General features: G+C 36.0%; 9 protein-coding genes across 28 annotated transcripts in view; 6 read left to right on the forward strand and 3 right to left on the reverse strand.

The window, feature by feature from the left end:
• Positions 1-25,849: 25,849 nt before the first annotated feature.
• On the reverse strand, positions 25,850-33,123 carry LOC110818336 (Alpha/Beta hydrolase fold-containing protein). 4 transcript variants are annotated; one of them, XM_088218290.1, is made up of 8 exons: positions 32,876-33,123; positions 31,828-32,134; positions 30,797-30,994; positions 30,209-30,481; positions 29,187-29,289; positions 28,938-29,056; positions 27,145-27,321; positions 25,850-26,978 (listed from the first exon to the last, which is right to left on the reverse strand). In XM_088218290.1, exons 2-8 carry the CDS (start codon positions 32,122-32,124, stop codon positions 26,130-26,132), a joined length of 2,016 nt encoding a protein of 671 aa, XP_088074416.1. In that variant the 5' UTR covers positions 32,125-32,134; positions 32,876-33,123; the 3' UTR covers positions 25,850-26,129. The 4 variants fall into 4 exon arrangements, with proteins under 4 accessions (XP_088074416.1, XP_088074417.1, XP_021902864.1 ...); XM_088218291.1 differs by lacking the exon at positions 32,876-33,123 and having other exon boundaries at positions 31,832-31,971; XM_022047172.2 differs by lacking the exons at positions 31,828-32,134; positions 32,876-33,123 and adding an exon at positions 31,284-31,412.
• A 190-nt stretch (positions 33,124-33,313) lies between these two features.
• Positions 33,314-38,468, forward strand: LOC110818377 (DNA-directed RNA polymerase III subunit). The gene is made up of 9 exons (XM_088218292.1): positions 33,314-33,715; positions 34,376-34,470; positions 34,992-35,118; positions 36,466-36,591; positions 36,711-36,764; positions 37,156-37,202; positions 37,456-37,569; positions 37,837-37,891; positions 38,034-38,468. The coding sequence occupies exons 2-9, from the start codon at positions 34,378-34,380 to the stop codon at positions 38,048-38,050; spliced, it is 633 nt and encodes a 210-aa protein (XP_088074418.1). The 5' UTR covers positions 33,314-33,715; positions 34,376-34,377; the 3' UTR covers positions 38,051-38,468.
• Positions 38,469-41,628: 3,160 nt separating this feature from the next.
• On the forward strand, positions 41,629-48,549 carry LOC110818365 (inter alpha-trypsin inhibitor, heavy chain-like protein). Of its 2 annotated transcripts, none has more exons than XM_088218293.1 (13): positions 41,629-42,194; positions 43,070-43,228; positions 43,318-43,530; positions 43,612-43,701; positions 43,786-43,902; positions 44,441-44,710; positions 44,922-45,078; positions 45,834-45,911; positions 46,338-46,438; positions 46,619-46,789; positions 47,325-47,399; positions 47,726-47,839; positions 48,050-48,549. In XM_088218293.1, exons 1-13 carry the CDS (start codon positions 41,805-41,807, stop codon positions 48,380-48,382), a joined length of 2,268 nt encoding a protein of 755 aa, XP_088074419.1. In that variant the 5' UTR covers positions 41,629-41,804; the 3' UTR covers positions 48,383-48,549. The 2 variants fall into 2 exon arrangements, with proteins under 2 accessions (XP_088074419.1, XP_021902915.1); XM_022047223.2 differs by having other exon boundaries at positions 41,979-42,194; positions 43,083-43,228.
• Positions 48,550-49,513: 964 nt separating this feature from the next.
• On the forward strand, positions 49,514-54,950 carry LOC110818483 (Nucleoside diphosphate kinase family protein). Of its 11 annotated transcripts, none has more exons than XM_088218301.1 (6): positions 49,514-49,532; positions 49,885-49,961; positions 50,777-51,001; positions 51,230-51,337; positions 51,582-51,691; positions 54,776-54,950. In XM_088218301.1, exons 2-6 carry the CDS (start codon positions 49,885-49,887, stop codon positions 54,805-54,807), a joined length of 552 nt encoding a protein of 183 aa, XP_088074427.1. In that variant the 5' UTR covers positions 49,514-49,532; the 3' UTR covers positions 54,808-54,950. The 11 variants fall into 11 exon arrangements, with proteins under 11 accessions (XP_088074427.1, XP_088074430.1, XP_088074423.1 ...); XM_088218304.1 differs by having other exon boundaries at positions 51,635-51,691; XM_088218297.1 differs by lacking the exon at positions 54,776-54,950 and adding an exon at positions 53,737-54,143.
• Positions 54,951-55,083: 133 nt separating this feature from the next.
• Positions 55,084-63,406, forward strand: LOC110818417 (protein NEGATIVE GRAVITROPIC RESPONSE OF ROOTS-like). Of its 3 annotated transcripts, none has more exons than XM_088218294.1 (6): positions 55,084-55,975; positions 61,003-61,075; positions 61,998-62,539; positions 62,636-62,807; positions 62,913-62,965; positions 63,070-63,406. In XM_088218294.1, exons 2-5 carry the CDS (start codon positions 61,015-61,017, stop codon positions 62,930-62,932), a joined length of 795 nt encoding a protein of 264 aa, XP_088074420.1. In that variant the 5' UTR covers positions 55,084-55,975; positions 61,003-61,014; the 3' UTR covers positions 62,933-62,965; positions 63,070-63,406. The 3 variants fall into 3 exon arrangements, with proteins under 3 accessions (XP_088074420.1, XP_021902999.1, XP_021903000.1); XM_022047307.2 differs by lacking the exon at positions 55,084-55,975 and adding an exon at positions 58,918-60,894 and having other exon boundaries at positions 62,913-62,969; XM_022047308.2 differs by lacking the exon at positions 55,084-55,975 and adding an exon at positions 58,923-60,894.
• Positions 63,407-64,184: 778 nt separating this feature from the next.
• Positions 64,185-67,682, forward strand: LSM1B (Small nuclear ribonucleoprotein family protein). 3 transcript variants are annotated; one of them, XR_015818574.1, is made up of 6 exons: positions 64,185-64,831; positions 65,626-65,694; positions 65,789-65,904; positions 65,991-66,053; positions 67,224-67,297; positions 67,411-67,682. XR_015818574.1 is itself a non-coding variant. In XM_088218308.1 (5 exons), exons 1-5 carry the CDS (start codon positions 64,771-64,773, stop codon positions 67,157-67,159), a joined length of 312 nt encoding a protein of 103 aa, XP_088074434.1. In that variant the 5' UTR covers positions 64,185-64,770; the 3' UTR covers positions 67,160-67,181. The 3 variants fall into 3 exon arrangements, 2 of the variants coding, with proteins under 2 accessions (XP_088074434.1, XP_088074433.1); XM_088218308.1 differs by lacking the exons at positions 67,224-67,297; positions 67,411-67,682 and adding an exon at positions 67,157-67,181; XM_088218307.1 differs by lacking the exon at positions 67,224-67,297 and having other exon boundaries at positions 64,190-64,831.
• Positions 67,683-68,801: 1,119 nt separating this feature from the next.
• LOC110818413 (Lung seven transmembrane receptor family protein) lies at positions 68,802-73,220 on the forward strand. Its single transcript, XM_022047303.2, has 5 exons — positions 68,802-69,196; positions 69,508-70,426; positions 71,728-71,823; positions 72,092-72,228; positions 72,705-73,220. The coding sequence occupies exons 1-5, from the start codon at positions 68,967-68,969 to the stop codon at positions 72,877-72,879; spliced, it is 1,557 nt and encodes a 518-aa protein (XP_021902995.1). The 5' UTR covers positions 68,802-68,966; the 3' UTR covers positions 72,880-73,220.
• A 33,857-nt stretch (positions 73,221-107,077) lies between these two features.
• On the reverse strand, positions 107,078-109,701 carry LOC110818422 (exocyst complex component EXO70A1). The gene has a single exon (XM_022047312.2). The coding sequence runs from the start codon at positions 109,312-109,314 to the stop codon at positions 107,416-107,418; it is 1,899 nt and encodes a 632-aa protein (XP_021903004.1). The 5' UTR covers positions 109,315-109,701; the 3' UTR covers positions 107,078-107,415.
• A 5,609-nt stretch (positions 109,702-115,310) lies between these two features.
• The window catches only part of LOC110818409 (Leucine-rich repeat protein kinase family protein), a 3,059-nt gene continuing 1,437 nt past the window's right edge, over positions 115,311-116,932 (reverse strand). For both annotated transcript variants that reach the window (XM_088218310.1, XM_022047293.2), the window contains 2 exons: positions 116,818-116,932; positions 115,311-116,333 (listed from right to left, as the gene is read on the reverse strand). The exon at positions 116,818-116,932 is cut by the window's right edge. In XM_088218310.1, the coding sequence (XP_088074436.1) occupies positions 115,564-116,333; positions 116,818-116,932 (885 nt within the window). In that variant the 3' untranslated portion in view covers positions 115,311-115,563. The remainder of the gene's footprint in view (positions 116,334-116,817) is intronic.

Consider the following 116,932-nt stretch of genomic DNA (forward strand, 5'->3'; position numbering starts at 1 on the left):
ATCAGACAACAGTTGTTTGTACTCGAGCTCAGCACATATTCGGTTGTCCTGGCCAAGGCATAGTTGGTGGATGGGAACCTTTGTACCTTCCCTCCAGTAGTAGGGAACTTCCGGCTCTCGGCTCCACACCGCAGATCAACATCTACTGTACTTGTTTAACAAAATAAGAGACCTAGGTTGATGACTCAATCTCCTCCTCAAGTTCCAGCAGTAAGGCGCGGTAAGACCTGTCAGCACTGTGGCAAGGATCATGAGGACCGATCGTATTATCGCCTCAACAAAACCTGCCGCATATGCGGTAGTATCTAACATTATGCAAGAGAGTACCCAAGGAACCAGAACCAGACCAGACCTCCTATCCAAGGCAGGGCTAACAACCTCACTCAGTAGGATACAGAAGCCGACCCGGACGTGGTACAAGGTATGTACATTATCTACAAGCATCCTGCTTATGTTTTGATTGATAATGGTGCATCGCATTCATTTGTTTCACATGTTTTTATATCAAAATTAAATGTATTATCTAAAAAACTTGATAATGTGTTATTTGTGTCTACTCTTGAGAGTATGACATTACTGGGGGAAGTTATATACAGAGCATGTGTCATAGATATAGCAAATAGAAAATTGAGTGTGGACCTAATAGAGATTGACACAGAGGACTTTGATGTAATCTTAAGAATAAACTAGTTAGCGGCATATCACACCACCATAAATTATTTTAGTAAGAAGGTTGTATTCAACCCTCTTAATGATGAGTCATTTACAAATTGATAAAATTCTTTAACATTTATTTCACTCATAGCAAATTCTCTTATTATCAAGTACTTTAACCCGACTATTTTCTCTAACTAGGCAAAATTAAGAAAGAAATTTGTATTCAAGAGATTTCAGTTGTCCGAGACTTTTCAGATGTATTCCTTAATGAACTACATGGACTGCTAGTGGACAGAGAAGTCGAATTCACCATAGACCTTCAACCAAATACCTAGGCTATTTCAGTTGCTCCTTACCACATAAGTCGTGTTGAGATGGAAGAACTGAGGAAATAGATCACTGAATTGCAGGACAGTAGATTCATTCGACATAATGCGTCCCCTTAGAGTGTCAGAGTCACATTTGCAAGAAAGGGAGATGGGACGTTAAGGTTATATATAAACTATAGAGGCTTGAATAGGGTTACGATTAAGAAAAATACCCCCTTCCCAAGATCGATGACCTTCTTAATCAGTTGCATGATGCCCAGGTCTTCTCCAAGATAGACATGCATTCAAGTTACCGTAAGGTAAAGATCAGGGCAAAAGACATTCCTAAAATAGTTTTTCGAACCAAGTACGGATACTATGAGTTTCTAATTATACCAATTTAGACTAACTAATGCTCCAGCCATCTTTGTAGACTTAATGAACAGGGTTTTTATATAATTTCTGGATCAGTTCGTCATTGTATTCATCGATAATATCTTGGTTTATTCAAAGAGCAGAGAGGAACATGCTCACTATCTAACTTAGGTTTTGCAAGTTCTCATAGAGAAGAAACTGTATGCAAAGTTAAGCATGTATGAATTCTGGCTTGAGAAGATTACCCTCTTATGGCACATCATATCAAAAGATAGAGTATCGGTGAACCCCAAAAAAGTTAAAGCAGTGCTTAGCTGGGAAAGATTAACTTCGGTTAAGGAGATTCGTAACTTTCTGGAGATGGCAAGTTATTACTGCAGGTTTGTGGAAGGGTTTTCTAGCCTACCTGCTCCTTTGACTTGGCTCACAAACAAGAACGTCAAGTTTGAGTGGAACGAGAATTATGAAAGAATTTTTTCAGAACTAAAGAGACGGTTGACTACCGCACTTGTGTTAGCCTTGCTGAGCGGATCAAGTGGATATACAGTGTATAATAATGCCTCCTACCTAGGGTTGGGTTGTATTTTGATACAACATTGGAAGGTCATAGCTTATAGGTCTAAGCAGTTGAAGAGTCATAAGAAAAACTACCCCGCCCATGACTTATAACTAGCCGAAATTATCTACGCATTGAAAACTTAGTGCCATTACTTGTATGAGAAGACCTTTCAGATCTATACCGATCATAAAAGCTTGAAACACATATTCACTCAAAAGGATATCAACATGCGTTAGAGAAGGTGGATAGAAATCCTTAAGGATTATAATTGCGACATCTTGTATCACCCGGGTAAGGGCAACGTGGTGGCCTGATGCACTCAGCAGAAAAAGTGCGGGTATTTTAACTCATTTGATGATTTTAAAATGCAGGCAGATAGGGGTCGCACAACAGGTACGACTTCAGGACATGAAGAGAGTCATATGTTTGGACCACCTGACTGTTCAACTTGAGTTAATCCAGAGAATAAAGGAAGCTCAGTCCGCCGATTCCACTCTAGCAGCCCTCAAGAAAGATGCAGAACAGGGAGTTAATTCAGAATTTTGAGTCTCTGCTGATGGGTTGCTCAGATTTCAGGACAAGGTGTATGTTCCAGGTAACAGTGAGTTAAAAAGGAACATCATGACAGAGGCCCATAGCTCAAAGTTTGCCATGCATCCCAGAAACACTAAAATATATCAAAGTATGCAACCCCGATTTTGGTAGAACGAAATGAAAAGAGATGTAACTGACTTTGTTTTCAAGTGTTTGGTATGTCAGTAGGTCAAGACAGAGCATCAATGCCCAGGTGGGCTACTTTAGCTATTACAAATTTCGGAGTGGAAGTGGGAGCATATCACCATAGATTTTGTAATAGGATTGCCTAGAACACACTCAGGACATGATGCCATATGGGTAATTGTTGACCAGCTTACCAAGTCTTTCCACTTCTTGGCCATCAGGATGACCGATCCCTTGGATAAGTTGGCAAGAATGTATATCCGAGAGATAGTCAGATTACATGAAATACCAATAATAGTAGTGCCCGACAGGGACCCCAGGTTCACTTCTCGATTCTAGTCTAGTTTTCAGCAAGTCATGGAAACGAAATTGTCCTTTAGTATTGCATTCCACCCTCAGACCGATAGACAGTCAGAAAGGACGATTCGCACACTTGAAGATATGCTCCGAGCTTGTGTTCTTGACTTCGGGGGCTATTGGGATGACCATCTACTCCTGATAGAGTTCGCCTATAACAACAGATACCAATCAAGTATTGGCATGGCTCCATATGAAGCGTTGTATGATCACCCATGCAGATCGCCGATATGTTGGGAAGAAGTGGGTGATAGGAAACTGTTCAGCCCAGATCTCGTAGAGGAGACTACAGCCAAAATAGTTAAGATCATGAAGAACATTCAGACGGCTCAGAGCAGGCAGAAGAGTTTTACGAACACCCAGAGAAGGGATTTGGAATTTGAGAAAGGTGATCGGGTATTCTTTAAGGTCACTCCTGACTAAATAATAATTTTCATATACTCAATAAGATTTAAATTCCTAATGTGAGAATAAAATAATATAAAAAGTCTTAACCCAATAACCAAAACCCTAAATTCACAATATAATTTCTTTGCTTCGTCTAACTGTCAAAATCTTGCATTCACATTTATAAAACAACTTATATGTTATTGTCTCTATAAGTTGTTTTATAAATTTTACTACGATAAATAGATGGTAAAAGATTTTGTTTATGATAAATGAATTTGTTTAATTAAGAGCTCTATTAGTTATTTTTTATTTTTCTACCAACTTTCACTTCTGTGTCAATGAGTAGCGTGATATTCTCACTGAGTTAGTGTAGTTCATTCCTTATTTAACCATTTCAGATCAAGAGGACCAGAATCCAGAGCTCGATCCACAAGAGGGTTGCGAGTAGGATACCAGTTTTATTTATTTTCCGTTTATTTCCTTAATTTTTGTATTTTCTTTAAAAATGATCATTTCCGTAACACTATTTGGTACTTTAAGTTATTGTGTAAGGAATATAAACCCTAATTAATCATTTCGTTTCCTCACTTAATTTATGATTTATTTTCTTTGAAATTCCGAGATCTTTACACACATGACCACTTTTCTATTATTTTTCACTTTTGTCCCCAGTTTTTCATATTTCTTTTCGAATAGATTATTTTTTATTTCTAATTTGACCATTATTTTTAAAAATATTTTTAAATACACTCAAAACATGATTCTCTTCAAAATTTTAAATAAAAATTCAAAATTAAATTTTTTATATTATTTATTATTAAAATTTGATTATTTTAAACCTAAATTTTAAACTCGAGTGTTAGATGTTGAATTTTTAATCCATTGTAACTATCCCAATTACAGGAGTTTAATCACCTCAAATATTTTTTTAATCTAAAAGTGTAATAACTTTACTAAAATTAACCCAACTTAATTACCTGCAATTCTAAATAAATTAAGTTCTCAATTCAACTTAACTAAATATTAACGTCGGCCACTACTGACTAAATAATAATTTTCATATACTCAATAAGATTTAAATTCCTAATGTGAGAATAAAATAATATAAAAAGTCTTTAACCCAATAACCAAAACCCTAAATTCACAATGTAATTTCTTTGCTTCGTCTACTTGTCAAAATCTTGCATTCACATCTTCTTAATTTTGAAAAGTTAAAATGAGTTGTGCAATTTCTATGAGGTGACTTGACGTGGTCATGATTTAAATGTTTATTTTATAAAAACTTATGTATGACGTGGCTTGATCAATGTATCAACCTTACGTGTTACACACTAATTATATATTAATCACTAATTATTTTAATAATTAATTACGTTAATGATTGATCAAGTGGACATAAATTAATATTTCTTTCCATCTCCCTCCCAAGCATTCCGTATATGCTTTTTGGATATATATGATTGATTCCTCCATATTGTAATTCACATCTTTTTAAATAAAAATTTACATGTTTCAATAATTAATTAATTTATACATATTAATAATAAAATAATAAATAATATATTAATAAAAAAATATATGAGATACACAATCTAATTTAAATCTTATAAATAAATATACTAGTTAAATAGTTATTAAAATATGTAAAAAAAAAAAAAAAATACACGAGATGTACAATTTAATTTCATCACGTACTTTTATAAAAACATATGAAAATATGACCATTCAACCAATGAATGATGGTGAATGATAGATAAAATAAACTATATAACTATATATACATATGGAGAAGTCTAGAAATTTCTTTATAAATTAATGGTACATGTTTATCTTTTTGCAATGTTTAGCAATGTAAGGATGGATGATTTGATGGGCAAAGGGAAAAAACAAAAATGAAAAAGTGAGGGGGAAAAAAAAAGTACATCTATATATACATATATATATATATATATGCATGTATATGTAAGGTTGGTGGGTCGTGAAATGAAGATGGAAATTGGGATGAGATTGATAGTTATGTAATGTTTTTTGTTTGGTTGTGAATTTATAATAAAAGGAAAGTACAGCTTTTTTTTAGCTCATGACAATTACAAAGATACATCTCCATCCTTTCTAAACTGTACTTTCCTTCTTCTCCATTTTAATAAATTCAAATATTCAATATATAGTAATTTGAAAATAAAATGTTAATGATTTATATATATATATATATATATTTATATTCATTTTCCTCCAAAAAATAAAATGTTTACTTTTAGATGCGTGCATGCATATATATATATATATATACACATAAACACTCAGAATAAAGAAAACTCTAAAATTTAAACTTTATCACTCTCCTGGCATACAACTAAAAAATTTACTTGCTTTCATTCAAGGAAAATTTTATATATAATAAAATTTGTGTAACTTATTTGGTTTTTTTTTTTTTTTTGTAAATTAAATTTTTCTATATAATTCAAATTGCAAATCTTACAATTTAGACCATGAATTATACAATTTTATATACCAATTACAATGTTGATCCCTTACCCAATATAAATAGTGATACATGCATATACACACACACATATAGTTGTACCCAAATTGATTCCTCAATTACATATAATCATATATTTTGTATTAATAATATCAAGGTTCATTTACTTTTCAATAAAATTAATTATATATATATATATATCATAATGTTAATCAATTAATATGGTAGATAGATTAATTTCTTAGATTAATTATATTATTTGCAAATTAATATATCATGAAAATGATAGGAGTATAAATTTATATACAAATTTTTATAAAATGTATAATTCACTTGTAATACCCAGTTCTGAAATTTGATCCGGGATCAATTTTTGTGTTCATAAAAATAATTAAAAATATTATTTTAATTTTATTTTATTAAATTATTTAAGAAAAATATGTTATAAACGTAATTGAAAGTAATTTTAGGAAATATGGGTAAAAATTTGAGTTTGGATGTATTTTATTTTAAAAAAATTAGAAATAAAGGGTTAAAATGCAAAAATAGAAAATTCGGCCACGTGGGATGGCTCAGTCACCAACCTCGACTGTAATACCCGGCCCCAAAATTTGGCACGGGATTAGATTTAAATTTTAAAAAATATATAAAAATATAATTTTGAAATTAATAAATTTTTATTTAATGTGAAATTCGGAAAAAAATAGATTGATGATGAAATTGAAAATAATTTTGAAAAAAATTGGTGATTTGGGTTCGAATGGTGTTTTTAAAAGAAAAATCGAAAACTGAAGGTCAAAACACAATTAAAGAAAATTGCACAATGTAGGATCGCCAAGTCAGCAGTCCTGACGTACCAGAGTGCGCCGCGTGACAAGACACACTGACTCGGTGCCACGCAGGAGGCCACACTGGCAATCCGCGTGCTGCAATCGAATGGCCTGGAAGCGTTCCCACCCACGTAGACGGTTCAGATCCATTCCCTCCTCAAGTGCGATCGGACGGTCGTGATTAAATGCGATGAACAATTCAGATTCGTTCTCTCTTTAAACACGATCAAAATGTCAAGATCAAATCGCGATGAACAGTTCAGATTCATTTTCTCTTTAAACGTGATCAGATGGTCGAAATCAGACGCGATGAACGACCAAGATTTAAGCGAGACGGGTATAAATATCTTGCATCACACCGAACCCAAACCCTAGCCGTCAACCTCCCACCGGATAAGAAGAACCAGTCACTGGAAAATGGAGCTGACCGCCGCCCCCCGTCCCGCCGGAGCCACCTCTGATTGCCAAAAAAGGTAAAAATTCTCCTATCCGCTCGGAATTTGATTCCGAGCACCCTCATGACCAAATCAAAACAAAAAAAATGGCGGATGAGCTGGAAACTGTGGGCAAAGCCTGGCGGCGCCACCGCAGGCAAAACCCAAAACTGCCTCCAATGAGCCCTTTCTCGTTTCTCGTTTCGTGCGATTTTTTCATCATTATGTTCACTATTTTGTTTTCTATAGGTTGATCAAAGAAAAACACGTAGCCATAAAGGTAAGCCGACTGAGCCGCCGCACCGAAAAATTCCACCGCCGATAGATTTTTTGTTTTTTTTTATTTTTTTTGGGCCAACTAAGGCCCTCTAACATATTTTTTCACAGGGATGGATATAAAACCGGCTAAAACTGATCGAAAATGGCCAAGCTGAGGTAAATCACTGCCACGAGTGGTGATGTCGTCGGCGAAGCACGACCGTACTGCTGTGCCAGAATTTTAAAATTGGCCAAAAAATACTTTGAGCTTCGATTTTGGATTTTGGGGGGTATTTTTAGGTATGTGAAGCGTGTTTTAATCTCCGCAGAAAAATTCAGAAAATTCGGAGACTACCAGTAAGCGCAGCTGAAAGTTCGGTGTTTCAAATACCGATTCGAGTAAGAATCACTCACCTTATTCCCTGCTATGGAATTGAAGCTTAATAATTGGTAATATAGTATTTTGTGTAATTTAAAAAACTTTGAGAATAATTACAAGTTACCAATAGAGCTAGAAACTGGTTAGTCATTTATTTGTTGTCATGTTTAACTGATGGTTAAATTTACAGCTTTAAATACATAATGATATACTGAAATTATTAATTGATTCAATCGTGCTTCCTTGATATGTATATTGCTTGTCTTGCGTGATTTATGGTTAATTTGTAAAATTGGTAATTAATATGCAAATAGAAAATTGATTGGTCATGTGAATTAATGAATGGTACCCTCATTGAATATCCTAGGAGATGGTGGACAGACCAGGTACATAGGGAACTCTACCGTGAACGTTGCCTCATACCGGACCGGGTATCGAAGATTGATATTTTTGGCGTTCATATCAAACGGGGTATGGGGATGGCCCGATTCACCCTCATACTAGACGGGGTATTGAGAAATGGTATTTTTAGCACTTATACCGGACGGGATGTGGGAACGGCCAGTTAGTTGACAATGTTGAATATTGGTTCACATGTAGTTGGACATCCTTATAGGCCCCCAAGGATATCAGTAGGCAAATAAAAAGGAAAAGTGGTTGCTATTGCTCACTTGAAAATGAGATTGAAATGTTATTTAAATTATTGTATGTCCATATGTCGATTTTGAAAATCTCACAATAGTAAATATATGCAATAAATAGTTTTTCATCATGATAAATAAATTTACTTAAATCAATAGTTTTATCGGTTGTTTTTATGATTTTTACTAATCTTTAGTTTCTATATCGGTGAGTAGTATGATATTCTTATTAGGTTAGTGTAGCTCACTCTTTCATTAACTATTTCAGATTAAGAGTATCAAGACCCAGATTCCGATCAGCAAGAGAGTTGTGAATAGTTCACCACCCAGACTTCCTTCAAAGACTAGTGAAGGTTGTCCTAAAATACTCAGTTACTAGCTTTTTTTTTATTTTCTTGATTTTTGTAATTTTGTTTAAAATTGTCATTTTCGTAACCCTATTGGATATTCTAAATTATTGTGTAAGGAACGTAAACCCTAAATTCTATTATCTTGCTTCTGCATTTAATTCATGACTTTATATCCTTTTAATTTCTGGGCCATTACATCGACAAACTAGACCACACCGCGTGGTAAAATACGCTGATGTTGGTGCCACGTGGAAGGCCACGTTGGTGATCTGCGTGCTCAGCTATCTGACAGCCCAGATTCAATCTCGCGCGCATGAACAGCTCAGATGCATTCCCTCCTAAGGTGCGATCGGACGGACTAGATCAACCGCGATGAACGGTCCAGATTCGCCCACATAATTGGGCTAAACAAGCAACGATCAGATGATTTTTCTCGCTCCACATCGACGCAAATGGGCGGCCTAAATTGATGAAAGATGAGTATATAAACATCGCATCGTAGGGGAACCCCAACTCTAGCTACCCTGCCCTCACCAAAGAAGAAGGACCAGTTGTCGGAGAAGGAGACCGACCCCTGGTTGCCGCCACACTAGAGCCATCGTCGATCGCCAAAAAAGGTAAAATTCTCTTCTATCCGCTTGAAATTTGATTTCAAGTCTCTCCGTGGCCATATCAGAGCAAAAACAACAATGGGTGAGCCAGAAACTACGGGCAAAGCCCAATAGAGCCGCTGCGGCCAAAACCATAAAACTCCTTCGATGAACCCCTTCTCGCTTCCCGTTTCATAGAATTTTCTGACCATTGTGTTTACCATTCTTTTCTGTGCAGGTTAAACGAAGAAGAAACCCCAGCCACGAAGGAGAACCAACAGAATCGCCGCACCCAGAGGCCTCCCCCGCTGGTAAGTTCGATTTTTTTGTGATTTTCTAGTCAACCAAGACCTAATAACGTATTATTCCACAGAGATACATGTAAAACCAGCCAAAATTCGTTAGGCTGAGGCGAACTGTCGACGTCAAAGCACAATGTCACCGCCGTGCTGGAACCCTTAAATTAGCCGAGAAGGGTTTTCAACATCGATTTAGGATTTTTGGGGGTATTTTTAGTTGCATAACAAGTATTTTGGATTTTCATAGAAAAATTTAAGAAATTCAGGACCTGTTAAGAGACAGTGCGACGTCTCAAAATACTGATCCGGATAGAAACCTTGACCCTATTCTCAGTTACGGTAAATTAAAAACTAATAATCGATAATAGTGTATTTTGTAAAAAATTAGAAAAACACTAAAAATATTAAATGTCACTAGTGGATGCGGAACCAATTAGTTCATATTTGTCCTGATTTTCTTTTTATTTTCCTATACTACCTGTGTTTACTTACTATTATACTGTGCGTAATTGAATTGATGATTTTTATAGTTTTCTCGGTTATTTGGTTCTTTCTGCATTGTTTATTTGGTATTCTGGTTATTGGTTATTTTGCTATGCTAAACTATACCGTTTGTTTAAGTGCCATTTGAATTAATCTTTGAATACAAAATGAGATGTTGGTATGCTTTAGTGATTGCTTGGATAATAAGAGTCTAAATAAATGAAAGCTTACAAGGCATATTGGGAAAGGGTGGACGAACCCAACACATAGGGAACCCAACTATGGATATTACCTATAACACCCAGACTTGAAAAATAACCTGAGATAAATTTTTTATTCTCTAATTATTAATTTAAAATAATTTATTTATTTATTTTATTGTTATTTAAGTAAAATTTTGAGAAAAAATGAATTAATGACAAGATTGAAAATAATTTTGAGAAAAATGGATGAAAATTTGGGTTTTGGAGGTGTTTTTAAAAGAAAAATTAGAAATATGGGGTCAAAGTACAAATAGAAAAAGTTCAGCCACGTAGGACCGCCCAGTCAGCAGTCTCGACAAACCGGAGCGTGCCATTTGGTAAGGTGCACTGACGTCGGAGCCACATGGGAGGCCACGCTGGCGATCTGTGTGCCCCGCGATTGGACGGCCCAAGATCGATCCCGCACACGTGGACAGCCTTAATCAATTTTTTTCTTAGACGCGATCGGACGATCGAGATTAATCGCGATGAACGACCCATATTCGTTTCCTCCTTAGTTGCGATCGAACGGACGAGATCGATCTCGATGGACGGTTCATATCAACGCGAGATGGTTATAAATACTTTGCATTGCATGGGAACTTAAACCCTAGCTGCCAGCCCCCGGTCAGAGAAGAAGAACCAGACGTTGGAGAAGGAGACTGACCGTTGCCACACCATAGCCACCGCTGACTACTAAAAAAGGTAAAAATTCACACTACCTGCTCGAAATTCAATTTTGAGTATCCCTATGGCCAAATCAGAGCAACAGAAATGGCGGGTGAACTGAAAACTGTGTAAAGCTTGGTGGAGCCGTCACGGCTAAAACTCCAAAACTCCTCCGATGAGCCCCTTCCCGATTTCTGTTTCACGTGATTTTTTTATCATTATATTCACTGTTTTTTGTGTGTAGGGTAGCCGAACAAAGAACTTCAGCCATAAAGGAGGACCAATGGAGCCGCCGTACCCGGAGGTCTTCCTGCTGGTAGGTTCGGTTTATTTTGTAATTTCCTAGCCAACCAAGGCCTCTATCATATTTTTCTCTGGGATACGACCAAAACTCGTCAAAATCGACAAATAACGGCCAAAACTGAGGCAAACCACCGCCATGGACGGCGAAGCCGGCACTGGAGCACGGCAGCAGCATCGCCGTGCCACAACTCCAAAATTGGCTGGAATTAGTTTTGGACCCCGATTTTGAATTTTTAGATATGTAACGAGTGTTTTGAATTTCACAAGAAGAATTCACAGAACTTGGTACCCGTTAAGAGGCATAGTAGATAGCTTGACGTCTCGAAACACCAATCCAGTTAAGGATCTCTCACTATAGTCTCCGTTACGATAAATTGAGACTTAACGATGTATAATTTTGTGTTTTTATGAAAAATTAGAAAATCTTAAAAATAATTACAACTTATTAGTGGAGCCGGCACCGGTTAGTTCACAATTGTCTTGATTCCTGTCTATTTTTCTTTACTGTCCTACTTGCTTGATTTTCGTATAGCACATGTTCTTAATTTATAGTGTAATAGTCTTATCAACTTATATGGTTATTTTGTTTATATATTGTCAGCATAAATGTAGTTTAATTAATATGTGAATATGATATGAGATATTAGTATGAGTTTGTTGGGTGTTTGCTATGAAAATCTTTATGTGAAAGACTTACTGGGTACCTAGGAAAAGGGCGAACGGACCCAGTATATAGGGAACCCTACCGTGAATGTTACCTCAGTCGGACGGCACTGAGAAGTCCCTTACTGAGAAGGTTTGGGAGATATGATTCACCATCATACCAGACGGGATATGGGGACGGCCGGTTAATTATCAAAATTGGATATTGAGTTCACGAGTAGGGGGGACACCCCTATGAACTCCTAGGGGTACCAGTAAATAAGTTAAAAAGAAAATTTATTGTTTCTCGTTCTCTTATACATGAAAGTAACAAGTTATATGGATATGGGTCTTCATATGTTGTTTTTGAAAAATTCGTTATGGTAAGTACAGAATAAACAATCTTCTTTATATTAAATGAATTTACTCAAATTAAGTGCTAATTTAGTAGTTTTATGATTTTTACCAATCTTTAATTTTTTGTATCTGTGATTAGTGTGATATTCTTACTAGGCTAGTGTAGCTCACCTTTTCATTAACTATTTTATATCAAGATGACCAAGACCCAAATCCCGATCAACGAGAGGGTTGTGAGTAGTTCACTATCCAGACTCCCTTCAAGTGCTAGTGAAGGTTGTTCTAGGATGTTGAGTTATTCGCTTTTCGTTTCATTTCTTTAATTTTCGTTTGCTTTTTAGTAGGAACATTCCCGTAGTCTTATTAGGCATTTAAAATTATTGTGAGGAATGTAAACTCTAACTCTATTAATCGCTTCCGTATTAAATTTATGAATTTATTTTTCTTTAAGTTTCGGGTTTCTACAGTTGGTATTAGAGACGCATTTTTCGGAACCATTCCTTACACAAAAACTTAAAAACACCAAAAAATAAACTATCACTCAACCCTTCCTTATGAAATAAGGTACAAAAAAATGAGGAGAGGAAGACCCCACTAAACCGAGCAGCCATGGATGGCTCACTTCGAGAGGATGTTAACTGACTATTTGAGATGTTGGGAATACTCATCTATGTCCAGCAGGCCTGGGAGGAAAGGAGGGAGCTATTTAACCCTCCCCTGGTGCCATAATTTGAGCCATCCTTGCAGTAGAAAGATCTAGAGCCACTCCGGGACAACCCTACTCCTCCACTGTATCATCCGGCACCGCAACAGGGCCACCCGGCTCCACCACAGCACAATCCAATTCCTCTTCCAAGGGACTCAGTTTCACCCATGATGGATGAAGGCAGAAAGGGAAGGAAGTTCGAGTGGGGCCTCCGCCCTGAGATCATACAGTAGCTATACGTATTTGAACTCAGTACTTACTCACCCGTTCTGGCAAATGCACAGCTAGTGGAGAGGAGCCTTTGCATCTTTTCTCTAGTAGTGGGGAATTTCAGAACCCCAGTTTCATACCGTAGACCAGCACCTACTGTACTAGTTCAGCAGAATAAGAGGCCTAGGCCCGTGACTCAAGCTCCTCCTTAGGCTCCGGTAATAAGATGCAGTAGGACTTGCCAGCACTATTGCAATGATCATGGGGACCGACCCTACTATCCTCTCAATAATACTTGTTGTATATGTGGGAGTACCCAACATTACGCGAGAGAGTGCCCACGGAATCAGAACCAGGTTAGACCTCCTGTCAGGACAGAGCTTAGAACCTAACTCAACAGGATGCCGAAGCCAACCCGGATGTGATACAGGGCAAAGAAAGAAGTTTACATTCAAGTGATTTCGGTAGTTTGAGACTTTCCAGATGTATTTTCTGATGAACTACCTGGATTGCCAGTGGATAGAAAAGTTGAGTTCACTATAGATCTTCAGTCTGGCACATAACCTATCTCTGTTGCCCCTTATCGCATGAGTCGTGTTGAGATGAAAGAACTGAGAAAACATATCAATAAATTACAAAATAGTGGCTTCATCCGACTTAGTGTATCTTACTGGGGTGCTGGAGTCACATTTGCAAGGAAATAAAATGGGATGTTACGATTGTGTATTGACTATAAGAGATTGAACAAAGTCACGATCAAGAACAAATACCCCCTCCCAGAATTAATGACCTTTTTGACCAGTTGCAGGGTGTCCAGAACTTCTCCAAAATAGATTTACGTTCAAGTTACCACCAGGTAAAGATCAGCGCAGAGGACATTCCTGAGACAGCTTTCAAAACTAGGTACGGATATTATGAGTTCCTACTCATGCCTTTTGGACTAACCAACGCACCAGCCATTTTTATGGACTTGATGAATAGGATTTTTAGACAATTCTTATATTAGTTCGTCATTTTGTTTATCGATTATATCCTAGTCTATTCAAAGAGCAAAGAGGCTCACCACCTAACTCAAGTTTTATAAGTTATCAGGGAGAAGAAACTGTATGCAAAATTGAGCAAGTGTGAGTCCTGTCTTGAACAGACTACCTTTTTAGGACACATTATATCAAGAGATGAAGTATCAGTGAACCCGAAAAAGTTGAGGCAGTGCATCGATAGGAGAAATTGACCTCAGTTAAAGAGATTTGTAACTTTCTGAGAATGACAGGTTAATTACCGCAGGTTTGTAGAAGGATTTTCCAGTCTAACCACTCATTTAACCCGACTCACAAAGAAGAACATTAAGTTTGAATAGAATGTGGACTACGAAAGGAGCTTTACAGAACTCAAGAAGTAGTTGACTACTGTACCCGTGTTGATTTTACCGAGTAGGACAGATAGATATACAGTGTATAGTGATGCCTCCTACCTAGGGTTGGATTGTGTTTTGATGTAGCATGACAGGGCCATACCCTATGGATCAAGGCAGTTGAAGAATCATGAGAAAAATTACCCTACCCATGACTTGGAACTTATCACCATCATCCACGTCTTGAAAACCTAACGCCACTACCTATATGGGGAGACTTTTGAGATTTTTACTGACCATAAGAGCTTGAAGCACATATTCACTCAGAATGATCTAAACATGCATCAGAGGCATTAGATAAAGTTCCTCAAGGATTATAATTATAATATCTTATATCATCCGGATAAGCACAATGTAGTACCTAACGCGTTTAGCAAAAAAGTGCAGGTATGTTATCTCACATAGTGATTTCTGAATGCAAGATAATAGGGGTCGGATAACATATGTGACTTCAGGACTTAAAGAGAGTTGCATGCTTGGTCCACCTGACTGTCCAACCCGAATTGATGCAGAGAATAAGAGAAGCTCAATTAACCGATTCCACCATAGCCCCCCTCAAGAAAGATGAAGAACAGGGAGTACATCCAAAATTTTAAGTCTTTGCCGATGGATTGCTCAGGTTTCAGGACAAGGTATGTGTTACAGATGACAATGAACTAAAAAGAAACGTCATAACAGAGGCTCACAGCTCCAAATTTTCCATACATCCCGACAGTACTAAAATATATCAAAGTATGCGACTCCGATTTTGGTGGAGTGGGATGAAAAGAAAGGTAGTCGACTTTGTTTCTAAGTGTCTAGTATACCAACAGATTAAGGCAGAACATCAACGCCCAGACGAGTTAATTCATCCATTACCGATTCTGGAGTGGAAATGAAAACATATCACAATGGATTTCCTAATAGGGTCGCCTAAGGCACGCTCAGGACATGATACTATTTGGATAATTGTTGATCGACTCACCAAGTCTTCTAACTTCTTAGTTATTAAGATGACTGACCTCTTGGAAAAGTTAGCAAGAATGTATATCCGAGAGATAGTCATGTTACATGGAGTTCTAGTGTCAGTGGTATCCGACAGAGACCCTAGGTTCACTTTTCGATTTTGGTCTAGTTTTCAGCAAGTCATGGGAACGAAACTGTCGCTTAGTACTGTATTTCATTCTCAAACCGATGGACAATCAGAGATGATGATTCGCACACTAGAGGATATTCTTAGAGCTTGTGTTCTAGATTATGGGGGCCATTGTAATGATCACCTACCTTTGATAAAGTTCGCCTACAATAACTGCTGCCAGACAAATATCGGCATGGCTCCATATGAGGCATTGTATGGCTGCCCATGTAGATCGTCGATCTATTAGGAAGAGGTAGGTGATAGAAAATTATTCGGCACATATCTTATAGAGGAGACTACAACCAAGATAGTTAAAATCAGGAAGAATATCCAGACAACTCAGAGCATGCAAAAAAGTTATGCGAACTTCGGAGAAGGGATTTGGAACTTAAGAAAGGTGACCAAGTATTTCTTAAGGTCACTTCTTTCAAATGGATCAGTAGGTTTGATGAGAGGAAAAAATTAAATTTTCGGTTCATCGAACCATTTGATATCTTAGACTGAATTAGTACAACTGCCTACAGACTGATACTACCACTAGAGCTATCTAGGGTTCATAATGTCTTTCACGTATCTATGCTACACAAGTACAACCTGAACCCCTCACACATCCTATCCCACGAGCCCCTTTTACTCTAGGAGAATTTATCTTATGAGGAGGTACCGGTAGGCATTGTAGACCGAAAAAGTAAAGTACTCCCCAATCAAGAAATTTCATTCATCAAGGTTCTATGGCAGAACGATATGCAGGAAGAGGCCATTTGGGAACTGGAATCAAGCTTCAGGGCCCAGTACTCCCTGTTGTTCAACTGAGTGAGAGAGTGACTTTGAGGAACCAAATTTTTTTAATGGGAGAGAGTTGTAATACTCGAGCCCAAAAAACAACCCGAGATAAATTTTTATTCTTTAACTATTAATTTAAAATAATTTGTTAATTTAATTTATTTTTATTTAAGTAAAATTTTGAGAAAAAATAAATTAGGGACGAGATTAAAAATAATTTTGGAAAAAATAGGTGAAATTTTGGGTTATGGGAGTGTTTTTGAAAAAAAAATTAGAAATAGTGGATCAAAGTACAAATAGAGAAAATTCACCCACGTAGGACTGCCAAGTCAGTAGTCTCGATGAACCAGAGCATGCCGCGTGGCAAAGCACGCTGACATCGGTGCCACATAGGAGGCCACGTTGGCGATCCGCGTGCCTCGCGATTAGACAGCCCATGATCGATCCTGTGCGCGTGGATGTTCTGGATCCATTTCTCCCTTAGGCGCGATCGAACGGTCGATATTAATCGCGATGAATGGTCCAAATTTATTTTCTCTTTAGCCATGATCGGACAAATAAGATCAATTGCGATGAAAGATTCAGATCAACACAGGATGGTTATAAGTACTTCCCATCACATGGGAACCTAAACCTTAGCCGCCAGTCCCCATCAGAAAAGAAGAACCAAACACCGGAGAAGGAGGTCAACCGCCGACTGCCAAAAAAGGTAACAATTCCCCCCACCCGCTCAGAATTCGATTCCGGATACCTCTGTGGCCAAATCAGAGCAAAAGAAATGGCAGATTAGCTAAAAATCACAGGCAAAGCCCGATGGAGCTGCCGCGGCTAAAATCCTAAAATCCCTTCGATGAGTCCCTTTCTGATTCCCGTTTCACGTGATTTTTCGATCATTGTGTTTACCTTTCTTTTCTATGTAAGGTAGCCAAAGAACTAAGCTCAGTCACGAAGGAGGAGCGAAGCTCCTGCACCCGAAGGTCCCCCGCTAGTAGGCTTGATTTTTTTTGTGATTTTCCAGCCAACTGAGTCTCCTAAAGTGTTTTTCTGCAAGGATACGGTGAAAATCGACCAAAACCAGCCAGGCCGATGCAAACTGTCGCCGTGCCGAAATTCCAAAATTGGCCGGAATGAGTTTTAGACACCGATTTTTTATTTTTGGGGTATTTTTTGGTATGTGATTAGTGTTTTGAATTCAACAGAAAAAATTCACGAAATTTGGTGCCCCATTAGGAGGCGTAGTAGATAGTTTGACACCTCAAAACACCAATTCAGGTAAGGATCTCTCACCATATTCTCCATTACGGTAAATTGAGGCTTAACAATGTATAATTTTGTATTTTTGTAAAAAATTAGAAAATCCTAAAAATAATTACATATTACTAGTGGAGCCGGAACCGGTTAGTTCCCAATTATCTTGATTCCTGTCTATTTTTCTGTACTGTCCTACTTGTTTGATTTCGTATAGCACATGTTCTTAATTTATAGTTCAATAGTTTTATCAATTTATCTGGTTATTTTGTTTATATACCGTCAGTATGAATGTAATTTAATTAATCTGTAAATGTGATATGAGATATTGGTATGAGTTTGTTGGTTGTTTGCTATGAGAATCTTTATGTGAAAGAACTACTGGGTACCCAGGGAAAGGGTGAACGGGCCCAGTACCTAGGAAACCCTATCGCGAACGTTACCTCAGTCGGACGGGACTGGAAAGTCCTTTACCGAAAAAGTTTGAGAGATATGGTTCACCCTCATACCGGACTGGGTATCGAGGCAATAGAATGTTTGACGATCATCATCGGACGAGGTATGAGGATGGCTGGTTAATTGTTAAAATTAGATATTTAGTTCACGAGTAGGGGGGACACCCCTATGGACCCCTAGGGGTACTAGTAAGCAGGTAAGAAATAAAAATTATTGTTTCTCGTTCTCTTATGTGTGAAAGTGAAAAGTGATATAGATATGAGTCTTCATAAATTATTTTTAGAAAACTCATTATGGTAAGTACGGAATAAACGGTCTTTTTTATATTAAATAAATTTACTCAAATTAAGTGCTCCATTAGTGGTTTATAAATTCATTTTCTTTAAGATTCCGAACCTTTACACTAGTTAAGTTGTTGCAAGTTAGCATCAAGAATTCTTAATTGTTGGCCATATGTTTTGCACTTCATGATATTGTACAAGCATTTTGGAAATCTGGAGATCACCTGTCCCTAAGAAAAATCAAGAATATAAATTATTGTGTAAGGAATGTAAACTCTAACACTATTAATCGCTTCCGCATTAAACTTATGAATTTATTTTCCTTAATTTTCGGGTCTCTATATTACTTCTATCGGCCGGGACTGAGAAGTCTCATACCGGAAGGGTTTTGGAAGATATAATTCTCCCTCATACCGGACGGGGTATCGAGGCGACAATTTTTTTGGCGCCCATTACTAGACGAGATATGGGAACGATCGGGTTAATTGTCAATCTTGATATTAGATCCACGAGTAGAGGGATATTCCTATAGACCTCAAGAGGTCCTAGTAAGTAGGTTAAAAAGAAATGATTGTTGATCCTATGCATGAAATTGAAATATTATTTGTTAATTGTCTTCATAGGTTAATTTTGAAAAAAAAAATAGTAACGGTAAGTATCGAATAAAAAGTTTTAAAGTTAAATGTATTTATTTAAAGTAAGGGCTCCATTAGTTGTTTTTTTATTTTTATGAACCTTCAGTTTTCCGTATCAGTTATTAGTGTGATATTTTTACTGAGGTAGTGTAGCTTACCCTTTCATTAACCATTTAAAATAAAAAAGATCAAGATTCAAATCTCGATCAGTAAGAGGGTGATGAGTAGTTCACCTCCGGAAGTCCCTTCAAGTGCTAGTGAAGGTTGCCCTAAAATACTTATTTATTCATTTTTCTTTAATTATTGTTTATCTTTTATTAACCATGTAGAAGAGACATTCTTGTAGCCTTATTAAACAATTCAATTTATTGTGTAAGAAATGTAAACCCTAACGTTATTATTCGCTTTCGCATTTAAATTATAAATTCATTTTCTTTAAGATTCCGAACCTTTACACTAGTTAAGTTGTTGCAAGTTAGCATCAAGAATTCTTAATTGTTGGCCACATGTTTTGCACTTTATGATATTGTACAAGCATTTTGGAAATATAGAGATCACCTGTCCCTAAGAAAAATCAAGAATGTAAATTATTATGTAAGGAATGTAAACTCTAATACTATTAATCACTTCCGCATTAAACTTATGAATTTATTTTCCTTTAATTTTTGGGTCTTTATATTACTTCTATCGGCCGGGGCTGAGAAGTCCCATACCGAAAGGATTTTGGGAGATATGATTCACCCTCATACCGGACGGGGTATCGAGGCGACGATGTTTTTGGCGCCCATTACTGGACAGGATATGAGAATGATCGGGTTAATTGTCAATCTTGATATTAGATCTACGAGTAGAGGGATATCCCTATAGACATCCAGATGTCCTATTAAGTAGGTTAAAAAGGAATGATTGTTGATTCTATGCATGAAATTGAAATATTATTTGTTAATTGTCTTCATAGGTTGATTTTGGAAAAAAATCCTAACGGTAAGTATCAAATAAAAAGTTTTAAAGTTAAATGTATTTATTTAAAGTAAGGGCTCCATTAGTTGTTTTCTGATTTTTATAAACCTTTAGTTTTCTGTATCAGTTATTAGTGTGATATTTTTACTGAGGTAATATAGCTCATCATTTCATTAACCATTTCAGATCAAGAAGACAAAAATCCAAATCTGGATCAGTAAGAGGGTGGTGAGTAGTCTACCTTCCGTACTCTCTTCAAGTATCAGTGAAGGTTGCCCTATAATACTTATTTATTCATTTTTTTTAATTACTATTTATCTTTTATGAACCACGTAGAAGGGACATTCATGTAGTCTTATTGAACAATTTAATTTATTGTGTAAGAAATATAAACCCTAACGTTAATATTCACTTTCGCATTTAAATTATAAATTTATTTTTTTTTTAATTTTGGACATTTACACTAATTAAGTTGTTGCAAGTTAGCATCAAGAATTCTTAATTGTTGGCCACATGCTTTGCACTTTATGATATTATACAAGCATTTTGGAAATATGGAGAGCACCTGTCCCCAAGAAAAATCAAGAATGTAATTAATATCAACATTTTAAAATATTTTATTAATAATCAAATTATTATTTTTATTTTTATACACAAATTTGAGTTTGATCATTTATAGTTTGATGCTTTTTAATTTAAAACTTTATAATTTTCTTTTGATTTAGAAGTTAGTCAAGTTTATTATTTCATAGTCTTTAAATAGTTAAAAAGGGAATTAAATAATATATTCGTTTAGGAGGCTCATTAATTAATTTAACAAAAAATTAAACCATGAAATAGTGACTTGCTAAAGAAAAAATCTTAAGATTTTATAATTTAGTCAATAATATTTTTATGGTTATAATTGGGTCTCTGATAGTTTCTTTTTATTTTTTAAAGAAAAAATTGAAATAATTAAGTTATTTTGAATATTTTAAAATTAATTTTTAATTAATTAAATTAAATTAAATAATTAATAATAAGAATAGTTTAAATATTATTATTATTAATTTAATTAATATATTTAATTTTTTGGCCTTTCAATATGAAAAAAAATATACACCCATTTGGAATATTTGTTTAAAAGATTCCAATTCTGATTCTGTGATTACAAATAGTTAGACAATTATTTTTACTATTATAAATTTAATTAATTAATTAAAATTACTTTTTGAATTAGTTTTTTTAAAAATTAAATATTTTTTTTAAAAAAATTAAATTATAATAATTTATCTTTGAAATTAAGCCTAAATGTTAGTGCGTTGAAGCAAGCAGAAAAATGGAAATCTTCAAATTTAGTTTGACAGCTAACATTTTTAATAAACCAAATCTCTGATTAGATGATCATCACATTTACGTAAATTGATTTTTTTTTTTCTTTTTTAGGAAACATGTAATATCAGGTTCTAATTATTGTAGCCAAAAATCCTCTAAAGATAGTAGGTAGATATATATATATATATATATATGTAAATGATTGGCGTTTTTTTTTTTTTTTTTTTCCCCCTGAAAATGTATGTATATGATTAGCTGTTGACGTGAACGCAATGAGTTGTAATTTGTAGATGGTAATAAGACATTAGAAAAGAAAAAGGAATTCTTCCAACCTTTAATGATGAGTTCATGCGCTGTCTAATTCTATCTACAACTCAATCATCATTTTGTTTCTAGACTTTCATGCTTCATAATCAAACCTCTCCTCCCCCAAAACCAAAAAATCAAGTTATGAACACAATTTTTTGTTTGCTATAATTATAAATGGGATTCCAGACTTACAAAGATTCTTACATACACTTCCTCATACATATATATATATATATATATGATCCAAGAAATTATCCAGAAGCAACCTTATCTTTATACATGTTAAATCAAAAGATCTCATGTCATACAAAAGAACATTGTAAATTAATTTTGTAACGACCCGGAACTTAAAATAAAATAAAATCATAAATTGAATGCGAAAACGGAATAATCGAGTCAAGATTTACATTTCTTATACAATAGTTTAAAATATCCAATAAGTTTACGAGAATGTCCATTCTAAAATAACAAACGAAAATTAACGAAAAGTAAACAACTGAGCATCCTATGACGACTTTCACTATCTTTTAAAGGAATCTGAGTGGTGAACTATTCACAATCCCCTTATTGATCAGGATCTGAATCTTGATTTTCTTGATATGAAATAGTTAATGAAGGGGTGAGTTATACTAGTCCAGTAAAAATATCACACTACTTACCAATACAGAAAATGAAAGTTGGTAAAAATTATAAAAACAACTTATGGAGCTCTTAATTTAAGTAAATTCATTTATCATAAGTAAAATCATTTATTACATACTTACCATTGTGAGATTTTCAAAACCGACCTAAGAGACAATAGTTCAACAACATTATAATCTCATATTCAAGTAAGCAAGAATAACAATTTTTCCTTTTTATTTGCCTACTGGTATCCATGGAGGTCCATAGATGTCCCACTACGCGTGATGTAATACCCTGACCCGAAATTTGATACGAAATTAATTTTAAAATTAAAAAATATATATAAATATAATTTTTAAATTTTTAAATTTTTATTTAATGTAAAATTAAGAAAAAATAGGTGGATGATGAAATTAAAAATAATTTTGAAAAAATGGGTGAAAATTTGGGTTCGGGAGGTATTTTTGAAAGAAAAATCAGAAACTGGAGGTTAAACTGCAATTAAAGAAAAATGCACCACGTAGGACCACCCAGTCGGCAGTCCCGATGAACCAGAGCGCGCTACGTGGCAAAGCACGCTGATTCAGTGTCACGCGGGAAGCCACACTGGCAATCCGCATGCCTGCGATCAGACGGCCTGGATGCATTTCCGCGAGCGTGGACAGTTCAGATTTGTTCCTTCCTCAAGCATGATCAGACGGTCGTGTTTAAACGCGATAAACGGTTCATATTCGTTCCCTCTTTAAATGCGATCGTACTGTCAAGATCAAATCGCAATAAACGGTCTAGATTTATTTTCTCTTTAAACGTGATCGGATGTCGAGATCAAACGCGACGAATGGTCCAGATTTAAGGAAGACATGTATAAATATCTAACTTCACACCGAACCAAAACCCTAGTTGCCAGCTCTTGCCGGAGAAGAAGAATTGGTCACCAGATAAAGAAACCGACCGTCGCTGTGTCGGAGCCACCTCCGACAACCAAAAAAGGTAAAAATTATTTTATTCGCTCGGAATTTAATTTTGAATACCCCCATGGCTAAATTGGAATAAAAGGAATGGCAAATGAGTCAGAAACCGTGGGTAAACCCCAGTGGTGCTGCCGTGGACAAAACCAAAAATCGTCTCTGATGAGCCCCTTCCTATTTCTAGTTTCGTGCGATTTTTCTACTATTATGTTCATCATTCTGTTTTCTACAGGTTGACTAAAGAAAAACACTCAGCCTCGAAGGTAAACCGGCGAAGCCACTGCACCGAAAAATTTCGCCGCCGGTAAGTTTTTATTTTTCGACTTTTTTGGGCCAACCAAGGCCCCCTAATGTGTTTTCTCACAAGGACGGGTATAAAATCGGCCGAAATTAGTCAAAACTAGCCAAAAACGTCTAGTTCGAAGCAAACTACCACCGTGCCGGAATTTCAAAATTGGTTGGAAAAAGTTTTTTACACCAATTTTGAGTTTTTTTGGGATATTTTTAAGTACTTAAAATGTATTTTTACCTCTGCAGAAAAATTTAGGAAACCTGGGGACCGCCAGTAGGCGCAATAGAAAGTTATGTGTTTCGAACACCGATTCGAGTAAGAATCCATCACCTTATTCCACGTTATGGAATTGAAGTCAAATTATCAATAATACAGTATTTTGCGTAATTTAAAAATATTTGAGAATTAATTATAGATTATTAATGGAGCCAAAAACAGTTATTTATTATTGTTATCCTATTTAACTAATTGTTTGATTTTACAAATTTAAATACTTGATGATATACTGAAATTGGTAAAATGATTTAGTTGTGTTTTCTTGTTGCATGTATTGTTTGTCTTGTGTTAATTTACGGTTAATTGTGAAACTGAAAATTAAAGGTAAACAAGAAATTGATTGGTTAAGTAAATGAATGAATGGTATCTTTACTCGATATCCTGGGAAATGGTTCCCTATGTACTCGGTCCATCCACCATCTCCTAAGATATCTAGTAAGGTTACCATTCATTCATTCACTTAACCAATCAATTTTTCGTCTACATTTAATTTTCAATTTCACAATTTAACCGTAAATTAACACAAGATAAACAATACATGCATTAAGGAAACACAACTGAATCATTTTACCAATTCTAGTATATTATCATGCATTTAAAACTATAAAATCAAATAATTGGTTAAACATGACAAACAATAATAAATAATCGATTTTGCCTCCATTAGTAACCTGTAATTAATTCTCGAAATTTTCTAAATTATGCAACATACCGTATTATTTATAATTAAACTTCAATTCCATAACAGGGAATAAGGTGAGTGATTCTTACCCAAATTGGTATTAGCTATGCCTATTGGCAGTCCCCGAATTTTTTGAATTTTCCTGCAAATGTTAAAACACGCTTCACGTACCTAAAAATATCCAAAAAACCTAAAATCAGTGTTAAAACCTTTTCCGACCAATTTTGAAATTCCGACACGGTGGTGGTTTACCTTGGACTAGCCATTTTCGGCCAATTTTTGCTAGTTTCGGCCGGTTTTATACTTGTCCTTACGAAAAAACATGTTAGGGAGCCTCGGTTGGCCGAAAAAAATTGAAAAACAAAAACTTACAGGCGGCAAGATTTTTCGGTGCGGTAGTTCCGCCGGCTCACCTTCGCGGCTGGATATTTTTCTTCGGTCAACCTGTAGAAAACAGAATGGTGAACACAATAGTAGAAAAATAGTACGAAACGGGAAACATGAAGGGGCTCATCGGAGGCAATTTTTGGTTTTGCCCGCAACAGCGGCACTGGGCTTTACCCGCAGTTTCTGGCTCATCCGCTATTCTTTTTGCTCCAATTTGGTCATGGAGGTGTTTGAAATCAAATTCCGAACGAAAAAGAGAATTTTTACTTTTTTTGGCGGTCAGAGGTGGCTCTGACGCAGCAGGCGGCAGTTGGCTTCCTTCTCCGGCGGGGGGCTGACGGCTAAGGTTTGGATTCGATGTGATGTGAGATATTTATACCTATCTCCCTTAAATTTTAGTCGTTCATCGTATTTGATCTCGACCGTCTGATCGCGTTTAAAGAGAAAATAAATATAAATCATTCATCACGATTTCATCTCGACTATATAATTGCGTTTAAAGTGAAAACAAATCTGGACCGTGCATCACGTTTAATCGCGACCGTTCGATCGCACCTGAAGGAACGGATCCGGACCGTCCACGCTCGCGAGAACGCATCCAGATTGTCCGATTGCAGGTACACTAATTGCCAGCGTGGCCTCCCGTGTGGTACCGAGTTAGCGTGCCTTGTTACGCGGTATACTCCAATTCATCGGAACTACTGACTAAACGGTCTTACGTGACACAATTTTTTTTAATTACATTTTAACTCTCAATTTTTTAATTTTTCTTTTAAAAATATCCTTAAATTTAAATTTTTACATATTTTTTTTTAAATTATTTTCAATTTCATCTTTTTTTCTCTAATTTTAGATTAAATAAAAATTTAAAAATTATATTTTTATATATCCTTTTAATTTTAAAATTAATTTCGAACCAAATTTCGAATCCGAATATTACAACTTTACAAATATAATCATGTCATGTATCCAAAAATCTTCCCTGTAGGTTAGCTTATTTTCAATTTGCTTTCTAGGGGCATTTCCATCGCCAAATAAGGAAGCCCAGAAAATCTTATGGAACGCTTGGACTCTAAATCAATTAAAATGAAAAAACCCAAAACCCAAATTCAATATGATCAACCAGTGGGGAATAATAAAGTTCTCTATAAAACTACATCTTCAGTATATTTATGGCCCCTGTCATCAGAAGCTTGTTCTTCCTCAAGCTCCTTTATTAGTCTTTCAATCTGTCTTCTGTAAACTGGCATGAAATGATCACTAATCATGGTCTGTGACAGCCTCAATTTACTGTATAACGATCGTGGTGTAAGAAAAATCCCAACCTTACTATCTTCCAGTGACTGGCTGTGATCCAATTCACTTGAGCTGGGGGTATCGCTTTCAGAGATTCTGTTATCACAATGAATGGTAACAATGTGCATGATCTTTCCTGGAGGAAAAAATCTGTGCACTTCCTTCATTTCTGGCGTATCACTCTGTGCGTGGTTCCCACCAACCTCTGCAATGGCAGCTTCTTCTTCTTCCCTTATTTCTCTTGCTACATCAGCCTCTTCACCTTCTGTTGTACTGCGAAGATCATGCTCAAGTTGTTGCCACAACTCGACTTCAGTCATGTGGTCTCCGCATGTATTATTATCGTCCATGAGGTCCTCATTGCCATCAAGATCAGAAACTCCATCAGGATGCAGATGTATTTCATCAGAACAAGAACATCCAATTTCTGAATCCCACTCTCTTGCATCAGATACAGATAAAGGAAGTTCAACAGTTTGACACACAGCAGCTATTGCAGTTTCATTGGCAGACATCACTAGAGGTTCAGAAGACTCTGTTCTGTTTGACAAAGATTCTGGGGAATTTTCCCTCCTTTCTGCATTTGAATAAGCAGTAGTTGCTCGACGACGAGGCCCCATGCATGACCAAGAGGACAAGCGTAGGGCAGGACGTGCCCATGCAGACTGCGCCATGCTCTGTGCTCTCTTCATCACAACCTATATACATCAGCAAAAAATTAAATGTAGCCACCATATTGTAACCTACTCAAACTTCTGAGCAAAACATATGAATGATCACAAAGATCAACCAAAATGGACAAAATATGAGAAAAGCAGTGGGGAATTCAAAGTAAACAAATTTGATTTCCAGAAATGAGATTACCTGTGTACCATTAGAAACGGGGCGCAAAAGTGCCCCAGCCCCAGCAACTTTTGCTCTAGCACTGGCAATAGATGGAAGTCGAGAACCCAATGCTGTAGCAGAACGATAAACAGTGCTAAGAATTCTTGTCCGTTCAATCTGATTCCTCAGATCATTTAACCAAGCAGATGCTGTGACCTGAGGAAGTGGGTAAGATAACATTTTTATAGAAATGCTCATGGCAACATTCCATTTGTCAAGTGCCTAGAGGCGAGAACAAGCAAGTGCTACACTATTTATACAAAAGCAGATATACTGGTCCAAGCTAATGAAAATGTTGAAAAAATTCTGATGGTTAGATAACAGAGACATAACCTGTATAGTCTATCAGATAACAATAGGGTCTTTCCCTTTATAGTTAATGCCCTAATAAGTAGGTTCCATCACAGTTGATGCCCTGTTTAATTAGATTCTGTTTTTGTTTTTGTTAGCCGTATTCATAAGTCCCTCTGTAAAAACAAGTACAATTTTTTCAATATAATAACGGAAACAATTTGATATGTTCTTTTAGGCTATAAAGAGATCAAAAATTTGTATGGATATTCATTTGTAAATCTACACTTTAACTAAAAGGAAATAGAAGTGCTACTTAAAAAGATTAAAAAAAAATTGAATTCCTATGGAATTCTCTATAAAATTGAACAATATATTCCAAATTCAATCAATTTTATGGGAATTTAAAATATGTTGTTCCAGTTCCACATAAAATTCCATCTATTCTCAAACATACCCTTAGTATGATATTAGGGCGGTAGGTTGTAGCGATAACTAACTTTCCTTAACTTCGGTCTCCCCAGCACACTTGCCATTCCTAACCATCTACCATGAAGAGAAAAAAGAACATATTACTAAGATACACTTCTTAACTGGATAAACCAGTTTTTTCCTGATTATTTCAATCTATTCTCTATTTCTTCTCCATTCGACTAATTGAGCTATTCTCCATAAAAAATACTTTCTTTCCTCTTTCTTATCAAAGTTTGTTACGAAAAAGATATCAGAATGTTAGGAAACAATTTGTTCCCAAAACCTAGAAAAGAGAAAATCGAGTATGCATCTGTAAGGATCCTTTATGAATAGGATGAGAAGGACCTACTCAACCTTAGATGTATGTTTTTGTGCTTCCAAGCTGTATCAGGCCTCAACATCAATATTGCCAAACCTGAGCTGGTGAGATTAGGTGATGAGATGGATGCTAGCAGGTTAGCTACCATTTTGCATTCCAAGTGTGTACCATTGCCGACTAAATATTTGGGACTTCTGCTGGGGGCCAAATATAAATATGTCTCAGTGTGGGACTCTGTGGTGGCAAGGCTTGCACAGAGACTAGATGGGTGAAAAGAAACATTCTCTCTAAAAGGGGGAGGCTTACTCTTTCCAAAATACTATGGCTGACAGTCCCATTTACTACATGTCTTTAATGACGATCCTCGTGAGCGTGGCTAAGAGATTAGAACCAATCCAATATAAATTCTTATGGGGTGTCACGAAGGAAAAGAGGAAGTATAAACTTCAGTACAGTAAAAACTTATTCCGAGGACAATTAGAGAATCTAGCCGTCATCCAGGTCTACATCCTAAAAACTAATATTAACAAATACATACAAGAAATACTATTGATACCACTGAAATACAAGAATTACAGCTGTTTACTCACAAGTACGAGACTTAACCTTTGAAGGAAACATAGTGTATCAATTCATAATATAACTCGTAAAAAAATAAAGTTGGAAATAACAGAGTCAAGAGCATAACCTCAGCACGCAAATCATCCACTGAAGCAGCTGAGAATGTAGGCACTAAGTCAGCTCCATTGATTACAGAAATAATGAAATCACTCCCTGATTCAGCCAATTCCCAAGTCATACAAGCACCTGCAAACAGTAGATGGAATCAGTTGAATGAACATTATATGTATACATGCACACAAACACGCTCATGATTAGGGAATAGGAACTTAGATGAGATAGGTGTTCATAGAAATGGTGGACAGGGAATACTTACCAGGTGCAAATGTAACACAGGTAGCTGTAGACAATTCCTTCCGCTCCCGCAACACATATGTCAAAAGTGCTGCAGTGCCACCACCCAAGGAGTGTCCAACAATCTGTTAAAATAAAACAATAATAACTCTTACTCATTTTAGAGACTATAATTTCAGAATTTATAATCTGTTGATGGTTATATTTGAATGCTTAAGTATTTGCCATCTCCAAAAGCCCTAAGCTAAATAGCTGATGGTTATATTTTCACTCACGTAAGAACTATTTCTGATTTATTTTATAGTAAAAACTTAAGAGAATAACTAATGCAGTGATGACTAAATCAAGTCCTGGAAGTTGTAGCCCAGAAAGTACAGATAGATAGTATGAAACTAGAATGTTAAAGCCAATAAGGTCATAATAAAGTTATCATAAACAAACATGACATGGAAGGTGCAAAATTTATTCTTATGTGTGGAAGGTAGATGTTTTATTCTTATATTTATAATCTTGCTAGAATCTGAAAAAAGGCAAGGGAATAAACCAGCCTAACAACTGAGCATTAAATGTGCCAATGAAACAAGAGATGGTACATACTGGAACCTCAATACTTACAGTTTCAAGCAAATGTATAATGCAGCAGTTTTAAGAACATCACAAATTAGATGGCTCGAAACATAATCAGCAGTTCTTTTGTGAATCCATTCCCATAAGGGGAGCTAGCATGGATAGAGGATAAATTGGGTTTGAGTATATAGCGTATGCCTGGTGATGCTCTATCTTTCCACAAAAAGCCAAGTGTGTTCTATGATAAAACGAAGTGAGAGCAGAAAACAAGAGACTACAATATGCAGCAATTGCTTAAGCAAAAAATAAATACCACAGCAGTTCACTGAACATTAATTTAAATTAACTGAATGGAAGAATAAGATTCATGTAGCTGACTCCAACGAGTTTGGTTTAGATATTAGTTAAGTTGCCTACTTCATAATTTAAACTAACAACGGCAAGCAATTAACAAATTCCAAATAAACCATTACCTACCTTAACTTTATAACCAGGATACTGGTCAAGTGCCTTAATAAGGCAAGGAGTAGCAAGCTTAGCTATCCACCGGGCAGCTGCAACCATACCACAGTGCGCATAACCTAAAACTAAATTGCTGACTCCTCCCTCATGCACAACAGTGTGATGGAATGGTACTACTGCCCCAGTTGCAGCTGTCAAAGTGTCCTTGATGCTATGTGTTCCACGAATCAGCAAGAGAAAACATTTAGTTTTGTGATCAACTAAAATTGTAAAAGCTGGCTTCAATATCTGCAAAAAGTTCATATTTAAATTAGTTCCAAGTTTCATGTTTATGCAATTAATTAATCCTTTGAATTGCAATAAGGTTGTTCGATGATCCGTCCTTATGGGATCACATCAATCAATCCCTAGATTTACAAGTGGGTGGCGGTATCCTGTGCCAGTAAAAAATTCCTAACAGTCATTTAGCCAGTTGCATCTCATTCAAGAATAGAGCAGACTAAAACAAACTTCCTAGCATATATTCACACCATTATGACCTTCTGGAAAAAGAATCAACAAATTAAATGACAGGGCAAAATATTCAAGTTTGAGATTACTCACTCCCGCTTTGGGTTCCTGCAGAAGAACATCTGCTTCTGCATAACCAGTCTCCTCCAGAAATAAAGGAAAAGGTTTTTTGGAAAAATGCCAACATAGTGTCAACAAGTTCAACAAATATTTAAGTTCAGCAATAATCTCCACTCCTTTCATCTGTGGACTATCATCCCCACCGAATACACTGCCAACATGTAAGTTTCCCTGGAAATTATTTTACCTATACGTCAGAATTTTTTTAAGAGAGAGATAAGCATGGAGAGCAAAATTATTCCAAGTTCTTTTGGTATCCAAGGCTGCAGCAAGCATGACATAAACTAATACAATGATTGAAGAAATATCCTATTTGATAAAAAAGGTATACAACCTTTTAAAAAATGTGTTAAATGATCAACTAAACATAAAAAATGAAGATTTAATCACATCCTTCATCACGTACTGTCAGAGCTTTTTGTGTGATTCAAAATGTTATGTAATGTGCATAGGTGTAAACCTGGCACAACAATTAGAGGTTCTACAAGGTGGAGCGAAGAACAGAAGCCTTTCAGAATATAAGGTATTTCAGCCTTCAACAACATCCAAGGCCAGACATTTTGATGAGGATCAACTCCCCAACTTGATTCTGTGTGAACATAAAATTGTATTCAGAAATCGTATTCAGAACTATGATAGTCATTGGTTATTTTTCATAAAAAAATATCAATTAGTCAACTTCTGACAAGGTTCCCATCGACCAAGACTAAACCACTGCCTGTAAATTTCTATTAAAAATGCCAGTTAAATAGAACTAACTGAGTCAGAGTTAAACTTCAAGAAGGAGTGGTATGCCACACCTAGCATCCTACTTCTTTTGCCTCCCCTTTTATGGCTATGTGATTATTCCAAAGATTGAGCAAATTACAATACAAGCAAAGATATTGGTACAAAGACACCATATTCAGAACAGTTCCTATTGGATTCTCTAAGTTCAAGCTCGGTACAAAATATATGCATGTTAGTGACGTGGAAAAGCTGCAAGAAACATGAAAGAAACCTACCTGCCTCTTCAGCAGAAAATTGATCCCAAAAGCCAAATCTCCAATAGGCCACTTCCCTAGAGTTTCAGAGTAAGTAAACCGAAGAGTCTCCGATAAAGTTGAAATTGTTTCCAACCAAGTCCCTGGAGCCTGTATTAGCCTATGTGAAACACGGTCGATTCCCAAGTGGGCATGAGTCGCTGCATCATCACTATTTTCATCGTCATGGGGTGTCCTCATCCGTAACTTCCGATTCAACGTATAATACAAGAGAGCAGCAGCTGCACCAGCTGCTGTTGCCATAGTAGCAGTTGCCATGAGTTTATCCCTGATCAAAAAGCAAAAAGAAAAAAGAAAACAATCATAATTCATTCATATAGACTATTAGACCAGCACCTTATAGATTTTAGTCTTAAATATAAATAAAATAAGGCGATCCACTTGCATTCAATCTACCCAAAAAAAATGATAAACCCAAAAATTTATGCAAGAATTTCAAGTAGGAATACCTTATTACTAGCTTAATCAAACATCATGGAACTTGACATTATTTTAAATCCCCAAAACACGCTAGAATGTATTTTCCAAATATCGTTTATGTTATTATCAAAGATCTAGAGGGGAATGGTGCACCCTTGAGGTACCAAATAGATTAGGATACCAGGTAGCAAAAATCATCTAAGGAGTAACCTAAGGTTGAATGTTATGAGAAAAAGGAGAAGGAAAACTAAAGAAAATCACATTGAATCCTCAGTCCTACGCCAACAGCTTCCAGGAGAAAGCTTCACGATACAATTTTTTAAAAGATTTTATCAAAGAAGAAAAAACTCTCGTTCCTACCCTTTTCTGGCAATGATAAAATCCAACACAGACTGCCAAAAAAAGAAGTATCTAACTGCAATCTAAAGCAAAACCAAAAACCAGCACACAATTGTATAATCTGTAAGTTCATAGAATTTAAAACTAGAAACAACAAACCTCATACCCTAAACTTGATCAATAAAATCGTGAAAGGTATCCGTGAAAGAATTCCCTAAATCTGAGAGAATTATAGCATTTATTCACAAACCTGAAGTGATCGATTTTGACTGAATTTCGATTTTTATGCCTTCGAGTTTAAGGAATCGAAAAGATAGATACTCAAAAAGCTTCGTCTCTCTGCTCTTCTTCTCTCCCATAACAAGATTATAGGCTACAGCAGCAACTTCCTGGGGTTTGAGGCTTCTTAGGACATACGTGGCGGTTGATGAGTGGGTCCGTGACGGTGCAGCGCGTATGTACAGCAGAGGTTTTATGAAACCGACCCGAGATTGGATTAAGATTAAGACCTTTACATCTAGGAGGTTGAGATTAATTATATACGTTAGTTACTAAAATACTCGGTATCCGAATTTTTAATTAACCCGAACCCGAAACTTAGCACGGATCCAATCCGGCCCAAATGGAAAGGACCAAAACCAAGACTAGGCTCAGGAAAGGCCCAACAAGATCTGCAAAACGGTTCTGTTTTGGAGCATTTCTTGGGTTTCCCTGATGCAGCTGAAAGTGTAAGAAGCCAGAGAGAACTGGAGCTCTGGCGAAGACAGAGAGCGTGTTTCGAATTGAAGAGAGTCAGAACGAAGAAGAGGAGAGAGAGGGTTGCTGGCTTTTTGGAAGGATTGAGAACGAATGGAGAGGAGGAAAGCTTTCGGGTTTGTGTAAGGAGAGACGAGAGGGAACCGAGTGAGCGAAGAGGGAGGAGCAGATTAGAGAGACCATAAGGTTTGAGGAAAGAATAGACTTTAGGAATTCTTGTAAGGGAAAAAGAGAACAGGGGAAGGAGAAGCAAGAAAGGAAGTGATCAAAGAAGGATAAGGAAAAACAGAGAAGGGAAGCGAGAACAAGAAACAGAGAAGCAAAGCTGAAAACGGTATCATTGGGTTACTTGTTTATTTTTGCTGTTTAATCTGTTAAATTTTTAATTAATCTGTATTTTTATCTTCGAACATAAATGAGATTATAGTATTTGCTACTAGAGACTGAATGGAGGTTGCTGGTCAGTTATTTCCTTTTAGTTTTCTGAACTTTATGGTGGTTGTTATTTACTGGTACAGTACATGAGATAATGCATTCCTGTTTTATTCTCTGAATCATGTTTCCTTTAGCCCTTTAAATCTGTTAACAGCCAACCTGAAACCTTTCATCTGCCCGAGTTTTTTAGTGTTTTCAGCCTAGTTTATATTCAGTGTCTTGACACCTACTTAATTAGGGTTAGTGATGACTCCTAGTTGAGTTGTTACTAAATAGAATTTGCATTATAGTTGAGTTGATCCTTTGTTATAGTAGTGAGTATAGTATATTCACAAAGGTAGGCCTACCCGTACCTTGTTGCCAGTCGTGACTCAATTTGGATTATGACCAAAATCATCCATAAAAAGTTTTCACATAGTTGAGTTTGTTATAGCAGCGCGATATAGTTGATTTGTGTCTTGAAAATGAAGATTACTTTGATTTTTCCTAACTGACTATGTGTTAACTGCTGTATATAACATTCTTTTCCTACGATTGCTAATATAGCCTTTTCTTCCAGAGATGGCATTTAGGGGACGTGGGCGGGGACGAGGATATGGAGGTCGTGGTGGTGGTTTTGGCTATGCTAAGCAGGAGCCATTTGAGATCTTTCCTGTGAGTTTTTAGTTATCTGCTTCATTGAGAAATTTGTTTTAGCACATAATATCTTTGGCATTGCCTAAATTTGTCCCTGCTTGAGTTGAACTTGTGTTCAGTAGTCAAGTAGCGAGATAATTAACTATGGTTAACCCATGTTTACCACATTTGGGATAGTATTTTCTTTGGCTGGATGATGCCAAAACAGACTTTGATCCTAAAATAGCAACAGTCTCTTTCTTTTCTTACTCCATCTGATTTTTCTGTACATGAATTTACAGCTGTCATTTGGGCATTGCAATATGGTTTATCGACATCTTTTGTTAGACTCTTAATTCTAACCGTGTTAACAGGATAAAAGCGATAACTTTTGGGCATCAAAAGTCAAATGTACATGAAATAGGCATTGATATTAGTTGTGCTGACTGCCACATGTTTAGAATTGTGTGTTTTGTAAGTTCAACCTTCTAAAAAAAAGTGCAAGTGTCAGGTAGTTGTTGATTTTGTTTCTTTTTCTTTTTCTCCTGGTTTAATTGTAGGAAATTGAATTACCTGACAGTCAAACTAAAGAGGTTCCTGAAGATAAAAACTTAATTATTTGGAATTCAAGACTGCAAAATTATTGGAAATCCTCTCCTTACTTTCTTGAAGATAATGTTTCAAAGGGTAAGCATATTATTTCCTCTCCTTTGTTTCTCTTTCTGTGAATAAGTTGGACTGTAATTAATAAGAGGATAGGCCTCAATTTGGGTTAAAATTTTTGTTGGCAATGACACCTAACATGTTTTCCTAGTAGATGGATTATTGTTATTAAAAAGGTGTTTGGGATTGCTGAAAGTGTATTAGAAGTTATAGGGTGCTTTAAGTTATTAAAGCAGTTATATTCAAAATAAAAGTTATTAAAGCAGCTAAATAATTACTTAGAAAATAAGCAGTTACATGTTTGGATGAAATCTTGATCGTAGACAGTAAATAATTGTGTTTAGTAAGAAAGTTAACAAAAATATGTGTGTTTAATAAAAATATTTTATCTTTATATTACTGTATATTTTATTAATTTTAAGAGGGCATGCGGATGGTAATAAGTAAATTATTGAGATAGAAAAATAAGAACATAAAAGTTTAGTTACTTTATACCTTTTTTTACATATAGATTATTTTCTACCTTTTCGATAGTCACTATTCATAACCCCATAAACACCATATTTTTTATGTTATCAAACACAGAAATAAGAAAGATATGCTTAAAACTGTTTATTAGCAGCAAATAAGCAATCCCAAACATCCTCTAAATAAAAAAATAAAATTAGAGAATCGGCTGCTACGTAACAGACCTTATTTGCATTTTTGGGTTGACATCTGTTGAATAAAGTTAAACAAAGTGTATGCAAAAAGTTAGGAGTGAGTAATGTTACCTTATTGTTTAACAGTTTCAACTAGAATTTCAACGTGGTAGCAGGTAATATTAGATTTATTTTTGCTTCAACACATTCTATTATAAAAATAAGCTTTTATCGTAATTCAATAGGTTGCAGAAATGCAAGGATAAGTGTGACTTGAACTGTTTTATTGACTGACTAAATCAACATTCTAGTTCTTTGTGTTGGTGAACTATAATCTTTAATCCTAACTCTTATTATTGGTTAGTACGTTAGTTATGTAAATTCTTATCAAAGGATAGTTCATGTAACTGTGTTGCTTCCTACTTGTGAGGCCTTTCAATCATTTTGGAAGTTAATCACTGGAACTTTTTAACTTGTCGTGTGTGAATTTCCAGTGATTTTCACATTATAAAATTACTATTATCTTGCATGTTCCTCTGCCTGGAACAAATATCTACACTCTATCTTTATGCTGATTTTGTGAATAAACATTCTCTTATGTCCTTTTTTCACCTTATCTAAAAATATTTCTTTCTTTTTCATGAAAAATTTGTGTGGATAAAAGAAACATTTGTTCTCCTTTTCTGAAATTAAGAATGTCAAATCAATTTTTTTATGGATATGATATCAGAGAGCCAAAGCATGGGCATCGAGAGATATACTGACATAGGGAAGCCAAAGATCACGTCAAGACGCAAGTCGCTTTATCAATTTCTACAGCTCGGATATCATAATTTTCCTAAAGAGCTCATTGGAGGTCTGACAACTTACAATAACAATTGAGTTTTGCTCTTGACAAAATGTGTTATAGACAGGTTTTATCATATTCCATCCTTTATTGATAGTTTTGGGAAATCTGATGTGATAAAATTTCAGAATCAAGGAGGGAGCAGCGACATTTGAAAAAAGTACGTTGGCATCCAGATGCAGGTATGTTGTGATAGCCCGCATTGTTCTCATAGTTTCCATCCCCACTTTTACAATACCTCTTACAGATACTTAATGGCATAAATAATGTCGAAGGCACCTATTGCATTTTGTCATTTAACTTCAAATTAACTATTTTGTCCATTGAGTGGTACGCCTTGATGACATTCCTTGTGCTTTAGCTAATATTAGACTTTCATGTTTTTTGTTAGCAAATATGAATGCTTAAATTTGGATGTTTAGTTTGTGATATAGGGAGATTGCTCATCTAAGCCATTACTCTTTAGAGTCTCACACTTACAGCATAGGCCAGTTTCTACAGATTTTTCAAGAGATGCAGCATAAGCTTTAGATGTTTAATCAAACTAATATAGGTGATTCATATTTGTTACAGACCTGCAGAAATTAGACCTTTTCGAGAAGCTTGAACAGAAGCATCAGGTAAAATTTTGTAGTTTGCAACTCAGTTTCAAGCATTAAGTAATTGAAAACTACATCTGTAAGATGTGAAAGGGCCTACCAAATGAAATTTTGTATGCCCTATTCTTTTTGCCATTTAAGTCATATCATCTGCCATGTAATGTGTTTTCTTTTTTTCCATGAGGTGCTTCATACTTCATCATTTTCTTCTCGAAGAAATTGATGCTTGTTACTTCATTAAATTCATTATTATTTTTCACACCTTGTCCTCTAGGGCCAAGAGGATAAAGATGGGAAGGAAAAGAAAGAAGGTGAAGATGAGGATGAAGATGAAGATGGAGGACCCGAGGACGAAGAGGAATACAGTGACGATGGAGATTATAATCAGGTTCTCCTGAGAATGCATTTTGCTTTTGTTGATTTTGATCTCATCTTTCTCTGTTCTATAGGCTTATATCTCTGTGCATTTGAAGAGGTTTCTGAATTTCCACGTAGCATTTTAACATGTCTGCATATATGAATTTGTACAGATGAATAATTTGTTATGCACTTGCAAGACATATTCGGAAAGTTTTGAAACATATTATTGTTTAGAAAGATCTCTCTTTTGGTAAAAGAAGGTGAATTTTGTCTAATGCCCTTAACAATCTTGCAGAACATTGATTTTGATGATGATGAAGATGATTACAACATGGAAGATGATAATGATGGTATGTAACCTTAGAATAAAAGTGTCCTTATCATCATTTTAGAATTTTCTTGCTCTCCGAAATTTAAATACAGAATTGCATCCCATTTTGAGAAAGTCCAACGACCAAAGGTGCTAATTTAATTAATGACAATGTTTTACAGACGAACCTATACTTTAGTTGCTCTGCAGCAAGTTTTGGCCTGACTGCTACGAGGTAGCTTGTGGATACAGAATTCCATTCAGAAAGGTGCTTTCCTCATGAGTTGATTTTTTGGATAGAAAATTGGTAGTTGTAAAGGGAGGGATAAGGGTTCTTGCAAAGAACTTACTATCAAAAGATCACAAGTTTTTATTTCAAAAAAGAAAAAAAAAAACAGAAGATATCGTAAGTTCACTGTCATGGTTAAAGTACTTACTCTTGGTATTCTTTTTGGTTAATTTTCCGTTAGTAAAAAATTATAATAATTCTAATTATTATATTAGTATTAGTAGTCTTAGCATGCAGGAGTAGTCATTACCCTGCACTACAATTTTTCTTATGGTCAAAAATTGACTAACATTTTGAAATATAAGCATCCAATTTCTACCCTAAGGAATCCATAGTTCTGGTTCTTATGTTATTTTAATATATTTTACTTAATGGGAAACTATCTTAATGGATTCTGATTGTTTTCATTGATCGTGAAATATTCTGATGCGAAGGCCCTTCTTAATTGGTGGATTGTATACGATATAATTATTTTATTTTTTTTTTCATTAAAAATATATAAAGCTTATACTTTTCAAATAGATATAAAACCTAATGAACAAAAATATGTATTAAAATATATAAGGATCAAAACTTAACCAAGTTATTTAAATATTTCTTCTCAAATTTTTTTATTTTATTTTATTTAAAAATTAAACTGTTATTTTAAATCTTAATGTGATATTTTAATTCTCAAATTGTTTTGATATAAATTGTAAATAAAAGCAAAAATTAAACCCACAATCAATTTTATTAAATGAAATCCTCCCCAAACCATACAATATAATACATCATTAATCGACTCTAGAATTTTAATATAATGTTTAATTTATTTTATTTTTTTTTTGGGGGGGTTGTCTTAAATTTCTTGCCCAAATTTGTGCTTGCATTGACGTTTGCCTCTATAAGAGAAACCAAGAAGGGCAAAGATGTTGTTTGGTATTGTTATTGCAGGGCGCGACATTAATTAGTACCACGTGGCGTATGCATTAGTTATTAGGCTACTTCAATTTATATCGCATGTGGCATCACAATGTTCATGTCTTTCTGCAAGAACCGGATTATGTGGGATCCATTTGGATGTGGATTCTATTCATTTGTTTCGTTTTTTAAATAAACGCGAAAGTCAGGTCACCATAAGTTCGTAAAATAGCAGGATCTACCTATTTAGTAAAATTAAAATTTATAATATTAAAATATAACTTAAATATTTTAACATATTATTTAATATAAATAGTTTAATTAACAGAGATACGATAATTAACATGAATTAATAAATAAAAAAAATATAATAAATAAATTCTCTTGATTATGATAATCATAATTAATTAATAACACTAACCTATCATTTTTGTGTAAAAAGTTATGGGCTAGTTTTTATTATTAATATCGTGCCTTTATCTTGTTCTTGTGTTAGTTATGTAGGTAAAGATAAGAACATTGGATTAAAATAATTAAACTGAATTATCTCCCCGTCAACTCTTATCCGGATTCTGCCTTAACAAACAAATTAAGAACCCTTAACAGCTAAAACCCGAATTAGGTAGCCATGTGCTTTTCTTTACTTCATACCACAAGAAACCCCTAAAATAAATTTAAAATGTTGATTAACTAAAAAATAGAAATTAAAAAGTAAGGACGTGAATTTTTAGATTATACTAAAAATTTGAATTAAACTGTCAAAATTAAATCATATTAAATATTATTTGATTCAGTAATTTACATACTAAAAATAAAAATAAAAAAAAATAGTTAATTTTAATCTCATCATCCAAATATATAGTTTTAGATAAATTTATTTTTAATATTTAATTAATAAATTAAAAAATAATTTATTTTAATTCAGAATGGATTGAATAAAAAAAATATCAGACTCTTAATTAGCATTCGATATAGTCTTAACAAATTCTAAAATCAGCGAACAATTTTGGTGATAAAATAGAGTACTTAGCCTATTATTTATAATTTTACATATACATAAATATATATATATATATATATTTAATCAAATATTAACGATGAGAAGGTCGAAATGGCGACGTTTTGACAACTGACAGTGGAGGAATCTCTATGGGTCCCATTAAGAGTGTCCAAAATTTCTAACCAAATCTCAATTTAGTCTAATATTTTATTATAAAACCAAACAGACAACGACAGAGTACTTTGTCGTTTTGAAAGTAAAAAAAAAAAAAAATGAAAAGCAAAGAACTTTGTTTTCCCCGCAATCAATCATGAAGGGAACCCTCCTAATTCTCGTGAGCGCTGAGGTCGATGATCGGGGGCCCACGAGAGACGACGATGGTCCTCGCTATAATGCTAATTATGTCTCCAGTAAATGGACGGCAGACACTCTAATAATAATGGTAATAATATCTCCAAAAAATACTAAAACTTTTTAATATAATTTTTATGTTAATTTTAGTAATTTATTAAAGTTAGTAAAAACTTATATAAATTATTATAATTTAATTTATATTATATATTTAGATATAAACCTTCTAATCTTTTATTTTGAAATAAAATTTTAAAAACCATTCGACATAAATTTTAAATATAACTAAATAATTTTGTTTATTTATTTATTTATTTATACCTTCCATCTATCATGTATATTTATCCCCCAATAAATTATATTTAGTACGAAATAAAGCAAGAGAAATAATGATGTTTCTTAATCTCATTATAATCCCTAATAATTTTTCCACTCGTTGACTTTCTCTCTGCTTCATATTCATAATCATAAATAGATTAGTTGGAATCTCCTAATGTTTTTTTTTTTTTTTATAAAATGTTTACAATTAATTATAATTTTTTTTATAACTAGTTAAATACCCAATATTTATTTATTTTTCTAATGTATTATTGTCATTAAATTTACTAGCTATAGTATATATGTTTATTGATTTAACTGTGGATAACAGTAATATGATAGATTCATTATTTCTTATTAAATTTTAGTTACTTTCCCCTTTTACTTAATAATTTATTTTCCAAACAAAAAAAAAAAAGAAATTAGCATAAACATTTTTCATCCACAATTAAATAATTGTCCACACATTTAATGTTTTATTATTAAAATTATAAACATATATTTTAAAAAGCTAGACTGATTAAGACTTCTTTAAATGAAGTTATTAATATAAGATTATTTGGTTCCAACTTTCTGATTAAGAAACGGGCACCACCCTGTTTTGGCATTAAACCGATGCCATAATCCATGACAAAAATAAAAAGAACAGAATTTGGTACCACTGCCTGTCACGTGGCATGCTTTAATTGGTTTATCTATTTTCAAACAGTGCACTGATTTTCTCCCATAAGTGGAGCCCACAGCCGACAACATGCCTACCCTGTAGTCTATAGTCAAAATTGCCTTATTCGTTGACAGCTTCAGTGAATAGCGTACGTGTCGATTTATCATTGGTCCGTTACTAGTAAGTTTTGTTTCCTCCAGTAATTACAAACGGACCTCTTCGTCTTCAACAGCCGGGCTATTTAACTGCATTTCAAAGCACAGCAGAAACCGAAGATGTATAACGGAGTTCTTCGTATGTTACTCTTTCTTTCCATGTCTTCTCATTTTCAATATTCGAAAATAGTCTCTCTGTCTCATCACGAATAATCCCTGAACCTGAACCTTACCTTCAATTTTCTCTCTGCACGGACAGAAAATTCCAGAGGAGGGATGTCCAGCGACTTTGCGAGCTCCGCGGAGTATGGACTCATGCTCTCGAGACGGATATATTATGGCAAGGATGTGAAGATGCCTCCGTTGCCGGAGCCCGTGCCGGCGAAATCTTCTCCAGACAGTTTGCTTCCCACGGCAGTGATGGTTTACGCGGCGGTTTCGGAGCCTGCCTCGGTGGACAACCCGGACGTTCCGAGCTACCAACCATACGTTCACGGGAGGTGCGAACCGCCTGCTCTGGTGCCGCTGCATATGCGAGGCGTCCAGATGGAAGTCGACTGCTGGCTGGACACAGCCTTCTTGACGGTTAAAGGTGAATGGCGCGTGCATTGCATCAAGGCTGGCGAGAGGTGCGATTGCTGCATTGCGGTGCCATTGGGAGAGAAGGTATACAGAGACTTTGACCGTCATAGCATTTAAGCAGCAATGAAAATGAATTTTCTTGGCGTCTTTTCTTCCTTTTTCTTTTGCCGCTCTGAAAACTTCTGATTGATTAATTTTTTCTTCTTCTAATTTATCTTTAGTCCTTAGGCCGAAACGGAAATCCACTAGTTTCAAGCGAAGGCAGATTTGATGTCAATTTCCTTCAAAATTTTAACTGCTAATTTGTATAGTTAACCCATTTGATTGGTAGAATTCTTTGACCAGTTTATTTGTTGATAAAACAAGTTTTGCATATGATGCAAATATAATTAGAGTGGTTACGCTAGCTAGTCCGTTTTTCTTTTCTTTTTTTGTTAGCCTATAAGGGTACTTCAACAACAACTAAATTCATGTCGTCGTCATCTAGAACTTATTTAGAATTGTTGGTAATTCCACCACTCTCCTCGGGGTGTATGTTCGACTCTGGACTGTGCGTCCCTTGTCAGATGGAAAGAAAAAATGATGCGTACTTTGGGCTACCAAGACATCGACGTTTGCAGAATATCAAAGTTTTTTCGGTTCTATTTTCCTCGTCTGGGGCCTAGCAGTATTTTTTGGAAGGGAAATATTTCAATTTCTTTTTACTACTTCTGAGAAATATTTGCTTCGTCGGTTCTCATAAAGAAGATCTGCAATCAGTTGTCTTTCTTCTTTTTGCATAAAAAACGTTGTGGAAGACACGCAATATCTTGTCGTTATTCCATGGCAGTACGCTCATGGAAACCTTTTATTTGATAATTGAATACAATTGTTTTACATGTTATTTTCCTTTTTTGGTTGTAATCATTTAAGGCCAACTGTCTTAAAGTTCTCAAGAAAAATAATCATGTGGCTAACAGGGTTCACTTCTAGGTGTTGAGGTTGATATTCATGGAAGTGGAAGATCATATAATACCATATTGAAGACCACAGAAGATGTGAAAGACCTCCAAAGAGTACCTGGAGGTGGATATGGAGGCTTTTTGAAGTCTCACATATATACAGTAAAGATACCATTGGTAGTTAATTACTCCTTTGCTTTCTGAATTATTTGTTTTCAGTTTATTGCCACCATTTCCAGTATGCTCATATGTCGTTCACCTTTTAGGTTGGAGGAGGCTCTCTTCTTTCAATCAGAGTTGATTGGTCCCAGAGGTTGTTGTACCAGGATGGTCAATTTTTGGTCAATGTACCTTTTAGTTTCCCAGCATATGTCATTCCTGTTGGGAAGCAACTTTCTAAGAGAGAAAAGATACTCTTAAATGTGAATTCTGGCATTGGCAGAGAAATTTTATGCAAATGTACTAGTCATCCGTTGAAGGTGCACGATTGTTTTTCAGTTCTGATCAGTTTAAAACAAGAATGATATAATATGATATAATTTGATTGTTTCGTTAAGCAGGAGATAAATCACAATGTTGGGAAGTTAAGTTTCTTGTACGAGGCAGAAGTACCAGCATGGTCAAATGTGGACTTCAGTTGTTCATATAGTGTGAGAATTTGAATAACGTATATTCTAATAAACTTATGCACAGGGACGCATTATGTATATTTACTAAACTTGAAGTGGTCACAGATTTCTTCAAATGACTTTACTGGTGGTGTGCTCTTGAAATCTCCATCTGTACTCGATTTTGATGAAAGAGAGATGTTTTGCCTCTATCTGCTCCCAGGAGCTAATCAGCACAGGAAGGTCTGTGTGGATGATTTTTATATTAGTACTTATATTTGATATTAAATGTATTTATAGGAAGATATATTTTTTCTTAGGTTCTTTGCAGAGGATTACTTTAGTAATTGCCTTCTGATGATGACATGTCAGTTTGATTATAATGTGGACAAACAATAACATGCAGCAATGTCAATTGCAAAATTTCTTTTCTTTTCCTTGTGAGGAAAGGTTTCCCAATTTTTCTTCTTTTTTTCCCTTTAAAGGAGTTTCCCTTAGTTTCTTTCAAGCAATTCTTTCCTTAGAAAATAGAAAGGTTAACAAGTTTGCATTAAAAACTAGAAAAGAGGATAAATGTAACATTGTGACCAGAAATCACTTAAAAGCTAAACTAGAGGAAAACCAATTTGAAGTGCAACGACTACTACAACTTCTAGGGGCAATTAGGAAGCTAAAAGGGCTGGGCATGAGGCTGCTACTAGGAGCTGCATTCTTGAACCTTCTTGTTTTGATAAGCTACCTTGTACATGTTTAATTTTGCACTATGCTAGTGAATCAATAGGTGTTCAAAAGAGAAGTGATTTTTCTGATTGACATAAGTCGGAGCATGGAAGGAGCCCCTCTTGATGAAGCAAAGAATGCACTGATAGCTACATTGTCTAAGCTCAATCCACAAGATTCATTTAACATTCTTGGCTTCAATGAGGAGATCTATTCATTTTCCTCATCTATGGAGTTGGCTACCCAAGAAAAAATTGCAAATGCTACTCAATGGCTCAGTAACAATTTACTAGTTGGTGATGGAACCAACATTTTGCTTCCCCTTCAACAGGTGCATCTCACAAATATCCACTAAAAGAATTCCTTTGCATTATGTTTTCCTTCCTTTCTTTATATATTTTTTTATTATTTTATTCCGCTCTTTTAGTGAGTAGGTAATGGAAAAAGAATAATAATGAAAAATTTCAAGGAAATAAGTGTTTAACAAGATAAATGTCTTAGCTTGTTATTTATCTTTTCTAACCTGATCTGCTTTACTTTAGGCAATGAAGCTTTTGGGAGAAACTACTGATACAATTCCTTTAATCTTCCTGATAACGGATGGGGCTGTTGAGGATGAAATAGAAGTTTGCAATGTAATGAAAAGCTACCTCACAAGTGAAAGATCAACTACTCCTCGAATTTGCACATTTGGCATTGGTAATGAGTCTAAGGGTTTATGTTTCACCAATATTTTACTGCCGTAGTTTTAAACTATTCATAACTTGTTTGACTTGATAACATCATGTGGACTGGCTCTTAAGTATATGAATTACAGATAGAAAAGCAAATATTCCACAAATTCTCAGTCTCTTACAACCCCTGACCCCTCCAACCCCAACCAAAAAAAGCTATGTTCACGCATCTACTTTTAAGTAGAGTACAGCAAATTGAACAGAGAAACATACGTAATGTAATTTAGTGAAGTTCACACTTCAATGTCGTAGACTAGCCATCCCTTAGTTGGATGGTTGACACTTATATACCTCATAGCTGTAGGTTCTAGGGCCTGTGCATCCCATATGTCCTCGTTAGGAGATCGTGGTATTATTGATTGTGTTGTTATTGATAAGCACATGTCATATAATTATAAAAATGTATAAATTTCTACTAAAAAAAAAAAGACTGTCTTCTTTTTTAATTAGATGTTACAAGGTGTATCTGACCTAGTTATCAAGTAGATCAAACTGATTTATGGTCCATTGTTTGCTGCACAAAATCAAATAATGTTTCCAGTTTTATCCGGTTGGATCACATCTTATGCCACTCATAACTTCTGATGGATGTGATATCTCTAGTTCTTGCAGCTTTTATCATTCCATATCAAGATATAGAAACTGTATCTGTTCCCTTGCACCATTTATACTTTTTTTCCGGCAAATCTATGGACTTATTATGTTTGTAATTCTTCCTAGGTTTATATTGCAACCATTACTTCTTGCAAATGCTAGCCCAACTTGGACGGGGACACTATGAGAGTGCATATGATGCAGGTTACTACACCATTTCTTTCTTTTTCTTTTGTAGTAGTTAATCTTGTTCTTAGACCAATATGATCATGTGCTAAGGTGATATTTCAAGTTAACTGCTACGAATATTTTCTAATGGTAAAGCATGAAACTTTTGATACTGATGCTTGGATGATTTTTGTTACATTTAGTTAACATGCTATTTCAAAGTTGAGATTCTGTGATCTGCTATCTGACTTTTGGAGGCGAAAAATTTTGAACTTCCTCGAGCATTTATAAAATTAAGTTAGGTTGTTCTTAGCACTGAGCATGTGATCTGTTCATGAAGATTTCCTTTCTTCTATCCAATGGACTGATTTAAATATGTCATATGCTCATTTATGGTGGACCCATTTGAATATGTCATATACTCATTTATGGTCTCTCATATATTTCTTTCTGCTTTGCCAGATTCAGTTGAATTCAGAATGCAGAGATTATTTACTGCTGCTTCTTCGGTCATTGCAGCCAATATAGTGGTGGATGCATTGAAACACCTTGATTCCATTGAGGTATCCCAAGAGTAAATCTGTATTATCATCATGAGTTAAATTATTTAAATTTTGGTTGTGCATCAGGATTAAACCTAGTAGCATGATTTTCTATGCCACGAAAATGGGTATTTTTAGTTTTTTCTAATACGATGGATCTGGCGATATATAGTGATGTATTGTACTCTGTGGTTATTGCAGTTGTTTCCATTCCTTACTCCAGACCTTACATCTGGATGTCCATTGATTATATCAGGTAGATATGAAGGAGACTTTTTAGACTCTGTTAAAGTAAGTGGTATCATGGGAGATATGAATGAATTCACAACTGAGCTAAAAGTGCAGAGGACAAAGGAAATACCTCTTGACAAGGTAGTGTTTCAAATTTTTTGAGTTCAGAATTTTTCTAAAAGAACTTCCAAAAAGAGCTAGTGGTTATTATTTGTGCAGTAGGTTAACATTAAAATACAGTTCACTTTCTTCAGCTATGCTACGTGTTCAATTTGAATAGGGAAAACATTTTGTTTGTTCACTAAACGATGATTAGCCAGTTACTTTATTTCAGGTGCAGTCAAAGTGTATTTCAGATTTCTAGCTTATCCTAATCTTTAGAATATATAAGCTACCTAGGCTTCTCTCGGAAGAAAAAAAAAAACAGTAAAGCTTGCTTCCCATGCCCTAGGTATTATTTGATTGCTCAAACTAATTCGTTTTGATAATATGTTTAAAACACATCAGGTGTCCATGGGAATGCAGTTGCTTATCATAGATCATTAGCAAGAGATAACTACCTGTCCTCTGGACTAAAATCTTCATCGACACAAAATACTACCATGGAAGTAGATAATTTTGAAACTCACCATGTGGTGATGTACCTTCTGATATTTCTTTTCTTTTACTCTGACAGGTTCTTGCAAAGAGACAAATTGATATCCTCACAGCTCATGCATGGTTCTCAGGAAGTAAAGAGCTTGAAGAAAAGGTTTGTCTTTGAATTCATTGACACTATGATTAACTATGGAGCTCAATTAGATTGAAGTCATATTCAATTCAACAAAGTTGGTTTAAATGATTCCTTCAGTGAAACACAAAAACCAAAGAAATACTCGGTTTTGGCTAGTATACATGACTAATAGGAGGTTATATTTGCAGCAATGAGAAACCATATTGTGATGCACTACTCATGTTTTCATGATTGGGTCTCAGCAAGTACTTCTTATATGGGGCTAATGAAAGGCTGATAATGTTGTTACTTTTTGCAAGTCTGATTTTTCCATTATTGTTAACTTCATTAACTATTTGTCATAGGTTGCAAAAATTAGCTTACAAACAGGATTTCCATCTGAATACACCAATATGGTATTCCTCAAGTCTGAAATTGAAAATGGGAAAAAAGTAGCCGAACCGATGCTACTAAAAGAGGTATACTTGATCATTTTGTACGTCTCGATAGCAAACCGTTGGAAACTATATATAGTTGAAGGTTTTTAATGGATTCTTTTATGTTTAGCCGGCAAGGAAACCTGTTTTTTTTTTTTTTCTATTTCTCAGCAGGTTGAGTACAATTATTATGTTTTATCATCTATACCAATCTGCTAAAAAATTAATTCCTCGAATCCACTATTACTTCAGGTACTTGGGAAAATCAATCTGCAGAAGAAGATTGACATGAGTAGCCAGAAAATGATTTTGCTGGGAAGCCTAGGTGTCGGCTTTGGCAACCTGATTGGAACTGCTAAGAATTTCCCTCCAGGAAAGGAGGAACCAAAATCACCTGAAGGTGCACAGATTTTGGTTAAGGCTGCTACTAGCTGTTGCAGTCGGTTGCTTGATCGCGTTTGTTGCATGTGCTTCATCCAGTCTTGCTCCTACATGAATGATCAATGCATAATTGTATACACACAACTCTGTGCCGGCCTTGCTTGTTTTGAGTGTCTAAATTGCTGCTTCGATCTTTGGGGCTGAACTTTTTGATGATGTATTTATGCTTTCTTGGACAACCCTTCAAGGATTATCGTAAAACTCGGTAGCATCTCATATCAGAATTAATATGCACATAATGTATTAATCTATATATATGTACACACACTGTTTATAAAGGTATACCTATCAGTGATGTATCACTTCATGACTGTTTGATCTGTTGCTTTATTTTTCGATGTTATGTATAAATGTGATGGAAAAATAGGCCATAAACATTTAACCTATTGGTTTTTTGAACGAAAACCGGAAGTTTGAAATTATGTTTCAGTTGATAAATATATTCACTAATAAATCAAGTCCACAGAATTACTTGTCACCAAAAAAAGAAAAAAAACTTACAGGAATTACTTATTAGATCCAATTGATTTATTTTTTATTTTTTACGTAATGATCTCCACCGTAATTTAAATTTATATCGACATATAAATTAATATATAAAGTAAACATTACATTTATCTTAGTCATTTGTAACTGTAACCTTTGTCTTGAAACATCCATATTCAAGTGGTTTTTGTTACCCAATTGATATTTTGAAACAATCCTCAATACTTCAATGAAAACTCAACTAAAGATTTTTTCGGTGTTAAAAAAATTATATAATATTTAATAAAATTATTGCAAAAAATATTATTAAATAATTGTATTATAAAATTAATAAAACATCCGGATAATTTCAAAAATTACAATAAAACCTAACAAAAAAATTAAAACTAAATGGCTTCTAGAGTAAATTGATAAACTAAGTTCAGTTCTTTCATCCATGAATTTCTCTATACGCATATATGCATATCATTATTCTAATGGTAAATCTATTGTTTTAGATATCATTACATACACACATACATACTATTACACGAGTAATTTTATCATTATTATTTAATTTGATAATTAATACGCTTTTCACCTTATAAAAAATTACATATTGCTGAATTTTATATTTGTGTGAAAATATTTCTGTTTTACTATAATTAACTTATTATGTAACATAATTAATTCTATGTATAATTAATTTATTATTATACGCACGATACGCAAGCAACGCATGATCCATTGTCTTGGTATCCTTCCATTTTCCCGCCCTTATTTTTCGCGCTTCGTGAGTAAATATTTTTATTTTATTTTCTACTTCCAGGTACGAACTCTTTATTTCCACAGAAGAAAATGGAACTTCAAAAAGAAAGAACAGAAAAAGAAAAAGTAAAATAGCACGAGGTAGAAAACTAAAGGTTCAACTTATTGGATGCAAGAAGCAGCAGCTAAATTGTTCTATAACGCTCATTAGATTTCGTTTCAGTTTACGTTTTATTAACGAAGTAGAGTGTTTGGAGAGCATAAACTACCGAGTAATCACTTTAATGACGTTAATAATATGTTTTGCTGGTTTTTTTTTCTTGCTTATATAGTTTTCCCAGAAGAAGATGCTTTGCGTGCCTTCGTGATTGTGATAATAGTAATCGCCGATATATGTTTTTTTAATCCTGCAGATGGCATGTCGGGGGATTCCATTAGCAGCGAGATTCCTACTTAGTCTCCTTATCGTTTCTGTCTCCTTGCCGACAAGGTTAGTGAAGCTAGGGTTTCTAGTTTTTTCCTTTGCAGTTAATTCGGTTCTTTTTCGTTGCTGAGGATGTCAGGAAAATTTTTCATCGTCTAGGAACATTTCGTGGCAACCGATCTTATTTTGGCCTTATTTACTCTGTTTGACTTTCTTTAGCTTCCAAAGTGAGTGTAACTTCAGTAAGGAATTACAATTCTTTTAGAAAAATATTTTATTTGTCAAGGCAAGTTATGATTGGCGATTTTTTTGTTTGCTCTCGAGTTTCTTTTATTTTCATATATGGATTTTATTTCTTTTTGCTTTGTCCTGTGACTATATAGTATTCAGTTGGATTGAGGATTTCTTGTTTTAGCTTCAGTTCAGTGGTTCAAATTAGTATTGGTGGTAATAATATCTCCGTTTTAATGTATTTACTAAGGCGCACAAACATGAATGCGGAATATTACATGGTGTTTATTGGTTTTCATACTTATGCCACATTTTACACTGGCTTAGGAGTATGTATTGCTACTGTTAGGAATGGATCACTTGATCGATAGGATAAGGAATTCTGGCCTTTCACTTACGGATTTATTTGATTCTTTGCTAGATTTGTTCTGATATTTAAGCCAGAGTTATAGCCTGGTAGGACCAAAGAACTGGATCTTAGAAACTCGGTCATGAACATTTCTGATTATTCTCTTTCATTATAGACATCCAATCTCTGTTTTTTCCTTTTTAGTATTTACATCTTAATATTATCCTCTAATTTAGGATTTGTGGTTCCTCTCTTCTTGTTTATCTTAACATTCAGTTCTTAACTATTGCAAGCAATATAGGTACTTCATTAAAGGAGGTTTAGTAAAAGAGAAGACATTAGCTATGATAAAGCCAGATGGAGTTTCTGGTAACTACACTGATTGGATAAAGCAGGTTATTCTAGATTCTGGGTTTAAAATCTTCCAGGAAATGATCACTCAACTCGACAAGAAAACAGCATCAAGATTTTATGCTGAACACTCATCAAAAAGCTTTTTCTCTGATCTTATCAGATACATGACAAGGTAACTTATTTTTCTTATCTTACATTGTTAATCCTTTACTGGAAAAACTACTCATAGGTTTAGTACATAACTTATCACGTGTTTTGTCTTATCATGTATTGTCAATTATTGTCTTGCTAAAGTACTTACAGGATCAATATATAACTAAGTTGCTTTGACTGCTTCCTTTTGGGTTGCAAGTATCAATTTTTCAACCAGTTCTTTCCCTCACATTATTGTTTTATTCAGTGGTCCAGTCGTGGTCATGGTGTTGGAGAAGGAAAATGCTGTTGCTGAGTGGCGTGCTTTAATTGGGCCAACTGATGCACAGAAGGCTAAGATATCTGATCCTCTGAGGTTCTATATGTTCTCATTGGTCTTTTGTGCAGTTTTCTTTAGATTTATAACCTTTACGAACTTCTTTAGCCAGACCAAACATTGCCCATTAAGTTAGATACATCCAACCATTCTGCTGTCTTGTGAGATGTGATCTCTCTCCTTTCTGTTTGTGATTCTTCTGTCATATTCATGTGGGTGAGACTTGTGTTTTTCTTTTTAACAGTTGGATTCAATGTTGATTATTGATTTTTTCTGATTTTAGCATTAGAGCTGTTTGTGGGCTGAATTTACAAAAGAATTGTGTTCATGGCTCAGATTCAACTCAATCAGCTACAAGAGAGATCTCATTTTTCTTCAAAGCAGTATCATCAGGTTAGTTCCTCTTCCTCTTTTTAAATCAACAAACTGATTTGCATATATAATATTTTCAGGTCTGGATATGATAAGTTTAGCTTAAAGTACCTGTTCTACTAATGTTTCTGCTAATTTATCCAGTAGATTGAATACAAGATAATGTTGCAGCCCTGAGCTGATGTATAAAATTGATGAGGGATGTCCATTGGTGAGGTCTAGAAGAACATGGATCTTTTTCATTTTCTTACAAAATATCTTCAAAATCTTTCAATTTCTTTTCTGTCAGGGTTTTCTAGTTGCTTTAGGATGCCTTGATTGCACTACCTGTTTATTCTTCTTCTAGCATTATCACTACTCTGGTTTGTTGCATTGAGCTACTCTGGCAATAGGATCCTTGGATTTCTTCTCACCTACAACTTTTTCCTTTACTAGTTTCGTTGGGGATGGTATTGGTGGGAATTTTCTTTCACCTTCACTAACCATGAATTTTGGAGAGTACTGATGCGTTCACAGAAAGCAAAGGAACATTCTTAGTTCACTTTTGACCGTATAAGAGATGACATGAGCTGTTTATAGTCTTAGATATATGGGGGGGTCTATAAATCTGTATGTTTGTTTTTCTTTCTAACAAAAATAAAATTTCATGAAAGTATCTGATTTTCTTTTTTTTTTTAAGATAAAAAATGTGAATATAAAGCAAGGCACTGAAGGGTAGCACCCATTGACAAAATGGAGATAATTACATATTGATCAAAATATCTCTAAGATCCCTTAAATCCTCACTAAGGACATGAGAGTTGCCCTTAAAGAATATACCTAGGTTCAGAACCATAAATCTCTAACCATATTGAAAGAAGACCAAACATCATCTGAGCCTTCTATTTCTCTTTTTCCAAACCACCTTGAAGATAGCTTGGAGGATGATATAAATGTGTTTTCTCCATCTCTTTACACCATGGGCATTTTGACAAGTCCAAATTTCTTACATCATCGAGCCCTTCATCACCTAGTTCAAACAAATCAAGAGTCAAGAAATCAATAGCAGTATATGACAGTTGAGATGAGAATTGGCATTGCAACGCGAGATGATGGGGAGATTCTGCATTCCTCTTGCACAAATAGCATCAATTGACCAGAGTCGCATTTAAAAAATCTCACCGCCAAGGATTTACTAGGAGTCAGTTTTAGTATTAGCACATAATGTTCAAGTGGGGAAACACCGTTTTGATAGATAATGGAGAAATCCTCTATACGCATCTATTTCGTAATCATTGAGATTCCTATGAAGCTTCATATTCTAAATTACTTAGACTCATAAAAACTGAGACAAGGCCCGCAGTTGTCAAGAATAATTGTGTTGTATTTCCTATTGAACAATACGTTCCTATATACACAAGTTTTAAGGATAAAAAAAAGAAAGTCAGAATTAATTACAAAGAGTGCATTTTACTATAATATCCTTTAATCTAGTTTAGCACATAAAGTATATTCTTTAGTTCTCCTTCTCAAGTTGGGAAATATATGTTATCCATCTCCAGCTTGGTAATGATGGTCTGGAATGCTGGATTATTCGAACTCTTGGTCAATATGTTTGTAAGTTGTAAATTGATAGGCGCGTAGAGTGTATTGTTAGGCCACTATCGAGGTTTTCTTTAATAAAATGTCTATTAACTTCAGTGTGTTTTACTTTCTCATGTTGTACAGGATTGTAAGTAATATTTATTGCCAATTTGTTGTCACAGTAAAGATGTTAAGCCATTATTATTGAATCTTTTTCATCCCATGCATCAAAATTTGGCTCTCCCAGTTTTGGTATGGTTCCTAGAATGGGACTAATTTTTCATTTTTCCTTTTGAATGGTCCAAATTAGTTATGACCAGTTCAATTAGTTTTCTCATTGAAACAATAGGCAGCTTCAATTGGTTGGAATTCTCCATTAGTTTGTACAGAATTTTTCATGTGGGAATTTGTGTCAGTAATTTGAGATGTCGTTTCGAATATAATTCAAGGTTTTAGGACAATTAAGGCAAATTTAAAGTAACAAAATAGAGGTTACTGGACAGAAAGTTGTGCAGGGAGCGCAAGCTGTAGTTCACCACTTATGGCTGGGTGCGGCTGGTCACAGGAGAGGGAGCTGCAGCTTGCGGCTGGGTGGCTGGAAGCAGCTGGGTAGGCTGGTCACAGAAGAGGGAGCCACTGCTTGCAGCTGGATTGCTAGTGCCATTGGTGATGAAGATCGGTCTCGGTTGCTGGTGGCTAGCGGCTGGGAGGTGGTGACCGGTTATGAAGGCTGACCTCCTTTTTAGGATTTTTTTTATTAATAGGATTTGTAAAAGAATATAGGTCTTTTAAATGTATAGCTTTGATACCATGTCAGTAATAATTATGTTGTATTTCTAGTTTAATAATACGTCCTTAAGTATACTTCTAGGGATAAGAAAAAAAAAGTTACAATTAATTACAATCTTAATATTCTTTAATAATTATGTTGTATTTCTCGTTAAATAATACATCCTTAAGGATACTTCTAGGGATAAGAAAAAGAAAGTTACAATTAATTACAATTTTAATATTCTTTAACTTAGTTTAACCCTATTAACAGATAAACTATTTTCTTTAACACCATTAATTCTTTACTTTGGGCAAGAGCAAAATAATGGAAAAGAGCTGCTTCAAAATTACCATCATCAGACCAATCATCATATTAAAACTATATTGTTCTACTAGAACCTTCTTCATGCTTCAAACAATGGAATTTGCATTTTCTTATGTTTTTGTTTCAATAGGCCCTTTCCCATAGTATAAATTTAAGTCTTTTTCATTTAGGAGTGTGAAGTGTAATATGTCCTGCAAAGAGTCCCATTGAAAGTCAATGTACTTTCTATTACTTCCTGAGATCAACTTAGTGGCGAACTAAAACAAGAAACTTTGCCATGATGAGCTGAAAAAGGAAGAAAGTTTGTTTTGGATTGAACCTCCTTAGTGCTTCTAATGATATTTATTTATTTTGAAAAAGATACAATCTTTTTACGTTGGAGAATTATCGGTTATTATTTGAGGAAAATTTAATATTTACTTTGATTACCATAATTTTTTTTTCAGGCGAGCTAGCTACAGAGCATGATGAACTGTGATTACTAAACACTTAGAGGAGAGCTACAAAATTGTGCAAATTGCTACTCCTTTTATTCCATGGAATAACTGTGTGCCTATTTCTTTGTGAAATTAGGCAACCAGATCAATTATTGTGTTATAATCTCTTTATCATTTTCGGTTCTGTACTTCCCTTATATTTCCTCCTTTTTGTCCTTTTGCATATATCTGTGTGTATTGTCTGAAATATGTGAAATCGGATACCACGCCATAAGCTTAACTTATACTGGCTATATCCATAGATTATATCAGCTTCTACCCTCTCAAAAAGGAAAATAAGTAAAGAAAAATGCTTTAATTGCTTCTAGGACTATGAATTTTTCAGGGATTTTGGTTGTCATTTAATTAATAGATTATTTATACCCATATACTGTTGCTTTGTTCTAGACAGGTGGCAGTTGATTTGCTTTAAAAATTAGTGATAATTCATGTTCCACTTGTAAGAAAATGTTTGAAGATTAGTTGCATCTGTAGGCAACATTAGAGCTGAAAGTGAGTGACTTTTAAATCTGAAATGATACTAGGCTAATCTAATATGGTATTGACGTGTTTGGGTAGAAAGGTGTTTCTTAGAGGTTTATATGTGACTAAAGAAGCTTGCAAGTCCTAGAGAATGTATGAGTTTTTCTTCTGGGTATCTGAAGCTTATGCTACGGCCATCATCTCCTGGCTAAGTAGTATGAGTCGACTATATCTGTTAGCAGGGTGTATCTGTTAGCAGTGTCATGGACAATGTTCCACATACATGGTTTATATCAGCTAGCTGTTCTATTTCAATGCAAATCAATCGAAGTAGGCCCGTCCTCTTTTGCTCGTAGACCTTTTTGTTTGTCCACGAGGATGATAAGGTCTGGCGTTCTCATAGTGTGATTTTGATGCATGGAAAACTACAAGCAGAAATAGAATTAGTTGCAAGAGTTTTAACTAATGAAGATTAGTTGAAAACTAGTTAGACTAGGAAATAGATGGTTGCAAATAGTATGCTAGCAAACTTAAAAATATCAGGGAAATGAATAAGGAAAACCCCTCGTCCCTTTTTTCTTACTTTCTTGTCTTTTTCCTTTGCCTTCACCTTTGCTAATCTCTCTATGAATGTCCAACAGATATAACTCAGTTGTATAAAGTGGTAGACCCAAGCTTCTGAGAATAGTGAGTTTTCTTTTCTCTCACTTCTCTATTCCTGTAAATTCTTCTCAATATCTCTCCTTTAAGTTCTTTCTTTTCTTTTTCTATATTTCTCAATTTCTATCTTTTTAATTTGATATAGGACAACTTAAGATTAATTTACCTATCTATTTAGAAATTTGGAGAAATCCTAAATATCACACGTTAGGTTTTTGGATATCAGGCCTAAGATTTGATTGAATTGTACAATCAAGTATTGAGAAATTCTCAAAATATATTTTTGAATAATTGAAATCTGTCTCAAGAAGTGAAATTGTTTAGATATTTACAATACTCACTAGGTAATTTTTACTAAATAGGATCAAATTAAGAAATACTAAAACTAATAAGGGTAGGAATATTATTTCTAATAAAAGTAAAAATACTAATAAAAATAGGAAGCCTATATGTTAATAAGAATAAAATCTCAAAGTTACTAAAAGTATAATAATAGACTCGTAAATAGAAAGATTATTCTACATTTAATATAATTATAATTTGTAATTTATTAAGTAATTTATCGTTAGTTCACTTTGCATCATTTTCTCTTGGTAATGCAATACACATTTGTTTATTAATAAACCGAAGATCCAATAAAAGCCGAGCTAGTCAAACTACGAGGGGGCCACCATCTACATGGAGGATTGATGTCCACATCATACAAGGACTTAGTTTATGGTGGCCGAAGTGCTTAACCTTCCAGAATTAGTAAGCCTTGCAAAATTAGTTAGTGTTACGAAGCCCTAGATATCTAGTAGATACATAACTCACATGGTTTCTTTTTCTTTTTGTTATCTTGATAGGAGTGATCCTTGACTCTCTTTTCATCTGCATAAACATACATATCGAGGAGTTGTATTTCTTTTACATTCTGGAAAACTATTGTAGTGACGAGCTCAGTGATGATAGACTGTAGAAATTTTCATTTGCAATGACGGGATATCCTTTTAACCAGTTGATATTGGAAGATTTAGCTGTTCAACATTGTGATTTATCAACCAAACAACATCTCACACATAAGTTATCGGTCTTTCCTAAACATTCCTAACCACACCAATTAAATGATGTTAAATAATTAAAACCAAATAATAAATTCTCTTGTGATTCACGGGTTTCTGCAAAACCATCTTCTAACATATACATCCATGCAAAACCAGCCTTCTTTTAATAATGTAGATCCTTCAATTTTAATGTTAAGAAAACACTTGGCCAAGTAAACCGTGCTTATACTCACTTTAATTATCATGGTCTCTTTAAAATATTGTTGATAATATATATAATGTAATATAATTAATCATGTTAAAAAGAGTGATCTTGAAAGCGGCAAGATGAATAAAGAATTCTCCCATGCACTTGAGATAAATATTATGAGGAAATAAAAAAAAAAAAAAATGGTTCTACCAATGGTGTTATGAGTTTTAAGTAGCGTGCAAAACCAATTTGGCTTTAGAATTAGGGATCATTGTAGAAAGTCAACCCGACCCCTTTGGTGCACGTGTTGGACCGACAGGGGATTATGGGATTAACTATGTCTTTGACACGTAGCCGACCTCCATAATCAAACATGGCCGTCTGACGCGACGAGGATCACTTGATTGGGTCAGTCACGTGATTGGGATGTGCCCAGTGGGGGCCATTATCAACGAAAGATAAACTAAAAATATTTGCTTTGAAACAGATCTATCTGCCATCATTTTAGTTGCCACGGTATTATCATTTATTTATAGGCTGTCTAATTGCCCCAAAACTTCACTGCATTCGTTTGTTGCTACCCTTTGATGGAGTATATTATATACAGTGACCTTAATATATAAATATATCGTAAATGCCACTGCCATTGAGGCAGTTTGAATAATTGACTAACCTTTATAGTGTTTTTACTTCCCATTGCTCTAAATCTTAATGAAATTTAAGTTTATAATAGTGCTTTTAAAATTGAAAATTGTTTGAATTACCTATTTATTTTTCTAACTTTTTAGATTCCAAATACTATAAAGTGTTTATGTAGATTTTTAGATGAATGACTACAAAAGGCAATTAATTATTTTTTTAATTAAAAATTAGCTTTTATGTATTTTTTATAAAAATTATAAAATATTCTTGCCATTCAAAATTTTTATGTAAATTCATACTTAATTCAACTAGAAAATAAGAAATCTCTTTATAATGAGAAAAATTGACCTCATGAAAATGCATTCTATATTTGATCAATTTTAATAGCATCAGAATAATAAATTATATGGGTTTAATTTTTAATTATCTTAAAACGAATTGCATGCTCTCTAAGTTTCCAGTTTCTTTGTGATTACTTTTGCCCTTGCATTATAGTGCTGCCAAATGTCATATTTCTCCGTCTTTGTATATGATTTACATGTATAGGTGTATATATATTGTGAGATTGCTACAATAATATCTATACGAGACAGACTTTTAAGAGAGACATGGTCATGTCTATTTGTGGTCTACTAATACAAAGGATTGGGTGGCATTTTAACCACATTTGATTGCAATGTTAGAAGAATTTTAAGGTTTGTCTATTTTGACATTCAAAATGGCACCTTGGAGATATACTTATGTACAAAAGCTCTTATAATGATATATACTTATGTATCTCTTAATATATCTGCATATAAGGTTCATCAGAGTTCAATGCATTAAATGCACTCGTCATCTATTGGTTTAAGAATAGATTCAAGTAAGTATCAAAAGACAATTCGAGGGACGAGTTTTCACTTTTCACGTCATCTGGAAGATGAATTTGGGATGAGTTTTATGAAATTATAGTATAAAAAATAATTACATGTATATATTTATATTTACGAACTATAAATAAACTATATTATGTGTACGGTAAAATGTGTTTGTGTGTATAAAAAAAGTATACTAATATTTTTTTTATTATTTTCAAATATCATACATTTTTTATATATAAAGAGATATGTGTATATACATAAATGGAAAATAAAAATAATAAGATTAGTAGTATACAGACTGATCTTTCTTTTGTCCAGTATATTCGAATGAAATTCAAAGCCTACTCTTGCATGTTCCATTCGTGCATCTGCTGCTTCCTTATCTTTCTAGTTGCTCCGTTCCAGAGCAGTCCTGGACTATGATGTAGTTATAAGGAATGAGAATAACTAAAAGAAGAGAAAGTGCCATAGTATAAATTTATTTTTTTCTCGGTTAAGAGCACGCTTACGCATGTTATGTTAAGCCTTGTCTACCTCTCTCCTCTCATGGGGACTTGATGTCCTTGATGGTGCTGGGGATAAAAATGTAGATTTGTGAAATAATATATTAGGATTGGATACTTGATTATTTAAATGTTGGAGTAATTTATTTTGCCATATATTCTAACACAGTTTTGTATATTTATTTAATCAATATTTGATAAATTTTGTTATACTGGAGGATTTCAATAATGAGCAAGGGAAGGATAAGTAGTAATTAGAAGAGATCAAAATTTGAGTGCGAGATCTTTAGCTCCGGAACAATAGAAGTAATGGTGCTTAGCTGATTCTTTTTATAAAAAAAATTAAAACTAAGGTAAGATAGATATGTGTTTGAACTTTGAACCATCACCAAGTAACATGTAGTTTCCTTGGATGGTGGTTGTTAATGATATATAATATGAGATGCCACAGTATCTATCGGGAACAGCCAAATCTGACGAACTTGGTGATAGTAGCAAATTTTGTTTAATTTCAGACTAGGAAATTATTTATATTCTTCTACATATTAAATTTGCTACAGTTAAAACTAGTTGTTCAAATAATTTACCAGCTAACCTGGAATGTCTTTGTTGCCAGTTCATTTTTCAAAAAATTAAATGAATAATCTTCCATTTCTCTAATGATTATTTAAACATGGAACAGAAGATTTAATGAAATATTTTTAGATCATATCATCTAAAAAACATTTCTGAAAGAAAATCATGTGTAGATTGTTCTTACAAAAGAATGATGGAGCAGGTGAGAGGGAGAAGTCGGCGAGGGGACATCACCACGGGTTATTCTCTTCAAATGTTTGTTGCTATTAGGCTATTATACGACCCTATGTCCTTTTTTCTTTCATCTTTCAACTTCTTTCCTTATACAATTTTCTGCTTTTTCACCTGGAATGCACTTGGATTATTATTAGATAGATCATGAATTTTAAAAGGATTTTCACTGGCCATGTATATATATATATATATAATTAATAGCAACTTGCCATACATGCAATGTTGGTGGCTTCTGGTTCATTAATGCAAAAAGACTGATCCCATGGTCAATATAGCATGTGCAATTGTACCATCCTTGTAAACACGACTAGGGAATACTAAAATTAAGTAAAATTGAAACATCAGTTCTACACCAAAATTTCCTGGGGTATCTCCTTCGTGTCACTGCTATAACCATTCGATAAGATTATAGAGATTGAATAAGCTTGTGCTAGAAAAGCTTGTATAGAAATCAGTAAAATGATCAGTTTGAGGAAATCTGTGCCACGTAGTTTGTCACCCGTAGAATCCTCTCCCATGTGTACATAAAATATAGATATATGATTTCTTTTTTATATTACAAGAGAATGTCTTCATGTTAGCCAGATATGGGCATATTACCTGTATAAAGACTGGAAGAGGGGAGAGAGATAGAGACGGAGGAGTTTGAACACACTATACAATGGTTGGAAGAAGGGGATAAATAATCTGGCAAAAGGCCGTGTTTGGGAACTTGAACCACTTAAATCCGCCATCAAAGTCATCAAACCCTCATCTCTTCATTGTCTTCTATATTTTTAACTCTTTCAAAGCTTCTCTCCTGTTGGCTTCTTTATTACTGAATCAGTTCCCTTAACACGTTCCTATTTATACTCTGTCCATCTCCATCACGTTCCCATTTGGTTCCTCCAAAATGAAGGTGATTGCTATATCTACTTTTTATCTCCGCGGGAATGATTTTTTAGCAACAACTTACCGTATTTGATGTGTTGAATTCTTAGAAAGCTTCTATTTTCTTTGATGGCAGTTCTTTGGTTGGATGCAAAATAAGCTTTCTGGGAAGCAAGAGAGCAAAAAACACAACGCAATCTCCACGACCCGTAAGCTTTTCATCTCTGCTCCTTACTTTTCTTCATTGTAAATGTTTATTCATAACAAGATACTACAATAATTGACATTATGAAGATACAATTGCTTAATGGAGTAAACCTTCACTCCTTTTTTTCTGTCTGCATAATGGGATTTTAGAAGGTGATAAGCATGACAGATTGTTATTGCCTTCTAAATTAAGTTGGATTCTTGATGTTTATATTTTAAACATCTTTATGGTTCAGCGCCCACCTTTAGTGGTGAACATTTCCGCTCCTTATGTCAATTTGTCTTATTAAATGTAATCAAAATTTCTTCCCGCTAAAATTGGTATCAAGGTAATAAACAAGGAAAGTAAATTGAACATTTTTGAATAAAAACTTCGCTCTTTTTCTGACCCCAGGAGCTATTCATGGGGTCAAGATTTGTTTTCGAGAAGGCTCTGAGTCTTTGGCCCAATATTTGTTTTTCTTTTACTTTTTAAGATGTTTCTTGAGTTTGTGAGTGTGCAATTTTGTCATGTTCTTCCAAAATAATAGAAGATTTTGAGAGGATTGTCTCCTAATAAGCACTAGTACTTTTCTTAGACTTGTACGAGGTCATGAAAGAACTGGACAGCTGGGACCTGGGATCTTCAAACCTCGATTCTAGGCCATTTCTTTCAATGGTTGTTGATGCTCCCGATCTATGTTTTCTGGACTATCCTCTAGGCATTCCCTTGTGGATACTTTTTGCATTAAATAATAAAGGTGCAAAAGGAAAGAAAGAAAAATTCAACTTTAAAAAAGTTCATTTCTTGATTATAATAATATCCTGAGTTCTGTCCATTCAGTTATTCTTCACTGCTAATTTGATTGGTCCATGATTATAATGTTTGATGAATCTGGCGATTTTTTCTGTTCGTCATGCAATTCCTTCTATCTTGTTATTTAGATCATGCGAAACAAGAATCACGGGAAGAGTTCAGTGACTGGCCACACGGATTGCTCGCAATAGGAACCTTTGGTAACAATGATCTAAAGGATAATTCAGATGACCAAGGTATCCAAGGGGAACCATCCAACATTCAAGAAGATCCATCTTCATCGGAAGATCTACAAGACTTCTCTCCTGAAGAAGTTGGAAAATTACAAACAGAGTTAACAAAACTCTTATCACGAAAACCAACTTCTGATGTGGAAAAGGAACTCGCAAACCTTCCACTGGATAGATTTCTTAATTGTCCTTCAAGCTTGGAAGTTGATCGCAGAATCAGCAACGCGCTTAACAGTGATTCGGATGATAAAGATGGAGATATTGAACGTACAATCAGTCTCATACTTGGCAGATGCAAAGACATTTGTGCAGATCACAAAAAGAAAGCAATTGGTAAAAAATCCCTCTCTTTCCTTCTCAAGAAGATGTTTGTGTGTAGAAGTGGTTTTGCACCAACACCAAGCTTGAGAAATACACTTCAAGAGTCAAGACTTGAAAAGGTATCTATAAGTCTATTATATAATGGTCAATGAGTAATAATTTTTAATGCCAGTAGCCTTCTTTTTTAAACTTATGTACATGATATTTGTTTGCAGCTTTTAAGGGTAATGCTTCACAAGAAGATTTATACTCAAAATTATTCTCGGGCATCATCTATGAAGAAATATTTGGAGGATAAGCAAAGTTCGGACAAGAAAGATGAAGAAGATGAAACTAGGGAGAAAGTAAGCAGTGACGGATATAAATGGGTGAAAACAGATTCTGAATGTAAGTTGATTTTGAGCTGCCGTTCTATCTATATCTTATTTGGGCCTATGACTATGACGTATATACAAAATGAACTGTAAACTAATGGGATCTTGTTTATTGCAGACATTGTTCTAGAGATTTGAACCTGTCTCCGCTCTTTGAAGCACTGTAATTAAGTAGGTAGTCTTTTTAACTTCCAAAATTTCAGTTCCTCTCTCTAAGTTGATTTTTTTTATATATAAAAATATGTACTTGATTCCAATATTATCGAATTATGCAGATTCAGAGTTGAGAAATGGAAGTAGTTGGAGTGAGTGAAATATTTGGAAAGCAAATAAAGCTTTGTGTGGCGTATGCTGAATAGGACTAGTAAATTTGAAGATGGATAACTAGTTGATGGGTGCATTCCCCCTTTTTTTTTCATGGTTGTATCTGTCGAAGATAAGACAGATCAACACATGTTATATTGAGATATCTGTATCTGTATCTGCACTGCCAAAAGCTTCTTTTCCAACATTTTTTTCATCCTATTTCTCTACACCTTTTTTGCTTTGTTAAGCTTCTCCTCTTTGTAAGATAATTTTGAGGTGAATAATATATATATATATATTATTATATTTACTTGAATGTGTGTTAAATTTAATTTTATTATGTGCGCAAAACTATACCCTTAAATAAAGAGTAAAAATACAAATTAGATACAATTTACCTTATAAACTTTAACCAATTGCAATCTAGAAACAAAAATTTCTATAATTATGTTAGTTTTTTTTTTTTTTTACGATTGGCTTTCATACAATATATATATATATATATAATATAATATAATATAACTGGTACTTAAGACCAGTCTATATATAATATAATTAGTAATTAAGACTGGTATAAAGAATCTCTAATTATCCTCTGACTTAATTAATCCTTTGTTTGACAGAAGTTATTGAATAACAAATTTTTAGCAGAGAAAAAAATATTTTTTCTCTTTCGATCTGAAAATAAGAAAATAAATTTAAAATATAAGAATGAGTTTGATATATAAAAATGTGTTTTATTTTTTAAATCTATATTTATCTTAAACGAAATAAGTAAGGCAGTTAATAATAAAAATATGATTGTGAAAATGGTGGTTGAAGTTTAAAATTTTTTTATGTTATCTTTCGGCATTTTTTTTTTTAATAAAAAAAATTAAGTTTAATTATTCATAGTATATATAATCGTTGTACATCTCTACGAATTCATGCTTACATATAATATAAAATATATTTTTTACTTCATTTTTATTATTCTGCATTCTAATATAATTTATATATTTCTTCAACTAAAATAAACAGAAATACTTTAAATGAATTTTCCATAATAATGAAAGTCCAGGCTTTGAGCCATACAGACAGAATGTGTGAAAATATAATAAGAAAGTTTCGCATTCATTTCTATTCAATCAATGGCAACCTAATTACTGCCAGATTTTTTTTTTTTGTTTTTTTAACTTCCACCATGTCAAATCCCAAACCCTGAAAAAACAAAGGAAAAAAAAAAAATTTCATTCCCCCACCCTCCCCCTTCCTATCTTTTCTCGTTTTCTTCCTTTATTCGCTCTTCCGGAGCGATTGGATCTGGTATCCTTTTATAAACCCACATATCTCCTTCAATCCGGAAGATTATATCCACAATTCAATCAGCATACATTTCTTTCCTGTTGCAGACTACATAAGTCAATTTAGGGTTTCGTCTTTCTTGGTTTCTTGTTCTTAGATTGGTCTCTTTTCAGATCATTACTGCTTTTTTAGTGTCCTTTATCGTGGTAAATCTTGTTGTCTTTTTGGGTTTGCTTAAGGAGTGAACGAGTTGGTTGGAGAACGAAAAGGGGAAATTGCGAGTAGCAGATGCAATATTTGGATCGGAAATTGAAGAATTTTTCGGTGAATTTTTTGGAAGGACCGGAAAAAGTTAAGGTTCGAGTTACAATACAAGCTTAGCATCGATGTCTTGGGCTGGACCCGAAGATATCTACCTATCTACTTCTCTGGCCAGTTATCTTGACAGTAAGACCTCTCTCCAATATATTCACTCGCAGATGCATGCATACGCAGGGATGTTTAAATACTAGTTCATAACATGCCATCTACTTCATGTTTTATGGCAATTTACTGATATAAATACCAAACTTTCAATGGGTTCTGGATATTTATTTATTTATTTTTTTCTTGGAAAGAGCTGTTGATGTTAAAAATGGCGCCTTTAATGAAAATTCGGTTGGTTGATTCGTATGTAGTTGTGTAGCAAAAACTTGGAGGACTGTATACTTGGTTGACCTATTGTCTATAAAGATATTGGTTACTCTTTTTTCTTTGGTTCTGGCGTCCGTTGTTTTGGTGTTAAATCACGAGATTGTTTGTCCTTTCGGATGAGATTTCTGCTAGCAAAGCATATTTTTGGTTTAATATACGATTGTAAAACAGCTCTTAAGTCTACAAGTTTGACTTCTAGTGAGGTGTGATCTCAGTCAATTGAAATGGTTCATAGTCGTGTCTTCTTTGATGCAAGACATCTTTCAAGAGAAAGCTTTCTGAATTATTTGGTAACAGTATAGTAATGAAAATACATGCTATCTGCACTTTTAGGTCCATTTGAATCGATCTTAATGTGTTGCAGTGGTGACTACTTTTCTTGAACTTAAATGTGCTGTAGGATGTGTTACAGCTATATTAGTTAAAAAATTGTTATCATAGTTTTTGGTGAGAAACGATGGTCATTTTTTACGTTGGAGATTTGGAGTACAGTGATTCCCTTTTCTTCCCTTACTTGAGCTCTTACTTTTTTTTTTCATATGGCACAGAGAAGCTTCTTGTACTACTTAGAGACGGTCGAAAGCTTATGGGCACTCTTCGTTCTTTTGATCAATTTGGTATTGCCGACTTTTTCTTATTGATTGCTTTTTCAGTCTGAGATTTTTTTTTAGATAAATGTTTGAAAAGATGATTAATATTTATCATATGCAGCCAATGCTGTTCTCGAGGGTGCGTGTGAGAGAGTGATTGTTGGTGATCTTTACTGCGACATCCCTTTAGGTCTCTATGTCATCCGTGGGGAGAATGTTGTTTTAATTGGCGAGCTGGTACTATACTAGTTATCATTTGATTTCTGCATGCAATTTATTAGTGCTATACTCTTTCCTGTGGTAACTTGCATTTACTGTATTAGGACCTGGAAAGAGAGGAACTGCCACCACATATGACTCGTGTTTCAGCTGCAGAAATTAAAAGGGTAAGCACCTATCTTTATCGTTTGAACTAAGCATTCCATTGTTGGAGATAACTTCATTTGCTTCGCAATACTTAGTGGGCTGATCAACTCTTTGTGCATGCATAAGTTTCCAGTATATTGCATCTTCAAATAATTACGTTCTAAGATTAGAAAATGTTTGCGAGATCATTGTTCCTTGACATGGGCATGTTAGATACTTGCCTCAGTTTTATTAGTGTCTGAATATTTGAAAATCATATCACTGACATCCAGCACAAAAAAAAGAGAAAAAGAAGTTTATAAATCTCTAATTTGTAAGCATTACCCCATAGTTTGTCTTTTTTGTGAGGGTCACCGTAGAAGAAGTATTAAATTGGTTATATTCGAGTGGATACGTGTGTAAGTTTTGACCTAGGAGTTTTACTCAGCTAGATGCAGATTTGGTGGTACCAGATATAGTATCTCATAGCATTTCCATATCATTTAGATTGGAAATAGTGGCTACATTTATAGTAAATATTGGCATTCCACTTTTGCTAATGTGATCTTGTCTTTATCCATTTGATTGGGAAGCCTTATTAAAACTTTGAGAGGAGTTAATTCTTAGGTAGTGATCCGGGCTAGCTTCAGAGTGGTGGGTAGGGATAAGTAGTTGGAAAGTGGTGGAAGGTGGTGCCAATGAGGAGCAAAGCAGAAGGTTTGGGAATACAAGTTAGTTTGTTGAGTCAAAATGCAGGAATTGATAATGGTGGAAGTTAAAAGTGAAATTTCCAGAAATATGGAACCTGGAAATGATTTGGCCGAGAGAGAATACTTCTTGGAGCTCAGATGGAATGTTAACTTAAAATTATATACATCTTGAGAGGGAAACCATATGCCTGTAGAATATAGATAATGTAGCTGGAAAGTCTCAGTTTGTAGTTCTGAGAATAGGACATGTTTCTTTCCTGTAATATTTTTTATTTTGTTAAAAAATGCTAAATCTTATCTTTCAGAGTAGAGTTATTTATGCCTAAGCTTAACTACGATCATTGATCTTTTTTATATTTACTGGTTTCAAACTTATCATCACAAATGAATCTTTTTATGGTATTCTGAGTTTTGAATTTTATTGAAATTCATAGTAAAGGCAGCGAGTAAATCCTTAATGACCTGATATCCACGTGTTTAAGTTATACCGGTAAACTGCAGTTACCAGTTTAAGCATGCTGTTGCTCACAAAGAACATTGTTTGTTCAAAATGGGGCACCCGCTTCATTGTTCGGGTAAAAGTACCAAGAATAAAGCTATATACCTGATTTTTAAATTATATATGAAAAAAAAGTAAGGAAAGATGTTGAACCCTTTTCATTAAAGATGGGCATCATGATTCATGCAGGCGCAGAAGGCTGAGAGAGAAGCTACTGATCTTAAAGGCTCAATGAGGAAAAGAATGGAGTTTCTTGATTTGGACTAACACATGCTCCCTACATCCATTGTTCATGGCCCGCAAATTTTATGGCGGTATGTGGTGTAGGAAACATGATCAGATTAAACTTTCAGTCTCTCCACCTGATCATCCTCTTCTCTCTCAATTTGACTTGCTGTAACATGTGAATGTATTTCACAAGTTTTTAACAGTCATATATTGATGTTTGTGATTGTTATTCATTGTGTTAGAAGTTAATAGATTTACACCCAAATCTAGAAATGCTTATCATGATCCTTCTGCCCGAATCTGAAAGAACGGGAGTAAAATGCTTCTACCCTTCGCTCCTCACTTGTTCTATTTTGTTTTTTGACGAACTTGGGGAGTCAGAGGGGGGGTGGAAAAGAGCAAATAACAGTTTCTCCCTATTTTTGACCTATCCAATCTTCAACGAGGCAAAAACACAAAATTTCTTTTATGGTCTTGTTTACAAGATTAGCTTTTGAATCCATAATTAAACTTATCCCATTTCAGATCAACAGAAAAGAAAAAAGGTTTGTTGGAAAAAAAATTCTTCTATAATTTATTTTGGCGATAGAATCAAACTTATATTCAAAGGAAAAGTACCCTTTTTGACATGATTGAAAATATTGCTCGGTTGTGCTAGTTGCATTTATGCCCATTTCAAGTCTCAAAATTTTCCTAATATATCCAAGTGTCTCAAATTGCTTCAGACTAAGATGATAACAAAATTCAAGTTGAACTTTCACATCTTTAAATACTATGACATTTGAAAGAATGGATGTCAACTTGGAGAGAAGTGGGAAAAAATCTTGCATTTACTGTTGGTATCTTCTTCTTTTTACAGTATGTCTGAAAATCCAAAGACTAACTTGTTGTATGGGTATGTAAAATACAAAATTTCAAACCTTTTGCAGGAAAAGAAGAAAAAGGGACGCCCAATGTAAAGTGAATAAATAGAATTTGATACTCGATACAGATATATGTAGAATTTTGTATTGAATGAAAATTGTAAGAATGATTTATAAGGAGATTTACCAACAAAAAGTCAGTAAATAATTCTAGTCTTTTAAAAAGAAAATTGATTTTGGTTATTTTTTCCTTCTCTTTAAAAATTTGGTTGATAATTATTCTTTTGTAAAGGAGTCGGGGCTCAGGACAGCAAAAGGAGGTAATTATATTTTGGGCCCGTGAAATTTTTAAAATTCCCTTTTGCTCCAGGTCTAAATCTAATAGTGTCAAAGTTAGATGGGCCTATAAATGTAGTAGTTGGGCCGACAGCGTTTTATAATTTTTCAGTTTAATAACCCCACAAGCCACATCTGTCACTGTCTGATTGGAAAGAGAACAGATCCAACGGCTCAACTCTCTAAGTACACTTGCTAGAGTTCGCGTTCTCTCTCTCTCTCTCCGTTTGGCATCAGCAGATCCACACTTCATTCTCTCTCGCTTGCTCTCTACATTCTCGCTCTGAACTAGGATTTGCTCTTTATCTCTCAAAACCAATGATGTCTCAGCTGTACGAGTCAATACCAATGTTATTTCTACTACTACTACTTTACGCCTGCTCGTTTCTGTGTTTCACTGAAGCTTCAGTTCATGAGTACAGACGACACAGATTTACTAACAAAGGCAACGCGTTTGTTGTTCATGGAGGCAGCGAAGGAATTTATGCTTCTCTTCCTGATACTCTCAATGACACCGCCATTCCTTCAAATACTCACTCCTACATACGGTAATTTCACTTTATTCTGTCATTCTTCTCTAATTCTGCCCGTGTTTGCTTGATTTGCTTCTTTTTGAGGTAATTACTATTTACTCATTGAATATTGTATTAGTCGGGGCGTTTTTTTTTTTTTTGGTTGTATAATTTTGTTGGTTTTTTTTATTGTATAAAATTATGACTGCCGCAACTTTTGATTTTGCAGCTTAATCAATTAGAATCCTTTTCAATTTGAGTTTTTCTTCCTTGTTTATTACAGTAGGAAACCGTGAATTGGGTGAATCTTTTACTAATTTATATGCATTCTCTTATGCCATAACCAGTTTTGATAAGATTACATTTCGGAGGACCAAGGAGTCTGCTAATGTCAGCTCAGAGCGGATCCATGCCGTTGTTTTTGAAGTGGAAGACAGGGAGACCATAGGGGGTTCAGCATATGGGGGTCAAAGAGCTGTATGCTGCACAGCAGATCTTGCCAAACTTGGTGTATGTTTTCAAGGGGAAATCATTTACCGGCCTTCCACGAAGAGTCCTAGCTGGCCCAAAGTGTTTGGTGTCTCATTTGGTGTCAATGAGGAAGCTGCAACATTGGCATCGAAGTTTATACAAATCACTAAAACTGGGATGTACAACTTGTACTTCATCCACTGTGATGCAACTCTTAAAGATTTGGTCATAGAGGGGAAAACCATATGGAAAAATCCTACTGGTTACCTACCTGGCAGAATGGCACCGTTAATGAATTTCTACGGGTTCATGTCCCTTGCTTTTGTGATACTAGGAATCATTTGGTTCTCTCAGTATGCAAGATTTTGGAGAGAAGTCTTCCCATTACAGAATTGTATAACACTAGTGATAACGTTAGGCATGTTTGAGATGGCATTTTGGTACTTTGACTATGCAGAATTCAACGAGTCTGGAATTAGGCCAACGGGGATCACTATCTGGGCAGTTACTTTTGGTACAGTTAAGCGTACAGTCGCACGGATTATCATTCTGATGGTTTCAATGGGCTATGGTGTTGTTAGACCTACATTAGGTGGTTTGACATCTAAGGTGATCATGCTTGGGATGACCTTCTTTCTGGCCTCTGAAGTGCTTGAATTGCTTGAAAATGTTGGTGCAGTCAGTGATCTTTCAGGAAAAGCGAGATTGTTCTTGGTTCTTCCAGTGGCAATCTTGGATGCTTTCTTCATTATATGGATATTTACTTCACTTTCTGCAACTCTAAATAAGCTTCAGGTACCCACTTTGCATTCTCAAATTTGGCTAGCTCTTTTTTACGTTCTTTCTTTCTATTGACAAGGAAAAAGTAGAATTCTCTTTTCTTTGGATATAATTAAAAAATGCATTTCTTTTTTTCCCCAATTGGATATATGCAGTATAGCCATCTTTACCTTGATTACAGGCAAACCTTGCAAGTGCCGTCTTTTATGTTTGTATTTTGTTCTTAAGTAAACTTCTTGAACTACATCTAAATTATTTAAATAGGAGCTATACATTATTCCCCAAACAAAATAGATTTCTCAGATGGCATAACATCTGATTCAATGATTAAAAAATGTGCATCTATTCAGAAGATTTTTTCTGACAAAAAGTAATCAGTATTCATGCTGCTATGAATATAAATATTTTTTTGGAACTTTGAATTAAATGAAACTTACTAGGCTTTCTACTAAAAATAGTGGAAGTGGTTATACAAATAGGTAATCAATTGAATGTTGGTTAGACTGTCTACTTTCTGGGTGAATCTCTTTAATGAGATCCATCAACAATTATGTGGAAGCATTTGGATTCTTTTAAGCTTATTACACTGATCAGCAAGTGATGTTTAGGTTTTAGATCTTTACAATGTCTGTGTAAATGCATGACATAGGTTATGTACAAACAGCATTAGTACTGCACTAGGTTGTTTGTGTGCTGCCTACAAAAGAATGATTGAACAAAAACTAGAGTTTGATGGTGTTTTACTGGCATCGGTTGGATGAGGCTTACGGTGCATAAAAAAGAATCTGGAAGATGGATCTGATTGCTCCCCGTATGATCATTAAGAAAAAGCATTTTGCATGTGAAGGACTATAGCAGGTACCCTGAATCAAGGTACAAGGATCATGTTACTTTCAGTAACATATGAAGGACCATAGTGTATTTTAATCTGAATGTTATTCATATTAATACTTTAGAAAAATATTGATATCCATGGATTAAGAGCAGTTTCTTGTTCCATGATATCTGACATGCCCATGTGTGCACTTCATTATCTATGGAATTTTAGTGGTGAATTTAGGCTCTATGACTAGAACACTTAAAGTGTTTTGGTTTATGCTAGGGGTTTGGGTGGGTAATTGTGAGCTTGCAGTTGTTGATCTCATATTATTGCAACTCTATTTTTGCAAGGGGTTTTGTTGAGTAATCTTGCCCTTAAAGTTATTGTTTCTTGTAGCATTGCCACTCTATGTCTCTTATTTCTTTTATATTTTGACACTATCAGAACTTCAAACAAAAAAGATATGATAACCTTTTCCTCCAACTTGATCTAATAGGCAAGAAGAATGATGGTTAAGTTGGATATATACAGAAAGTTCACAAATGCTCTGGCAGTGGCTGTTATTGTTTCTGTCGGCTGGATATGCTATGAGGTAATCTGGCGCTGCATCACTGTCGGTAGAAATATTGAGGCTAATTTCCTTGCTGTCTTTTAACTTATTTTTTCATAAGCAAATTTAGTAATTTAGCCTTAATGATCTAGATATCACAACTATGTTTAGGCTTTCATTTTTCTCTTTTCTCGCAAGATAGTTGGGAAAGAATGATAAGTCAGTCTTTTAGATTTATTCTTTTTCTCATCCTTGTTCTAGTCTACGTTTTGTTTTACTTATTACACCTTTCATGATTTTCTACTTGCAGCTATATTTCAAGTCAAATGATGCTTACAATGAACAATGGCAGAAGGCTTGGGCCATCCCAGCCTTCTGGCAGGTGCTGTCTTTCTCTCTTCTTTGTGTTATCTGTGCTCTATGGGCCCCTTCTGGAAGCTCAATGAGGTAAAGGACATGACTCTCATTATCCTAGTTTGTTGAATCCAGGAATTATGGAGAGAGAGTACAAAACATGATGTTAGATGGATTGAAAACGAAAGAACATGGTAATTGAGAAATAAATTTGGGGAAAAAACTCGAACCAAATACAGAAATTGCATTGCTTCAAATGTGATAATGAAAAATCCAACTCAATGAGCTAATTTGTAATTGATTACTAGGATTCATATTTTGAATAGATCATAATTTTGTCGTTGGCTAGAATTCTAATTCTTACTTCCTCGTGTTTGACTTCCAGGTAGGTTAAAATGATTCAATAATAAAAATTATAGTTTCATTCTGTATGTGAAGGAAATCCTAGTGAGTAAAGAGAATAAAATAGGAATTTAATCAAACGGGGCTTCTTTAATAAATTTGAGTTAATTTTTAATTTCACACCACCATTAGCTCATGACATTTTTTTTGGTCTTCTGATGAAATAGGTATGCTTACTCTGGAGACCCAAATGAAGAGTTTGACAAGGATGATTATACATTGACGCTCATCAAACCATCTCCAATGCCTTCTAAGGAAGTTCGAAGTGCATCAGAAACCAGACCATTGCAAGACAGCAATGGAGAATCCAAAGGCGATTTAGAAGAAGACAAGAGAGAGTGAAGTAAAGATCATTCATTCTGTTATGACTAAAACTGGATTCACTCATCCTATTGTTTGATTGCTGTACCAGAGCCACATGAATATCAGTTTTCAGGGTAGCATCAGCTTTCTGTTTTGATTAATTGAGCGTATCAGCATTTTGGAGTCACAGGAGTCAATAGGAATGTTAAGTTTGTTTCTTTTTCCCTCTTCTTCTACCCCTTTTTCTAAAGGGTATCTTGTTTCTCTGTCTTTTTTTAATTTGGTTATTTAAATTGTTAGTGACCTGTTGTAAGAATATATACAAGTAAGCTTCATTAGCTTCCTTTCTTATACAAATATATATATATATATATTTATTACTTGTGTTGCTTAATCTCCCTATGCAAGTGAGAATAGGGAATTCCCTTGGAGCGGTTAGAATAGTTCTTCTTTGGAGTGCAGAATCCAACACATGGGGAGAGAGAGAGAGAGAGAGAGAGAGAGAGAGAGAGAGTCTTATCTAACTTAAAAGTCTTATTTCGTGCTATTGAAGTATTTTACATGTGCATTCAAATGAATAATTGATTTGAAATAGCTTCATAATCAAAATTTATCAACCACTCTTATGAATAATAGAGTTCTGCAGGCTCGAGTGAGTAGTCATTATTATTATTATTATTTTATGTAGAATGTTATATCAAATTTTTAACCTATTATAATTATTCTAACTGTATACATAAAAAAATATTTTTTAATTTATAAATATAATAAATTTACTTATATTTAATTTAATTTAATTATAATAGTTGGATAAATATAATGTTATTTATAAATTAATTATAGGTTCGTTGATAGTTAGTTTATAACTTAGTCATTGTTATTCTATAGTTTAACTACAAAATAATTGATTTTATATTTTTAGTAAATTTTAAATTTATAATTTTTAAAGAAATAATAATAATTTTAATTATTAGACTACTAAAATACTGATACGAAATCAACATTATTTAATCAATATTTAATGTGTTAGAAAAATTTGTGCTTCCGACATTGCCAACATGATTATTTTTCTTTATTGTTCTTTTCCCAATATAAGTTTTTTCCTTCCCTCCAAACGGCATTGCCACTTTTGTTGTATCTTGCTTAGAGTCTGAGTATTTTCTTTTTTTTTTTTTTTAACTTCTTTAAAGATTTTTTTTTTTTTTTTTAACTTTGGGACAAATATTTGAATTTACAAATAGTAATGTCTATCTCTCTCACAAAAAAAAAAAAAAAATCATTTATAAATATTATCAAAAGATTCATTCATATCCAGTTTAGTTTCTCTTTCACTCCATAATAATCAAGATCAAATAAATATTTATTTTCTTTCTGTTGAACAAGAGTTTATTTCTAACTTCTCAGTGAATAATGATCAAGTGAGACACAAATTTTTTTAGTTTGAATTTTTCTCATTTTGTTAGTTTTTATAAATGTAATACCTACTCCCGAAATTTAGCTCGACATCAATTTTGACATTTATAATTAAAAAATTATTTTGTAAATTTTTTAAATTTAATTTAATTAAATTATTTGAGAAAAATAGGTTATGAACCTAATTGAAAGTAATTGGGGGAAAGTAGTGAAAATTTGAGTTCGGTGAGTGTTTTTGAAAGAAAAATTAGAAACAGACGATCAAAATACAAAAAGAAAAAATTCAGCTACGTGGGATGACTCAGTCATCAGCTACGACGAATCAAAGCACGTCGCGCAGCAAAACACGTTGATGTCGGCACCATATGGGCGATCCGCATGCCCAGCAATCCGACGCCCAGATTTAATTTTGTGCGCATGAATAACTCATATGCATTCTATCCTTATGCGCGATCAGACAGACGAGATCAATTGCGATGAACGGTTCAGATTCGTTCACGCAATCGGTCTAAACAGACAACGATCGGACGACTCTCCTTACTCCACATCGATACAGATGGACGGCCCAAATCAACGCGGGGTGAGTATATAAATATTGCATCGTAGGAGAACCCCAGCCCTAGTTGTTCTGCCCTCGTCGGAGAAGAAGGACCAGCCATTGGAGAATAAGACTGACTCCTAGCCGCCGCCGTCGCACCGGAACTACTGTTGACCGCCAAAAAAAGTAAAATTCTCCCCCACCCGCTCGGAATTTGATTCCGAGTCTCCCCATCGCCATATCAGAGTAAAAAAGGCAGCAGGTGTGGCAGAAACCGCGGGCAAAGCCTAGTTGAGCCACCACAGACGAAACCCTAAAATTCCTCCGATGAACTCCTTCTTGTTTCCTGTTTCACGCGATTTTTCAACTATTGTTGTAATACTCGAAATTAATTTGTAAAATTCAAAATTTATGTATAAAATTTAATTTTTAATTTTATAAATTATTATCTAATATAAAATTAAAAAAAGTAGGTGAATGATGAAATTGAAAATAATTTTGGGAGAAAGGGGTGAAAATTTGGGTTTTGGGGGTGTTTTTGAAATAAAAATCTGAAACTAGGGATCAAAATATAATTTAAAAAAAAATGTACCACGTAAAATGCCCAGTCAGCAGCCCCGACGAACCGAAGCGTGCCGCGTGGCAAGGCACGCTGACTGACGTGGTGTCATGCGAGAGGCCACGCTGGCGTTCCGCATGCCTGCAATCGGACGGTCCAGATTTGATCTCGCGCGCGTGGACGGTCCAGATCCGTTCTCTCCTCAGATGCGATCGGACAGTCGCGATTAAACTCGATAAACGGCCCAGATCCACTGCCTATTTAAAAACGATCGGACAGTCCAAATCAATCGCGATGAATAGTCGAGATTCACTTCCTATTTAAACGCGATAGAACGGTTCAGATCAAATGCGATGGACGGTCCAGATTAAAAGGAGACGGATATAAATACCCTTCTTTACACCAAACCCTAACCCTAGCCGCTAGACCCCCCGGTCGGAGAAGAAGAGCCAGTCGCTAGGAAGGAAGCCGACCGTTGCCCACCGTCGCGCTAGAGCCACTTCCGACCGTCAAAAGAGGTAAAAAATTTCTCCATTCGCTTGAAATTTAATTTTGAACACCCCATGGCTAAATCGGAGCAAAAGGACCGGCGGATGAGCTAGAAATCGGAAGTAAAACCCGACAACGCCGCCGTAGAAAAAAATAAAAACCACCTCCGATGAGGCCCTTTCCAATCCCCGTTTCATGTAATTTTTCTACCATTGTAATCACCATTCTTTTTTCTGCAGGTTGATCGAAACAAAACATCAAACCACGAAGGAAAGGCGATGGAGCTGCCGCACCGAAAAACCCCACCGTCAGTAAGCTTTGGCTTTTCAATTTTTTTCGGCCAACCCATGCCTCTTAATGTGTTTTCTCACAGGGATGGATACAAAACTAGCCGAAATCAACCGAAAACGACCATCTCGAGCCAAACTGCCACTGCAGGTGGCAGTGCCATCGCCGAAGCACGGTGAAGCCGCCGTGTCGGAATTCCAGAATTGGCCAAAAGAGGTTACTAACGCTGATTTTGGATTTTTTGAGGTATTTCTAGATACTTGAAGCATGTTTTAATTTTTGAAGAAAAATTTAAGAAACTCGGGGACCACCAGTAGGCGCAACTGAAAGTCTAGCATTTCAGACATTAATTTGAGTAAGAATCCATCACTTTATTCCTTGTTATAGAATTAAAATCTAATTATAAATAATACGATATTTAACGTGATTTAAAAATATCGATAATTAAATGTTACTAATGGAGTCTGAATTGATTATTTATTAATGTTTGTCATATTTTACTGATTGATTGATTTTACAGTTTCGAATGCATGATAACACACTGGAATTGATATGATAATTTAATTGTGATTCCTTGATGCATGTATTGCTTGTTTTACGTAATTTATAGTAAATTGAAAAACTGGAATTAAAGGTAAACGAAAAATTATTTGATTAAGTGAATGGATGAATGATAGCTTTACTGGATATCGTGGGAGATGATGGACGGACCAAGTACATAGGAAACCCTATCGTGAACATTGCCTCATACTAGACGGGGTTTCGAAGATTGGTAATTTGGTGCTCATACCGGACGAGATATAGGGACGACCTGTTTTACCCTCATACTGGATGGAGTATTGAGTGATGATATTTCTTAGCGCTCATACCAGACGAGATATGAGGATGACCCATCAGTTGAAAATGTTGAAAAAGGATTCATGCATAGTGGGGATATCCCTATGAACCCCGATGGATACCAATAAACTGATAAATGAGAAAACTGTTATTCCGACTGATTGAAATTATGATATTATTTATGTTATTGACTCTATAGGTCGGTTTTGGAAATTTTGCTACGGTAAGCATGCGGTGAATGATTTTATTTATGATAAATGAATTTTACTTAAATTAAGAACTTTATTAGTTATTTTTATGATTTTTACCAACCTTCATTTCTGTATCGGTGAGTAGCGTGATATTCTTATTGGGGTAGTGTAGCTCACTCTTTCATTAACCATTTCAGATCAAGATGACTAAGATCCAGAGTCCGATCCACAAGAGGGTTGCGAATAGGACGTTCAGTTTATTTATTTTTCATTGATTTATTTGATTATTAGTTATTACTTTAGAATGGTTATTCTCGTAGCCCTATTGGGTATCCGAATTATTATATAAGGAATGTAAACCCTAATTTATTGTTTCGCTTGCGCATTCAATTCATAATTTATTTCCTTTTAAGTTCACAAGTCGTTACAGTTGGTATCAGAGCCACGTTCTTCAGAACCATTCCTTATATAAAATCCTTAGGAAATACCAAACACCATGAATTATCACTCAACTGTTCTTTGTGAAATGTAGGTACAGATAGATGAGGAAAGGAAGACCCCCACTAAACTTAGCAGCCCATGAGGGTTCGCTTCGAGAGGACGTTGACCGATTATTTGAAATGCTGGAGAGACTCATCGCTGTCCATCAGGCCCGGAAGGAAAAGAAGGAGCTACCTAACCCTCTCCCGCTACCACAAGTTGAGCCACCCCTGCAGTGAGAGGATCCTAAACCACTCTGGTACGACCCTACTCCTGCACAGTACCATCCAGCACCACCACATTATGATCCGATGCTTTAACCACAGTACCACCCGATATCACCACAGTATAGTCCGGTGCTCCAACCGCATCACTCGACACCACCACAGTACAATTCGAGGCCTCCAACGTATCATCCAGTACCACTACAGGGCTATCTAGTCCATCCTCAACACAATCCAGTCCTTTTTCCACGGGACTTAGTTCCTCCTATGATGGACCCAGACTACATTGAGAGGTATAAAAGACTAAACTCATCTATTTTTGTAAGGACATCCTCCTTTAAAGAGGCCGACTACTAGCTGGCTGAGACAGAGAAAGCCTTCACGACTCTTGGAATGATTCCCGAACAGAGAGTCATACTTGCCACCTATATGTTGGTGGGAGAGGTAGGCCATTGGTGGCAACTCAAGTAGGCCACCTTGCCCGTTCCAGTCATTTGGGAATAATTCTTGATAACCCTTAATGTAGAGTACCTTCTAGAGCATCTCTGACATCTAAAAAAAATTGAGTCTGCACACTTGGTCCAGTATTCCCCTGAGAGCATGATGGATGAAGGCAGGAAAATAAGAAAGTTCGAGTGGGGTCTCCGTCCTGAGATCAGACAACAGTTGTATGTATTCGAACTCAGTACTTGCTCGACTGTTCTGGCAAAAGCACAGCTAGTGGAGAGGAACCTTCGCATTTTTTCTCCAGCAGTAGGGAACCTCAGGCCCTCGGCTTCACACTGTAGACCAACACCTATTGCACTTGTTCAATAGAACAAGAGACCTAGGCCGATGACTCAGGCATCCCCTCATATTCCAACAACAGGACGCGGTAGGACTTGCTAGCATTGTGGCAGGGATAATGGGGATCGACCCTACTATCACCTTAACAATACTTACCACATATGTGAGAGTGCCCAGCATTATGCGAGGGAGTGCTTGAGGAACTAAAACCAGACCAGATCTCTTATCTATGGCAGGGTTTACAACCTTACTCAGCAAGATGCAGAAGTTAACCCAAACGTGGTACATGGTACGTACACTATCTGTAATCATCTTGCACATATTTTGATTGATACTGGTGCATCAGATTCATTTGTTTTACATATTTTTGCATCAAACTTGAATGTAAATGTATTACCTCAAAGACTTTATTTTATGTTGTTTGTGTCTACTCCTAGGAGTAGGATACTACTGGGGGAGGGTATATACAGAGCCTGTGTCATAGATATAGTATGTAACACCCTAAAATAAATTGTATGTAATTTAAAGTTTATAAATATAATTTTTGTAATTTATTTTTCATTTAATTAAGAGTAAAAACGAAGTAAAGTTGATTGAAGATGACCCAAACGCGATCGGACAGTCAGATTTGAATGTGATCGGATGGCCCAGAGTGGATCGCAATGGACGGGTTAGATTGAATCGCGATGAACGGTCCAGATTCACTCCCTATTTAATCACGATTGAACGGTCTAGATTAAACATGATGGACGGCTCAGATCAAAAGCGAACCGATATAAATAACCCCCATCCACACTAAACCCTAGCCCTACTCGTCAGACCCCCTCGCAAGAGAAGAAGACTTGATTGCCGGAAGGACAATGCCGCCACACTGGAGCTTTTTTCGACTGCCAAAAAAGGTAAAAATTTCTTACTTTGCTTGAAATTCAATTTTAAGCTCACCCATGGCCAAATCGGAGCAAAAAGACCGGCCAATTGGCCGAAAAATACCGCCTAAGCCCAACGGCGCCACCATAGAGAATTTCACAAAACGCCTATGATGAGGTCCTTCCCAATTCTCGTTCTGTGTAATTTTTCTACCGTTGTGATCACCATGTCCTTCTCTATAGGTTGATCATAGCAAAACACTCAACTGAAATGTGAGCCGGAGGAGCCGTCGCACTAGAGAGTCCCACTGCCGGTGAGTTTCAAGTTTTTGTATTTTTTCTCGCAGAGATCGATGCAAAATCGGCCGAATTCAGCTGAAAATTGTCGAAAATAGTCGACCCAAGGCAGAGCCGTGCCGAAATTCTGAAATTGTCCAAGTGGACCCCGGGACTAATTTTGGGTTTGTTTGAGACATTTGTAGGTACTATTAGCGCGTTTTAATTTCCGAAGAAAAATTCAGAGAACTCAGGAATCGCCCATAGGCGCAGTCAACCAGCTTAGCCTTTCTGGCATCAAATCGAGTAAGGATCTCTCACACTATTCCTTATCATAGAATTGAAGTCTAAATAAATAATTATATGGTATTTATACAAATTAAATAAATGTGCATAATTAATTACGGATTGCTAATGGAGCCTAAATCAGAAATTATTCTCTGTTAATTTTTGTTGATTTATTTTATGATCTAAAAGTATGACGGTATCTGGTTTATTAATTTTATGGTTTGAATGCATGAATTGCTGCCTTACATGACTACTGTTTGATTGGGAAATTGAGATATGATTGCATTCTCTGATGCATGTTTGCTTGCTTATATGATCATGGTTGATTTGGAAAATTGAGACTAAAGGAAAACAGGAAAGTTGTGCGATTAAATAAACAGATGGAACGGTAGCCTTACTAGATATCCTGGGTGATGGTGGACGGACCGGGTATATAGAGAACCCTACCGTGAATGCTGTCTCATACCGAACGGGGTATGGGGACGGCTCGCTTTACCCTCATACCGGACGGGATATTGAGGTTTAATAATTTAGTGCTCATACTAGACAGGATATAGGGACGACCCGTAATTGAGATTGTTAAATGAAAGAGGTCACGTGTAGCGGGGACATCCCTATGAATCGCCATGGATATTAGTAGGCTGGTGAAAATGTAACAGTTATTGTTTGGTTATTTGACGATGTGTATAGATTTATGATATGTGCTATGTTACTGATCCTACATTAAATTATGATCCGTATGATATTATTGTCTACATAGCTTGTTTTCATAAATTCTACTACGGTAAGTAAACGGTAAATGATTTTATAATTGATAAATGAATTTGCTAAATTTAGTGCTCAATTAGTTATTTTTGTTTTTATACCCACCTTTATTTCTATGTCGGTGATATAGTATTATATTCTTACTGGGCTAGTGTGGCTCATTCCTTATTTAACCATTTCAGATCAAGAGGACCAGGTTCCAGAGCCTGATCCGTAAGAAGATTGCGAGTAGATTCTAGATATTTTCTTTTTTCCGTTTATTTTCTTATTTTTTGTGTTTATTTCAAAAGGGTGAATTCCATAATGCTATTTAGTACTTTTAAATTATTGTGTAAGGAATGTAAATCTTAACTCTTTTATTTCGCTTCCGCACTTAAGTTATTATCTATTTCCTTTGGGTATTTCCGGGGCTGTTACATAACAGATAGAAAATTGAGTATGGACCTAATAGAGATTGACACGGGAGACTTTGATGTAATTTTAGGAATGAACTAGCTAGCGACGTATCACACTACCGCAGATTATTTTCATAAAAAGCTTGTATTCAACCCTTCTAATGAGGAGTCATTTACAAATTAATAAAATTCTTTGACATTTGTTCCCTCACGGCAAATTTTCTTATTATCAAGTACTTTAACCCAGCTGTTTTCTCTAACTAGACAAACCCAAGAAAAAAATTTGTATTCAAGATATTCCGAGACTTCCCGGATGTGTTCCCAGATGAACTACCTGGACTGTCAGTGGTTAGAAAAGTTGAATTCATCATAGATCTTCAATCAGACACCCAGTCTATTTCGGTTGCCCCTTACCACATAAGCCGTATTGAGATTGAAGAATTGAAGAAACAGATTAATGAATTGTAGGATAGTAGATTCATCTGACATAGTATGTCCTCTTGGGGTACTGGAGTCACATTTGCAAGAAATGAAGATGGGACGTTGAGGTTATATATCGACTACGGATGTCTGAACAGGGTCATAATCAAGAACAAGTATCCCCTCTCCAAGATCGATGACCTTTTTGATCAGTTGCAGGGTGCTCAGATCTTCTCCAAGATAGACCTGCGTTCAGGTTACCATCAGGTAAAGATCAAAGCAGAAGACATTCCCAAAAAAGCCTTTTGAACCAGGTATAGACACTATGAGTTCTTAGTCATGCCATTTGGACTAACCGACGCACCAGCCATTTTTATGGATTTGATGAACAGGGTTTTTAGACAATTTTTGGATCAGTTCATCATTGTATTCATCGATGATATCCTGATCTATTCAAAAAGCATATAGGAACATGCTCACCATTTGACTCAAGTTTTACAGGTTCTTAGAGAAAAGAAGTTGTATGCAAAGCTGAGTAAGTGTGGATTCTGGCTCGAGTAGACTACCTTTTTAGGGCACATCATATTAAAGAACGGAATGTCAGTAAATCCCAAAAAAGTTGAAGCAGTGCTCAACTGGAAAAAATTGACCTCAATTGAGGAGATCCGTACCTTTTTGGGTATGGCAGGTTATTACCGCAGGTTCGTGAAAGAGTTTTTTATCCTAGTTGCTCCTCTGACTCGGCTTACAAAGAAGAACGTCAAGTTTGAGTAGAACGAGGATTGTAAAAGGAGTTTTTCAGAATTAAAGAAATGGTTTACTACTGCACCTGTGTTGGCCTTGTCGAGCAGGTCAGGTGGATATATAGTTTATAGTGATGCCTCCTACCTAGGATTGAGTTGTGTTCTGATGCAGAATGGGAAGGTCATAGCATATGGGTCCAGACAGTTGAAAAGTCATGAAAAAAACTACCCCACCCATGACTTAGAACTGGCTGCGATTATCCACGCATTGAAGACTTTGTCCCATTACTTGTATGAAGAGATCTTTCAGATCTATACTGACCATAAGAGCTTGAAACACATATTCACTCAAAAAAAAACTCAACATGCATAAGAGAATATTGATAGAATTCTTTAAGGACTATGATTGCAACATCTTATATCACTCGTGTAAGGGCAATGTGGTAGCCGATGCACTCAGTAGAAAAAGTGTAGGTATATTAGCTCACTTAATGGTTTTAGAATGCAAGATAATAGGGTCCGCACAACAGGTACAACTTCTGGACCTGAAGATAGTCACATGTTTGGCTCACCTGACTATTTAACCCGAGTTGATCAAGAGAATAAAGGAAACTCAGTCTTCGACCCTAGCAGCCCTCAAGAAAGATGCAGAATAGGGAATTAATTCAGAATTTCGAGTCTTTGCCGATGGGTTGCTTAGATTTCAGGACAAAGTATATGTTCCAGGTGAAAGTGAGTTAAAAAGGGACATCATGACATAGGCTCATAGCTCAGAGTTTGTCATACACTCCGAAAGCACTAAGATGTATCAAAGTATGCGACCCCGATTTTGGTAAAACGGGATGAAAAGAGATGTGGCAAACCTTGTTTCCAAGTGCTTGGTATGTCAATAAGTCAAGGCAGAGCATCAATGCCCAAGTAGACTACTTCAGCCATTACCGATTCCGAAGTGGAAGTGGGAACATATCCCAATGAATTTCGTGACAGGATTGCCTAGGGCACGCTCGGGACATAATATCATTTGGGTAATTACTGACTGGCTCACCAAGTCTTCCCACTTCTTTGCCATCAGGATGACCGACCTATTGGACAAGCTAGCAAGAATGTATATCCAGGAGATAGTCAGGTTACATGGAGTGTCAGTGACAGTAGTGCCCAACAGGGACTTCAGGTTCACTTCTCGGTTCTAATCTAGTTTTTAACAAGTCATGGAAACGAAACTGTCCCTTAGTATTGCATTCCACCCTCAGACCGATGGACAATCAGAAAGGACGATCCACACACTGGAGGATATGCTTTGAGCTTGTGTTCTTGACTTTGGGGGCCATTGGGATAATCATTTACCCCAAATAGAGTTCGCTTACAATAACAGCTACCAAATAAGTATTGGCATGGCTTCATACGAGGCGTTGTATGGTCGTTTATGTATATCGTCGATCTATTGGAAAGAAGTAGGTGATAGAAAATTATTTGACCCAGATCTTGTAGATGAGACTACAGCAAAAATAGTTAAGATCAGGAAGAATATTCAGACGGCTCAGAGCAGGCAGAAGAGTTATGCAGATACTTAGAGGAGGGATTTGAAATTTGAGAAAGGTGATCGGGTATTTATTAAAATCACTTATTTCAAAGGAATTAGTAGGTTTGGCAAGAGGGAGAAACTAACTCCTCTATTTATTGGGTCATTTGAAATCTTAGACAAAATTGACACTGCCGCCTACAGACTAGTACTGCCTCCAGAACTATCCAGGGTCCATAATGTGTTCTATGTGTCCATGTTACGCAAGTACAACCCAGAGCAGATACTAGTGGGTATTATGGACCGAAAGAGCAAAGTACTCCACAACTGAACATTCTCTTTGTTAAGGTCCTATGGCAGAATCACATACAGGGAGAGGTCATATAGGAGCTAGAATCACACTTCAGAGCCCAGTATCCCAAACTGTTTGATTGAATAAAAGAGAGGCAAATTTGAAGGACCAAATTTTTTTTAAGAGGACGAGAGTTGTAATACCCGAAATTAATTTGTAAAATTCAAAATTTATGTATAAAATTTAATTTTTAATTTTATAAATTATTATTAAATGTAAAATTAGGAAAACAATAGGTGGATGATGAAATTAAAAATAATTTTGGGAGAAATGGGTGAAAATTTGGGTTCTGATGGTATTTTTGAAAGAAAAATAAAACACTACGGGTCAAAATACAATTTAAAAAAATGTGCCATGTAGGACACCCAATCAGCAGCCCCGATAAATCGGAGCGCGTTGTGTGACAAGGCACGCTGATGCGGTGCCACGTGGGAGGCCATGCTGGCGATCCACGTACCCGCGATTGGACGGTCCAAATTTGTTCCCGTGCGCGTAGACGGTTCGGATCCCTTCCCTTCTCAGACGCAATTGGACGGTCACGATTAAACGCGATGAACGGTCCAAATCCACTTCCTATTTAAATGCGATCGGACGGTCCAGATCAAATCGTGATGAACGGTCCAGATTCACTTCCTATTTAACGCGATGGACGACCCAGATTAAAGGAAGACGGATATAAATATCCCTCTTCACACCAAACTCTAACCCTAACTGCCAAACCCCCCAAACCAAAGAAGAAGAGCCAGTCACCGGGAAGGGAGCCGACCACCGCCCACCGCCGCGCCGAAGCCACTTCTAGCTGCCAAAAGAGGTAAAAAAAATTTAATTGGCTCGAAATTCAATTTTGAACACCTCATGGCCAAATTGGAATAAAAGTACCCGCGGATGAGCCAAAAATCACGGGTAAAATCCAGCGGCATTCCTGCGAAAAAAAGCAAAAATTACCTCCGATGAGACCCTTCCCGATTCCCATTTTGTGTAATTTTTCCATCATTGTAATCTCCATTCCTTTTCTATAGGTTAACTGAAGCAAAACACCTAATCGTGAAGGTGAGCCGGTGGAGCCACCACACCGAAAAACTTGCCACCGGTAAAGTTTATTTTTTGACTTTTTTCGGCCAACCGATGCCCCTTAACGTCTTCTCTCGCAGAGATGGGTATAAAACTAGCCGAAAACGGCCAATCTGAGGTAAACCGCCGCCTGCGGCGGCGGTGCTATCGGCAGAGCCACTGTGTTGGAATTCCAGAATTGGCCAAAATGAGTTTCTAACACTGATTTTGGATTTTTTATGGTATTTCTAGGAATTTAAAGTGTGTTTTAATTCCTGAAGGAAAATTCAGGGAACCTGGGGACCACCAGTAGGCGCAGCTGAAGGTCTAACATTTCGAACATCAATTAGAGTAAGAATCCGTCACTTTATTCCCTGTTATGGAATTTGAATATAATTATAAATAATACGGTATTTTGCGTGATTTAAAAATATCGATAATTAAAGGTTACTAATGGAGCCTGAACCAGTTATTTATTACTGTCTGCCATGTTTCACTAATTGATTGATTTTATAGTTTTGAATGTATGATAATACATTATAATTGATATGATAATTCGATTGTGATTCTTTGATGCATGTATTGATTATTTTACGTGATTTATAGCAAATTAAAAAACTGAAAATTAAAAGTAAACGAAAAAATTGTTTGATTAAGTGAATAGATGAATGGTAGCCTTACTGGATATCGTGGGAGATGGTGGATGGATCGGGTACATAGGAAACCTTACCGTAAATATTGCCTCATACCAGACGTGGTATCGGGGATTGGTAATTCGGTGCTCATACCGGATGAGGTATGGAGACAGCTTCTTAGTTAAAAATGTTGAAAAAGGGTTTACACGTAGTGGGGACATCCCTATGGACCCCCATGGATACCAGTAGACTTATAAATGAGAAAGTTGTTGTTCCGACTGATTGAATATGAAATTATGATATTTTTTATATTATTGATTCTATAGATCGGTTTTGAAAATCTCGCTACAGTAAGCATGCGGTGAATGATTTTATTTATAATAAATGAATTTTACTTAAATTAAGAGCTCCATTAGTTATTTTTATGATTTCTACCAATTTTTATTTCTGTCTCCGTGAGTAACGTGATATTCTTACTAGGCTAGTGTAACCCACTCTTTCATTAACCATTTCAAATCAAGAGAACAAGGATCCAGAGCCCAATCCACAAGAGGGTTGCGAGTAGGACGTTCAGTTTGGTTGCTTTTCATTTATTTCTTTGATTATTAGTTGTTCCTTTAGAATGGTTATTCTCGTAGCTCTATTGGGTATCCTGAATTATTATGTAAGGAATATAAACTCTAATTTATTGTTTCGCTTCTGCATTCAATTCATAATTTATTTTTTTGAAGTTTACAGTCGTTATAATTGTGTTCACCGTCATTTTCTATGCAGATTAGTCGAAGAAGAAACCCCAACCACGAAGGAGAGCCAGCGGAGCAGCCGCATCCGGAGACCTCCCACCGGTAAGTTTAGTTTTTTGTGATTTCTGGTCAACTAAGGCTCTCTAATGTGTTTTTTCACAGGAATACGTGTAAAATCGACCAAAATCGGCTAAAACCGGCCAAGTTAAGACGAACTACTGTTGTCGGCGGCAGATTCGGCGCCGGAGCACGACAGCGTCGCCGTGTTGGAACCCTAAAGTTGGCCAGAAAGGGTTTTTGATACCAATTTGGGATTTTTGGGGTAATTTTGGTTGAGTGACGAGTATTTTGGATTCCTACAAGAAAATTCAGAAAATCCAAGACACATTAAGAGGCATAGTAGATAGTACGACGTCTCAAAATACCGATCAGGATAAGGATCACTCATCCTATTCCCTGTTACAGTAAATGGAGACTTAATAATTGATAATTGTGTATTTTATAAAAACTAAAAAAATTCTAACAATAATTGTAGGTCGCCAGTGAAGTCGAAAAACTGGTCAGTATACGATTACTCTAAGCTCATATATGTGGCTATTTATTTTTCTATATTGTCTAAATTGCTTATTGTTCTGTCATATGATTTAAATTATCACATTTAATTATTTTTTCATTATTGATTGTCTTATTGTAATTCTTATCTGATTGATTGAGTTGAAATAAAGGCTCTAATTACATTTTTTAATTGTTAAGATATAAAAATGTAGTGTTTCCTTAAATGTCGTTTGATTGATCTGTAAATATAAAATGAGATGTTAGTAGGTGATTGATGGGGATCTATATATGAAAGACTTACTGGGTACCCTGGAAAAGGGTAGACAGACCTAGTATATAGGAAAACCCTACCGTGGACAATACCTCAGCTGGACGGGGCTGAGGTGTTCCATACTAGAGAGGTTGAGAGATATGGTTCACCCTTGTATCGGACAGGGTATCGAAATGATAATGTGTTTGGCCATTACCAGACAGGGTATAGAGATGGTCAGACAAATTGACAAATCTAGATATTAGATTCATGAGTAGGAAAATATCTCTATGGATCCCCAAGAGTCCCAATAAGCAGGTAAAAAGGAAGAATGACTGACTTTACTCACTTGTACATAAAATTATAAATGTTATATGGGTGTTTGTCTTATAGGTTGATTTTGAAAAACTCATAACGGTAAGTTTGGAAATAACCTTTTGATATTAAATGAATTTACTTATATTAAGGGCTCCATTAGTTGTTTTATAATTTTTAACAACCTTTATTTTTCGTATCAATGATTAGCATGATATTTTTACTGTACTAATTTAGTCACCCTTCTATTAACAATTTCATATCAAAATGATCAGGATCCAGATCCCGATCAGGTAGAAAGTTGTGAGTAGTTACCTCTGGACCCTTCAAGAGTTAGTGAAGGTCAACCCCTAGGACATTTATCTATTTATTAATTTTTTTTTTACGAGTCACTATAGTATGGACATTTTCATACCCCTATTAGGATATTCAATTTATTGTGTAAGTAATGTAAACCCTAACATTATTATTTACTTTTGCATTTAAATTATAAATTCATTTCTTTACAATAAAAATTCGAATTTACTAGTAAAGAGCCAAAGAAATATATTTATCACTCTCTTTTAATTATTTAAGAATTAGAAGAAGAAGTAATATCATGTTCAAGTATCTCGATTGAGATACCCATAAATAGTATTTTTTATAAAAAATAATAATTTTTTTTTCAATAACCCTTGATACAAAAGAAAGAGTGTAACACCCAACCTTTCTTTTTTTTATTAATTATTATTATCTGAATATAATTATTATTTATATAATTTTAATTTGATTTATTTAATTTTAAATTGATTTAATGAAAATAATAATAATAATAATAAGGGTAAAAATTGGTTAGAGATTTATTTGAAAATAATTTTGAAAAAAATAGGTAAAAATTTGGGTTCTGGAGGTATTTTTGAAAGAAAAATCAGAAACTGGTGGTCAAAACGCAATTTAAAAAAATTCCGCCACGTCAGCTGCCCGGTCAGCAACCCCGACCAACCAAGACGCACCAGGTGGCAGAGATGCTGACGCGGGAGTCCACACGGGGGGGGAGCCACGTCGGCGATCCGTGTACGCGCGATCGAACGGCTGAGATCCGTTCCCGCACGCACGGATGGCCCATATAAAAAATGCGCACAGATGGCCCAGATTGCATCGTGCACGGACAGCCCAGATTGAATCGGGCACGGACGACCCACGTTGAATCGCGATGAATGGTCCAGATTCACTCCCTATTTAATTACGATCGGACGGTCCAGATTAAAAGCGATTGACGAAATAAATCAAAAACGAATGGGTATAAATAACCCCATCCGCACCAAAACCCTAACCCTAGCCGCCAGAGCCCCTCGCCGGAGAAGACAGCCCAGTCACTGGGGAGCCGACCGTCGCCACCCATTGCCATATCAGAGCAATTTTCGACTGCCAAAAAAGGTAAAAATTTCCCCTCTTGCACGAAATTCAATTTTAAACGCACTCATGGCCAAATCAGAGTGAAAGAACCGGCTGATTGGCCGAAGAACGCTGCTGAAGCTCGATGGTGCCACCGCGGGTGTTTCGAAAAATGCCTCCGATGAGGCCCTTCCCGATTCCCGTTCGATATGATTTTTCCACCGTTATGATCACTGTTTCCTTCTCTACAAGTTAACTGAAGGAAAACACCCAACCGCAACGTGAGTCGGAGGAGCCGCCGCACCGGAGAGTCCCACCGCCGACGAGTTTCGATTTTATGTATTTTTATAAGGGCCCTAAGTGTGTTTTCTCACAAGAACCGGTGCAAGTTCGGCTGAATTTGGCCGGAAAAAAAACCAATCCGAGCGGATCACCGCCACGGGCAGGGGCACCGTCGCCGGAGCACAGTGAAGCCGCCGTGCTAGAATTTCAAAGTTGGTCGAGTGAGCCCTGAGTGTGATTTTTGGGTTTATTTGGGACACTTGTAGGTACCGTAAGCGAGTTTTAGTCTCCGAAGAAAAATTCAGGGAACCCAGGGACCGCCCGTAGGTATAGTAACTATCTAGTTTTCGGCGTCGAATCAAGTAAAGACCCCTCACCCTATTTTCTATCATAATTGTGACGTTCAAATAGATAATAATATAGTCTTTTGTACAAGTTAGATAAATATGCATGATTAATTACAGATTGCTACTTAAGCCTGAAATAAGACATTATTCTCTATTGATTCCTGTTGATTTATTTTACAGTTCAAAGGCATGATGGTATCTGGTTTTGGAGTTTTAAATGCATGTATTACTGTATTACTTGATCACTGTGTGATTTTGGGATTTAAAATATGATTGTATTACCGGGTACATGTTCATTGTTTATGTAATTGTGTTTAATTTGGTAACAGAGATTAAGGATAAACAGGAAAGAGATGTGATCTAATAAACAGATAAGGTGACAGTCTCACTAGATATCCTGGAGATAGTGGACAGACCGGGTTCATAGGGAACCCTACCGTGAATGTTGTCTCATACCGGACGGGGTATAGAGACTTGGTCATTTGGCACTCATACCGGACAGGGTATGGGAACGGCCAGCTTCACCCTCATACCGGACGGGGTATTGAGGTTTAATGTCTTGGCACTCATACTAGACAAGGTACGGGGACGGCCCTGTAATTTACATTGTTAATAGAAAGGGTTCACGTGTAGCGGGGACACCCCTATGGATCCCCATAGATACTAGTAGGCTGATAAAAAAGGGCAATTGTCGTTTGGTGATTTGAATATGACAGAATAATATGTGCTATGTTGCAGATTATATATAAAATCATGATATTTATAATGTTATTGTTTCCATAGGTTGTTTTCATAAATCTCACTGCGGTAAGTTGACGGTAAATGGTTTTATTATTGATAAATGAATTTGTTTAAAATTTGTGCTCCATTGGTTATTTTTGATTTTTCAACTAATCTTTACTTCTGTGACGGTGATATATTGTGATGTCCTTACTGGGCTAGTGTAGCTCACCCATTTATTTAACCATTTTAGATCAGGATGACCTAGTTCCCGAGCCCGATCCGTAAGAAGGCTACGAGTAGACCCTAGATACTTTATAGTTTCCTTTATTTTTTCTATTTTTCGTATTTCTTTCAGAAAATTTGTTCCGTGATGTTTGTTAGTACTTTTGAGTTATTGTGTAAGAGATGTTAACCTTAACCTTTATTCGCACTCAAATTATTATATGCATTTCTTTTTAAATTTTCGGGGTGGTTACAGTTGGTATCAGATCCGCGTTCCTCGGACCCATCCCTTACACAATAATACTTAGAGAAACACCAAACAATGAATTATCACTCAACCCTTCCTTGTGAAATGCAGGTACAGAGAAATGAGAAGAGGAAGACCCCCACTAAACAGGGTAGCCCAGGAGGGTTCGCTCAGGGAAGACGTGAACAGGATATTTAAGATGTTAAAAAGACTTGTTGCGGCCCAGCAGGGCTGAGAGAAGAGGAGGGAGCTACTTGACCCTCCCCCGTTGCCACAGGTTGAGCCACCACTGCAGCGAGAGGATCCTGAGCCACCTCGGTACGATCCTGCTCCTTCACAGTACCACCCAGTGCCATCGCCACAATATAATCTGTTGCCCCCGCCGTATCAAAAAGTACCACCACAGGGCCCTCAAGTCTACCATCAGCCTGGCCCAGTCCCTTTTCCACGGGACCCAGTTCCTCCTATTATTGACATAGGCTACATAGAGAGGTACAAGAGACTAAACCCATAAACTTTTGCAAGTGGATCCTCTTTTGAAGATGCTGAGTACTGGTTGGCAGAGACAGAGAATGCCTTCAAGACCTTAGATGTGACTTCTGAGTAGAAGGTCACCCTTGCTACCTACATGCTAGTGGGAGAAGTAGATCGCTTGTGGGAACTCAAGCAGACCACCTTGCCCGTTCCAATTACTTGGGAGCAGTTCCTAGCAGCCTTTCATATAGAGTACCTCCCAGAGCATCTCCGACATCTGAAGGAGATGGAGTTCTTCCACTTGGGTCAGGGGAACATGATTGTGTCAGAATATGCTCGTAAGTACCTGGAGTTGGGCCGATACTCTCCTGAGACGCTGTTGGATGAGGGCAGGAAGGTTAGGAGATTCCAGTGGGGCCTCCACTCAGAGATCAGGCAGCATTTGTTCATACTGGAGCTCAAGACTTATTTGGCCGTTCTGGCCAAGGCACAGCTGGTGGAGAGGAGCTTCCACACCCTCCCTCAAGCAGCAAGGAACCTCAGACCCTCAGCTCCACCGTGCAGACTAGCACCAACCGTGGCTGTCCAACAGAACAAGAGGCCCAGGCCGGTGATCCAGGCACCCCCTTATGCTCCAGTGGTAGGACGTGGTAAGATCTGTCAGCATTGCGGCAGGGATCACAGGGACCGACCCTGCTACCGCCTCAACAACACCTGTCGCATATGTGGTAGTGCCCAACATTATGCGAGAGAGTGCCCAAGGAACTAGAATCAGGGCAGACATCCTATTCAGTGCAGAACTTACAACCTCACCCAGCAGGATGCCGAAGCCGACTCGGACGTGGTACAGGGTATTTACACTATCTGTAACCATCTTGCTCATGTTTTGATTGACATTGGTGCATCGCATTCATTTGTTTCACATATTTTTGCATCAAAATTGAATGTATTACCTGATAAACTTGATTCAATGTTATTTGTGTCTACTGTTGGGAGTGTAACACTATTGTTAAAAGTTGTCTACAGGGCTTGTGCCGTAGAGATAGCAAATAAGAAACTGAGTGTAGACTTAATAGAATTAGACACATGGAATTTTGATGTAATTTTAGGGATGAATTGGCTAGCAGCGTATCACGCCACCGTAGATTGTTTTAGCAAGAAGGTTGTATTCAATTCTCATAATGAGGAGTTTTCTTAATAAAATTATTTAGTACTTATTCCTTGATTGCAAGTTTTCTTATTTGTCGAGTACCTTAACCTTATTATTTTCTCTAACTAGGCAAACCCAAGAAAGAGAATTGTATTCAAGGGATTCCAGTAGTCTGAGACTTTCCAAATGTGTTTCCATATGAACTACCCGGACTACCAGTGGACAAGGAAGTCGAGTTTAGCATAGACCTACAACCAGACACCCAGTCTATTTTAGTTGTTCCTTACCACATGAGCCGCGTTGAGATGGAGGAATTGAGGAAACAGATCACTAAATTGCAAGACAGTGGTTTTATCAGACATAGTGTGTCTCCTTAAGGTGGCAGAGTCACTTTTGCCATAAAGGGAGATGGAACGATGAGACTATGTATTGATTACAGAGGATTAAATAAGGTCACAATCAAGAACAAGTATCCCCTTCCCAGGATTGATGACCTCTTCGATCAGTTGCAGGGTGCATAGATCTTCTCCAAAATAGACCTACGATCAGTTACCATCAGGTGAAAATAATGATAGAAGACATCCACAAGACGGCTTTTCGAACCAGGTACGGACACTATGAGTTCCTGGTCATGCCATTTGGGCTAACCAACGCCCAGTCATCTTTATGGATCTGATGAACAGGGTCTTCAGACAATTCTTAGATTAATTTGTTATTGTATTCATCGATGACATCCTGGTCTATTCAAAAAGCAGAGAGGAACATGCTCACCATCTGTAACGGCCCCGAAAATTAAGAGGAAATGTATATATTTATTCTAAGTGCGGAAGTGAAATAAAATATATTATAATTAACATCCCTTACACAATAATCAAAACGAATTAAACGTATGAAAGAATAAACTAACTTAAAGGAAATACTATGAATGAATGTTATAAGGAAAACTAATAAATTCTTTGGCTTCTACTTGCCATCTTCCTGCAGAATGGGCTCAGGAACCAAGTCCTCCTTATCTGAAATGATTAAGTAAGGAATATGCTATAATAGCTCAGTAAAGACTTCACACTATCTCACTGTCACAGAAGTAAAGGTTGGTAGAAAACAAAAATGACCAATTGAGCATAATTTATAACAAACTCATTTATCAATAATAAAAACTTTTACTGTCCACTTACCTCAGTGAGATTCATGAAAACAACTTATGAGAAACAATAACATCATAAACATCATAAGATCATGCACACTCTGTAACATAACACATATCGTACTTTTGTATTTCAATCATCAGGCAACAATTTTCCTCTTTTATCAGCCTACTAGTATCCATGGGGATCCATAGGGAGTCTCCGCTACACGTGAACCATTTACATTAATAACTTAATTCCAAGGCCGTCCCCATACCCCGTCCGGTATGGGCGCCAAAACCATAAACCTCAATACCCCGTCCGGTATTAGGGTGAAACAGGCCGTCCTCATAACCCGTCCGGTATGGGCACCAAAACACATAAAGTATCCATACCCCGTCCGATATGAGAGACCATATTCCCGGTAGGATTTCCTATGGACCCAGTCCGTCCACCATCTCCCAGGATATCTAGTTAGGCTGTCGACATCATCCATTATCAATTCACATACATTTTTCCATTTTTTTAATCTCAATTATCCAATCAAACATAAACACGTAAACTAGGAATGGATACCAAACAAAGCAACACAACATCGGGTTCACAATAATTCAAAGCATAATAAATGAAACCGTGATTCATGCATACAAAACCATAGAATAAACACATCAAGCACCATACTGCATTCAAAACTGTAAAATAAATCAAACAACACCTGACCGAAAATATATCAGATTCGGGCTTCGTTAGCAACCTTAATCAATTATACATATCTATTAATTCATAAAATACCATTTTATCATTTATTAGACTTTTATGCCGTGATAGGAAATAGGGTGAAAGATCCTTACTTGTTTCGGAGTCTGAAATCGGGTTCTTACTGCGCATACGGGCAGTCCCTATATTCCCTGAATTTTTCTCTGAAAACTGAAACACACTTCCGGTACCTGCACATGTCCCCAAAAAACCCCAAATCAGACCCAGGGCCCTTTCGGCCAATTTCAAAATTCTGGCACGGCGGCTCCGCCTTGCTTCGGCGATGGCGCTGCCGCCCGCGGCGGTGATCCACCTCGGGTTGCCCGTTTTCGCCCGAATTCGGCCAAACTTGCATTGGTTCCTATGATAAAACACCCTCAGGGCCCTCGGTGGGACAAAAAATTCCAAAAAACTGAGACTTACCGACAGTGAAGCTCTCGGGTACGGCGGCTCCTCCAGTGCGAGTTGCGATTTGATGTTTTGCTCCGGTCAACCTGTAGAGAAAAGGACGGTGGTCACAGTGGAATAAAAATTACATTGAACAGGAACCAGAAAGGGCCTCATCAGAGGCAAAAACTGAGGAAACCTACGGCGATGCTGCTGGACTTCGGCGGTGTTTTTCGGCCAATCAGCTGGTGGATTGGCTCCGATTTGGCTACAGGGGATTCAACATCAAAAAAAAAGCCAAGGAAAGAAATTTTACCTCGTTTGGCGGCCAAAAAATCCTCTGGTGCGGCGGCTGGTTCCTCCAATGGTTGGGTCATCTTCTTTAGCGAGGGTTCTGGCGGCTAGAGTTTGGGGTTGGGTGTGGATGCGATTATTTATAACCTTCTCCTTTTAATCTGAGCCGTCCATCATGATTTAATCTAGGTCGTCCGATCGCGATTAAATTGGAAATAAATCTAGGCCATCCGTGCGCGCGGGAACGGATCTGGGCCGTCCGATCGTGCACACACGGATCACCCACGTGTCTCCGTCCTGCATGGCTTCCCGCATCAACGTCCCTGCCACGCGGCATGTCCTGGTTGGCTAGGGCTGCTGATTGGGCTGCCGACACGGCTGCTGACATGGTGCTATTTTTTTAAATTGTGTTTTGACCCCCAATTTTTGATTTTCTTTTCAAAAATACCCCCAGAATCCAAATTTTCACCATTTTTTTCCCAAAATCAATTTCAATTAAATCCTAAAAATAATTTTATCCCATTTTATTATTATTATTATTTTTTATTATATTAAATTAAATTAAATTAAAACCTTATGAATTAATTATTAAAATAAAACAAAATTCCAATAAAAATTAAAATAAAATTAATAATAAAAAATAAAAATAAAATAAAATAAAATAAAAATTTTGGGTATTGCAACTCTCCCCCCCTTAAAGAAATTTGGTCTCCCAAATTTGCCTCTTACTCTTGGTCGAACAAATGGGGATACTGGGCTCTAAAGTCTGATTCTAGCTCCCAGGTATCCTCCCTTTGCAAGTGGTTCTACCACACTACCTTTACAAATAATATTTCCCGGTTGCGGAGTATTTTACTCTTTCGGTCCGTGATACCGACGAGTACTTCCTCATAAGATAAGTCCTCTTGGAGTGGAAGCGATTCATGAGACAAGACATGAGAGGGGTCCGGGTTGTACTTACGTAGCATGGATACATGGAACACATTGTGGACCTTGGAGAGCTTTGGAGGCAGATCTAGTCTGTAGGCGGCAGTACCAATCCTGTCTAAGACTTTATATGGTCCAATAAATCAAGGGTTCAGTTTTTCCCTCCTGCCGAACCAACTAATTCCTTTGAAAGGAGTGACCTTAAGGAACACCTGGTCGCCTTGTTCAAACGCTAAATCTCTTCTCCGGGTGTCCGCATAACTCTTCTGTCTGCTCTGAACCGTCTGAATGTTCTTTCTGATTTTAACTATTTTAGACGTGGTCTCCTCCACCAACTTCGGGCCGAACAATTTTCTGTCGCCCACTTTTTCCCAACAAATCAGTGATCCGCATGGGCGCCCATATAACGCCTCGTACGGAGCCATGCCAATGCTCGCTTGGTAGCTGTTGTTGTAGGTAAATTCTATCAGGGGTAGATGGTCGTCTCAATGGCCCCCAGAGTCAAGAACACAAGCTCGGAGCATATCCTCAAGTGTACGGATTGTCCTTTCTAATTGTCCATCAGTCTAAGGCTGGAAGACAGTACTGAGAGACAGTTTTGTTCCCATGGCCTGCTGAAAGCTACTCCAAAATATAGAAGTGAACTTGGGGTCCCTGTCGGATACCACTGTCACTGAAACTTCATACAATCTGGCTATTTTCCAGATATACATTCTTGCCAACATGTCCTGAACGTGCCTTGGGTAATCCTGTTACGAAGTCCATGGCGATATGTTCTTACTTCCACTCCGGGATCGGTAAGGGCTGAAGTAACCCCCTGGGCGTTGATGCTCTGCCTTGACCTGATGACATACCAAGCATTTAGATACAAAGTCAGTTATGTCCCTCTTCATCCTATTCCACCAAAACCGGGGTCGCATGCTTTGGTACATTTTGGTGCTTCCGGGATGCATGGTAAACTTGGAGCTAATGGACTCTGTCATGATGTCTCTCTTTAACTCACTGTTGTCTGGGACACACACCCTGTCCTGAAACCGAAGTAACCCATCGGCAGAGACTCGAAATTCTGAGCTCGCTATCTATTCTGCATCATTCTTGCAGGCTACTAGGGCGGGGTCGACTGACTAGGCTTCCCTTATTCTCTGTATTAACTCGGGTTGGACGGTCAGACGACCCAAACATGCGACTCTCTTTAGGTCCTGAAGTCGAACCTGTTGTGTGGCCCTAATTTGCCTACGTTCTGAAACTATTAAATGGGCTAAGGTACTTGCACTTTTCCTGCTGAGGGTATCTGCCACCACGTTGCCCTTATCTGAATGATACAAGATATCACAATCATAGTCTTTAAGGAGTTCCATCCACCTTCTCTGACGTATGTTGAGATCCTTTTAAGTAAATATGTGCTTCAGTCTCTTATGATCGGTATAGATCTGGAAGGTCTCTCCGTATAAATAATGGCGCCAGATTTTCAAGACGTGTATGATTGCGGCAAGTTCCAAGTCATGGGTGGAGTAATTCTTCTCATGATTCTTTAACTGTCTGGACCTATAGGTTATGACCTTCCCATGCTGCATCAGGACACAACCCAAGCCTAGATAGGAGGCATCGCTATAAACTATATATCCCCCCGATCAACTCGGTAAAGCCAGTACGGGTGCAGTGGTCAGCCGCTCCTTTAATTCTGAAAAACTTCTCTCACAGTCCTCATTCCACTCAAACTTGGCATTCTTCTTTGTGAGTCAGATCAGGGGAGCCGCTAGACTAGAGAATCCTTCGACGAACCTGCAGTAATAACCTACCATTCCCAAGAAGCTACAGATCTCCTTAACTGATGTCAACTTTTTCTAGCCAAGTACCGCTTCAACCTTTTCGGGATTCACTGATACTCCTTTCTTCTATATGATGTGTCCTAGGAAGGCGGTCTGCTCAAGCCAGAATCCACACTTACTAAACTTTGCATATAACTTCTTTTTTCTAAGGACCTGCAAAATTTGGGCTAGATGGTGAGCATGCTCTTCTCTACTTTTTTAGTATACCAAGATGTCATCGATGAACACAATAATAAATTGATCCAAGAATTCTCTGAAGACCCTATTCATCATATCCATAAAGATGGTCGGGGTGTTGGTTAGCCCAAATGGCATGACCAGAAACTCATAGTGTCTGTACCTGGTTCGAAAAGCCGTTTTGGGGATGTCTTCTTTTCTTATTTTCACCTGATGGTAACCTGATCGCAGGTCTATTTTGGAGAAGACATGCGCACTCTGCAGCTGATCGAAGAGGTCGTCAATTCTGGGAAGGGGATATTTGTTCTTGATTGTGACCTTGTTCAATCCTTTGTAATCAATACATAGTCTCAACGTTCCATCTCCCTTTCTAGCAAACGTGACTCCAGCAATCACTATTTCCTCAGCACTTCCATCTCAACGCGGTTCATGCGGTAAGGAGCAACCAAAATAGGCTGGGTACCTGGTCATAGGTCTATAGTGAACTCAACTTCCCTATCCACTGGCAGTCCGGGCAGTTCGTCCGGAAACACATCTGGAAAGTCTCGGATTACCAGAATCTCTTGGATATAAATTTTTTTTTTGGACTTGCTTAGTTAGAGAAAATACCAAGGTTAAAGTACTTGAAAATTAAGGAAACTTACCATCAATGAATAAGTGTCAAATGATTTTATTAATTTGTAAATGGCTCCTCATTAGGAGGATTGAATACAATCTTCTTGTTAAAGCAATCTATGGTGGTGTGATACGCCGTTAGCCAATCTATCCCTAAAATTTCATCAAAATCCCCCATGTCTAACCCTATTAGGTCTACACTCAGTTTTTTATTTGCTATTTCCACGGCACAAGCCTTGTAGAGAACTTCCCCTAATAGTGTTTCGCCCCCAGCAGTGGACACAAACAACATTGAATCAAGTTTATCAGGTGATACATTAAGTTTGGATGCAAAAACATGTGAAACAAATGAATGCGATGCACCAGTATAAAATAAAACATGAGGAATATGGTCACAGATAGTGTACATACCATGTACTACGTCCGGGTCGGCGTCGGTATCCTGCTGTGTGAGGTTGTAAACCTTGCCTTGAAAAGGAGGTTTTCCTGGGTTCTGGTTCCTCGGGCACTCTCTCGCATAGTGCTGGGCACTACCACATATGCGACAGGTGTTGTTGAGGCAATAGCATGGACGGTCCCCGTGATCCCTGTTGCAGTGCTGACAGATCTTGCCACGTGCTGCCCCTGGAGCCTGAGGGGGAGCTGGATCGCCGGTCTGGGCCTCTTATTTTGTTGGACAGGCACAGTAGATGCTGGTCTGCAGGGTGGAGTTAAGGGTCTGTGACTCCCTGATGACTGGAAAAGGGTGTTGAAACTCCTCTCCACGATCTGCGTCTTTGCTATAATAGCTGAATATGTCTTAAGCTCTAGTACCAACAAGTGCCGCTTGATCTCTGGGTGGAGGCCCCACTGGAAACTCCTGGCCTTTCTGCCCTCATCCATCAATGTCTGAGGGGAGTATCGGCCCAGCTGTAGGAACTTACGAGCATACTCCGACACTGTCATGTTTCCTTGGACCAGCTGAACAAACTACGTCTCCTTTAAATGTTGGATGTGCTCGGGGAGGTACTCAGCATGAAAGACTGCTAGGAACTGCTCCTAAGTAACAGGCGTGGGCAGGGTGGTCTGCTTGAGCTCCCACCAATGATCTGCTTCCCCTACCAGCATGTAGGAAACAAGAGTAACCCTCTACTTAGGAACCACTCCTAAGGTCTTGAAAGCCTTCTCTGTCTCCGCCAACCAATACTGGGCATCTTTGAAATAGGACTTCCCTGCAAAAGTGGAAGGTTTTAGTCTCCTGTAGCTCTCTATGTCGCCTGGGTCAATCAGGGAAGGAGCTGGGTCCTGTGGAAGAGGGACTGGGCCGGGTTGAGGATAGACTGGGGGGCCCTGTGGTGGCACCTGCTGATATAGTGGGGGCACCGGATTATATTGTGGCGGGGTCGGGCAATACTGTGGCTGAGGCACCGGATTATACTACGGTGGTGGTGCCAGGTGGTACTGTGGAAGTGCAGGCTCTTACTGGGGTGGCTCGGGATCCGCTCGCTGCAAAGGTGGCTCAAACTGTGGTAGTGGGGGAGGGTCGAGTAATTCCCTTCTCTCCTCTTGAACTTGTTGAGCAGCAATGATCCTTTCGAGCATCTCAAATATTCTGTCAACATCTTCTCGAAGCGAATCATCCCGGGTTGCTCGGTTTAGTGGAGATCTCCCTCTCCTCATCTCTCTGCACCTACATTTTACAAGGAAGGGTTGAGTAATAATTCTCAGTTTGATATTCCTTTAAATATTATTGTGTAAGGGACGGGTCCGAGGAACGCGACTCTGATACCAAATGTAACGACCCCGAAAATTAAGAGGAAATGTATATATTTATTCTAAATGTGGAAGCGAAATAAAATAGATTATGATTAACATCCCTTACACAATAACCAAAACGAATTAAACGTATGAAAGAATAAATTAACTTAAAGGAAATACTATGAATGAATGCTATAAGGAAAACTAATAAATTCTTTGGCTTCTATCCGCCTCGGGTTGGCTGTTTTCGGCCGTTTTTAACCGAATTCGGCCAAACTTGCATTAGTTCCTGTGATAAAATACCCCTAGGGCCCTCGGTTGGCCAAAAAATTCTAGAAAACTGAGACTTACTGGCGGCAAAGCTCTCAGGTACGGCGGCTGCTCCGGGGTGAGTTGCGATTTGGTGTTTTCTTCCGGTCAACCTGTAGAGAAAAGGATGATTGTCACAGTGGTATAAAAATTACATCGAACGGGAACCGAGAAGGGCCTCATCGGAGGTAAAAATCGAGGAAACCCGTGACGGCGCCGCTCGACTTCGGCGGTGTTTTTCGGCCAATCGGCTGGTGGTTTGGCTCCAATTTGGCCACAGGGAGATTCAACATCGAAAAACAAGCCAAGGGGAGAAATTTACCTCGTTTGGCGGCCGAAAAATCCTCCAGGGCGGCGGCGGCAGGTTCCTCCGGTGGCTGGGTCGTCTTCTCCGGCGAGGGTTCTGGTGGCTAGGGTTTGGGGTTGGGTGTGGATGCGATTATTTATAACCTTTTCCTTTTAATCTAAGCCATCCATCATGATTTAATCTGGACCGTCCGATCGCGATTAAATTAGAAATAAATCTGGGTCGTCCATCGCGACGCGATCTGAGCCGTCTGTGCGTGATCAAATTTGGACCGTCTGCACGTGTGAGATCTAGGCCGTCCAAGTGCGCTTTTGATCTGTGTCGTCTGTGCACGCGGGAATGGATCTGGGCTGTCTGATCGCGCACACACGGATCGCCCACGTGTCTCCGTCCTGCGTGGCTTCTCGCGTCAGCGTCCCTGCCACGCGGCGTGTCCTGCTTGGCCAGGACTACTGACGCAGCTGCTGACGTGGCGCTATTTTTCTAAATTATGTTTTGACCCCCGATTTTCGATTTTACTTGGCTCCATTATTTATATGGAGAGACCTTTCAGATCTATACTGATCACAAGAGTTTGAAACACATATTTACTCAAAAGGATCTCAAAATACGTCAGAGAATGTGGATAGAACTTCTTAAAGACTATGATTGTGACATCTTGTACCATCCGGGTAAGGGCAACGAGGTAGTCGATGCACTCAGCAAAAAAAGTGCAGGTATTTTAGCCCATTTAATGGTTTCAGAATGCAGGCAAATTAGGGCCACACAACAGGTTCGACTTCAGGACTTCAGGAGAGTCACATATTTGGGTCATAGACTGTCCAGCCTGAGTTAATCCAGAGAATAAAGAAAACTCAGTTAGCTGATCCCGCCTTAGTAGCCCTCAAGAACGATGCAGAACAGGGAGTTAGCTCAGAAGTTCGTGTCTCTGCCGATGGGTTACTCCGATTGCAGGACAGGGTGTGTGTTCCAGGTGACAGTGAGTTAAAGAGAGACATCATGACAGAGGCCCATAGCTCAAAGTTTGCCATGCATCCTGGAAGCACTAAAATGTACCAAAGCATGTGACCCCGATTTTGGTGGAATGGGATGAAAAGAGACATAGCTGACTTTATGTCTAAATGCTTGGTATGTCAGCAGGTCAAGGTAAAGCATCAGCAACCAAGCGGGTTACTTCAGCCTTTACCGATCCCAGATTGGAAGTGGGAACATATCACCATGAACTTTGTGACAGGGTTACCTAAGGCACACTCAGGACATGATGTCATCTGGGTAGTTGTTGACCGGCTTACCAAGTCTTCCCACTTCTTGGCCATCAGGATGACCGATCCCTTGGACATGTTGGCAAGAATGTATATCTGGGAAGTAGTCAGATTGCATGGAGTTCTAGTGACAGTGGTGTCCGACAGGGACCCCAGGTTCATTTCTCGGTTTTGAAGTAGTTTCCAGCAAGTCATAGGAACAAAGCTGTCCCTCAGTACTGCCTTTCACCCTCAGACTAATAGACAGTCAGAAAAGACGATCTGTACACTGAGGAGATGCTCCGAGCTTATGTCCTTGACTCCGGGGGCCATTAGGATGACCATATACCCTTGATAGAGTTCGCCTACAACAACAGTTACCAAACGAGTATTGGCATGGCTCCATATAAGGCATTATATGGGCGCCCATGCAGATCACTGATTTATTGGGAAGAAATGAGCGATAGAAAATTGTTCGGCCCAGAGTTGGTAGAGGAGATTACATCCAAAATAGCTAAGATTAAGAAGAACATTCATACGGCTCAGAACAGGCAGAAGACAGAAGAGTTATGCGGACACTCGGAGGAGAGATTTAGTGTTTGAAGAAGACGATTGGGTGTTCCTTAAGGTCACTCATTTTAAGGGAATTAGTAGGTTCGGCAAGAGGGAGAAACTGAACCCCTGATTTATTGGACCATTTGAAGTTTTAGACAGGGCTAGTACTGCCGCCTACAGACTAGCACTGCCTCCAGAACTTTTTAATATCCACAATGTGTTTCGTGTGTCCATGCTACGCAAGTACAACCCGGGCCCTTCTCATGTCTTGGCCCACGAACCTCTTCCACTCCGGGAAGATTTATCCTATGAGGAAGTACTAGTCGGTATTGTGCATCGAAAGAGCAGATTACTTCACAATCGGGAGATATCCTTTGTGAAGGTCATATGGCAGAACCACACACCAAAGGAGGCCACATGGAAGCTAGAATCAGACTTTAGAGTCCAGTACCCCCATCTGTTCGATCAAAAGTAAGAGACAAATTTGAGGGACCAAATTTCTTTTAAAGGGGGGAGAGTTGTACACCCAACCTTTCTTTTTTTTTTCTTTTTATTAATTATTATTATATAAATAATAATTATATTCATATAATAATAATTAATAAAAAGGGGTAAAAATTAGTTAAGGATTTAATTGAAAATAATTTTAGGAAAAAGGGGTGAAATTTTAAGTTCTGGGGGTATTTTTGAAAGAAAAATCGAAAATCGGAGGGTCAAAACACAATTTAGAAAAGTTATGCCACGTCAGCTGCCCGGTCAGTAGCCCCGACCAACCAAGACGCGCCAGGTGGCAGAGACGTTGACGCGGGAGGCCACGCGGGGGGAAGCCACGTGGCCGATCTGCGTGCACGCAATCGAACGGCTGAGATCCGTTCCCGCACGCACGAACGGCCCAGATTGAATCGCGATGAATGGTCCAGATTCACTTCCTATTTAATCGCAATCGGACGGTCCATATTAAAAACGATAGACGGCTCAGATCAAAAGCGGATGGGTATAAATAACCCCATCCGCACCCAAACCCTAACTCTAGCCGCTAGAGCCCCTCGCCGGAGAAGACAGCCTAGCCACCGGGGAGCCGACCGCCGCCACCTGCCGCCGTACCGGAGCAATTTTCGATCGCCAAACGAGGTAAAAATTTTCCCTCTTACATAAAATTCAATTTTAAATACACCTATGGCCAAATCGAAGTGAAAGAACTGGCTGATTGGATGAAAAACGCCGCCGCGGGGTGTTTCAAAAAATGCCTCCGATGAGGCCCTTTCCGATTCCAATTCGATGTATTTTTTTACCGTTGTGACCACCGTTTCTTTCTCTACAGGTTGCCAAAGGAAAACACATAACCGCAACGTGAGCCGGAGGAGCCGCCGCACCGGAGAGCCCCACCGTCGATGAGTTTCAGTTTTTCATTTTTTTTCGGCCCACCGAGGGCCTTAAGTGTGTTTTCTCGCAGGAACCGGTGTAAGTTCGGCTGAATTTGACTGAAAACAGCCAACTCGAGGCGGATCACTGTCGCCGGAGCACGACGAAGCCGCCGTGCAGGAATTTTAAAATTGGTCGAGTGGGCCCTGGGTCTGATTTTTAGATTTATTTGGGACACTTGTAGGTACCGTAAGCGCGTTTCAGTTCTCGAAAGAAAATTCAGGGAACCTAGGGACCGCCCATAGGCGCAGTAACCATCTAGTTTTCGGCGTCGAATCAAGTAAGGACCCCTCACCCTATTTCCTATCATATATGTGAAGTTCGAATAAATAATAATACGGTCTTTTATACAAGTTAGATAAATATGCATGATTAATTACAGATTATTAATAGAGCCTAAAATCGGACATTGTTTTCTGTTGATTTCTGTTGATTTATTTTACAGTTTAAAGGCATGATGGTATTTGGTTTTGGAGTTTTAAATGCATGTATTATTGTATTACTTGACCACTATGCGATTTTGGGATTTAAAATATGATTGTATTACCGGGTACATGTTCATTGTTTATGTGATTGTGTTTAATTTGGTAACGAAGATTAAGGATAAACAAGAAATGGATGTGATCTAATAAACAGATAAGGTGACAGCCTCACTAGATATCCTGGGAGATAGTGCGCGGACCGAATTCATAGAGAATCCTACCGTGAACGTTGTCTCATACCGGACGGGGTATGGAGACTTGGTCATTTGGCGCTCATACCGGACGGGGTATGGGGACAGCCCGTTTCACCCTCATACCGGACGGAGTATTGAGATTTAGTGTCTTGACGCTCATACCGGACGGGGTATGGGGACGACCCTAAAATTTAGATTGTTAATGGAAATGGTTCACGTGTAGCGGGAACACCCCTATGGATCCCCATGGATACTAGTAGGCTGATAAAAATGGGCAATTATTATTTGATGATTTGAATATGACAGAATAATATGTGCTATGTTGTAGATTATATATGAAATCATGATATTTATAATGTTATTGTTTTCATAAATCTCACTGCGGTAAGTTGACGATAAATGGTTTTATTATTAATAAATGAATTTGTTTAAAATTTGTGCTCCATTGGTTGTTTTTGGTTTTTCAACCAACCTTTACTTCTGTGACGGCGATATATTGTGATGTCCTTACTGGGTTAGTGTAACTCACCCCTTTATTTAACAATTTCAGATTAGGAGGATCCAGTTCCCGAGCCCGATCCGCAAGAAGACTACGAGTAGACCCTATATACTTTATAATTTCCTTTATTTTTTTCTATTTTTCGTATTTGTTTCAGAAAATTTATTCCGTAATGTTTGTTAGTACTTTTAAGTTATCGTGTAAGGGATGTTAACCTTAACCTTTATTTTGCTTTCGCACTCAAATTATTATATGCATTTTTTTTAAATTTCCGGAGTCGTTACAAAGAGTTCAGAAATTCTTAAATATATAGGATTATAAAGGCACATTTAATCATAAAAAAAAAGAAGATATGATTGGGTATCAAGGAACAAAAAAATTTCAGACAAAATACCAAATTAAAATAGATCTCTTTTTTTTTAATTAAATTTTGGAGGAAATGCATATTTTACACAAATCTACTATTCCTTTGAATATCTTGATATTTTTTTCTGTATGGTAAAAACATAAAAAGAACATTGATATTTATGGAAAAGATAATTTCATCAATTCAAAAATTGTGTGGGGAAAAATTAATCATAGTAATTGCCAAATTTTAGGATTTATGTAATAATTCGTGGTATCTTTTATCGTATATACTCAACTCCTGTAAATGACCACCTCACATATTCACCACATGTACATATTTACCCATATATATATATATATATATTTTTACCATATTTACCCAACTTCTTCGTTGACATGGAGATGCACAAAAAGCCTCCAAAAGGTAGCAATCAAATGATTGAATTTGGGTGGGAGACTTGATCGGTGATCCTCCTTCGTTTCCCTTCAACTCCTACCTAACACACAGTTTTTGTTGATTTAAAACTTCAAATTTTCTAACTTTTTATATTTATTAATTATTTTTGATAAATCACATCCCTTTTAGATCATACTCCGTGTATGCTGTTTTTAGATATTCTTTTTATTGTTTTACGATCAATATCTATATATTACTTTTATAAAAAAAAAAAAAAATTAAGTAAATTTAATGAAATTCTAAATTCGACAGTATCTTCAATTTATTTTCTTTTAATAAAAATAATATTTTCTCAATTTAAAACAAGTGTAAATTTGCAAATAAAATAAAAAAGTTGGATTTTTTTTTTTTTTTTTTTTGGAATCAAATACAAGATTCCTTTCCAAAGTAAGTCCTGCATTTTAGAACTTCAACCCCACCATTGATTCACAAGTTCTTGTCATAAAGTATTAATTACCAGAATTGGATCAGCCGAAAACGATATTAATTGGATCACCACCAAATCCATATAAATACACATCAAGCACCATACTTTTCAACACAGAAAACTCACCAAATCAAACAAGTACAACATAGATTCGTCTTAAATGTTTTATGTGACATTCCCAAAATTAAGCTTCCTCTTCCAAATCTGTTTTTAAGTTCTTCTATATTAAAAATTTTTAATTACAGAAAAGTGTATGGATTGCTGAACGGTTTACCTTTTCTGAGATTTCATTTCCCATATGCTTTTTTGGATCAAGTCCGCGAATGTAAACTGGTGTAAAAAGAAATCAGCCAGTTGGAAAGAACAATTGCTTCCTGATCATAATCATAAATAACAGAGAGAACACACATGGAAATGGAACAACCATATGAACAAAAATCTAGAATGTGGTAACAGAGCAAACATGATATGGTAATGCTTACAGTGCAGAAGCATTGAGGGCCAAGGGCCTGGTTGTTTACTGAGAATAAAACCTGCCTTGCTAAACAAGATCAACCTCCATAGCTGGTGAAAGTTTTTTACTTGAAAGAATTGATGGCAGCCCAGATTGACCAGCACCCTCATATCACTCAAAAACTTCATAAAAAATTTAAAGAATGTCTCCCTAGTTCCTAATTTGACAAAACTCAACTTCACTGGGATCTTCTTCTAGTGTGCTGGGATACGGAGTATCCCTCGAAGAAATCCAACACAGCAGTCTCTAAATCTTCGACTGAATACTTGATGTAGTTCTCTGGGTGTTTTCCACTCTCGATATGGCTCCTGAATCTCCCAAGAAACGATCTATAAGCTGGGATCAACTTCTCCGATATAGATATCCTAAGCTCCTCTCTAAGCTGAGAATCTGGAACAAACCATGTGGCTTGAGTCCTATGAACCTCCTCAAACATGGCATTGAAGGCCTTAAACCTCTCTCTCAAAGCACTTTTCGACACACCCGAAGAGAAACTCCCACTCACATGCAACCCTTCATCTCTTAAACAATACAGCACTCTCACCCATGTAGCTCTCTGATAATTAGTGGCTGCCTGTCTGAATTTCCCAGTCAACTTCCTCAAGTAATCATCCCCAATCATTTCTCTCAACTCAGGCGACCCTTTCACCTTCTGAACAATATAATGAACGTTGTTCATGATAAACAGATGGACTAAAGATGCATCTTTGTAATGTTTAGACTTGCCATCCAAGTTGAATTGCAGAATCACAATTATCCAAATCAAATGCAAAGCTAATGGTGTTTTACCCTCTAGCTCACCAAAGTCCATATCAGGCGTGGTTGGATCACCAGAATATCTTGTCCCAGTTGATGGTTTTGACATTATAAGCTCAATTAAAGTCTGCTTATAATCAGAGATCAAACTGATATAATTCATCACGTACCTTGTTAATGGGTGAATAGTCCCTCCTGGTACAGGAACTCTAGACGGCTCACGAAGAACAGCATTCTCAAATTCCGATAATATCCCTCTTGCAGCCTCTGCAAGTCTTGAAAGAATCTCGGCCGCCTGAACCCGAATTGAATCCGAAGATTTTGAGTCGAAAACATTTTCAATATCAGGCAATAAGTCCATTAACGCGTCGTGTAAATCCAAAATCTTGAACAACTTCTCCGGCGATCTTCTACTGATGCTTATGGCTTCTGCGAAATTGAACAACTGAATGGCGGGACCTTTAACAGTCTCCATAAAACAAGCGTCGTCTATAGCTGTACCCAGCCCATCAAAGATTTGCTCACAGAGCTTCTTCTCGCTGGCGAAGAGGATCCTGACGCAGACTTTCGCAGCCCGAATCCACCGCCTGATCTTACTCTCCAGCGCCTCCCACTCCAACCTCTGGATATCACCGATGCTGAGCTTCTCGATTCCCAGCTTTCTAAACCCGGCGTCCACGGAGGATTTCCGTACACTGCCGTAAACCTGGATGCACTCCCGTAGGTAGCCGGAGGAGACCATTCTTTGGGCGATCGATCTCAGGTCTAGAATCGCTTCATCGGGGATAAGATCGATCTCCCGGATACTGCTTGTGGATCGGTAACTACTCCTTGTACTGCTGTTACTGCTCCCGAACTCACCCGAACCTAGAAGATCCCCTTCCTCGCCGTCTTCTTCTTCATCGAGCTCCCCGCTTCCATGGGTGGATAAAGCGTTATGGGTCGTTGAGGAGAAAGAGGAAGAAGGATCGGAAGTAGTGACGGCGAGGAGAGAAGGTGCGTCGATGGGTGTGGAATGGGAGAGAAGGATGTTGCGAAACTCGTCCTCTAGCCGAGCCATGGCGATTTGGATGGTGGAGTTGACCTTGCAGCTGGACTGTTTCTGGAGGTTACTCTGGTCATCGTCGTCGGCGGAGATCGAAACAGACGACATGGACCGTTGGATTTCATCGACGGCCTGTAAGTAACGATCGACCCCTTCTCGATCCCCCTCGAAAATCATCCTCTCTCTAGCGTCCTCAGACGCCGTGGAGTCCCACCGGAGGATAATCTTCTCCGCCGATTCAAAAGCACCAGTTTGACTTCTCTCTGGTGGTTCCATAACTGGTATTATCTCTCTTTCAGACAAACCCAAGACAGATTCTTGTATGAGTTGCAGAAATCACAAATCAGAAATTGGAAATGGCGGGGTTTGGAAGAGGAATTTTTGGAGAGTGATAGTAAAAGAGAGAGCTTCTTGAGTTGGGGGTTTGAGAGGGAAGAGAGGTGGTCTTAGTCTTGCAAGGCAGCTGTTGAATTTTGTCTGAATGTGAAATTCTTTAGAGTACGTAGGAGTCTCTGTTGCTGTTCCGGGAATGGAAGGAAGAAAATCGATGATAATTTACATTAAAAAAAAAAAAGGAAATGGAGGGTTTTGACTTTTTTGGATTGATCGGACGGCGGGGTTATCTTCAGTTCGAACGTCTAGAATAGGCCGGCGATTTCTCATCTCCGTTTCATTTTCTCCTTTTTTAAAAATATAATAGAATACTCACATATGATAATTGTTAATTTTTATATAAATACATTCGATCACTTTATAAATATATTATTAATTAATAATAATAAATTTATTAATTTAATAAAATTAAAAAATATTAATTTATTAATATATTAATAAAATTATAAAAATTAAATATTAAGAAATTTACTTTGTTTTTAGACAAAAAAATATTTTATAATAATTATATTTTTTTAGTAATAATAATTATAAGGAATTAAAAATTTAATTTAACATTTAAATTATTCATTAAAAACTCAATCTAACATTTAAATTATTTAAAAATATGAAAATTTATTAAAAATTTTAAATATATAACAAAATTATTTAAAGAAAAAAAAGAAATTGAAAGGGAGAAAACAAAGTACTTTGGTTGGTTTTCATCTCTCTTGTCAAGGGTGTTTGACTCTAAAAGTTAATCACTTTGACATTCATATATTAAGATACTCGATATTTTTATTTAAGAGTATTAAAAATTTTTATTTTTCTAAATAAATAAGAATTACTAAATTTGACAAGCATTTAAATGTTGTAGTTCTTAAAATAAACTTTTTATCTATTAAACTTGACAACTTAATTTTGTTCTTAAAATAAAAATAAGAAATAAGAAGATTTATTTTTTCTTAGATAAGAACTCAAAAAAGTTGACATATATGAATATTCTAAATGTTAAAATAAAATATACAACCGATGTCATGAAAAATATTAACTATTTTAGATAAGCAAAACTATTAACTATGAATCATGTGAATACAACTTGTCTTTTTATATACGTGAATAACATTACATGGTGAATCTTCTTTAGTTTTATTCGATGAATAATTGACAAGTTAGTTAGAAAATTAAGACAACAATTAAGAAGATATTACTATAATATTATGAATAATCATTTGCATAGAATATAATGTTTAAATTATGTTTGAAGTAAAATTCAGTAGTTGATTTTATTTGAAAATAGAATAATTGATTTGTATATAATATTTGAGTGATTGTTTTTTCCTTTTCGTATGTAACACTTGAATTATTTCGCTAATGGTGTTAATAAGTACCAAAACAAGAAGATGTATTATTAAATTAATTCGCCGTTTTGAAACAAAAAGTTAAAAAATCTCGCAAAAATTCAGCGTGGTTAAATCTATTTGTATTGGTAATAAAGTTTTACCTTTTGTATTTGATATTTAAATATAAACATATAGCAATAAATCTTAATACAAAGTCTAAGAAAGGGTTTTTAGAACTAAAGCCTAATTATTGCATTTCCATAATAGATTGGAAATTCCTCAATAATTTCTGACACCAAATCTTCCAAAATTAGTTCATATATGAACAAGATAAAGGAAATTATAGAGAATTTTCAAATTTAGAGTTGAGATTAAATTGACATATACCTATATGAACTTAGAGAGAAAAAATTATGTTGTTGGAAATGTATAGGTGTTGGATTTGTTATAGATTAGATTTGGGTCATTGTTGCCTCTATCATAATTGTGACTTTTTCTCTCAATTTTCTGCCTAATTTTTAGTATGCAAGAATAAATTTTTACAATAATAATAATAATTCTACTTTATTGATTAATAACAATGTTCGAGATATGAATAGTCATTACATGATGATTAAAAATTAAATATTTTTTAGTACACTAAAATATATGTAAATTTTACTTTATATAAGAGTCAAAATTTAAATATCTATTTTAAATTAAGATTCAAATAACTGTTGAGTCAAATTTCGTTAGTCGATTGATGAACATATTCATGAATTCCTGATAAAGTATTTCGAACGTGTATTATATATAGGTAATTATAGAATATATTTATTTTTACTATACTTTTATTTTTGTAATGACTTGTATCATTATTGTAGAAAAAAAATTTATTATTTTTGTTTCAAAAGTATATTTATGTAACTTACTTGTCCTTTTTTTATATATATAAAAATAATTGTTGTTATCATTACAATATAAAAAGTAGTATTTTTCTCCCATGATTAAATGTTCTTTGCATGTGATATATATGAATCTATTTTAAATTTTTTAGTAAATTTATAAATTTATTAAATAAATAATATATATACAATGTAAATAATATTTAAATAATGATATACACACAAAGTACAATGCGATTTAAACTCATAATTTATCATATAAAAAAAGAAATATATTAATTATTTAGTTAAACAGTAGTAACTGAAAAATTACATTAACAATATTAATTCGAAGAAATTTGTCTCAATTAAAAGTATATAATGCTTATAGTTACAACTATAAAATGAAAATAGGTAACTCGTCTCAATTAAAAGTATTAGGCAGTAATTAATTAAGGAAAATCTATAAAGTACACGATGATTGTCTACTTGTACACCTTTTCTTTTCCTTTTTTTTTTTAAATATATATATATATATAGTCGTACTATTTTGCTTTTTTTTTTTTTTTTAATTTTTTAATTACTTCACTAATTTTCCGCTTTTTATTTTACTTTTACCCGAGTAAATTTACTATTTTTTACCTTTCATTTTTTGAAAAAAAAAAAAAAAATAGTATTGTATTTTTTTTATATTTATTTTTTTAAGTCTTAATAAGATCAATTCCCCACTTTTTCCTATTCTAATTCTAGTAATTATTTAATATCATTTTTTTTTTCCTCTCAAAAGTTTTTGAAGATTGATTCACAAGTTTAGTTGTTAAACGAAAATTTCCAATGCTGAATGGAAATGTCATCTTCTTCTTCTTCTCTCCTTTATTTTTTTCTTTTCCTTTTAATATATTTAATTAGAAATCATGTATCTTTTAAATTTTTACTTTTTTTTAATTAAAATCATACATCGCATAATTACAAATAATAGTTTAAAAACTCACAAAATTTAAGATTTAAAACTATTAAATTAACACATATCATTTATAAAGTTTCGAATCCAAACACTTAGTTCAATAATTTTTTAATTCTAAATTATTATATTTTAAAAGTTTAAATTTAAATTATTGATGATATGTCATTTGAATTCTTATATGAAATTCAATAATTATATATATTTTTTATATAAAATTAAAATTTTATATTATTTTTCAGTCTTAAATTAATAATATTTAAAAATTTAAATTCAAATTGTTAATAATACTTTACTTAAACAGTTATATAAAAGTCAATAATCTTATTTTTTTGTTTTTTGTTACTGTGAGATTGAAATATCACACTAAGTGTTGTTTTTGTTTTATGTAACAGTCATATATATTACGTATGGTAAACAAGAAAATTCTCAAGGTGAGTGTACCGCAACATCTTTAGCCTTTCTTAGAAGTTGAAATGTTAGTCCAAAGCAAGAACGTACCAAAAGGGTATTACCACTACACATGAATCCAGGCATTAAATGAGGGGGAAAAAGTTAAGAAATCCATTCTGCGGATCCAGCCAAACACAGCCTTTGCAATGTCAATATATATCATAATATTTTTACATCTCACCTCTTTATTATTTTTATTTATTATATTTTATTTAAAAATCATAACTTTAAATTTTATTAAAAATATAGATCTCGTTACTCCATGAGTGTATTATGAAATTTCGATGATTGATTTGTAATACATGATTCAGTGAAACTAAAAATTTAATTTACTAATGTATTAATTAAATTTTAATAAATTTATTAGTTTTTAAGTAAAATAAATATTTAGGAGTTACTTAAATTCTCTTTAACTAAAATACTCAATCGGTTAGATTAAGAATTAGATTTATCTTGTTTTAAGAGTTTAGAATTAACCAATAATTAACATATACATATATGAATACATACGTTCATACATACATACATATATATATATATATAATATATGCCCGTTTACCTTTGGCTAACTAAGAAAACCAATGTTAAACGAATCAAGAAATTTGTAATGAAGAGTCAACTAATTAATTTACTTTCATAATAGGCCTACGTTCACGTGGATCCTTGCTTAGAATCAGAATAATCTAAGAAATTAATACAGAAGCAGGATTGAGAGGCTGGTGCATGAGACAATCCTAATTAAGCTGTAAACATAATAATAATAATAACAACGAATCAAATAATAATTATTCCATATCAATATTATATATGTATATGTTGTGCATGCAAGTACCTTTACAATTACTGTATTCGTTTATATATACAGTTGTTTTATGGGAATCTGGTGCATGGTGGATGCAGGTGATGATCAGTGATTAATTAATGAAAAAAACGATAATATAGAGGAGAAGAAATAGTTTTAAATTTAGGGTTTGCACGAGTGGTGCAGGTCTGATTCAGAAAGAGAAATCTCAGGATTTTGGGCTGTCCCTCATGTGGTTTTTGCCTTCTTTACAAGCTTCTCAATCAATACAATTTCCACCTTCCCATATATCTATCTATATATATGTATATATAGACATTATTTTTCTTTTAGGCTGCCTGCAGATGATGATCAACCTTTTTAATAAGTTTTATTTTTTCCTCTTTATTATCTATTATATTTTTCATTATAACTATTATTATATATAATCAATTTTCTATATAAAAAAAAATACACATAAACTAAAACCCATAATTTTATAAACTATATATATATATATATATATATTAGTATCTTGATTCAATGTGAATAAGCATGAATTAATGTGGAGATGTTAATTAGTAATATATATATATATATACATAAATTAAAAATATTGTGATGGGGAATTGAGTTCCAGAGAAGAGATGGGTGGATTAGTGTTGTGTGCATGCCAGTTAGGAGTCATGACTAAATGTATTGTATAAGAATTGAAATATCCAGCTGTATTGAGGCTATCAAGTAGAGAAGAGTTGACTAACAAAATATATATTTTCCTTTTTGAGTTGGAAGAAATTCAACATCAAACCAAAACTTAACAAGCATCGATTTGTAGGTCTAATTCAGGATTAGATTTTAAGTTCTCTATTTCTTTCTTGTACGAATAATATATTTTTAATTAAATTATAACTCAAAGAATACGGTAATTGCAAACCTTTTTTTTATTATATATATATATATATATTTACTTCATGTATATAAAACATGATATTTTATATGTGTGAATAAAAAAGCAAAGAATCATAACTATTGAAATTTAGAATATAAAATACATATGCTCAACAAACAATTAAGTAATATATGTATATCAATCATAACACAATAAAATTTATCTTCAAATAAAGACCCAACCGAAAATATAATTCGATTTAAATTTATAATCTTTTGTAAAAAAAAAAATGAATCAAATATTAAGTACCCTAAAGGATTTTTCCTTTTTCAAATTTAACCAAATATATCCTCGCGTGCCTTGAAATTTTGGTATGCTATTATTAATAAAATAATTTCAACTGAAAAAGAATATGCCGATCGAATCATTATAATCTGTTAATTTCTAAAATTTAGTTTTTCTGTTTACATTTTTATTATTATCATATTTTGAGCTAAATTTAATTCAAAATAAAATAATTATAACTCCCACAGATTAATCGTAGATGTCAAAAGCTGAATATAGGGGAAATATACATTGCTAACTAATCAAAAACAGTAATTGAGTTTGATTTAAGTTCTAAAATTTTGTGTAATATGAACACATATGATGTAAATAATGATCGGAATTAAAATAAGCTAATATACAACATATGTATTATTCTCGCAAAAATCTTTACCATCTACGTCCTACAGCCACTCTGATTTTAGCTTCAAGGGAAGCATGAATCAGGGCACATATTTTCACTAACCAAAGAAAAAGAGAAGGAAAAAATAAGCTAGTCCTTACAACATCTCATATTTAACTGCTTTCATGGCTGCAGGTTAAGAAATGGCAAAAGCAAAGTTATCATCTGCTCTCCCTGATGATGAAGAAGAGGCTTCGAAGCTTGCTGATCTGCGCGTCCACTCAGAATTCACTTGATGTGAATGATAAGAACTACTAGTACTCTGAGCATCCGCATATCCTTCCCTAAGTGATGGTAACATTTGCATTGTTCTAGCTTCTGGGTCACCCTCCAGTTGTATATCTTCTATCATCCTAATTGCATCCCAGATTTCTATTCGCTGCCCAGGATTGCCTTCAGTGCAAGCAGTGCCAATGTAAAGCAGCTTATCCATTTCGTTAACTGAATTTGTAGAGGAGCTTGCAATGTCAGGATCAAGCAATTCAGATGCTCTCCCCTCAGCAGCTGCTGATGCCACCCATTCAACTACGTCACTTCCATCACCTATAGTGTTAGTTAGATATTGACAAGGGAATTTTCCAGTGAGGATCTCGAGAACGATGACTCCTAGACAGTAGACATCACACTTAGGGGATAACTGGCCGTATTGAACAGCTTCTGGAGCTTTACAAGCAAATAGTACTTCAGCAACATTGTTAGTATGGATCAAAGGCCTAAATCCATATTCTGACAGCAAAGGCTCATTGTCAGGATTGAGAAGAACATTGCTTGATTTAAGATTTCCATGGGGTAACTCATGGGAACTAGCAAGTTCTTTATGAAGATATCCCAACCCTCTTGCTATTCCCTTAATAATCTTTAGCCTGGTAGGCCAATCGAGTTTAGCCGGTGAGCTTCCTCGATCACCTGAACAAACACAAATGCCTACTTATCAGAATCCTATTGAGAAACACAATAAAAGACTCACACAATATATACATATATATTGTAGAGAGGAAAGAGGAAACACAATCAATAAAAGATATATTATAAGACAAGAAATTAAAATATGAAAAAATGAATTCATTTTATACAAATGGGCTGTCTTATATAGGCATTCAATTTTGGCCACTAATTTCTCTACTAACACGCTAGCTTCTCCATCAACACATTAACTTCTTTACTAATACATTAATTTATCCACTAACTAATACATTAACTTTACTAACATTCTTTTAACTGAATAAAAATAAACTTTAATATCTTTTTTAAGAAATCAAATTAAAATAGATAATAGACTCAGTCAAATAAAGATAATGTGTTGGTTAGTGTTGTAATTTTAACAATTCATCCACAAAACTTCTAAGATTCACAACTGGAATCAATGTATAAGCCTATATGAGTGTCATACCATGTAATACACTAAGTAAGCTGCCACTGGGGATGTACTCATAAATCAACAGCTTCTCATCTTTTCGATAATGATAACCGAGAATCGGTAAGATATTTATGTGTCTTAGCTGGCC

The sequence above is a fragment of the Carica papaya genome, chromosome 4 (assembly GCF_054855325.1).
Source record: "Carica papaya isolate Zhongbai chromosome 4, ASM5485532v1, whole genome shotgun sequence".
Classification (NCBI taxonomy): Eukaryota; Viridiplantae; Streptophyta; class Magnoliopsida; order Brassicales; family Caricaceae; genus Carica; species Carica papaya.

Bases quoted from the DNA above. Each gene is read 5' to 3' on its own strand.
- LOC110818365 (XM_088218293.1), top strand. From the start codon at position 41,805: ATGTCCAGCGACTTTGCGAGCTCCGCGGAGTATGGACTCATGCTCTCG. The intron at 43,229-43,317 runs GTAGTTAATTAC...TTCACCTTTTAG, and splicing joins ATACAGTAAAGATACCATTG to GTTGGAGGAGGCTCTCTTCT. The intron at 45,079-45,833 runs GTAATGAGTCTA...AATTCTTCCTAG, and splicing joins AATTTGCACATTTGGCATTG to GTTTATATTGCAACCATTAC.
- LOC110818417 (XM_022047307.2), top strand. The intron at 62,540-62,635 runs GTATCTATAAGT...ATTTGTTTGCAG, and splicing joins AAGAGTCAAGACTTGAAAAG to CTTTTAAGGGTAATGCTTCA. The intron at 62,808-62,912 runs GTAAGTTGATTT...TGTTTATTGCAG, and splicing joins GGTGAAAACAGATTCTGAAT to ACATTGTTCTAGAGATTTGA.
- LOC110818377 (XM_088218292.1), top strand. From the start codon at position 34,378: ATGGCATTTAGGGGACGTGGGCGGGGACGAGGATATGGAGGTCGTGGT. The intron at 35,119-36,465 runs GTAAGCATATTA...ATATGATATCAG, and splicing joins TGAAGATAATGTTTCAAAGG to AGAGCCAAAGCATGGGCATC. The intron at 36,592-36,710 runs GTCTGACAACTT...ATAAAATTTCAG, and splicing joins TCCTAAAGAGCTCATTGGAG to AATCAAGGAGGGAGCAGCGA.
- LSM1B (XM_088218307.1), top strand. From the start codon at position 64,771: ATGTCTTGGGCTGGACCCGAAGATATCTACCTATCTACTTCTCTGGCC. The intron at 64,832-65,625 runs GTAAGACCTCTC...CATATGGCACAG, and splicing joins TCTGGCCAGTTATCTTGACA to AGAAGCTTCTTGTACTACTT. The intron at 65,695-65,788 runs GTATTGCCGACT...TATCATATGCAG, and splicing joins TCGTTCTTTTGATCAATTTG to CCAATGCTGTTCTCGAGGGT.
- LOC110818483 (XM_088218295.1), top strand. From the start codon at position 49,885: ATGGCATGTCGGGGGATTCCATTAGCAGCGAGATTCCTACTTAGTCTC. The intron at 49,962-50,776 runs GTTAGTGAAGCT...CAAGCAATATAG, and splicing joins TCTGTCTCCTTGCCGACAAG to GTACTTCATTAAAGGAGGTT. The intron at 51,692-53,798 runs GTTAGTTCCTCT...GGCTGGTCACAG, and splicing joins CTTCAAAGCAGTATCATCAG to GAGAGGGAGCTGCAGCTTGC.
- LOC110818413 (XM_022047303.2), top strand. From the start codon at position 68,967: ATGATGTCTCAGCTGTACGAGTCAATACCAATGTTATTTCTACTACTA. The intron at 69,197-69,507 runs GTAATTTCACTT...TGCCATAACCAG, and splicing joins AATACTCACTCCTACATACG to TTTTGATAAGATTACATTTC. The intron at 70,427-71,727 runs GTACCCACTTTG...TTGATCTAATAG, and splicing joins CAACTCTAAATAAGCTTCAG to GCAAGAAGAATGATGGTTAA.
- LOC110818336 (XM_088218290.1), bottom strand. From the start codon at position 32,124: ATGGCAACTGCTACTATGGCAACAGCAGCTGGTGCAGCTGCTGCTCTC. The intron at 30,995-31,827 runs GTAGGTTTCTTT...AATAATTTCCAG, and splicing joins ATTTTCTGCTGAAGAGGCAG to GGAAACTTACATGTTGGCAG. The intron at 27,322-28,937 runs GTTATGCTCTTG...CCACTTCCTCAG, and splicing joins TGGATGATTTGCGTGCTGAG to GTCACAGCATCTGCTTGGTT.
- LOC110818422 (XM_022047312.2), bottom strand. From the start codon at position 109,314: ATGGAACCACCAGAGAGAAGTCAAACTGGTGCTTTTGAATCGGCGGAG.